Source organism: Vulpes lagopus, chromosome 7 (assembly GCF_018345385.1).
Source record: "Vulpes lagopus strain Blue_001 chromosome 7, ASM1834538v1, whole genome shotgun sequence".
Classification (NCBI taxonomy): Eukaryota; Metazoa; Chordata; class Mammalia; order Carnivora; family Canidae; genus Vulpes; species Vulpes lagopus.
Genome location: NC_054830.1, coordinates 105,224,568 through 105,368,746, shown reverse-complemented (window position 1 = coordinate 105,368,746; position 144,179 = coordinate 105,224,568). Strand labels below are relative to the sequence as shown.

The window sequence follows — 144,179 nt, the reverse complement described above, 5'->3', positions numbered from 1 at the left end:
GTGGACACAAAATGGTAAAGCAAAAGTTTATTAATTGAAAGTGAGAGCAAAAAGGAAAGATGAAATCTCTCTAGAGTGAGAGGGATCCTGAAGATTGCCACTGAGGGCTTTTAGTGGCAGTCTTTTATTAAGAACTGACTGGGATTCTTGTGGCCTTGAGGTTCTTGTGCTGACTTGGTTTGTTCCCTTACCTTTTGTTCAGCTCTGTCTCCACTTGCCGGGAATAGTTTTGGAATCCAATCAGGGAAGTCAGGGCTTCCTATCCCACCTGCCTACAATTTAATCCCTTCCCTACTCACCGGACAGGACCTGTAGGCAGAAAGAGCTATACTGGGAGTGTAAAGAGTGACTCATTGTATACTTTTTAGTTACTAGGGGTTAGGGAGAGTGCAAGTCTCCAAGAAATCTGGAAGCAAAACTTTCAGGACCTTGAGGGGCCAGATGCCACCAAGATATGGTTACTTTTAAACATTAAGATAGAAACACAGCCATGAGTTCCTTGAGGAAGGTCATGCTTTTTATGTTTCAGATATCTATCAGTGGGCCGCAAGCTGTAGAAGATTTTGATTTAAGCTACATTTCTTATGCCTTTGTTTCCCACATCAAGAGGACAGAGAGAGACAGAGAGAGAGGGAGTGAAAGCAGCATGTTGGGTTCATGCAAGAAAAACACTCCCCCAAAAGCATTGTTTGGGGAATTGAGAGAAACTGACTATTGAAAGTTTTTACAAAAATAGAGCCCAAATTCTACAGGTTTAGAAGTCCATGCCACTTGCCAGAGTCAAGCCAGGCACTCAGCAGTGCTCATATGGAGAGGGAGGGCAAACAACTAGGATTGGACAGTGGACAGGGTTCCTCTAGTTTGCACAGGGAGAGAACATTCCCATTCCTGGAGCAGATTTGAAAGAGGGTATATTGCCTTTCCAAGGACAAAAGACCCACCAGGTGCCATGAGTGGCTGTTCATCAGTAAGGGACAGAAACATGCACAAAGGTAGATAACCTGGTTGCAGCTCTTTGCTGTGCTTCACCATAAACTCCAATCACTTGTGCAGCCCGGAGACTGCTTTTCTGGGGGGGAAAAAAAACAGCAACAGAAACAGCTCTACAAGTTTCTCCTCCAGGGGATGGGAGTGGGTCTGTGCCTTGCAGGGTCCTTTAATATTTGGAATGTTGAATCCCAGCCCAGGACCAAACACAGGAGAACTGTGGCATATCATTGGCCTGGACACAGGCGGGTTGAGGGCAGGGATCTGATGGAAGCTTGGGACTGAAGAGATTGTTTGATTTTATGCGAGGGCTTCCTGAACAGCAGTAGGTGGGCCTCCCCTTCCTGGGATGGGGGGTGGTGGAGGTGGGAGTGGTGGTGACACCATCTTCCTCTCACCCACTAGCACAGACTTCAGTGTGCAACACAGCGCCCCCCAGGGGAGGCTGGAGGCATTTACACCAAACCCTGCCCCCGCCGCACCCAGGAGGGCATCTTTATAATAGGGGAGGTCTGACTGTGAGACAGCGCAGTGGGCCTCTCTCCCAGAGGACCAGTACCGGCTGCCCCACATCCATTAAGTCTACTGATCATAGAGTGCTTCAAAACATCAGCTTCGGGATCCCTGGGTGGCTCAACGTTTTGGCGCCTGCCTTCGGCCCAGGGCGTGATCCTGGGTTCCCGAGATAGAGTCCTGCGTCAGGCTCCCTGCAGGGAGCCTGCTTCTCCCTCTGCCTCTCTCTCCGTGTCTCTCATGAATAAATAGACTCTTAAAAAAACAAAAACCAAAAACCAAAAAACACCGGCTTTAGTTGTGGTGGAAATAGGACCAGGCTTTTTTTTTTTTAACTTTGGAATCAGTAAAAAAAAAAAAAAAATCTATCTATCTATCTATCTATATATGATATATTTTGTCTTCTTACCTTATCTCTCTTTAATTTTTTTTTATTTTTTTATTTTTAAAGATTTTATTTATTTATTCACAGAGATGCAGAGACAGAGAGAGAGGCAGAGACACAGGCAGAGGGAGAAGCAGGCTCCAGGTAGAGAGCCCAACGTGGGACTCAATCCAGGGTCTCCAGGATCACGCCCTGGGCTGCAGGCGGCGCTAAACCGCTGCGCCACCGGGGCTGCCCTTCACTCTCTTTTAAAATCAGAATTCCTTTTTATATTCTTTCTTTATATTCTTTCTTTTTCTTTGGAATCAGGTTTATAGTTTTTTGTTTCTTTTTTGGTTCCTCTTCATCTTCTCTTTTGGGTCAGGCTTTCTTTTCTTCTCTCTCTCTCTCTTTTTTTTAACCAGGTTTAACAAACAAATCAAAGCACACCTAGTTAAGTGTCCAAATTCACCACTACAAGCAAGGAGGAACTCTGCAGAGGACTAAGCTAGGAGAAAGAGTAGCCAAGACACAACAGCAGAGAGCACACAGCATATGCCATAAACACATCCTGAAGCATTAGACCCTGGACAATGCATGACCTCTTCTTAATATAGCATTACTCTCAAAAGCAGAAAACATAACAAGCTTTCATTACACGCAAAAGACAGAAACTTAGCCAAAATGACAAGACAGAGGAATTGCCCACCCCCCCAAAATCAAGAAGAAACCACAGCAAAAGATTCACTTAAAACAGATATAAGCAATATATCTGAACAAGTATTTAGGACTATAGTCATAAGTATACTACTTGGGCTTGAAAAAAAAACATAGAAGACATCAGAGAAACCCAGGCTGCAGAAATAAACAACCTGAAAACAAGTCAAGACAAAATAACCTCTTATTTTTCAGGGTCTTTTCTAACTCCACACAAATATTAAAATGATTTGTTCCAAATCTCTGAAGAAAGTCTATGGTGTTTTGACAGGGATTGCATTGAACGTGTAAATTGTCCTGGGTAGCATAGATGTTTTCCACAATATCTATTCTTTCAATTAATGAGCATGGAATGTTTTTCCATCACTTTGTGTCTTCCTTAATTTCTTTCAAAAGTGTTCTGTAGTTTTTAGGGTATAGATCCTTTACCTCCTCGGTTAGGTTTACTCCTCGGTATCTTATACTGCTTTTGGGTGCAATTGTAAATGGGATTGACTCCTTAATTTCTCTTTCTTCAGTCTCATTGTTAGTGCATACAAATGCCACTGACTTCTGGACATTGATTTTGTGTCCTGCCACACTGCCGAATTGCTGTATGAGTTCTAGCAATCTTGCAGTGGAGTCTTTTGGGTTTTCTATGTACAGTATCATGTCATCTGTGAAGAGGGAGAGTTTGACTTTTTTGCCAGTTTGAATGCCTTGTATTTCTTTTTGTTGTCTGATTGCTGACGCTTGACTTCTAGTACTATGTTGAATAGCAGTGGTGAGAGTGGACATCCCTGTCTTGTTCCTGATCTTAGGGGAAAGGTTCTCAGTGTTTCCCCATTGAGAATATTTGCTGTGGGCTTTTCATAGATGGTTTTTAAGATGCTGAGGAATGTTCCCTCTATCGCTACACTCTGAAGAATTTTGGTCAGGAATGGATGGTGTATTTTATCAAATGCTTTCTCTCTATCTATTGAGAGGATCATATGGTTCTTGTGTTTTCTCTTGTTGATATGATCTATCATGTTGATTGTTTTACAAGTGTTGAACCAACCCTGCATCCTGGGGATAAATCCCACTTGGTCATGGCACATCTTCTCAATGTGCTGTTGGATCCCATTGACTAGTATCTTGTTGAGAATTTTGCATCTGTGTTCATCAGTGATATTGGTCTATAATTCTCCTTTTTGGTGGGGTCTTTGTCTGGTTTTGGACTTAAGGTGATGCTGCCCTCATAAAATGAGCTCGGAAGTATTCTATCTTTTCTATCCTTTGGAACAGCTTTAGTAGAATAGGTATTATTTCTTCTTTAAACGTTTTATAGAATTCCCCTGGGAAGACATCTGGCCTTGGAGTTTTGTGTCTTGGGAGGTGTTTGATGACCGCTTCAATTTCCTCCCTGGTTATTGGCTTGTTCAGGTTTTCTATTTCTTCCTGTTCCACTTTGGGTAATTTGTGGTTTTCCAGAAATGCATCCATTTCTTCTAGATTGCCTAATTTATTGGCATATAGCGCTCATAATACGTTTTTAAAATTGTTTGTATTTCCTTAGTATCGGTTGTGATCTCTTCTCTTTCATTCATGATTTTATTAATTTGAGACTTCTTTCTTTATAATAAGGCTGGCTAATGGTTTATCTATCTTATCAATTCTTTCAAAGAACCAACTCCTGGGTTTTTTGATCTGTTCTACAGTTCTTCTCGTCTATTTCATTGAGTTCTGCTCGCATCCTTATTATTGCTCTTCTTTTGCTTGTTGTAGGTTTTATTTGCTTTTATTTCTCCAGTTCCTTTAGGTGTGAGGTATATTTGAGTTTTTTCCAATTTTTTGAGGGATGTTTGTATTGTGATGTATTTCCCTCTTAGGACTGCTTTTGCCGTATCCCAAAGATTTTGAACAGTTGTATCTTCATTTTCATTAATTTCCATGAATCTTTTAAATTCTCTAATTTCCTGGTTGACCCTTTCATCTTTTAGTAGGATGCTATTTAACCTCCACATGTCTGAGTTTCTTCCAAATTTCTTCTTGTGATTGAGTTCTGGTTTCAAAGCATTGTGGTCTGAAAATATGCAGGGGACAATCACAATCTTTTGGTATCGATTGAGACCTGATTTGTGGCCCAGTATGTGGTCTATTCTGGAGAAAGTTTCATGTACACTTCAGAAGAATGTGTATTCCATTGTATTTGGATACAAAGTTTTGTATATATCTGTGAAATCCATCTTATCTAGTATATCATTTAAAGCCCTTGTTTCTTTGGTGATGTTGTGCTTGGAATATCTGCCATTTGCAGAAAGTGCCATGTTGAAGTCTCCCACTATTAGCGTATTATTATCTAAGTACCTCTTTATTTTGGTTATTAATTGATTGATATACTTGGCAGCTCCCACATTAGGGGCATAAATATTCATGATTGTTATGTCTTCTTGTTGTATAGACCCTTAAGTATGATATAGTGTCCCTTTTCATCTCTTGCTACAGTCTTTGGGATAAACTTTAATTTATCTGATATGAGGATGCTACCCCTATTTCTTTTGAGGACCATTTGAATGGTAAATGGTTCTCCAACCTTTCAATTTCAGGCTGGAGGTGTCTTAGGTCTAAAGTGTGTCTCTTGTAGGCAGCAAATATATGGGTCTTGCTTTTTTATCCAGTCTGAAACCCTGCGTCTTTTGATGGGATCCTTTAGCCCATTCTCCTTCAGAGGAACTATTGAAAGATATGAATTTAGTGTCATAGTAATGCCTATTCAGTCCCTGGGTTTGTGGATTATTTTTTGGGGTTTCCTCTTTCTTTTAACAGGTCCCCCTTAATATTTCTTGAAGAGTTGTTTTGGTGGTCACATATCCTTTCAGTTTCTGCCTATTTTGGAAGCTCTTTATCTCTCCTTATATTCTGAATGAGAGCCTTGCTGGATAAAGTATTCTTGGCTGCATGTTCTTCTCATTTAGTAACCTGAATAGATCCTGCTAGCCCTTTCTGGCCTGCAAGGTCTCTGTGGAGAGGTCTGCTGTTAATCTCATTTCTCCCCATATAATTAGGAATCTCTTGTCTCTTGCTGCTTTAAGAATGTTCTCTTTATCTTTGGAATTTGTAAGTTTCACTATTAAATGTTGAGGTGTTGAACATTTTTATTGATTTTGGTGGGGGGACCTCTCCATTTCCTGGATCTAAATGTCTGTTTCCCTCCTCAAATTAGGGAATTTCTCAGGTATGATTTGTTCAAATATGCTTTCTGGCCCTCTGGCCCTCTCGGCACTTTCTGGAGCCCCAGTTATACATAGATCCTTCCTTCTGAAGCTATCATTTATTTCCCTTAACCTTTCCTCATGGTGTTTTGTTTTTCTCTTTTTTCCTCAGCTTCCTTCTTTGTCATCAACTTGTCTTCTATGTCACTCACTCTTTCTTCCACCTCATTAACTCTGGTTGTTAGGACCTCCAGTTTGGATTGCATCTCATTTAATTGATTTTTAATTTCAGCCTGATTAGACCTAAATTCTGTAGTCATGAAGTCTCTGGAATCCTTTATGCTTTTTTCCAGAGCCACTAGTAGCTTTATAATTGTGCTTCTGAATTTGCTTTCCGACATCGAACTGAAATCCATATTCTGTAACTCTGTGGCAGAGAGTACTGTTTCTGCTTCTTTCTTTTGTGGTGAATTCTTCCTTCTGGTCATTTTGCTCAGTGCAGAGTGGTTGTATGAGCAGGCTGAGTCAAGAATATCAACCACGACCTAAGTAAGTTTTTCCCTAGATGATTCTGATGAGGTCAGAGATCAGAAAATGGAAACAAAGATCAGAACAAAATAAAAGGACCACTAGAGTGAAAAACAAATTTTAAAACAAAGTAGTAAGAAATAAATGGCCTAGAATCCCAAAGAAGAAGGAAAAAGAAAAAAAGAAGAGAAGGAAGCAAAAGTAAAGAAAAAAAAACAAGAAAAAAGAAGAAAATGCAGAAAAAAAGGGGAGGACTGTGAGATGGTGGTGGTGAAGAAGTTGTAGTGGAGGGAGAATGTAGTCTGCCTGAGGGGTCCTAGAGGGTGATCCTCTTGGTTCTGAGTGTATTAAGTTCTGTAAGTTAGATGTTCAGTCCCAAATTTATATTAACCAGCAATACATGTACAAAGTCCCAGCATTGACCACCAAAACATAAATGACATAAAATATGGGGGCAGAATGGAAATGAAGAGACAGTATTATCTCACAGAATGAACTAGCATGGTATACCTCTTCGTTCTGGGGGCATGCTGATTTCTTTAGAAGGTATTAACTTCCACCATTGTAGAACAAAATGAGGCAGAGAATACAAAAAACACAAAACAAAAAAACATATCTCGTATATGTCCCAAAATTAAATTGAGTATGTTGAAGTGAATCTAGAAGTGCAAAATATATATAAGACATGTAATTGTATAAATATGAAAGTCAAAAAGGAAGAAACTTAAAAATGAAGAGGTGGTAAATATTGTAGTCAAGGTGGGAAAAGAGAAAAAATATTGGAAATTTTTAGTCTGATACAAAAATGAGTTGTACTGGGAAAAGGGGGGAAAAAGGAGCTGGGTACCCTCTAGTTGTATCTACTATAAATCCTTGGACTTCCCCTGAAGCTTTTCAGCCTGCTTGGTGAAGAACCTGCTCTTCCCCCGTCCTTCCAGCTGGTCTTCTGGGGGAAGGTCCTGCTGTGCTGATTCTCAGGTGTGTGAGGGAGTTGCCTTGGGGAGTTGCCCCACCCCTTGCTGGGTGCCGGGCTCAGTGGGAGCTGTTGACCCCGTGAGGCCCCTGTCCCCTGGCGGCCCCGCCCCTCCCAGGCACAGGGCGACACCAGGGGCACAACCCCACTGGCGGCGGCCAGGTCCCCAGCCCTGGCGTCAGCTCCCGCAGTACCGACCGCAGCTCCCCGTCCGCACTGGCCTGGATGCTCCGGGGGCGGGGGGTGCTGACCCACAGTGCTCGGGGGCGCCCGGCGGCGGTGGCAGGAGCGTCCCCGCTGTCCTGGGCCCTCCCCGCCCCCCTGTCCCGGGGGGAGCGCAGGATCCTGGGCTCCGGGGCCTGCGCTGCTGGGGTGGCTCCCGGGGCCGCGGCTCCCGAAGGCAGCAGGGCGCAGCCCCCTCCCCCGGAGCCCCCGCCTGACCGACCGGCTGCTCCCCGAGGCCCCGCCGGGCGCTCCAGCCCTTTACCGCGCTCGGCCCGCGGGGTGAGGGGCGCCCTCCCCCGGGCGCACGTCCTCTGTCAGCGACCCCGCGGGGCTGGAGGCCCCACGGCCCCTCCTGCAGCTCTGCCCGGGCTCCCTGCTCAGCGCCTTTCCCTCCGGGAAGAATCCGGGGCGGATTCCACGTTCCCGCTTCTCCGGGGCGGGGCCTCCCTGTGCGGAGGCTTTCACCGCGGCTCGGCCCGGCTCCTCGGGGCCCTCCCCCACTGGATTCTTTTTTATTTCATTTTTTCCACACCTCCCTACCTTGCTAGAAGCGCAAACCCTTCCCTCTGTAGTGTTCCAGCTGTTCTCTCTAAGTCTCAGGTCGGATTCACAGGTGTTCAGGATGGTTTGGAAGTTATCTAGGTGAGTTGGTGGGGCCAGGTGAGGTGAGGACCCCTACTCTTCTGCCATCTTGCCCACCCCTCTAAATTTTTTTTTTCTAAATTTTTTAAAAATAAAGCACTGTTCCTAAGGATACTCACTAGACTTGAGAAAAGAGTGGAAGACATAAGTGAGATCCTTAACAGAGAAATAATGAATAACATAGTGGAGATAAAATACTCAATAAGTAAAATGAGAAACATGCTTTATGGGATGAACAAAAGAATGGAAGAAGCAGATGAATGAATTAGTGACCTAGAATACAAGAGTAATGGAAAGCAATCAAGCAGAATAGAGAAAAAAAGTTACACACACCGAGAATAGGTTAGGGGACTCAGTGACTCTATCAATCATAAGAACATGTGTATTATAGGAGTCCCAGAAGAGAAAGAGAGAGAAAAGGGGGCAGAAAATCTATTTGAGGAAATCATAGCTAGAAACTCCCCTAATTGAGAGTAGGAAATAAATATACAGATCCAAGAAGCACAGGGAACTCTCATCAAAATCACAAAGCAGATGCACATTGAGACATGTTGTAATTAAATTTGCAGAATATAGTGATAAAGGAAAAAATTTAAAAATAGCCAAAGAAGTTCTTACCTTACAAGAGAAAACCCATAAGGCTAGCAGATTTTTCAATAGAAGCTTTGCAAGCCAGAAGAAAGTGGCAGGACATATTGAAAGTGCTGAATGGGAAAAGTCTGCAGCCAAGAATACTCTGTCTAGAGAGGCTATCATTCAGAATACAAGGAGATATAAAGAGTTCCCCAAACAAAAACCAAACGAGTTTGAGACTACTAAACAAGCTTGCAAGAAATATTGAAGGGGACACTTTGAGTGAAAAGGAGAGACCAAAAGTGACAGTATTAGGGTAGGAAACACAAAGGCAGAAAAAGGACTATTTTGTAAAAAATCAGTCAAGGAACTCATCAAAAAAAAAAAAAGATATAAAATATAATAGCATATACCTAAAACCTGAAGAGGAAAACAGAAAGGAATGGGAAAAGAATGACTATCAATATAGATTGCTATTTGCAGTAGAAGTTATATACAAACCTAATGGTAACTATATTTCAAAACCCACTAATAAAAATTCAAGGAATAAAAAGAAAGAAATCCAAATATATCACTAGAGAAAATCAGCAAAACATGAAAGAAAGACAAGATCAGAGAAAATCTTCAGAAACAATCACAAAGAACATGATAAAATGGCAGTAATGAGTATCTATCAATAATTACTTTGAACAGAAGTGGGCTAAATGCTCCAATCAAAAAACATAGAGTGATAAAACAGACTTTTAAAAAAGACCCTTATATATGCTGTCTATAAGAGGCTCATTTTAGATGTAAAGATACTTACGATTGAAAATGAGAGAATAGAGAAACGTTTATCATACGTTTATATCTAAATAGATATAAAAAAGAAAGCTGGAGTACTGATACATGGAACAAACTAGAATTTAAAACAAAGACAGCAACAACTGTATGGTCAATTAATCTTCAACAAAGCAGGACAACGGTTTTTGAAAATGGTGGAGTAGGAGGGCCCTAGGCTCATTTCACCCCATGAATACAACTAGGTAACTATCAAATCATCCTAAGTGAAACTAACCTGAAGACTGACAGAACAAACTCCATAACTAAGGGAGGGAAGAGGCCACATCAAAGAAGGTAGGAAGAGCGTTGACATGATTTAGGGGAGGAACAGATTGTGGATGCTGTAGAAAGGAGGGAACCATGGTCATGGAGAAGGGTGAGAGAGAGAGAGAGGACAGGAGAATGCACAAGGAGAACATTTTCTCCAAAGCCAGTGGCTTGGAAAATGAGACAGACCAAATTTCATGAGTTCTTGGAACCAGCAGGGCTTAAAGCTTAGAGTTTTAAAAGTCACTGGGCTTGGCTTGGATAGAGCCTGGCAGCACTGCCCTGATCTTGGAGAGAAAGTAGGGAAACAAAGTAGGGACAGACTGTGCAGAAATGGTGATCTGAAGAATGCTTGAGGTACACTATAGGGGGCAGTAGGGATACAAATGCCTTTCCAGGAGCCACTTGAGGGAAGAAGCTCAATGCCAATACAGGCTACCTAACTTGCTTATACCAAGCCCCATCTCTCTTTGCTATGGTGGGACTGCCTTTTTCAGTCAAGCTTGCCTATTCCAGCATAGTGGGCCCCACCTGCAAAAGATGAGCACAAACCCATCCACCGACACTACATCTCCTAACCAACATTCTTCTGCAGGGCTTCACTTATGGTGGAGTTGGTGTCAGGTCTCAATTCATAAGCAGACCAGAGCACATCTAGTTAAAACTCAGAACATTCAAGCCAGGGATCAAACACTGCCCACAGCAGCCAAGGAGCGCCTCTGCAGATGACTGGCCTGAAGGTTAGAGCAGCCAAAACACAATAGCAGGCATATGTAGCACACACCAGAGACACTCCATGGGCACTACATGACCTTCCTAAGGCCATGAATTTCAGGACCAGGAAACATACTGGCTTTTCTAACACAAGGAAGAAGACAGAGACTTAAACAAAGTGCCAAGACATGGAATTTATTCCAAATGAAATAATAAGATAAAGCCATGACCAAAGATCTAAGTGAAACAGATATAAGTAACATGCCTGATGGAGAATTTAAAGCAACAATCATAAGTATACTTACTGGGCTTGAGAAAAGAATAGAAGATAACAGTGAGACCCTTACAACAGAATAAAAAGAGCTAAAAAAGAATCAATTGTGCAATAAAACTGTGTAATAAACAATAAAATATAAAATAAAAATTAAAAAAAAGAAAAAAAAAATAAAATAAAAATTATATTGCAGGTAAGTTGTGCAATAAACAAAGTTGGAAACATACTTGGTGCAATGAACAGCAAACTGGAAGCAGAGGAATTAATTAGAGACCTGGAAGATAAAATAATGGACAAAATGAAGTTGAAGAAAAGAGAGAAAGAAGAATATGCAATGTAGAATAGACGGGGAACTCAGTGACTCCATCAAACGTAATAACATTTGTACTATAGGCACCCCCAGAAGAAGAGGGGGAAAAGGGGGCAGAAAATTTATTTCAAGAAATAATAGCACAAAGCTTCCCTAATGAAGGGAAGGAAATAGGCCTCCAGATCCAGGAGGCACAGAGAACTCCCATTAAAATCAACAAAAGCAGGCCAACACTAAGACATGTTATAACTAAATTTACAAAATATAAGGAGTGGCATGATATATTCAAAGTGCTGAGTGGAAAAAATCTGCAGCCAAGAATACTCTATCCAGCAAGGCTGTCATTCAGAATATAAGGAGAGATAAAGAGTTTTCCAAACAAAAACTAAAGGAGTCCATGACCACTAAACTGGCATTGCAAAAAATATTAAAGGAGACTCTTTCAGTGGAAAGGAGAGACCAAAATTGACGAAGACAAGAATAGATCAGAGAAAAACCTACATAAACAGCAAAAAACATGCAATAAAATGGTAATAAATGCATTATCTGTCAATAATGACTTGAATGTAAATGTACCAAAAGCTCCAATCAAAAGATATAGGGTGTTAGAATGGATTAAAAAAAAAAAAGACGTATCTATATGCTGCCCACATGAGACTCATTTTAGACTTAAAGACACCTGTAGATTGAAAATGAGGGTGTGGAGAAACATTTATTACACAAATGGATGTCAAAAGAAAGTCCAAGTAACCATACTTGTTATATCATACAAGCTAGACTTTTTTGTTCTTGTATTTTTATCCTACTTTGGAATCAGGGTAGCCCTGGGATCATGGGACAATTTCGATGTGTTTCCTCTATTCCATTATTTGTAAAAATTTTGATAAAGGCAATCATTAATTATTTTCCTAAAATGTTTGGTGGTATTCACCAATGAAACTATGTGGTCTTGGGCTTTTCTTTGGGGGAGATTTCTGATTCTCAATTCATTCTTGTTATTGGTCTAAGAATATTTCCTACTTCTTGGATTGAAGATTCATGATTTAAACGTGGCAACTTGGTGTGGTTTTAGGAATTATCTGGGTTTTTTTTCCCCCTAAGTTATCTGATTTGTTAGTATATAATTGTGTGTAGAAATCTGGTATCTTCTGTTACGTCATTTTATCTCCCATTTCTCATTTTGGTTTTTGAGTCTTCTCTCATTAATTTCTTAGTTAATGTAGTTAAAACATTACCTTTTATTTTTTTTAAAGGTCATTACTTTCAATGTTATGTTATTGTTTATTCTTGTCTCTATTTTATTTATTTCTGATTTTTCTTTGTTATTTCTTTCCTGTACTAAATTTCAGCTAAGTTTTTTTCTTTTTTCTAGTTCCTTGTGGTATAATGTTGTTTATTTCAAAATTTTTTCTTAATACAAGCACTTACAGCATAAATTTCATTCTAACATCTACTTTTGCCACATTCCATAGATTTTGGAATTTTGTGTTTTCTTTTTCCTTCATTTTTTAGACATATTTTGATTTGCTTTTTGATCCATTGCTTGTGTTGTAGTGAGTTGTTTAATGTTTACATATTAAATATTTACATTGTAGATTTTCCAGGTTTCTTTATTGTTGATTTTTAGTTTTGTACCACTGTGGTTGGAAACTATACTTGGTATGGGGAGCCTGAGTGGCTCAGTTGATTGAGGATCTGATGTATTTTTTAAGATTTTATTTATTTTATTTAAGATTTTATTTATTTATTCACGAGAGACACACAGAGAGAGGCAGAGACACAGGCAGAGGGAGAAGCAGGCTCTCCCTGGGAAGACCCATGCAGGACTGGATCCCCAGACCAAGATCATGCCCTGAGCTGAAAGCAGATGCTCAACTGCTAAACCACCCAGGCATCCCTGTTATGTCTCCTTTTATATGACTTAAACAGGAGATTTTTCTGTATATACTTGAAGAAACCGTGAGTACTATTTTTTGAGGGATGGAAAGATATATCCAGGAGGCACAGAAATATATATATATATATATATATATATATATATATATATATATATATATATATATAATTTTGACATTTTAAGAATAGTTTAATTAACTTTTGCCTTATTCTTAAAGAGTTCCTTCGATGGGAACAGAGTAAGAATTTTATATCAGAAGGAAATAAAAAATCACTTATGAACATGTATAATGCCTCCTCAACGTGCAAAGCAGTAACGATAATAAATAGCAAAAATCAGATAAAAATACTTCTATTATAATAGACACCATATTGAAAGTGCATTTAAAATTAGCAATGCATAACATTTATTTCCTTGACATTTGTCTTCCAAAGAGTTCACAGTGTTTCAGTGTCAGTTGAAACAGGGGAAGAATCTCAGGGAAGAATCCTTCACATAATAATAGGACCATTGGTGATAACGTCTCTCAGTTCTTTCCAAATCCATAAAGATGCATTTCCTGATGAGTGACCGAGCTTGGGGTCCAAGTCCCTGCTCCGCTGTGTCGGGTATACTTGGACACAAGCTCGAGCTTGTAAGTAAACCCTCGTGTGTTTAGAATATATATATTCTGGATTTGGATGTCTGTTTCATTCCCTTCATTAGGGAAGCTTTGTGACATATATATATATATATCTTTTACAACCATGTATTTTGGAGTATGCTTCAAATAAAAAACATTCTTGTTTAAAAAAAGAAGCAGGAGAGAATACACAATGGGAAAGAATCTCAGCAAATGGTATTGGGAAAATTGGACAGCAACATGGAAAAGTATGAAACTGGACAACTTTCATATTTGCAGATGATATAATACCACTATATATAGAAAATCCTAAAGACTACACCAGAAAAACCCCACTAGAACTGATAAGTGATTTTAGTAAAGTTGCAGGACACAAAATTAATATACAAAAATCTGTTGCACTTCTATACACTAATAATGAAGTAGCAGAAAGGGAAATTAAGAAAAAAATCCCACTTACAATTATACCAAAAAGAAAAAAATACCTAGAAATAAACTTACAAAGAGGTTAAAGACCTGTGCTCTGAGAAATATAAAATATTAATGGGGTCCCTGGGTGGCGCAGCGGTTTGGCGCCTGCCTTTGGCCCAGGGCGCGATCCTGGAGACCCGGGATCGAATCCCACATCGGGCTCCCGGTGCTTGGAGCCTGCTTCTCCCTCTGCCTGTGTCTCTGCCTCTCTCTCTCTCTCTCTGTGACTATCATAAATTAAAATAAATGAAAAAAAATATTAATGAAAGAAATTGGCATTAAAAAATGGAAAAATATTTCATGCCCAGAGATTACAAGGATTAATAGTGCTAAAATGTCCATACTACTCAAAGCAATCTACAGATTCAATGTAATCCCTATCAAAATACCAACAGCATTTTTCACAAAATAAGACAATCCCCAAATTTGTGTAAAACTGAAAAAAAAAAAAAACCAGAATAGCCAGAGCAATCCTGAGAAATAACAAAGCTGGAGGTATCACAATTCCAGATTTCAAGATATACAAAACCGTAATAAAAAAACCAGAATAGCCAGAGCAATCCTGAGAAATAACAAAGCTGGAGGTATCACAATTCCAGATTTCAAGATATACCAAACCGTAATAATAAAAACAGTATGGTGCCAGTACAAAAACAGACAACGTAGACAGAATAGACAACCAAGAAAAAAACCTATGTATATGTGGTCAATTTCTCAATGACAAAGGAGGAAAGAATATACAAAGGGAAAAAGACAGTCTCTTCAAAACATGATGCTAGGAAAACTGGACAGTTACATGCAATACAATGAAACTAGATGATTTTCTTACACCATACACAAAAATAAACTCAAAATGGATTAAGGAGCTGAAACCATAAAAATCTTAGAACATAGGCAATGATTTCCCTGACATTGGCCAGAGCAACATTGTTCTAGATATATCTGCTAAGGAAGGGAAACAAAAGCAAAAATAAATGATGGGACTTTATCAAAACAAAAAACTTTTACACAGTGAAGGAAATCATCAACAAAACAAAAGACTACTTACTGAGTGGGAAAAGATATTTGTAAATGATATAACTGATAAGGGGTTAATATACAAAGTATATAAAGAACTTGTACATCTCAACACCAAAAACAAACAATATGATAAAAAATGGGCAGAAGATACCAACAGACATTTTTCCAAGGAAGACAGATGGCAAGTGGACACATGAAAAGATGCTCAACATAACTAGTCATCAGGAAAATATAAGTTAAAACCACAATGAGGGGATCCCTGGGTGGCGCAGTGGTTTAGCGCCTGCCTTTGGCCCAGAGCGCGATCCTGGAGACCTGGGATCGAATCCCACGTCGGGCTCCCGGTGCATGGAGCCTGCTTCTCCCTCTGCCTATGTCTCTCTCTATATATATATATCATAAATAAATTAAAAAATAAAAGTAAAAAAAAAAACACAATGAGATATTATCCTATACCAGTCTGAATGGCTAAAATCAAAACAAAAATAAGTAGGAAGTGTTGCTGAGGATATGGAGAAAAAGGAAACTTCATATATTGGAAATATAAATTGGCAAGCCACTGTGGATAATGGTATAGTAGTTCATCTAAAACTTAAAAATAGAAAAACCATATGATCCAATTATTTCACCATTGGGTATTTATCCAAAGAAAATAAAAACACTAATTTGAAGAGATATATGCACCTCTATGTTTATTGCAGCATTATTTACAATAGCCAAAGTATGGATTCAACCTAAGTGTCCATTGATTGACAAATGGATAGAGAAGAAGCAGTGTACAAACACACACAGACTCACATGCATGCACTGAAATATTATGCAGCCATAAAAGTGATGCAGTTGTTCCATTTGCAACAACTTGGATGGATCTAGAGGGTATTATGGGAAGTGAAATAAGCCAGACTGAGAAAGACAAACACCATGAAATATTATATATATAAATATATATAATATATATATGGAATCTAAAGAAGAAAGTGAAAAATATATATGGGATCTATCTATCTATCTATCTATCTATATACACATATATATTTGTTTTTTTCACTTTTTTCACAGTGTGTGTGATAAATACCTACCATTTGCTTCAACATGGATAGAACTGAAGGGTATTATGCTGAGTGAAGTAAGTCAGCCAGAGAAGTACAATCATTATATGGTTTCACCCATACAGGGAATATAAAAAATAGTGAAAGGGGATAAAGGGGAAAGGAGAGAAAATGAGTGGGAAATATCAGAGAGGGAGACAGAACATGAGAGACTCCTAACTCTAGGAAATGAACAAGTGGTAGCAGAAGGGGAGGTGGGCAGGGGGATGGGGTGACTGAGTGACAAGCACCAAGGAGGGTACTTGACAGGATGAGCACTGGGTGTTATGCTATATGTTGGCAAATCGAACGCCAATAAAAAATATATCAATCAATCAATCATGGGGGATATAATGTACAGCCTAATGAATATAGCTAATAATAATGTATTGCATATTTGAAAGTTGCTAAGAGAGTAGATCCTAAAAGTTCTCATCATAAGAACAAAAATGTGTAACTGTAGGATAATGAATGTTAATTAGACTTATTGTGGTGATCATTTTGCAATAACATGAATATTGAATTATTAAATTGTATACCTAAAACTAATATAATGTTACATATCAAGAGGAATTAGAATGGCTGGGGAGTAAGGAGACCTTAGACTTGCCTCATCCCTCAAACACAGCTAGATAAATATAAAATCATTTTGACCACCCAAGAAATCAATCTGAGAACTAAGATAGTAAAATGCACAACTAGAGTTGGAAAAAATAGGACACCATGGAAAGTAGGAGCTGCTGAGAGTTGATTTGGTGGAGAGAAGAGCTGCAGCTGCAGTTATGGGGAGGAGGCCTTGATTGTGGGGAGAGGAGCAAGGGAGAGAGAGAGAGAAATACACACAGGGAATTGTACAAGAAAAACTCTTTCCCAAAACCATTGACTGAGAAAAGGAGAGGAGCTGAATACTGCAAGTTTTTATAAGCAGTGGAGTACAGAGACTGAAGTTTTGGGGGCCTGACCATCACCAGGACATTCTTGGTGGGTTTAGTGGTGCTCTGGTGAGGAAGGAGGGCAGACACCCAGGTGCTGGCAGTGTGGTCTAAGGATACTCTGGGTCAAATGGGGGAGAGCAGTTTCCCCGCTTGGAGTGCATTTGGGAGAGGGCGCACAACTTCTCTTGGGACAAAAGACCCACCAGGCGCCATTGAGCTGCCCCATTCACTAACATAGGAATGGGGACACTGGCTGAGGGCAGCAAGCCTGGCTACTGGCTTTCTGCTGCACTCTACCATAAACTCTGAACAGCTGTCCTGTTGCACAACTGAATCCTGGAAAAAACTGGCAAATGGCCAGAGTGCAGCAAGACTCTCCCCCAGAAGATCAGCGTGGGCCCATGCCATGTGGATCTCTAAAATTTGGAGTTTTGAAACCCAGCCCTGTGCCTAAAATAAAACACAGGAGTGCTGTGCCACCTGTCAAGTGGACAGCTCAGATGCAGGAAAGGTGAAGGCAGGTAACTGGCAGAATCCAGAGACACAAGAGAGGGAATTGTTTTCCCTTCTGTGAGGCCTTCATGAAGAGTGGTGGGCATGAGCCCCCCAATACCAGGGAGGAGTAAGCAGGGCAAAACCATTTTCACCCAACCCATCACCACTGACTGACTTCAGTGAGCAAAACAGTGCCACCACGAGGAGGCCCAGAGTTGTTTACACCAAGCTCTGTCCCCTTGTGCTCTACAGGTGCATCTCCTCCAAGGTAAATCCACCTTAGATTAGAATCAGCACAATAGGCCCCTCCCCCAGAAGCCCAGCACAAACACTTCCTGCACACCAAGTCTACTAATCATAGAGTGCTGCAAAGCTTCAGCTCCAGGGGGAGAAGATATTTATTTTTTTGTTTTTATTTTATTGTTATTGTTATTTTTTATTTTTGCTTTATTTTGGGGAGAAGGGTCTAGATTCTTTAAATAAGTAAACCAAAACACACCTAGGATCTAATTTCCTTTTTTTTTTTCTGGACAAAATGACAAGACAGAGGAATTCACCCCAAAGAAAGAACAGGAAGAAACAACAGCCAGGTATTTAATCAATACAGATGAAAGCAAGATGTCTGAACTAAAATTTAAAACAACAATCAGAAGGATATTACCTGGGCTTGAAAAAAGCATAGAAAACACAAGAGAATCCCTTACTTCAGAGATAAAAGAAATAAAATCTAGTCAGGCTGAAATTTAAAATGCTATAACCAAGATGCAAACTCGAATGGATGCCATGACAGCAAGGATGGACAAATCCAAGGAAAGAGTCAGTGATATAGAAGATAAAATTATAGAAAATAATGAAGCTGAAAAGAGGAGGGAAAGAAAAGTATTGGATTACGAATATAGACTTAGGGAATTCAGCAACTCCTTAAAGCATAATAACATTCATATTGTAGGAGTCCCAGAAGATGAAGAGAGAGAAAAAGGGACAGAAAGTTTATTTAAGCAAATTATAGCTGAAAACTTTCCTAATCTGGGGAAGGAAATAGACATCAAAATCCAAGAAACATAGTGAATTCCCATTAAATTCAATAAAAGCTGGCCATCACCAAGTCGTTCCATAGTCAAATCCACAAAATACACAGACAAGGAAAGAATCCTGAAAGCAGCAAGGGGAAAAAATTCCTTAACCTACGAGGGAAGACAGATAAGGTTTACAAAGATCTGTCCACAGAAACTTGGTAAGCCAGATGAAAGTAGCAAGATATGTTCAACAAGCTGAGCGGGAAAAATATGCAGCCAAGAATACCTTATCCAGCAAGGCTGTCATTCAGAACAGAAGGAGAGACAAAGAGTTTCCCAGACAAACAACACTAACGGAGTTCATGACCACTAAACCAGCCCTGTAAGACATATTAAAGGGAACTTTTTTGGGGAAAAAAGACCAAAAGCAACCCAGCTAGAAAGGAATGGAGAACATCACCAGAGAAACTAACTTTCAGGTAACACAGTGGCAGTAAATTCACATCCATCAATAATCACTCTGAATATAAATGGGTCAAATGCTCCAAGCAAAAGACATAGGGTATCAGAATGGATAAAAAAACCCAACCCAACTATATGATGCCTATAAGAGATTCCTTTTAGACTTAAAGACACCTGCAGATTGAAAGTAAGAGGATGGAGAACCATATATCATACTAATGGACATCAAAAGAAAGGTGGAGTAGCCATGCTTATATCAGACAAAGTAGATTTTAAATCAAAGACTGTAGCAAGAGATGAAGAAGGATATTATATCGTAATTAAGGGATCTATCCATCAAGAGGATGGATTGTAAATATATATGTCTCCTACTTGGGAGCACCCAAATACATAAATGAACTAATAACATTAGAAACTCGTTGATAATAATATTAGTATGGGACATTAATGCCCTACTTACAGCAAAGAAGTGATCATCTAAGCAGAAAATCAATAAGGAAACAACGGCTTTGTATGATACACTGCACCAGATGGACTTAACAAATATATTCAGAACATTTCATCCTAAGGCAGCAGATACATGATCTTTTTGAGTGCACACAGAACACTCTCCAGAATAGGTCACATACTGAGTCACAAGTCAGCCCTCAACAAATACAAAAAGATTAAGATCATGCCATGCATCTTTTCAGGCCACAATGCTAAGAACCTTGAAGTCAACCATAAAAAAAAAATTGGAAAGACCACAAATACCTGGAGGTTAAAGAGCATCCTACTAAAGAATGAATAGGTCAACCAGGAAATTAAAGAATTTAAAAAATACCTGGAAACAAATGCAAATGAAAACATGACAATCCAAAACTCTTGGAATGTAGAAAAGGCAGTTCTAAGAGGGAAGTATATAGCAATAAAGACCTACATCAATAAGCAAGAAAAGTCTCAAATATACAACCTAACCTTACCTAAAGGAGCTAGAAAAGGAACAGCAAATAAAGCTTAGAGCCAGCAGAATAAGGGAAATGATAAAGATTAGAGCAGAAATAAACAATATAGAAACAAACAAACAAAAAACAAGTAGAATAGATCAACAAAACTAAGAGATGGGTCTTTGAAAGAATTAATAAAATTGATAAACTTCTAACCAGACTTATCAAAAAGGAAAAGAGAAAGGATCCAAATGAATACAATCAGGAATGAAAGTGAGAGTTCATAACCAAATACACAGAAATACCAAGAATCAGAAGAGAACATTATGAAAAATTATATGCCAACAAATGGGCAATCTGGAAGAAATGGACAAATTCCTAGAAACCTACAAATTACCAAATCTGAAACAGGAAGAAAAGAAAATTTGAACAGAGTCATAACCACCAATAAATTGAGTTAGTAATCAAAAATCCCCCAACAAACAAAAGACCAGAGCCAGAGTGCTTCCCAGGGGAATTCTACCAAATATTTAAAGAAGAGTAATAACAATTCTTCTCAAATTGTTCCAAAATATAGAAATGGAAGGAAAACTCCCAAATTCCTTCTATAGGCCAGCATTATCTTGATTCCAAAACCAAATAAAAACCCCACTAAAAAGGAGACTTACAGGCCAAAATCCCTGATTAACATGGATGTGAAACTTCTCAACAAGATTCTAGCAAATTGAATCCAACACTACATTAAATGAATTATTCACCACGATCAAGAAAGATTTATTCCAACAATAAAATTTTTTTAAATAAAGTCCTTTTTAAAAAACTCTCTCTTCTTTAAACTCTTTTTGAATTAAGAAAAAAAAGAAAGATTTATTCTTGGGCTGCATGGGTGATTCAATATTTGCAAATCAATCAATGTGATACACCACATTAGTAAAAGGACAAGAATCACATGATCCTCTCAATAGATGCAGAAAAAACATTTGACAAAATATAGCATCCTTCTTGATAAAACCCTGAACAAAATAGGGATAGGTGGAATAACACAACATCACAGAGGCATATATGAAAGATCCACAGTGAGTATCATCTTCAGTGGGGAAATACTAAGAGCTTTTCCTCTTAGGAACACAGAGATGTCCACTCTCACCATCACTACTTCACATACTATTGGAAGTCTTAGTCTCAGCAATCAGACAACAAAAATAAATAAAAGGCATCCAAATCTGCAAGGAAGAAGGCAAACTTTCACTATGTGCAGATGACATGATACTCCATATAGGAAACCTGAAGATTTGACCCCCAAAATTGCTACAATTAAAGTATGAATTCAGAAAAGTTGAAGGATACAAAATCAATGTTCAGAAATCTGTTGTATTTCTATACACCAATAATGAAGCAGCAGAAAGAAAAAATAATCTCATTTACAACTGCACTAAAAACCATAAGATATGTAGAAATAAACCTAACCAAAGAGGTAAAAGATCTGTACTTGAAAACTATAAACACTGAGGAAAGAAGTTGAGGAAGACACAAAGAAATGGAAAAACATTCCATGTTCATGGATTAGAAGAACTAATATTTTTTAAATGTCTAACTACCCAAAGCAATCTACATATTTAATGCAATCCCTATCAAAATACCAACAGCATTTTTCACAGAACTAGAAAAAAACAATTCTAAAATTTGTATGGAAACACAAAAGACCCTGAATAGCCAGACAACCATGAAAAAACAAAGCAAAGCTGGAGCATCATGATTCCAGACTTCAAGTTATAGTACAAAGCTGTAGTCATCAAGACAGTATGGTACAGGCACAAAATAGACACATAAATCAATGGAAAACAACAGATACTCCAGAAATGAACCCATACTGAGTTATAGATAATAGAATTCAAAATGAAGTATTACTCAGCCATAAAAAAGAATGAAATCTTGCCATTTGCAATGACACGGATTCAACTAGAGAGCATTATTCTAAGTGAAATAAGTCAAAGAAAAACAAATATCACGTTTTCAATCATATGTGGAATTTAAAAAACAAAACAAGTAAAAGGAAAAAAGAGAGAGAGAGAGAGACAATCCAAGATAGACTCTTAATTATAGAGAGCAAACTGATGGTTACCAGAGGGAAGGTGGGTTGGGGTATGGGTGATATAAGTGATGGAGATTAAGGACTGCACTTGTCATGATGAGCACTGGGTAATGTGTGGAATTATTGAAGCACTGTACACCTGAAACTAATATTTCACTATTACTTTTGTACTATTGCAGTGGAATTTAAATAAAAACTTAAAAAATGAGGGACACAGTGGTTGAGTGCCCGCCTTTGCCGGAGTCCAGGGATTGAGTCTGACATCGGGCATGGAGTCTGCTTCTCCCTCTGCCTATGTCTCTGCCTCTCTCTCTCTCTCTCTCTCTCTGTCTCTTATGAATAAATAAATAAAATCTTTAAAATAACTTAAAAAACGAGAAAGAGAGAGAGAGAGAAAAATAAATAAAAGCTATTTCCTTGAAAAGACCGATGAGAACAACCTTCTTGAAACTGTTTATGGCAAAACAAAAAAACAAAAAAAAATTAAATACAAAAAATGCATAAAATTAAGAATTAAAAAAGATAGTTATCAAATAAAAATGTAAAATTATGAGACTATTTATGCAAATCTATAGCAACAGATTTTAATACTAGGTAGAAATTGATGGTAAGCTAGCAAGATACAAATGGCTAGAATTGACCTAAGAAGAACAGAACATAAAGAGATCAATTTCTAAAGAAAAAATTTAAAAGGTAATCTGGACCAAAGAGGTCCATGCCCTAATCTTCTGAACCTGTGACTATGTTGTTTTATATGGCAAAAAGATTTTGTAGATTATGCTTAGGAGATAGATTATCCTTCATTATCTGGGTGGGTCCAGTGATGTAATCTGGTCCATATATGAGGAAATACAATAGGGTAAATAATAGCCCCCAAATATATCCCTGGAATTTGTGAGTGTTAGCTTATGTGGGAAAGCAATTTTTGCATGTATAAATTCGAATTTTGAGAATGGAGTGATTAACCTGTATTATCTGGGAGTGTCCTAAATATAATCATAAGTATCCTTGTAAAAGTGAAGTAGAGGGTAATGTGATCACGAACAAAATGTGAGCATGGAAGCAGAAAGAGACTTGAAGATGCTATAATGCTAACTTTGAAGATGGAGGAAAAGACCAGGAGCCAAGTAATACAGGTGGACCCTAAAAGCTGGAAAATGCAAGAAAATGAATTCTTCTCTAGAGCCTGTAGAGAGACTGCAGCCCTGTAGTCACCTTGATTTTAGCCCAGTAAAGGTGATTTTGCATGTTTGCCCTCCAGACCTGTAAGAGAATACATTTTGTTGTTTTAAGACACTATTTGGTAATTTATTATAGTAGTAATAGGAAACTAATGCTGGTGATTTTCGGTCTACCGTTAAAACAAGGCACCAAGACCAGATGTTTCATAACTATGCTCTCTCTTAAATAACAGATAATTCTGATGCAATGTAAGCTCCTTTATATATTTTATAAAGCCAGCATAATCTTACTACCAAAACCAGATAAAGACTATGAAAATGTACAACTTTCAGTCCAGTTTCACTAATGAATCCAGACATAAGAATTCTAAATAAATTATTAGTAAACAAAACAGCACATAATAAAATGAATGATATATATTATTACTAAGTGGTGTGTATTTTAGGAATGCAAGTACTAGGTCCAAAATTAATCATTTAATATAATTCATTACAATAGCAAATTAAAAAATAAAAACCATGTGATCATATGAATAGTTGTTGAAAAGGCACTGATAAAATTTAGCAGTCTCTCCTAACAAAATCTTTACATAAAACAGAAATAAAAAGAAATCAGTGAAAAAATGAAAAAAGGCAAATAACATAATAACTGCTCATTCCTTCAATAAATATTTAATTATGTACCAGTATTAGGTACACTCTTGGGTTCTAATAGTGAACATGATATAATTTGTTCTCCCTAAATATTACAGATAGTGGGAGTGTCAGGCAATTTACTGAAGCCTTTGATGTACAGGTAGGATATGAGAATCCATGAGAAAGCAATAAGCCCATTCAGGGCCATGTCATAATGGAATTCATGCAGAGAGTGATTTCAACTGAGATCAGAAAAGTGAGTAAGATATATCCAGATTAAAGGGAAACTGATTGGAGAAAATATTTCTGGAACTGAGAATAGCCCTTACAAAGTTCTATACATGAAAGAATTAAACTAAGTTGAGTGTAGCTAAAGTATAGAGCAGGAGGATGGTGAAGTGTGTGATAAAACTGGTAAAGAAAGCTCAGCCTAGATCAAGAAGGATCTGGAAGCCTTATCAAAGATCTTGGATTTTATCTTATGTGTAATGTGAAGACATTAATGAGTTTTAAGCAGGGGAGTTGTGTTGGCTCTTTTCTGTTTCCCTTACCTGCAGATCCATTCTCTGCTCTTCTCTGCTCTAGAAATCTGATCACCACAGGGTCCAGTCTGTCTTGCCTACTGGCTTCTAATTGGGTTCAGACAATGAGTTGTCTATGCTGTGCCTCCATGCTTCAATGCTATCTCTGACAATAGGTGTGTCTCTCCTAGACCACAGGTTTTTCCAGGTTTTCATTGAGTAACTATTTTTTGTCCCCCAGGTCTTAAAAATGAATACAACTTCCCCTATATCTAGTCTTATCTTGCCCATATCTCTGTAAATAGCCTTTTTGTCAAAGCTTTCCATTTGGACCATCTCAATTAAAACATATTTCCTTTTGAAAAAAAAAAAACATATTTCCTTTTGAGAACCTGACTGATACAAGAATGATTAGATCATGTTTCTGTTTTACAAAGGTCCCTTTGACAGCTTTATGGGGAACATATTGGAGGGTGGCAAGGCTGGCTTTAAGGAGACCAGTGAGGGAGCTGTTCTGGAGGTAAGAGGGGATGGTGGCTTGGGGTGAGGTAGTAGGACTAGAGAGTGAGCAGTCCAGCTCTTGGCCAAAATCCTGTGTGTGATTTTTCAGGGCCTACAATGGACAATTACAAAGGCCTTACCAAGCAGTTATCATGAGGGAAAAGCTGTCCTCTCACACCAGACTCAGTGCACTGCCAGTGTACTACAGTGTGTTGTAATGAAGAGTTCAAAGCCTTCTGGCCAGCCATACTTAAATATATCTGCATTCCTAACCCAGACACCTGCATTTGGAAGTCCCCTTATCAGGGGACCTGGAAGACATTTTCCCTACTCTAGCAGAGTACTCAGTATTTTTTCCACTCCTAGCCCTCCTCATCCCTCTCTTCCTCTTCTTTGGCCCCACAATCCATAAAACTGTGGAAGTGTTTTGTTTGGGGATCCCTCAACAGTGAGTTAACCCTACCTGCACACTGTTCCATGGCAGAAAATGAAATTGTGGAAGTCAACACTTTTTCTGGTTTTAGCTTCTTTGTACTATTGTAGTAAGTGGCTAAAGACTTAACTGTTAGTGTCATTTTGGCTCCTTTTTGATCAACATCTGACTGCTCAGCTCTCTCCAGGTTATTTGAACTCTTAGCAGAGAAAAGTATGTGGATTTCAGAGACAATTGGAAGAAAGTGCTGATACGTTTGACTATTGGTTAGATTTGGGGTAAGAGGGGTAGAGAACAGTGAGAAAAAATAAGAAGCCAGGGAAGATGTCTAGGTCTCTTTTTTTTTTCTTTTTCTTTTTTAAAAAATATTTTATTTATGTATTCGAGAGAGAGTGAGTGAGACAGAGTGCAAGCAGGGGCAGAGGGTGAGGGAAAAACAGACCTCCCATCGAGCAGGCGGCCCTATGACATGGGGCCTGATGTCAGGACCTGGAGATCACGACCTAAGCTGAAGGCAAACTCCCAACAGACTGAGTCACTCAGGCACCCCACTGTCCAGGTTTCTTATTTGGACAACTGAGAGGATTATGTTCCTGTTCACTGGAACATGTAACAAGGAGTACGAGCAGAGTGGCAGGGAATACTTCCTTTTGGGGTCTGTGGGTCATCCAAGTGAGATATTCAGAAGACAGTTGGATATGTGAAAAGGAATTTAGAAGAGAAGGATCTGGATTGTGATATAGATTTCAGAGTCATTGATTTATAAAAGGTAACTATGGACATAAATAAAATGGCCCTGGGAGAACACATATACAAGAGAGAAAAAGATGTCCTAATTAATCTTAAAGGTCACCTCTTGAGGTTCTCTAGATAATTTTCTGATATATTTTTCTATGACTATATCAAAGCCTTTCTTAAACTTAGTGAATTGGGATCCCTGGGTGGCGCAGCGGTTTGGCGCCTGCCTTTGGCCCAGGGCGCTATCCTGGAGACCCGGGATCGAATCCCACGTCGGGCTCCCGGTGCATGGAGCCTGCTTCTCCCTCTGCCTGTGTCTCTGCCTCTCTCTCTCTCTCTCTGTGTGACTATCATAAATAAATAAAAAATTTTTAAACTTAGTGAATAGAGATAGCAGGTTATAATAAAGAATCAAAATTTAGAGTTAGCCCCATCATACTCTCCTTTGATCTCCACATTGCCCTCCCCCCACTCCCCCACCACTGTCAAGCTGGAGAATGATGACCCAACCAAGTCATCTCTTCTCTTATCTTTCCATGGAATCACAATACCAACCTACCCAAAATTTAGAGCTCAACTCTTTGAATTTTTCTTTATTTGAAAACAGTAATGAAAATAATACCATTTACCTCATAAATCCTATATTAAATGAGAAAATATAGATAAATTAAAGTACCCATGACAGAGTTTGGAACATTTTAGATACTTAGTATATGTGAACACTGCTGAAAACTCCATGTCATCATAATTGCAGACGGTATATTACTTGAAATAATATGTTTGTACATTTGTATCAATTTTGTAAAGGATTCTTTTTGTTTACAAATTATCTCTCCTAAACAGCAAAGGGTACTCTCTCTAAACCAAACCTGAATAGGCTCTTTACAAAGAAAGGGAATAATTTCTTGAAACTTTAAAATTTCTTTACATTTTCTATCGTGAAACCGAATCAAGCAGAAAGCTAAATTCCCAAGTAGCCAGAAATATGGGGGCCACTGTACATAACCTCCCAAAAGGTTGAGATTAAAACAATTTGATAAAGATGGGGATTTCCTGATTTTCTAGTTTTATTTATATTGTCACATCCTTTTGTCTTATCTAAAATGTTCTTTCAAAATAAAGACCTGGCAAGAAGCCTGTGTAGACTCCCTGCTCACTCTTCCATCTCTTGTTCCCCCATTTTGGGAGGCAGTACAGATCCCACAATTCTATGGAAGGAATACAGGTTTTGGAATCAAGCAGATGGGTTTAAATATGAGCTTTACTACTTACTAACCAGATATGCAGCTTTGAATTAGTTACTTAACCTCTATAAGTTTTAATTTTTCCACCTGTATTAAGAACTTCACTGGGATTCTGGTGTGTATTAAACTAAGTTATATGTGTAAAGCCCCGTACGTACTTCAATTATCTCATTTGATGTGTAATGTACCCAATGAATGGCAGCCATGATGACATTTATTATGGAACTTAGACCAGTCAGGAGAATAGAGTGGGCCCAGAAAACATTCCGTGAGAGGGAAAAATAATGGAAAGGAGTAAAGAGGGTGGGAAGATATTGTTGTGGCCTTTTATTCACTTCTCAGGGAAATTGGGAGGAAACATGAACACATGAGGTTCACTTGGGAGCTGTCCTGGATACAGAAAATGCCAAGAAGGGTTAATCAGGTCAAAGAAAGGAGTTAAAATTTCATTAAAACTTCTCTTTTCTTTCAAACAAAATTTCCTAACAAAAATAAAAATCCACATAGAAATGGGGCTGTAATTCTCAGGGAGGAGGAATAGATATTATTATTCCAGAGAAATCCAGAATTGGCTCAAGGTAGGAGGAGGACATCAAGATAATATCTGGCAATAGGGACTGCAAAGATAGCTGGTTTTGTTTGTTGGTTTGCATATTTGGTTTGTTTTCTGCCCCCAAACCATTTCTATATCTTCAAGTGACAGATCACTATTTCACTTTAGGAAAATTTCCTTTCTCAATGAAGTTGACATCCTTTCCAATATTGCCCAATTTGATTCTCTTCCCTTTGACTTTGGATCCTCAGTGGGGATTTAAAAATGTAAAATAGAGTGAATCCTCTTAAGCAGAAGTGCCTTGTAGAAACCCTACATTTACCCTACCTATGCCAGCTCCTGGTTCCCAGGTCCTATTGTTTGCTAAACTGAATTCTACATGTTTCCCTTAAATTCTGAGTCATCTATTATCCTTCCAATAAATCCCTTTTATGCTTAAGTCAGAGACACTCAGTTTCTCAGCCATGGCACTGAATCACAACACAGTTTATGAGAAAAGAGGGTTCTAAAACTAAGGGGATGATGGGAGTCAATACTGTGATACTACTCCCTGGGAAAACTGATTTTTAGTTTAATTCCTGTCCTTTTTTCTATATTGCAGGGTGCTGGAAATCTGCAAACTAGATTTTTCTCAGTTTCCTTGCCACGTAGTTGCCAGTTTGACTCCTCCAAAAGAAGGTCTGAGAGAAAGACTAAAAGGCAAGGGGAAGGAAGAAGACATCCTTCCAAATTTTCTGCCTTATGATCTATCAACGGCAGCAAATCACAAGCTCCAGAAGTCCTGACACTGATCCCAGTAGGGTCTGTGTGACTGTGGGCTGTCAAGGTCCTGCAGCTTAGTAAGAGTGCAGATTCTCATCTTCCAAGAAGACAGTAGCGCCAACCACAGAGGGGAGTCAGTAGCATAGCTCTTGTTAGCTTTGGGTATCATCACTGGTCCCCTTTGGTCCTTTTAGAATTTATTCCCTCTATTTGAAATGCCTAGGGTAATTTTGCTTTTCTGACTGCACACTGACCAATAACTGAGAGTGATTTCATATTAAACTTTTGGCAGGAATGTTAATACCTGAGTATAATTCACAAGGTATAGTGCAGTCAGACGTACCTGTGTTTAAACCTGGTTCCCAGGGGGACCCCTGGGTGGCTCAGTGGTTTAGTGCCTGCCTTCAGCCTGGAGTGTGATCCTGGAGTCCTGGGATCGAGTCCCGTGTGAGGCTCCTTGCATGGAGCCTGCTTCTCCCTCTGCCTGTGTCTCTGCCTCTGTGTGTGTGTGTGTGTGTGTGTGACTATCATAAATAAATAAAAAATTAAAAAAAATTAAAAAAAAGAAAAACCCACAGCTAATATCATATTCAATGAAGAACTGAGAGCTTTTCACCTAAGATCATGAACAAGACAAGGAATGTCTACTTTCACCACCTTTATTAAACCTAAACTGGAAGTCCTAGACCTAGCAATCAGACAAGAAAAAGAAATAAAAGGCATCCAAATTAGTAAGGAAGAAGTAAAACTTTTACTACTTGCAGATGACATACTATAGATAGAAAACCCAAAACACTGCACCAAAGAAGACCTCCTAGAACTGATAATTTAGAAAGGGTGCAAGATACAAATCAATAAATTGACATCTGTTGCATTTCTATGCACTAATAATGAAGTAGCAGAAAGAGAAATTAAAAAAACAATCTCATTTACAATTGCACCAAAAAGAATAAAATGCCTAGGAATAAATTTAACCAAATATGTAAAAGACTATAAAGACTCCAAAAACTATAACATATTATGGAAGTTATATAGAAGGGGCACCTGGATGTCTCAGTCAGTTAAGTCTTCAGTATATGTCATGATCCCAGGGTCCTGGGATCAAGCCTCACATTGGCTTCCTGCTCAATGGGGAGTCTTCTTCTCCCTCTGCCCCTCCCCCGTTTGTGCTCTCTCCATCTCTCTCTCTCTCATAAGTAAATAAAATATTTTTTAAAGAAAAGAGAGAGGGGCACCTGGGTGGCTCAATGGTTGAGTGTCTGCCTTTGACTCAGGTCATGATCATGGGGCTCTGGGATCAAGTCTCACATCAGGTTCCCTGTGGGTAGCCTGCTTCTCCCTCTGCCTATGTCTCTGCCTCTCTCTGTGGGTCTCTCGGGAATAAATAAATAAAATATTCAAAAAGAAGAAAGAGAGAAAGAGAGAGAGAGATAAAGAAGCTGAAGATGCAAAAAAAAAAAAGAAGAAGAAGAAGAAGAAGAAGAAGAAGAAGAAGAAGAAGAAGCTGAAGAAGCAGACAAGTGGAAAGATATTCCAAACTCATGGACTGGAACAATTAATTTTGTTAAAATGTCCATACTATCTAAAACAATCTACATATTCAATACAATCCTTATCAAAATAGCAACAGCACTCTTCACAAAAAGGAAAATAATCCCCAAATTTGTATAGAACCACAAAAGACCCAGAATAGCCAAAACAGTCTTGAAAAAGTAAAACAAAACTAGAACTATCACAGATTTCCCAGATATACTACAAAGCTGTAGTAATCAAAACACTATGGTTCTGACAAAAATAGACATATGGATGAATAGACAGGATAGAGAGCCCAGAAATAAACCCACAATTATATGGTCAATTGATATTTGAAAAAGGAGTCAAGAATATGCAACGGGAAAAATTTTCTTAAATGAATAGTGTTGGAAAAAGTGGACAGCAATATGCAAAAGAATGAAACTAGATCACTTTCTTACACCATATGCAGAAATAAACAAAATGGATTAAGGACCTAAATACGATATCTAACACCATATAAATTCCAGAAGATAGCACAAGCAAAAATTTCTCTGACATCACTATAGCAAAATTTTTCTAAATATGTCCTAAGGCAAGGGAAACAAAAGCAAAAAATAAGCTATTGGGACTACACCAAAATGAAAATTTTCTGCACAGGAAGAGTAACAATCAACAAAACTGAAAGACAATATACTGAGAGAAAATATTTGCAAACGATATACCTGATAAAACTTTAGTATCCAAAATATACAAAGAATTTATAAAATTCAACACAAACCCAATTTTAAAATGGGCAGAAGATATGAATAGATATTTTTACAAAGAAAATGTGGCCAACAGATGCATGAAAAGATGCTCAATATTACTCTTCATCAGGGAAATGCAAACCAAAACCACAATGAGATATCATCTCATCCCTGTCAGAATGGTTAAAATCAACAACACAAGAACTAACAGATGTTGGTGAGGATGTGGAGAAAAAGGAACCCTCTTGCACTGTTAGTTGGAATGCGAACTGGTGCAGTCAGTCTGGAAAACAGTACAGAGGCTCCTCAAAAAATTAAAAATAGAACTACCTTATACTCCAGCAATTGCAGTACTAGGTATTTACTCAAAAAATTAAAAATATTAATCCAGGGGCAGCCCTGGTGGCTCAGCGGTTTAGCACCATCTTCAGCCCAGGGCGTGATCCTGGAGACCCAGGATCGAGTCCCACATTGGGCTCCCTGCATGGAGCCTGCTTTTCTCTCTGCCTGTGTCTCTGCCTTTCTCTCTCTCTCTCCCTGTCCCATGAATAAGTAAAATCTTTAAAAAATATATTAATTCAAAGGGATACATGCACCCCCATGTTTATAGCAGCATTATCTATAATAGCTAAACTATAGAATCAAACCATGTCCATTGACTGATGAATGGATAAAGAAGATATAGTGTGTGTGTATGTATATACATATACATATGTATATAGTGGAGTATTTCTCAACCGTAAAAAATAATGAAATCTTGCTCTTTGCAACTACATGGATAGAGCTAGAGTATTAACAAGTACCATGTAATTTCACTCATATGTGGAATTTAAGAAATAAAACAAATGAGCAAAGGGAAACAAAAGAGAGAAATAGAGGCAAACCAAGGAAAAGATTCTTAACTATACAGAACAAACTGATGGTTACCCGAGGGCAGGTGAGCATGGGAATGGGTTAAATAGGTGATAGGGATTAAGTGCCCTTGTTGTACTGGGCACTGGGTGTTGTATGGCAGTGTTGAATCACTATATTGTACACCTGAAACTAATATTACACTGAATACTAACTGGGATTCCAACAAAAATTTCAATAAACATAACCCAAATAAGTGTTGGCGAGGATATGGAGAAAAAGGATCCCTCATGCAGTGTTGGTGGGAATGCAAACTGTTGCAGCGACTGTGGAAAACAGTATGGAGGTTTCTCAAAAAATTAAAAGTAGAATTAACATATGATCCAGTAATTGCACTACTGGGTATTTGCCCAAAGAATACAAAAACAATAATTCAAAAAGATATATGCACCTCTATGTTTATTGCAGTATTACTTAAGAGAGCCAAAGCATGAAAGCTGTCCAAATGACCATAGATAGATGAAGGGACAAAGAAGAAGTGGTGCATATATGGAATACTATTCAGCTGTAAAAATGAATGAAATCTTGCCATGCACAACAACATGGATAGAGCTAAAAAGTGTGCTGGCGAGCAGCATGGCTGCGGCCTCGGGTGGGGAGAAGGAGAAGGAGCGGCTGGGGGCGGGGGGCGGCTAGGGCGCGGCGGGCGGGAACAGCACGCGGGAGCGGCTGCTGTCTGCGCTGGAGGATCTGGAGGTCTTGTCGAGAGAACTTATAGAAATGCTGGCAATTTCAAGAAACCAAAAGTTGTTGCCGCCTGATGAGGAAAACCAGGTCCTGGAGTTGTTAATTCACAGAGATGGAGAATTTCAAGAACTGATGAAGTTGGCACTTAATCAGGGAAAAATCCATCATGAAATGCAAGTTTTAGAAAAGGAAGTGGAGAAGAGGCACAGTGGTATTCAGCAACTACAGAAACAGCTAAAGGAAGCGGAGCAAATACTGGCAATAGCTGTTTACCAAGCAAAAGAAAAACTCAAATCAATAGAAAAAGCAAGAAAAGGTGCCATCTCCTCTGAAGAAATAATTAAGTATGCACATAGAATAAGTGCAAGTAATGCTGTGTGTGCTCCACTGACCTGGGTTCCAGGGGACCCACGGAGACCATACCCAACTGATTTGGAGATGAGAAATGGATTATTGGGTCAAATGAACAATCCTTCCACGAATGGTGCAAATGGTCATTTACCAGGGGATACACTTGCAGCAGGCAGAATGCGGGATGTCCTTGCTCCGCAGTACCCATGGCAGTCAAATGACATGTCAATGAATATGTTACCACCAAATCACAGTAATGACTTCTTGTTGGAACCTCCGGGGCATAATAAAGAAAATGAAGATGATGTAGAAGTTATGTCAACAGACTCCTTGAGCAGTAGCAGTGACTCTGATTAAAAACATAAAAGACAATTTATACAGAATTGAATATCATGGGGAACACTTGGGTGGCTCGGCTGAGCGTCAGACTCTTGATTTTGGCTCAGGTCGTGATCTCAGGGTTGTGAGGTTGAGCCTCGTATCTGGCTCTGTGCTAGGCATGGAGTCTGCTGAAGATTCTCTGAAGATTCCCCCTGCCTCTCTCCTTCTCTAAAAACCAAACAAAACAGAATCGAATGCTGTAGAATTCTGTTTCTAAAACTATTGTAAACCTGTAAAAAATAGCCAGGTAATACTGGCTATAGTGGAATGGTGCGGCCCATCAAGAATCACTGGACTTTTCTTTTAAAAGCCAAAAATCATGGTTTCAGTTCTAAACCACTAAATAAATATTTAAAGAATAATCCAAATTTATTGTTGGGAAAAAAATTACTCAGTGCTGTTCTATGCTGTTATATTCCAGTTATGTTGGACTTGTACATAGTAGGTCTGGAAATACACGCTGAGGGAAGTGACTGCTGTACATACACTAATCAGCCCCTGGAATTAGTTAGAAAAGCATTTTAAATAAGGGCAGTGGATCACTGAATGTCTATCGTATCTCAGAATAACAAAACCCTCATTTTAAAGTGAAGGCTGGTAGCTTCAGTCACAGTAACGGGGGAAATTGTCTCAATTTGTACTATCTGTAATTATTGTAAGTTTTGTAAATAAACTCACTTTTTTGTAAAAAAAAAAAGTATTATGCTAAGTGAAACAAGTCATTCAAAGACAAAAACCATATGATTTCACTCATATGTGGAATTGAAGAAACAATAAAAATTAGGGGGAAAAAGAAACAAAGCAATAAACAGACTCTTAACTATAGAGAACAAACTGATGGTTTACCAAGGGAGGAGGGTGGTGGTTGGGTGAAATAGATGATGGAGATTAAGAGTATCCCCAAGATACTCATCATGGGAACTGGTTAATGGATTGAATTGTTGAAATACTATATGGTAAAACTGTAATCATCAAGATAGTATGGTACTGACATAAAAATAGACACATACAACAATGAAACAGAATGGAAAACCCTCAACTCTATGGCGAACCAATCTTTCACAAAGAAGAAAGGATATCCAATGGAAAAAAGTCTCTTCAACAAATGGTGTTGGGAAAACTGGATAGCTACATGTAAAAGAATTAAACTGGGTCATTTTCTTACACCATACAAAAAATAAATTCAAAATCGATGAACTACCTAAATGTGAGACAGAAATCCAGCAAAATCCTAGAGTAGAACACAGGAACCAATCTATTGACCTAAGCTGCAGCAACTTCTTGCTAGACACATCTCCAAAGGCAAGGTAAACAAAAGCAAAAATTAACTTCATCTGGATAAAAAGCTTTTGCACAACAAAAGGAGTAATCAACAAAACTGAAAGGCAACTTATGGTGTGGGAGAATATATTTGCAAATGACATATCACATAAAAGGATAGTATCCAAAACCTATAAAGAACTTATCAGATTTCGGAGTTGAGAAGATGGCAGAGGACTGGGGTCCTCACCTCGCCTGGCCCCACCAACTCACCTAGATAACTTCCAAACCATCCTGAACACCTGTGAATCCGACCTGAGACTTAGAGAGAACAGCTGGAACGCTACAGAGGGAAGGGTTTGCGCTTCTAGCAAGGTAGGGAGGTGTGGAAAAATGAAATAAAAAAGAATCCGGTGGGGGAGGCCCCGAGGAGCCGGGCCGAGGCCGCGGTGAAAGCCTCCGCACAGGGAGGCCCCGCCCCGGAGAAGCGGGAACGTGGAATCCGCCCCGGATTCTTCCCGGAGGGAAATGCGCTGAGCAGGGAGCCGGGGCAGGACCGCAGGAGGGGCCGTGGGGCCTCCAGCCCCCCGGGGTCGCTGACAGAGGACGTGCGCCCGGGGGAGGGCGCCCCACACCCCGCGGGCCGAGCGCGGTAAAGGGCTGGAGCGCCCGGCGGGGCCTCGGGGAGCAGCCGGTCGGTCAGGCGGGGGCTCCGGGGGAGGGGGCTGCGCCCTGCTGCCTTCGGGAGCCGCGGCCCCGGGAGCGACCCCAGCAGCGCAGGCCCCGGAGCCCAGGATCCTGCGCTCCCCCCGGGACAGGGAGGGGTCAACAGCCCACTGAGCCCGGCACCGGCAGGGGCGGAGCATCTCCCCAGGTGCACGCACCTGAGAACCGGCACAGCAGGCCCCTCCCCCAGAGGACCAGCTGGAAGGACGGGGGAAGAGCAAGTCCTTCACGGAGCAGCACTGGAAAGCTCCAGGGGAAGTCCAGGGATTTACAGTGTATAGAACCAGAGGGTTCCCCCTCCTATTTTTTTTCTTCCTTTTTCCAGTACAACACGTTTTTATATCAGACTGTAAATTTCCAATTTTTTTCTCTTTTCCCACCTTAACTACAATTATTTACCACCTCTTCATTTTTTAAGATTCTTCCTTTTTAACTTTCATATTCTATAATAACAGGTCCTAGATATATTTTCCACTTCTAGATTCCCTTCAACATACTCTACTTAATTTGGGGAGATATATAAGATACGTTGTTTTGATGTTTTTTGTTTTCTCTGTCTCATTCTGTTCTACAATGAGGAAGTTAATACCTTCTAAAACGTGACCAGCATGCACCCATAACCAAGTGGTATACCATGTTGGTTCATTCTGTGAGATTCCTCATTCCCGTTCTGCCCCCCTCTTTTATCTCATTTATGTTTTGGTGGTCAATGTTGGGGCCTTCTACAGGTATTTCTGGTTTGAATAAATTTGGGACTGAGCGTCTTCTAACATACAGAACTTAATATACTCAGAAATAAGAGGATCACCCTCTAGAACCCCTCAGGTACACTACATTCTCCCTCCACTACAACTTTGTCACTACCATCTCCCAGTCCCCCCCTTTTTTCCTTCTTTTTTTTCTCCTTTGGCATTCTTGGCCTTTTATTTTTTGCTACTTTGTTTTAAAATTTGTTTTTCACTTTACTAGTCCTTTGTTTTATGTCATTCTGATCTTTGTTTTCAATTTCTGGTCTCTGACCTCAGGAGAATCATCTAGGATGAAATTTACTTAGGTTGTAGTTGATATTCTTTTTTTTTTTTTTTTCCCACATAGCTGGCTGGCCTACCTGGCTGGCCTCCTTTATGCAGTTGAATTTATAAGGTGACACCAAGGTTAAGACAAGTAAAGTTCCAGTTTGAGGGCCTCCATCTCCCCCCCCTGAATCCTGATTCACTGGCTGCCAAAGCTGGAAGGGGTTTGGGATAGGGTGCTTGGTCACAGGAAAAGCTGCTATGGTTGGCCCAGCAGATGGCAAAAGGGAAGGTTTCACTTCTTCACAATTTGAATGACATCATCGTCCTCCAAAATAATTGCCAGATTTTACATCTCTCGTGGTGCTGCATTATTCCAGGACTACAGTGGAGGATTTCTGCATGAAGATTCACCAAAATCTTATCAAAGAATTTAAATACACTCTGATCTGGGGTCTGTCTGTGAAAAATAATCCTCAAAAAGTGGGTATATTTTCCTGTTTCCTTCCACCACATCAATGAGGTTTTCTGCTGTGGCATCACTATGCAGAGTGACATCAGCATTGTGAATTTTGTATTCAGCCAGAATGCTCTTCACAGTCTCAGCATCCAGCTCAATCAGAGGACAAGAGATTAATCAGTGGCCATGAGATTAATGCCTCCTTTATCCTTCTTCTTAAAACTAATGTTGGGGGGGTTTGCTGTTCAAATGAAGGCCTTCCAGCTAATTTTCAAATATCTTTTTATGTCCCAAGGATTTCAGGACATCCAGAACAATCAAGATCAAGTTACATGTTCGGGCCACTGCAATGACTTGATGGCCTCTACCTTTCCCATCCTTGGCACCCTCAATGATACCTGGAAATTCCAAAGGTGGATCTTGGCACCTTTGTATCTGATGACACCAGGCACAGTGGTCAGAGTAATGAACTCATAGGCTTCAACCTCAGAATATACACCTGCCAGGTTACTAAGTAGTGTTGACTTCCCCACTGATGGAAAATCCACAAACCCAATTCAAGCATCACCTGTCTTGGCCACATCAAAACCTGCTCCTGGCCCACCACCACCACCACCTTTTGGGGTAATGAATTCTCTATGAAGCTTAGCAAGGTGAGACTTAAACAGCCCTAGGTGGTGTGCTGTGGCCATGTCCTTTTGAGTCCGAGCCATCTCGACTTCGATCTCCGTGATCTTCACTATGGTGCTGCTCATGATGGCAAGTCACTGGGAGGTTGCTGGGGAGTGTAGTGGTCTCTGCACAAATTACCATCTCTCACACAAACCGATATTCTTGACTCAGCCCGCTCATACAGCCACTCTGCACTGAGCAAATGACTAGAAAGAACTCATCACAAAAGAAAGAGTCAGAAACAGTACTCTCTGCCACAGAGTTACAGAATTTGGATTACAATTCGATGAAATAAAACCAATTCAGAAGCACAATTATAAAGCTACTGTTGGCTCTGGAAAAAAAGCATAAAGGAATCAAGAGACTTCATGACTGCAGAATTTAGACCTAATCAGGCTGAAATTAAAAATCAATGAAATGAGATGCAATCCAAACTGGAGGTCCTAACGATGAGGGTTATTGAAGTAGAAGAGTGAGTGACATAGAAGACAAGTTGATGGCAAGGAAGGAAGCTGTGGAAAAAAAGAGAAAAAAATTAAAAGACCACGAGGAAACATTAAGGGAAATAAATGATAGTGTCAGAAGGAAAAAATCTACGTATAATTGGGGATCCAGAGAGCACGGAGACGGACAGAGGGTCAGAAAACATATTCAAACAAATCATAGCTGATAACTTCCCTAAATTGGGAAGGGAAACAGGTATTCAGATCCAGGAGATAGAGAGGTTCCCCCCGCCAAATCAATAAAAACCGTTCAATGACTCAACACTTAATAGTGAAACTTGCAAATTCCAAAAATAAAGAGAACATCCTTAAAGCAGCAAGAGACAAGAGATTCTTAACTTATATGGGGAGAAATATGAGATTAACAACAGACTTCTCCACAGAGACCTGGCAGGCCAGAAAGGGCTGGCAGGATCTATTCAGGGTACTAAATGAGAAGAACCTACAGCCAAGAATACTTTACCCAGCAAGTCTCTCATTCCGAATAGAAGGAGAGATAAAGAGCTTCCAAGAAAGGCAGAAACTGAAAGAATATGTGACCACCAAATCAGCTCTGCAAAAAATATTAAGGGGGAGCTGGTTAAAGAAAGAGGAAGCCCAAAGAAATAAACCAAAAAACCAGGGACTGAATAGGTATTACTATGACACTAAATTTATATTTTAAAATAGTTCCTTTGAAAGAGAATGGGCTAAATGGTCCTATCAAAAGATGCAGGGTTTTGAACTGGGTAAAAAAAGCAAGACTCATCTATTTGCTGTCTACAAGAGACTCATTTTAGACCTAAGGACACCTCCTCCTGAAAATGAAAGGGTGGAGAACCATTTGTCATTCAAATGGTCCTCAAAAGAAAGCTGGGGTAGCAATCCTCATATCAGATAAATTAAAGTTTATCACAAAGACTGTAGTAAGTGATGAAGAGGGACACCATATCATACTTAAAGGGACTATCCAACAAGAAGACCTAAAAATAATTAATATTTATGCCCCTAATGAGGGAGCTTCCAAGTATATCAATCAGTTAATAACCAAAGTAAAGGCATACTTAGATAATAATACACTAATAGTAGGAGACTTCAACACAGCACTTTCTGCAAATGTCAGATCTTCTAAGCACAACATCACCGAAGAAACAAGGGCTTTACATGATACACTGGACGAGATGGATTTCACAGATATATACAGAACTTCACATCCGAACACAATGGAATACACATTCTTCTCAAGGGCACAAGGAATGTTCTCCAGAATAGACCACATACTGGGTCACAGATCAGGTCTCAACTGATACCAAAAGATTGGGATTGTCCCCAGGATATTTACAGACTACAAGGCTTTGAAACTAGAACTCAATCACAAGAAGAAATTTGGAAGAAACTCAAACACGTGGAGGTTAAAGAGCATTCTGCTAAAGGAAGAATGAGTCAGCCAGGAAATTAGAGAAGGATTAAAAAGATTCATGGAAACTAATTAAAATGAAAATACAACTGTTCAAAATCTTTGAGATATAGCAAAAGCAGTTCTAAAAGGGAAATACATTGCTATACAAGTATCCCTCAAAAACTTGGAAAAAGTTAAATACACAAGCCAACCTCGCACATAAAGGAACTGGAGAAAGAACAGCAAATAAAACCTACACCAAGAAGAAAAGAAATAATAAAAATTCGAGCAGAACTCAATGAAATAGAGACCGGAAGAACTGTAGAACAGATCAGCAAAACCAGGAGTTGGTTCTTTGAAAGAAGTATTAAGATAGATAAACCATTAGCCTTATTAAAAAGAAAAAAATACTCAAAACAATCATGAATGAAAAAGGAAAGATCACAACCAATACCAAGGAAATACAAAGGATTTTAAAAACGTATTATGAGCAGCTATATGCCAATAGATTAGGCAAGTAAGAAGAAAAGGATGCATTTCTGGAAAACCACAAACTAGCAAAACTGGAGCAGGAAGAAATAGAAAACCCGAACAGGCTAACCAGGGAGGATACTGAAGCAGTCATCAAACACCTCGAAGACACAAAAGTCTAGGGCCAGACGGCTTCCCAGGTGCATTCTATCAAAAGTTTAAAGAAGAAACAATACCTATTCTTCTAAAGTTGTTCTGAAGGATAGAAAGGGATGGAATACTTCCAAACTCGTTTTATGAGGCCACCATCACCTGAATTCCAAAACCAGACAAAGACCCCACCAAAAAGGAGAATTATAGACCAATATCCCTGATGAACAGAGATGCAAAAATTCTCAACAAGATACTAGCCAATAGGATCCAACGGTACATTAAGATTATTCACCATGAGCAAGTGGTATTTATCCTGGGATGCAAGGGTGGTTCAACATGAGTAAAACAATTAACATGATAGATCATATCAACAAGAGAAAACACAAGAACCATATGATCCTCTCAATAGATGCAGAGAAAGCATTTGACAAAATACAGCATTCATTCCTGATCAAAACTCTTCAGAGTGTAGCGATGGAGGGAACATTCCTCAGCATCTTAAAAGCCATCTATGAAAAGCTCACAGAAAATATCATTCTCAGTGGGGAAACACTGGCAGCCTTTCCGCTAAGATCAGGAACACTACAGGGATGTCCACTCTCACCACTGCTATTCAACATAGTGCTAGAAGTCCTAGCCTCAGCAATCAGGCAACAAAAAGAAATTAAAGGCATTCAAACTGGCAAAGAAGAAGTCAAACTCTCCCTCTTCACAGATGACATGATACTGTACTTAGAAAACCCAAAAGACTCCACCACAAGATTGCTAGAACTCATACAACAATTCGGCAGTGTAGCAGGGTACAAAATCAATGCCCAGAAATCAGTGGCATTGCTATACACTAACAATGAGACTGAAGAAAGAGAAATTAAGGAGTCAATCCCATTTACAATTGCACCCAAAAGCAAAAGATACCTAGGAATAAACCTAACCAAAGAGGTAAAGGATCTATACCTTAAAAACTATAGAACACTTCTGAAAGGTATTCAGGAAGACAAAAAGAGATGGAAAAATATTCCATGCTCATGGATTGGAAGAATTAATATTGTGAAAATGTCAATGTTACCCAGGGCGATTTACACATTTAATGTAATCCCTATCAAAATACCATGGACTTTCTTCCGAGAGTTGGAACAAAGCATCTTAAGATTTGTGTGGAATCAGGGCAGCCTAGTGCTGCCTTTGGCCCAGGGCCTGGTCCTGGAGACCCGGGATCGAGTCCTACGTCGGGCTCCCTGCATGGAGCCTGCTTCTCCCTCTGCCTGTGTCTCTGCCTCTCTCTCTCTCTCTCTCTCTCTCTCTCTCTCTCTCTGTCTCCCATGAATAAATAAATAAAATCTTAAAAATAAAAAGATTTGTGTGGAATCAGAAAAGACCCCAAATAGCCAGGAGAATATTGAAAAAGAAAGCCAAAGCCAAGGACATCACAATGCAACTTCTTGCAAGATACATCCATGAAGGCAAGAGAAACAAAGCAAAAATGAACTATTGGGACTTCATCAATATAAAAAGCTTCTGCACAGCAAAAGAAACAGTTAACAAAACTAAAAGACAACCTACAGAATGGGAGAGGATATTTGCAAAGGACATATCAGATAAAGGACTAGTATCCAAGATCTATAAAGAACTTCTTAAACTCAACACTGGAGAAGCAAACAATCCAGTCATGAAATGGGCAGAAGACATGAACAGAAATCTCACAGAGGAAGACATAGACATGGCCAACAAGCACATGAGAAAATGCTCCGCGTCACTTGCCATCAGGGAAATACAAATCAAAACAACCATCAGATACCACCTCACACCAGTGAGAATGGGGAAAATTAACAAGACAGGAAACAACAAATGTTGGAGAGGATGTGGAGAAAGGGGAACCCACTTGCACTATTGGTGGGAATGTGAACTGGTGCAGCCACTCTGGAAAACTGCGTGGAGGTTCCTCAAAGAGTTAAAAATAGAACTGCCCTATGACCCAGCAATTGCACTGCTGGGGATTTACCCCAAAGATCCAGATGCACTAAAATGCTGGAACACCTGCACCCCGATGTTTCTAGCAGCAATGTCCACAATAGCCAAACTGTGGAAGGAGCCTCGGTGTCCATCGAAAGATGAATGGATAAAGAAGATGTGGTCTATGTATACAATGGAATATTTTCAGCCATTAGAAATGAAAAATACCCACCATTTGCTTTGACGTGGATGGAACTGGAGGGTATTATGCTGAGTGAAGTAAGTCAGTCGGAGGACAAACATTATATGGTCTCATTCATTTGGGGAGTATAAGAATTAGTGAAAGGGAATAAAGGGAAAAGAGAGAAAATGAGTGAAAATATCAGTGAGCGTGACAAAACATGAGAGACACCTAACTCTGGGAAATGAACAAGAGGTAGTAGATAGGGATGTGGGCAGAGGTTTGGGGTGACTGGGTAATGGGCACTGAGCGGGGCACTTGATGGGATGAGCACTGGGTGTTATGCTATATGTTGGCAAATTGAACTCCAATAAATTTTTTTTTAAAGAGAGAAAGGTGTGGAGGGGAATGCATAGAAATAAGCACAAGGAGCACAATTCTCTCAAAGTCATTGGCTGGGAAAATGAGAGGGACTGAGTTTCATGAGTTTTTGTTCTCAGTGGGAGCTCAAAGACTGGAGTTTCAGAGATCCCTGAAATTGGGTGGGATAGAGACCTGAGGACACTGCCTTACTCCTTGAACAGAGGCAGGCAGGCAATCTCAGGGCAGACTGCCTGATCTGAGGATTGCATAAGTGGCTAAAGGAGAGAGACTCTTTGTCCTTTTTCGAGCACATCTGTAAGAGATGGTATTGCCTCCTCAAGAATAAAAGAACCCAGCAGGTACTATTTCCCTCACCAGCACCTCAGCATAGCTGCAGAGACATCAGCTCAGGGTAGCTAACCAGCACAGGCTCCTTAGCCAGTTTGCTCCAAATCCCTTGCCCACACACTCTGATATGACTGCCCTTTTCGGTCAAACCTGTCTCAGTCCTACAGCAGAGAGACCCTTTACCAGAGGACCAGCACAGATCCCTGCCACACCAGGTCCCTGAAGTTTGGAATTTGAAAAGGCAGCAGACTGGCCAGTCTAGAGCCCAAGGTGTACTACAGTGCTCCAGGCAGGCAAATGACCCAGAGACACGGTGAATTCAGTGATCTGAAAAAAAATACAAAACAACTTGTTATGCATCAGGGAGAAATTATTCACTCCACTGAAAGCGTTTCCCTGAGAGCAACAAGCATGGACTCCCCTCTCCTTGGACAAAGGTATGGGCTGACACCATTTCAACCCCTTTGCCCATCAGCATAAACCAACTTCAGTAAACAGCACAGTACCAACACTGGCTGCAAAATCTGCCTACACTAAGTCCTATCTCCTGTGCTCCACTGGTACTGCTTTTCTAGGGCAAGTGTGCCTAATGACCAGCACAGCAAGTCTCTCCCCAGAAAACCAGTAAAAACAACAACAACAACAACAACAACAACAACAACAAAACCCTACATGTACCATATCTGCTGGCCAGAGAGTTTGGCAAAGCTTCATTTCTAATGGAAATAGCATCAGGTCTTTTTAAGCAAGCCCAGAGCATACCTCGTTAAAACTCCCACACTCTGGCCAAGGACCAAAAGGAAACTTCAGTCAAGAGGAAACTCTGCATAGGACTGATCTGAGAGATAGAGAAGCCAAAACACAGCACCAGAGTGCACACAGCACATACCAGAGGCACTTCCTGAAGTGTCAAGCCTGGATTTTATATGACTTCTTCTTTACAAAGCCATTATTCTCAGAAGCAGGAAAACATAACAAACAGGCTTTATTAACACAGAGAAGAAAACAGAGACCTAGAAAATGCCAAGATAGAGGAATTCATCCCAAAAGAAAGAACAAGAAAAGGTCACAGTCAGGGATCTAATCAATACAGATATAAGTAATATGCCTCATCCAGAATTTAAAGCAACATTCAAAAGGATACTTGCTGGATTTGAGAAAAGCATAGAAGACATCAGGGAAACTCTTATAATAGAGATAAAAGAGCTAAAAACTAATCAGGCCAAAATGAAAAATGCAATAACCGAGATTCAAAACCTTCTGGATGTACTGACCTCAAGGACGGGTGAAGCAGAGGAACAAACCAGTGATACAGAAGATAGAATTACGGAAAATAATGAAGCTGAACAAAACGGGAAGAAAAATCTTGGAACACAAAAGTAGACTTAAAGAACTCAGTGACTCCATCAAGCATAATAACATTTGTATCATGGAAGTCCCAGAAGAAGAGAGGGGAAAGGGGGCAGAAGTTTTACTCTAGGAAACTAGAGCTGAAACTTCCCTAATCTAGTGAAGTACAGGCATCCAGATCCAGAAGGCACAAAAAACTTCCATCAAAACCAACAAAACAGGCCAACACCAATACCTATTATATTTAAATTTGCAAAATATAGAAATAAAGAAAAATCCTGTAAGCAGCAAGACAAAAGAAGTCCCTAATTTACAAGGGAAGACCAATAAGGTTAGCAGCAGATCTCTCCGCAGAAATGTGATGGCAAGAGGGAGTGGTATGATATATTTTACATGCTGAATCAGAAAAAGTCTGCAGCCGAATACACTCTATCCAGCAAGGCAGAATACAAGGAGAGATAAAGATTTTCTCAGAGAAACAAGAACTAAAGGAGTTTTTGACCACTAAACCAGCCCTCCAAGAAATATTAAAGGAGACAATGAGTGGAAAAGAAAGACAAAAGCAAAAAGGAGGGTATCCCTGGGTGGCTCAGCGGTTTGGTGCCTGCCTTTGGCCCATGGTATGATCCTGGAGTCCCCAGATCGAGTCCCGCGTCCGGCTCCCGGAAGGAGCCTGCTTCTCCCGCTGCTTGTGTCTCTGCCTCCCTCTTTCTCTCTATGTCTATCATGAATAAATAAATAAAATCTTAAAAAATAAAAGCAACAAGGACTAGAAAGCAACATAGACAATCTCCAGAAACAATACAAAACAAGTAATAAAATGGCGTTAAATTCCTATCAATAATCACTCTGAATGTAAATGGACTAAATGCTCCAATGAAAACACACAGGCTGTCAGAATGGATTTAAAAAAAAAAATCTATATGCTGCCTTATAAGAGGCATTTTATTTTTTTATTTTTTTTAAATAAATTTATTTTTTATTGGTGTTAAATTTGCCAACATATAGCATAACACCCAGTGCTCATCCCATCAAGTGCCCCCCTCAGTGCCCATAACTCAGTCACCCCCACCCCTCACCCACCTCCCTTTCTACCACCCCTAGTTCGCTTCCTAGAGTTAGGAGTCTTTCATGTTCTGTCTCCCTTTCTGATATTTCCCACTCACTTTTTCTCCTTTCTCCTTTATTCCCTTTCACTATTTTTTATATTCCCCAAATGAATGAGACCATATAATGTTTGTCCTTCTCCGATTGACATTTCACTCAGCATAATACCCTCCAGTTCCATCCACGTCAAAGCAAATGGTGGGTATTTGTCGTTTCTAATGGCTAATATTCCATTGTATACATAAACCACATTTCCTTTATCCATTTATCTTTCGATGGACACCGAGGCTTCTTCCACAGTTTGGCTATTGTGCACATTGCTGCTATCAACATCGGGGTGCAGGTGTCCCAGCATTTCACTGCATCTGTATCTTTGGGGTAAATCCCCAGCAGTGCAATTTCTGGGTCATAAGGCAGATCTATTTTTAACTCTTTGAGGAACCTCCACACAGTTTTCTGGAGTGGCTGTACCAGTTCACATTCCCACCAACAGTGCAAGAGGGTTCCCCTTTCTCCACATCCTCTCCAACATTTGTGGTTTCCTGCCTTATTAATTTTGCCCATTCTCACTGGTGTGAGGTGGTATCTCATTGTGGTTTTGATTTGTATTTCCCTGATGGCAAGTGATGCAGAGCATTTTCTCAGGTGCATGTTGGCCATGTCTATGTCTTCCTCTGTGAGATTTCTGTTCATGTCTTTTGCCCATTTCATGATTGGATTGTTTATTTCTTTGCTGTTGAGTTTAAGAAGTTCTTTATAGATCTTGGATACTAGTCCTTTCTCTGATACCTCATTTGCAAATATCTTCTCCCATTCTGTAGGTTGTCTTTTAGTTTTGTTGACTGTTTCTTTTGCTGTGCAGAAGCTTTTTATTTTTATTTATTAAAAAAAATGTTTATGATAGTCACAGGGAGAGAGAGAGAGAGAGAGAGAGGCGCAGAGACACAGAGAGGGAGAAGCAGGCTCCATGAACCGGCAGAGGGAGAAGCAGGCTCCATGAGCCCGACGTGGGACTCAATCTCAGGTCTCCAGGATCGCGCCCTGGGCCAAAGGCAGGCTCCAAACTGCTGCGCCACCCAGGGATCCCCGCAGAAGCTTTTTATATTGATGAAGTCCCAATAGTTCATTTTTGCTTTTGTTTCTCTTGCCTTCATGGATATATCTTGGAAGAAGTTACTGTGGACGAGTTCAAGAAGGTGTTCTCCTTTAGGATTTTGATGGAATCTTGTCTCACATTTAGATCTTTCATCCATTTTGAGTTTATCTTTGTGTATGGTGCAAGAGAGTGGTCTAGTTTCATTCTTCTGCATGTGGATGTCCAATTTTCCCAGCACCATTTATTGAAGGACTGAAGAGACACATTTTAAACCTAAAGACATTTGCAGGTTAAAGGTGAGGGGATGGAGAACCATTTGTCATGCAAATGGACATCAAAAGAAACCCAAAGTAGCAATACTTATATCAGACAAACTAGAGTTTAAACCAAAGACTGAATAAGAGTTGAAGAAGAGCACTATACCATAACAAAGGGCACTATCCCACAAGAAGATCTAACAATTGTAAATATTTGTGCCCCAACTTGAGATCACCCAAGTGTATAAAGCAATTAATATCAAACATTAATATCATTGATAATAATAAAATAATAGTAAGGGACTTTAACACCCTACTTACAGCAATGGACAGATCATCTAAGCAGAAAATCAACAAGGAAACAAGGGCTTGAATGACATGCTAGACCAGATGGACTTCACAGATATATTCAGAGCATTTTATCCTGAAGCAGAACACACATTCTTTTCAAGTGCACATAGGACATTCTCCAGAATATGCCACATACTAGGATGCAAATTAGTTCTCAACAAAAGGATTGAAATCATACCATGCACATTTTCAGACCACAATGCAATAAAACCTGAAGTCAACCATAAGAAAAAATTTGGAAAGACCACAAATACGTGGAAGTTAAGGAACATCGTATCATCCTATGAAAGAAGAAAGGATCAACTAGAAAACCAAAGAAGATATTTTAAAAAATACATGGAAACAAATGAACATGAAAACATAACAGCCCAAAACCTTTGAGAAGCAGCAAAAGCAGTCATATAATAAACAGGCCTACCTCAAGAAATAAGAAAAATCTCAAATAAGCAACCTAACCTTGTACCGAAAGGAGCTAGAAAAAGAACAACAAATGAAGCCTAAAGCCAGCAGAGGAAGGGAAACCATAAAGATTAAAGCAGAAATAAATTTTATAGAAATAACAACAACAACAACAACAACAAACAGTAGAATAAAACAATGAAACCAGGAATTGGCTCTTTGAAAAAATTAATAAAATTGATAAACTCTTAGACTTATCAAAAAGAAAAGAGAAAGAACTTAAATACATAAAATCACCAAGGAGAGGGGAGAAATAACAACCAACACCACAAAAACACAAACAATTAAAAAAGAACATTATGAAAAATTATAAGCCAAAAAGTGGATAATTTGGAAGAAATAGATAAATGCCTAGAAACATATCAACAACCAAAAATGAAAGAAAGAAATTAATAACTTCAACAGACTCATAACCAGCGAGGAAACTGAATTGGTAATTAAAATCTCTCAATAAACCAAGTCTAGGGCCAAATGGCTTCTCAGGGAAGTTCTACCAATGATTGAAAGAAGAGTTAATACCTATTCTTCTCAAACTATTCAAAAAATAGAAGCAAAAGGAAAATTTCCAAACTCATTCAATGAGGCCAGCATTACCCTGATTCCAAAACCAGAGAATAACTTCACTAAAAATGAGATCTACAGACCAATATCCCTAATGAACATGGATGCAAAAATTCTCAACTAGCAAATCAAATCCAAAATAGTCATTCACCTCAGTCAAGTGGGATTTATTCCTGGGTTTCAAGGGTGATTAAATATTTGCAAATCAAACAATACACTACGTTAATAAAAGAAAGGATAAGAATGATACGATCACTTCAATAGACGCAGAAAAAGCATTTGAAAAGTATAACATCCATTCATGATAAAAAAACCCTCAACAAAGTAGGGATAGAGGGAACATACACCAATGTTATAAAGATTATATCTAGAAAATCTACAGCTAATATCATCCTCAATGAGGAAAAACTGAAAGCTTTACCTCTACAGTCAGGAACAAGACAGGAATGTCTACTCTCATCATGGTTATTTTACATAGTAGTAGAAGTCCTAGCCTTAGAATTCAGACAACAAAAAGAAATAAAAAGCATACAGATTGACAAAGGAGTCACACTCACTATTGCAAAAAGATAATACTCTACATAGAAAACTCAAAGAGTCCACCAAAAATTGCTAGAACTGATACATGAATTCAGTAAAGTTGCAGGATACAAAATCAATGTACAGAAATCAGTTGCATTTCTATATACCAATAATGAATCAGCAGAAAAAGAAATCAAGGAATTGATCCCATTTACAATTGTACCAAAGTCTATAAGATACCTAGGAATAAACCTAACCAAAGAAGTTAAAGACCTGCACTCTGAAAACTATAAAACACTGACGAAAGAAATCAAAGATGACACAAAGAAATGAAAAAACACGCCATCCTCATGGATTAGAAGAACAAATATTGTTAAAATATCTATACTACCTAAGGGATTTTACCCATTTAATGCAATCCCTTTCCAAATACAATGAGCATTTTCCACAGAGCTGGAACAAACAATCCTAAAATTTATAGGGAACAAGAAAAGACCCTAAAGAGCCAAAGAAATGTTGAAAAATAAAACCAAAGCTGGTGGCATCAGATTTCCAGACTTCAAACTATATTACAAATCTGTGATCATCAAGACAATATGGCACTGGCACAAAAACAGACACATATACCAATACAGTAGAATAGAAAACTCAGAAATGGACCCACAACTATACGGTCAACTAATCTTTTACAAAGAAGGGAAGAATATCCAATTGAAAAAAAAATCTCTTCAACAACTGGTGTTGGGAAAACTGGACAGCAACATGCAAAAGAATGAAACTGGACCACTTTCTTACACTACACAAAAACAATTCAAAATGGATGAAAGACCTACATCTGAGACTTAAAACCATCAAAATCATAGAGGACACAGGCAGTAACCTCTTTGGCATGGTTATAGCAAGTTCTTATTAGATTAAGTCTCCTGAGACAAGAGCAACAAAAGCAAAATTAAACTACTCAGACTTCATTGAGATTAAATGCCTTTGCACAGTAAAGGAAACAATTAAAAAAATTAAAAGGCAACCTGAATGGGAGAAGATATTTGCAAATGACATATCTGATAAAACGTTAGTACCTGGGTGGCTCAGCGGTTTAGCGCCACCTTCAGCCCAGTGGGTGACCCTGGGGACCCGGGATCCAGTTCCACATCAGGCTCCCTGCATGGGGCCTGCTTCTCCCTCTGCCTGTGTCTCTGCCTCTCTCTCTTTCTGTGTCTCTCATGAATAGATAAATAAAATCTTTAATAAAAAAAAAAGGTTAGTACCCCAAATTATAAGTTATGAAACATCCCAAAAACAAATAATCCACTTAAAAATGAGAATATGTAAACAGACATTTCTCCAAACAAGACATGCAGATGGCCAATAGATATATTAAAAAATTATCAACATCATTCATCACCAGAGAAATACAAATCAAAACAACAATATCACTTCACACCACTCAGAAAGGCTGAAATTAACAACACTGGAAACAACAGGTGTTTTTGAGGATGCAGAGAAAGAGGAACCCTCTAATATTGTTGGTGGGAATGCAAACTGGTATAGCCATTCTGAAAAACAGAATGGAGGTTCCTCAAAAGGTTAAAAATAATATCCTATGATCCAGCAATTGAAATACCAGGTATTTACCCAAAGGATACAAAAATGCTGATTCTAAGGGATACATGAACCCCAATATTTATAGCAGCATAATCAACAATAGCCAAATTATGAAAAGAGCCCAAATGTCCATTGACTGATGAATGGATGAAGAATATGATTATTTAGCCACAAAAATAATGAAACTATAACTTAAACATAACATACTGAGTAAAATAAACAATTACCATATGATTTCACTCATATGTGGAATATAAGAAACAATACAGAAATCATAGAGGAAGGGAAGAAAAACTGAATGGAAACTCATCAGAGAGGGAGAAAAACCATGAGACTCTTAAGTAAAGGAAACAAACTGAGGGTTGCTAAAGGGGGGGTGGCTAGGGGATGGGTTAATTTGGGTGATGGCATTAAGGGGAGCATGTGATGAGCACTGAGCATTATATGCAAATGATGAATTACTGAACTCTACATCTGAAAGTATTGATATATGTGGCTAATTGAATTTAAATTTTAAAAATGAAAAAAAAAAGAGAAAGAAACGTATGCTGTTTCAGACTATCCCATCCACCGAATCTCCCATGCCTTATTTCAGCCATATTATAATCATCATCCTGTATAACATTTCTTCTTCATTAAAGATTTGATTACTAACTTAGTCATTCTCCATCATTTATCTTGTCATAATTATTGGTGATTCTAGTACACATGAAGGTAATCCAAGCAATATCTAAGTTATAGCTCCTTTATCTCTTCACCTGCGGTGAAGTTGTCTTCCAATCCACTAAAGGTACTCCTTCCAATGGTCATGCCTGAAAGTAATTATTGTACCATTAACGAAATCTGTATTTCAAACATAACTTCTTTCCAGTCAGCTATTTTTCCTATTCCCACAAGTCTTTGAACTCACTAGCACCTTCAACTCACTGATATTACCACCTTTGTACTATCCATAATTTGCATTCTCGCTTTCTTCTCATCTAGTTGACATTTCATTATCAGTCATTTTTATCACTTTCTTGCATACATTCTCAGCTCCTTTGCTCCTATCTCCCTTCATCATTCTCATCTAACGTATTCCAACCTTTGTTATATCCAATTCTCTGTTTACTCAGCACTTTCACCAAAGTGTATGAACGTAGTCCAAGAAAAACAGTCAGCTAGCTAAAGGTCTCACTTTAAATGTAAGACCCTCAAATAAAGTGGTCCTCAAGATTATCCAGTATTTTTTCAATTCTATTAACATTTAGCAGCTTCTTTACCTTCCTCACTCTGTTCACGATCTTTCTTGTTTTCCCTTGAAGAAAATAAAAGAGAACTTTCATATCTTCCCACATCCATCTATGCCACGTACTCTGCCTTCCTTTTTAAAATAATGGATATGAGCTTAGCTATTCCATGTGTGCATTAGATCCCATCCCCCTAGGTCTGCTCAAAGATTTTGACACTGTGATTACTCCTTTTACCTTCATCATCGCATTCCCCTTCTCTACTCTCTAATTCATATCAACATACAAACTGTTGCAATAATCTCTCATAATATCCTTCTTTAGGTCCACATCACCCCTCTATCTACCATCTTTTTTTCAGCAAAATTCTTGGAGTTACCTACATGATTTCTGCATTTGTCCTGTTCTCTCTCTTTAAGGCTTTTGTCTCCATCCTCCAACTAAAGCAGCTCTTGGTAAGATAATCATTATCTCCACACTGTCAGAACCAATGAAGAGTGCTTAGTCACATTCTCCCCTAACTTTTTTTGAAGAAATTTGACACAGTAGCAACACTTAAATACTTTTTCCATTTAACTTTCAAGACATAACATTTTTCTGGCTTTCTTCTTACTTATTCAAGCTTCTTCTTACCTTAGTTGTTAGACTCTCTCCAATCCATTAATGTTGGAATGCTTCAGGATTTCATCTTCAGATATCTGCTCTTCACAGTCTACACTCCTTTATGTTATGGACAGAATGTTTGCATTCCCAAAATCCATATATTGATGCCCTAATCCCCAATGTGATGTTACTTGGAAATGGGGCATTAGGGGTAATTAGAGTTAGATCCTGAGGTACTGAGGATGAAGCCATGGTGTCTGATAGTATTATTCCTCTTAAAAGAAGAGAGACAACAGAAAGTTTGCACTTTTTCTCCACACATACTCAAAGAAGAGGTCATGTGAGCACATAGCAAGATGCAGTCACTTGCAAGTCAAGAGAAGAGGCCACAAATTTCTGTGAGAAATAAATTTCTGTTGTTTAAGCCACCTAGTCTATGGTATTTTGTTATGGTAGCTGAAGGAGACTAAGACACCTCCCAATGCACCTCAACAAGTTATATGATTTTCTTTTAAGTTTTAAAAAAAACACTTTCAATATGCTAAACATCATTACATTTCCAGCATACACTTGCATCCCCTAGTAGATGCCTAGTAGACGTCTTACATTTAATTCAGCCCCAAATTAACTTGGTCTCTCCCTGTTCCTCAGTATCTCAGTTAGTGACACCTCCTCAACCCCTTGGGAGGACCAAAATCTTGGTATTATCATTGATGCTCTATTTTCACATTTCACCTGCAATTTTTAGAAAATCCTACTGCTTACATCTTCAAAATATACCCCAAAGTCCTGTTACCCTTTGATCTAAGCCATTATCATCACTTTCCTGGATTATTGTAATAGCCCCAAACTGAATTCCTCAAAAACAAAAACAAGACTCTTGTCCACTCTTGTCTCTAAGTTTTTATAGCAGACAAATAACTTTTTAAAAACATAAGTTACAGAATGTCAAATGACTACCAAACATCCTCCCATAGATTTCATCATACATAAAATAAAATTCATAGTCCTTACCATGGTCCACAATGCCCTACATAGCTTGGCCCCTTGCCTACTCTGATCTCTCTTCCTTTTCTTCTCCTCATGCACTAACCGTCAGACATTTTGCATTCATTATTCTTCCTTGAACATATTAGCTTGCCTCAAGGCTTCTACATCTGCTGTTCTGTCTGCCTGGAGCTTTTCTCCCAGATAAATAAGTAAATTTCTCCTCATTTAATTAAAATTTCTGTTTAAATGTTACTTACCTAAAGAAGACTTCCCTGATCAGTCTTTTTAAAATACCAGACCTTGACATAATCTGTGCTCTTATCAAGCTTTATTTTTCTTTATAGGTTTTACCACAGCTTGATATATCATACATCTGTATGCTTATATTATTTCTCCCTCACTCAAATATAAGCTCCCCAGGGTCGGGGGATTTTTCTGCCATTTTTACTGACGTATGTTCTGTGTATAGACTAGTGGTTGGCACTTCAGAGGTGTTCAGTAAATATCTGTTGATTGAATGAGTGTATTGAGTTGTAAAAACAAGAGAGGCTATTACAACTTGTAAGTTTTTCCAGAGGATGGGCGTTTTCTTTAAGTAATATACTGGAATTCTAATGTTGCCAGAGTAATTTTCAAATTTTAACTATTCAATATTGAAAATATGAGGAAGGAAAACAACACAATGCAGAAATTATGCTTCTCATTCATTCATTCATTCATTCAACAAATAGTTATTCAGTGCCTACTCTGTGCCAGGCCCTGTCCTAGGTATTGAAAATGAAATAGTAAATAAAACATACAAAAACTCATGAGGCTTATATTTAAATAGGAGGATGAGGAAATAAATGAGATCAATTAGTAAGCTATATAACACTTTAAAGAGTGATAGCCCAAGAAGTAAAAGGGGAAAGAAACACTACAGGTTAAACAACCAGAATTCAATATATTCATTGTAAAGAAATTAAGGGAGAACCAATATATGAAAAAGACTTTAAAATATGACTAAATTATGGTGTCTAGAAATAAATATTTGGAAGACAAAAATAAAAAGTGCAAGATAATGTTTGCTATATATGTCAAGGTAGTTGTTAATTATGAGAGGAGTGACAGAATTATAATAGGATGGGGCATGTGGAAGGGGCTTCTGAGGTGAGTGACAGAATTCTGTTTCTTGCTCTGGAAAACTGTTACAAGGGTATTCACTTCATAACGATTCATTCAGCTATACAATTATTTTGGGTAGTTTTCAGTATCTGTGTTTTATTTTACAATAAAAGATTAACCAAAAAAATAATAATGGAAAGCAAAGAACCAATACCAATAAGATTAATTACCAAACCAATACTCTTGTAGTTAACTATCAACTCTGAACAAAATATAAATATAAATACTTAAAGGAAACTGAATCATGAACTGAAGGGGGTCAATACTTGACAGAAGGGAACAAAAATCAATCTCCCATTTTGTTAGTGTAGCCTTTAGCTATGTGCAGTAGATAATACTCTGATAGAAAGCTGTAGTTTTTACTGCCTTAGGAAACAGAAAAGAGGGTTTGAGTTTAGGGTAACACATCCACTGGAAAGGTAGAGAGGAGATCTCAGGAAGAAAAAAGCCAAAAAGTAAAAGTCCAAAATTCTGGGTATAAAATTTGCTCAAATCTCTGACCCTTGATCATGTATATTGGGGAAAGACTCAAAGTAGATCAGTTAAGACTAAAAGAACTGAACTAAAATTTGATCTACACCCATTGAAGAGGAAAAGTTAACTATATTCTTTTAAAAATCAATATTCTTCATAGGAACGCTCAGATTCCAGAGCTCCTACAATATATAATTCACAATATTGAGGGTATAATCCAAAATTACATGACATTCAACAAAGCAGAGATAATATGATTAATTTATAAGAGAAAATATCAACATAAAAAAATCTAGAATTGCCCTGATGTTGGAATTAGCTGATAATTATTTTGAAGTTTATAGCTGAAGCTGTGCTTGGTGATATAAAGGGAAATACTCACAATTAATAAAAAGATGGGAAATTTCAGCAGAAGAAATGAGACTGTTTTTTACAAGCCCAACTGGAAATTCTCAAACTGAAAAACAAAATAGCTGAAATAAAAAATTCACAGGATGGACCTGAGAACAGACTGAAATAGCAGAGAAAAGAAGCAGTGGACTTAAAAATAGAGCAATAGGAATTATCCAATTTGAAGAGCACAGGAAAAAAATTTTTTTTAAGTTAATAGAGCCTTGTGGAACAATAGGACAATATCAAAAGTTCTAACATGTATGTAATTGGATATCTGAAAAGGAGTAGAGAGAATTGAGAAGAGGAAAATGGCTAAAATTCCCAAATTTAGCATTAAGTCATAGATTCACAAATTTTAAAAGACCAGTGAAGGCCATAAAGGATACATAAGTAGGAAAAACCCTTCCCATTTACATCATGGTTAAGCCAATAAAAATGAAATAAAAATGTTTGAAAGCAACCATAGAAAAATAATACATTGCATACAGAGAACAACAATGTAAATGACAGCTTCTTCCTCTTTTTTTAAAAATTTTTTTAATTAATTAATTAATTAACTTATGATAGTCACACAGAGAGAGAGAGAGGCAGAGACACAGGCAGAGGGAGAAGCAGGCTCCATGCACCGGGAGCCCGACGTGGGATTCGATCCCGGGTCTCCAGGATCGCGCCCCGGGCCAAAGGCAGGCGCCAAACCGCTGCGCCACCCAGGGATCCCCAGCTTCTTCCTCTTAATAGGAATTGGGGCCAGAAGACAGTAAAATGATATCTCTAAAGTACTGGGTATGTGTGTGTGTAACCTATTAACTCAGAATTCTATATCCAACTAAAATATATTTTATGAATGAATATGAAAGAAGATTTTCAGATAAAATCTAAGAGAATTCATCACCATCACATCTGCAGTCAAAAAATAATACTGAAATAAGTTCTTCCGTCTGAAGAGAAATAAAAGCAGGTAGAAAGTTAGGTCCTCAGGAAGGAATAAAAGATCATTGTATATAAATATAAATATAAAAGACTGTTTTTCCTTAATTTCTTTAAAATTCACATAACTATCTGGACCAAAAACTATTACATTGTATTGTGGGGCATATGTAGATGTAATGTATATGATAACTATAGCATCAAGGGGGAGTAGGTAAATAAATGGACCTGTGTACTTACAAGGTTTCCACATGTTATGTGAAGTAGTACAAAATTAATTGAAAGCAGACTGCTAAAAGCTAGGGATGTGAACCAACATCCCCAGAAAAGCCTTTAGAAAAGTATAGCTAAAAAGCCAGTAGGTAGCCCTTTTCCTCCTTGGCTGCTTGAAGTTCAGCCACCATCATGAATGACACAGAAACTAGTTAGACCAGGAAGCTCATGACCAACCAGCTACTTCAGCAGGAATTAATGGTCACCAATGGTCTTCATTTCAGAAAGGCAACAGAAAGTAAGACAGAAATTCCAGAAAAACTAGCCAAAATGTACAAGACCACACCAGATGTCATCTTTGTATTTGGATTCAGAACCCATTTTGGTGGTGGCAAGACAACTGGCTTTGGCATAATTCCTTGGATTATGCAAAGAAAAATAACTTAAACACAGAATTGCAAGACATGGCCTGTATGAGACAGAAAAGGCCTCAAGAAAACAGTGAAAGGAACACAAGAACAGAATGAAGAAATTCAGGGGCTGCAAAATCCAATGTATATGCTGGCTAAAAGAAATGAAGAATCTAGCAGTAAGCTGGGGATTAAACAACAGAAGGAGTAAAGATGCCACAGTGACTTTATTTGTGGTGATTGTACAGATTTTTCATGAGAGAGGACTAATAAAGACTTTTAAAAAACAAAATAAAAAACCAATAGGTAAATTAAAATGAAATTCTAAAATATATTCAATTAATCAAAAAGAAAATTGGAAAGAGGGAAGAAATAAAAAAAAAACACAAGAGTCAAAGTGAAAAAAATAGTAGAAAGGTAGACCTAAATTCAATCATATCAATAATTACATCAATTGTTAACAGACTAAATATTCAAATTAAAAGGCAGAGGCTGTCAGAATGGAGTAGAAGAGAAATCCATCAATATGCTGCCTACAAGAAATTTACTTTAAATATAAAGACACCGGTTTAAAGCAAGTGGATGAAAAAGATACACAAACAGTAAGAATAAAACTACAGTAGGTCTATTAATATCAAATAGATTTGAGGGCAAGATATTATGAGGAAAAAAGAGAAACATTTCAAAAAATAAAAGGAAGACAAAACAGTAATGAGGGGCACCTGGCTGGCTCAGTCAGTTAAGCATCCAACTCTTAATTTTAGCTCAGGTCATGATCTCAGGGTTATGAGATAGATTCCCATGTCAGACTCCTTGCTCAGTGAGGAGTGTACTTGAGATTCTCTACTTCTCGCTCTGCCTATCCCCCAACTTGAGCTCACTCTTGCTCTCTTGCTAAGATTGATAAATAATTCCTTTTTAAAAAACAAACAATAATGAATATCCCTGTACCTACTAACAGAGTTTCTAAGTACATAATGTCAAAATTGACAGAATTAAAGAGAGAAACAGACAATTTCTGCTAGATGGCTGTAGATTTTATACTTCTTTTTTGACAACTGATTAGAGCCAGATGAAAAGTTCTGTGAAAACATAAAAGATAATTACAACACTATAAGTCACCTTGAGCTAACTGATATTTAGGGAACACTATATCCAGGTGAGAAAACTTTGGTGACTTGGACAAGGTGAAGATTAGTGAAGTGATGACAAGTGATCAAATTTTAGATATATTTTAAAGACTGACTTGTCAAAACATTGGTTATAAATCAGTAAAATGAGGATAAAGAATATTAACCTCACTGAGTCATTATGGATTTAAATGAGATAGTACATCTAAGGTGCTTAGCATAGCACATGACTCAGAGTGTGCAATCAGTACACTTAGCAATTAGTACACCTAGCAATTAGTCTTACTATTACAATCTGGGGAAATCATTCACTCAGAAAACACTTATTGAGTCTTCCTGTGTACCAGGTCCTAAGTTATGTACAGAGAAATCATATTTGAGTAGAATGAGGCTCATCAAAGAGCTCACAGCAGCATATGGATGAAATGGAAACCAAACACTGCACTTGATTATAGTAACAATGGGAGCAGGATGCCCAGGAGCAATAACAATGGGACATAAAAGCTACCACTTTCATTGGTTAAAATGTCTTTCAAGAGGACACACCTGTAATTCTATGCATTTTACCACTTCCACAGTTTTATTTTTGAGCCCCTATGCAGCGTCATGCAGGGTCAAATCACCTAACAATAGCTTCAAGTCAAGAGAATATGGTGGAAGAGAGTGACACCTGATTCAGGTTGTCAGGGTTCAGCTTTAGATTCTTCTAACCAAACCCAGAGTATTTGGCTTCTGTGTTTTTTCACTTAAGGAAAAATGGCCTAGATTCTGTGGAATTAGACTAGAAAAATAAGGAATCTAAGAGCTGGGGACTCAAGAGAGAGCATTTACAGTAAATATTTGAGTAGCATATTGTCCAAGTCATACCACACTTTGGACAAGAAATATTTTGACAATGGAGAAAAGAGCCCTTTCAAATTAAAAATTTTAAAGAGATTAATCCCAGACATTCTATATGGGTTGGAAGAGGTTGGAAGAGGAATAAGGAAATTGTGTAAAATGATCCTATGAAACCAGTGGGTCAGAAATAGTTTCTACATGCATTGTGTTAGCATCTACATCTTTATTACATCTCCCATGAGCAAGTGCTGGGCACAATGGGTACAAATTAAAATGACGCACCATTAGAGGTTTCCTTCAGGAAACCTATCGCTATTCTGGGAGGAAAATCAGTGACTCAAGGTTCATGTCATCAGCTCTGACTCAGGCTAGTTTCCCGACCCTCAGAGAGAGATAAATGCCAAATACAAAGCCTAAAGAAGGAAACCCCTTAGCCTTTTGGCTGGATTCCTTCTGTACGCCCTTCTAGGCCCACACTCTGCAATCCCACATCCCAGCTCTGTGACCACAGAGGTTAACACCATGGGCTATCCTACTTGACTTTACTGCTTTCAATCTTCTGATAAACATTCACTGAATAATGCTGCATAATCAACAAGTTTACATTATTACAATAAATTTCTGTTTCATGTTACACAAGAACTAATCTAAAAAATCTGTTATAAGGTCATGAAGATTTATCCTTATTTTTTTTCTAAGGTTTTTATAGTTTTAATCCTTACATTTAGGTCTTTAATCCATTTTGCTGTACTTTGTATATGGTGTGAGGCAGGGTCCAACTTCAGTTTACTCAATGTATATAACCCATTGGCACAATATAATCTGCAAAAAAGACTATTCCTTTTCCCCACTGAATAAATAGCCTTGGCACTCTTGTCAAAAATCATTTGATTATATATGTGAAGGATTACTTTTAGGTTCTATTCTATTCCACTGTTCTATATGTATAGTTTTATGCTATTGTCATACTCTTTTGATTATTTTAGCTTTGCAGTAAATTTTGAAATCAGGAACTATGAGTCCTCCAATTTTGTTCTTCTTTTTCAAGATTATTCTGGCTACTCTGGTCCTTTGCAGTTCTACATGAATTTTAAAATCAGTTTGCCAATTTCTGCAAAAGAGCTGCCTTAGAATTCTGATAGAATTACTCTGTAAATTAATTTGGGGAGTATTGCCATCTTAACAATATCAAGCCCTTTGATTCATGAACATGGGACATTTTCCCATTCATCTAGTTCTGTAATTCCTTTCAATAATGCTTTGTAGTTTTCAGTGTACAATTTTTACACCTTAGTCAAATTAATCCAAAGTATTTCATTCTTTTTGGCATTGTTGTAAATGAAATTGTTTTCTTGATTTTTTTTTAATTCACTACTCTTGTATAGAAATACAACTGATTTTTATGGCTAATGTTGTAACCTGCAACTTTGCTAAATTCATTTATTAGCTCTAATTGTTGTGAGGTTTTTATGGATTCTTTGGAATTATCTGCAAGTATCTGCAAACAGATGCATTTAAAAGCAAGTATCTGCAAATAGATGTATAGATGCTTGTCTCTCACCAAACTTAATGACATATTTAACCATTAATTTTTCAAATATTCTCTCTGTCCCTTTTTCTTACTTCTTTCCCACTGAAACTTCTATTATGTATATGTTGGTATGCTTGATGGTGGCTCACAGGTCTCTTAGACTCTGCTCATTCTATTTTTTTTTTCTCTTTTTGGTCCTCTGTTGCTTCCTAGTCTGGCTTGGAAGGTTCAGAAACTGAAAGTGCAATGTGCACGTGGAATTAAAGAAGAGACAGACACAAAATCGTGTGGGGATTAGGGAGCGCATGCAAAGCCGCAAAGGACCTGAGCTCATAAAGGCTGCTACTTTTATTAAGTGCATTGCTTAGCTATACATGTTCAAAAGAGAGATCCTTACATCAAGTCTAATGTAGAGACAGGCTGAAAATAACTTCTAACAAACATCCCTCCCATATAGGGTGCACAAGGTAGTTTCAAATATGATGAACAGCCCACTCTGGTGTTCCAGTTGGTTGCATCCTGCATTCAGGACTTACTGTTCTTCTCTATGTAGAAACTTCTCTTTGTTGTGCCATGGGAGGTATTTCTCAGGATTATACATTAACAGCCTCTTTTCTTAGATCTATTTATGATACAGCAGGCCTGTTTCCCACAGTCCTCAGACCAAAAAAAATAAATTCACCTATCATGTTCCTTTTCATTGCTCAAATCTACTTCTAAAATCCTCTAGTGATTTTTCACTTCAGTTATACTTTTCAACTCCAGAATTTCTAGTTGCCCTTTTCATAATTTCTTTTTCTGTATTGTTATTCTCTCTTTGGTGTGACATCATTATCTTGGTCTCCTTTAGCTCTTTGAACATATTTAAGACAGTTAATTTAAAGTCTTTGTCTAGTAAATCCCACATCTGGTTTTCCTAAAGGTTGGTTTCTCTCAATTTCTTTTTATCCTGTGAATGGGCCATATTTTGTTATTTGCATGTTTCATATTTCTGTGGAAAACTGGACATGTTAAATACTATTATGTGGCAACTGTGGAAATTCAATTCTTCTCATTCCTAGGGTTTTGTCATTATTCAATAATAACCTTATTTAGGTGTACTTTTTGCCTTAAAGCTTAACATAAAGTAATATTATTTCTAATGATCAAGGTTTTCCTAATATATTTTCATATATTTTCCTATCCTTTAATTTCAGTTTATAGATTTTAAAATATATCTCTTAAAAACAGCATAGATAGATCTTTTCAAGTCTAATAATATAAGTTCTTTGACTGGAGTAGTTGATTCATGTATTAAAATCATATTTTTGTGTTAAATCTCCTATATTTTGTCTTGCCTTTCCTATGTTTTGTTTTCTCTTCTTTCTTGATTTCCATTGTACAGTATATAGATTGCTATTTTTTTCTGATTTTATTTTTCTCTTCTCAGTTTTGAAATTAGTTTTGTGCCCAACACCTAAATTTTGAAAATCTTCCTAGAAAATGTAATACATAGGCTTAAAGTATCAGAACCTACTATGATCAAGCACACTACTAGATACTTACCCAAAGGATACAAAAATATTTATTCAAAGAGGTACATGCATTCTGATGTTTATAGCAGCATTGCCAATAGCCAAACTATGGAAAAAGCCCAAATGTCCATCTGACTGATGAATGGATAAAGATGTGGTATACACATACACACACACACACACACACACACAGGAATATTACTCAGTCATCAAAAAGAATGAAATCTTGCCATTTGCAATGACATAGATAGAGCTAGATGTATTATGGTAAGTGAAACAAGTCAGTCAGAGAAAGACAAACACAATGATTTCACTGATATGTGGAATTTAAGAAACAAAACAGATGAATATATGGGAGGGGGAAATTAAAAAGAGAGAGAAAGAAGGATACAAACCATAAGATATGATAGAGAACAAAACTGATGGAGTGAGGTGGGTGAGGGATGGGCTAGATGGGTGATGAGTATTAAGGAAGACACTTGTTATGATGAACACAAGTTGTTATATGTAAGTGATGAATCACTGAATTCTACTTCTGAAACCAATATTGCATTATACATTAACTAACTAGAATTTAAATAAAAATTTGGAAAAAAAGTATTAGAACCTAAAATTCAGCAATATTTTTATTTCTTCCCTGGTTAATATATGAACTTTACAAACTTTCATTCTTATCATTAACTTCCAGACCTATGGGCTATATTTGTCATGTATTTATTTCTGGCTTATTTTTCCTAACATTACAAAATATTATTATCATCATTTACGGTTAATATTTGTTTAGCATTCCTTCCATATTTATTATATCCTTTGTTTTTCAATTCCACTTGAATCTCAGATATACTATTTGGGGACTTCCTCTGCCTAAGGTGTTTCCTTTACAATTTTATTTTTTAAAAATCTGTTTAAAGCAAACCCTCGGTTTTAGCTTTCTTTCTTTAGAAACAAAATAACATCACTAGATGTTGCATATATTCATATCTACCCTGAAAAGAGGTAGCTGGAAGGGCCGATTTGATATTTGAGAAGGAACAAAGAAGGAAAAAGAACTATATAAAAATGATAAATGCAAGGGCATCTGGGTGGTTCAGTCAGTTAAGCATCTGCCTTCAGCCCAGGTCATGATCCCAGGGTCCTGAGATTGAGCCCTGAATTGGGCTCCATATTCAGTGGAATGCTTGCTTTTCCCTCTGCCTGCTGCTCCCTCTGCTGTGCTCTCTGTCTCTCTCTGTCAAATAAAGAAAGAAATAAAATCTTTTCTAAAAAAGTCATAAATGCAGCTGAAAGAACCAGTGAATCATTAGGGTGACCACATCTGTGTTCACCTATTACTCTGACCTAATTATTAATAGTAATTATTAATAATACTTTTTTCATTATTAAAGATTTTATGGTATTGAATAATAAATTTTATGGTCACTTGAATAAAGCCCAAATGATAGAACGCCTGGGAGCTCCATAGTTGAGCATCCGCCTTCAGCTCAGATAGTGATCCGGGGTCCTGGGATGGAGTCCTGCATTGGGCTCCCAGCAGGGAACCTGTTTCTCCCTCTGTCTATGTCTCTGCCTCTGTCTTAAATAAGTAAATAAAATCTTTTAAAAATTAAAAAAAAGTCCAAATGATCTGTAGTCCTCCTAGCTTTGGGAACCATCCTTTCATTTGCATTTAACTTAAATAGGGACTCCTGCTTAGATGCAATGAAGTACTTTGTGGCGGTCCACTGTTGCCACCGAAAATAATCAGAAAGGGCAGATAATGTACCTCCCAAAAAGTTTAAAAGTAGGAGAAGGCAGTGAAAGCACTAAGGATGAGAAGTCAACATTCCCAGGAAAAATGAGCTGATAGTTATAGATGCTTTTTCTCCAGTAGAATTTGCCCATTCTGCATGCAGGACATAGGGATCTGAATTTGGGGCAGAAGGCTAAGGCTAGGAGACAGCAATCAGCAGGGCCTTTGGTTTTCTTATAGAACTGGAGAGCAGACCCAGAGTCCTGAAGGGCCAAGAACTCCATGACAAATAGGAGTGGAGCACTGAGTCTGACATACAGTTTTCTCCTTAAAATATTTGCCAAATTATGTAGTTGCATGGAGGCAGAGACTTTAAAAAAATCAAAAGGCTTCTTAAAAGCTGAGCTGTAGTTTTTTAGTCTTACTATATTGATGAGACAAGAATTATAGTGCATGATTGCTAGGGGAAATTTAATCATTTAAAAAAATGTATTAGGGGCAGGCTGGGTGGCTCAGCGGTTTAGTGCAGCCATCAGCCCAGGGTGTGATCCTGGAGATCCCAGATCGAGTCCACATCGGGATCCCTGCATGGAGCCTGCTTCTTCCTCTTCCTATGTCTCTGCCTCTCTCTGGGTGTGTGTCTCTCATGAATAAATAAAAATCTTTAAAAAATGTATTAGTCCAAAAGAAGCAAGAAAAGAAAGAAAATAAAGCATAAGCAGGGGAAAATAAAGCAAAATAAAACAAGATATTACGAATACATCCAAATATATCAATAATTATAATAAACGTAAATAAAGTAAATATTTCATTTCAAAGACAAATGATAAACTGGTTTTAAAAAGATACACTGCCGAGATCCCTGGGTGGCGCAGCGGTTTGGCGCCTGCCTTTGGCCCAGGGCGCGATCCTGGAGACCCGGGATCGAATCCCACATTGGGCTCCCGGTGCATGGAGCCTGCTTCTCCCTCTGCCTGTGTCTCTGCCTCTCTCTCTCTCTCTGTGACTATCATAAGTAAATAAAAATTTGAAAAAAAAAGATACACTGCCTAGAACACTTCTTATATATATATATATAATTTTACATATATTATATATATATATATATATAGTGTTCTATATATATGTGGAACATTGTGTAATAATGAAGAGTTCAGCAATCATAAGGCCACACTATTTATCTCTTGTAATCTCAGTATTTGCAAGAATTCCCAGGGTAGAGCAAGCTAACGTTCCTTTGGCTGTTACTTGTCATCTCTACCTCCCTTTATTTCCTGATCAGAACTGGTCAATTTTGGCTTCTGATTGCTTGCCTTCTTTCTATAGTGCTTTATCCCAAGAGTAAAAAAGCCTTCTTCCTTCATTCTTCACAAACACAACACTGGCTTGTAGCAGACTATTGCTCAAGTTTGGCTATGACAAAAGGACATCACTACACAGAATAGGAAATAACTTTAAACTGAGTAACAAGTCAGTGTTCCTCAGTTACTCTGTTGTTTTTTCCAAAGGGGACTCAGTCATGATCATATCTTTCTCAAGACCCAGTCAGCCACTGCTTGCTATCTCATTCTCATTTTCCCATGGATTCCAGAACCTAACATTCTATTCTTCAGTATGCCAAGAGGAAAACTAAAAGTTCCTGTTACTTAGTTTTACAGAACACTTATTCTGCCCCTTTGTTTCAAGATCACCCTTCTAAACATGTAAACTGACTGGCTGGGGTGGGGTAGGGGTTGCTAGGCACAAACAGTCCCATTCCTTCCAAGTACAATAGAAAATCTCCCTCTGATGTATAATTTTAGGATGCAGAAACAGTCCAAGTTTTTTAACATTTAAAGTATTCCTTCACCCCTTTATTTCTTGCTATGGTTATATTACAGATGTCAAAAGAGGGGAAAAGGGTGTGTAGGAGCAAATTTTCTCTTGAGGTAAGAAGATCTGGGATCTACGGTGCAGGATTTGCTTCTGCAACAAAAAAATATGTCTTCTGAGATTTTGAGATGAATGAAAGGATAGATAAACAATGTGGAGCAGAAAGGCAGGTCAGGTATGCTGCGATGCATGGAGTATCTTGAGAGGTTTTATTTGCAGATGAGCAGCATATTACTGATAGGCAATATGGAGCAACCCTATATAAAAAGGAATTTGGAAGAATAAACTGACTCTTAGTGAAGGTTGTAAATGAAGCTAATGGCCAAAATTAAAAATATAAATGAAAAATAGAATTTTTTTAAGGTTTAGAGTGCTTTATTTTTTTAAGATTTTTATTAATTTATTTGAGATAGAGATAAAGAGAGAGCATAAGAAGTGGAGAGGAGCAGAAAGAGAGTGAAAAGCAGACTCCCCAGTGAGCAGGGAGCTGAATGTGATGCAGGGCTCAATCCCAGGGTCCCAGGATCATGGCCTAAGCTGAAGGGAGACACTTAATCAACTGAGCCACCCGGACGCCCCTAGAGTGCTTTATTTCTATTTTGATTGCTGTTTTTAAATTTTCACCTTTTAAAATGATCTATTTCTTGAAAATCCTTTACAGTATATATACCACATCACTAAGTAGCATATAATTTACTAATAACTAGCTAATGATTAACCATCTCCTTGGTGGCCATCTAGAAAATCTTTTTCTAAATTGAAGTAGAAGTGACTTGTAAAATTATTTTAGTTTCCGGTATACAACACAATGATTAGAAATTTGTATACATTGTGAAACAGGAGTCATCACATTAAGTCTAGTTATCGTCTGTCACCTTACAAAGTTAATATAATATTATTGACTATATTCTCTATGTTGTACATTGCATTCCCATGACATCTATTTTATAGCTGAAAGTTAGTACTTCAAAATACCATTTACCCATTTTGCCATCCCCCAACCCTACTCTCTTCTCTGGCAATGATCAATCTGTTGTCTGTATTTATGAGTCTTGGTTTTGCTTTATTTTGTTCATTTGTTTTGTTTTTTAGATTTCACATATAAGTGAAATCATGTAGTATTTGTTTCTTTTTGACTTATTTCACTTAGCATAATACCCTTAAGTTCCACCTATGTAATCATAAATAGCAAAATTTCATTATTTTTTTATGGCTGAGCAATATTTCATTACACACACATACACACACACTCCGCATCTTCTTTATCCAGTAATCTGTTGATGGACATTTAGGCTGTTTCTAGAACTTGGCTATTGAAAATAATGCTACAATTAATATATACAGTCTATTTTTTCCAAATTAGTGTTTTCATGTTGTTTGGATAGATATTGGATAGATAACCAGAAGTGGAATTTCTGGATCATATGGTAGCTTTATTTTTAATTTTTAAGAAACCTCCATACTGTCTTCCATACTGGCTGCACCAATTACATTCCCATTAACAATGCACAAGGGCTCCCTTTTCTCTACAGCCTTGCCAACACTTGTTATTTTTTGTCTTTTTGATAATAACCATTTTGACTGGTGTGAAGTGATATCTCGTGTTTTTAATTTGCATTTTCCTGAAAACTGGTGATGTTAAGTATTTTTTCATGTGTCTGTTTGTCTTTTCTATGTCTTCTTAGAAAAAAAACTATTCAAATCCTCTGTCCACTTTTTTTAAAATAAAGATTTTATTTATTTATTCATGAGAGACACAGAGAAAGAGAGAGAGGCAGAGACACAGGCAGAGGGAGAAGCAGGCTCCAGGCAGGGAGCCCGATGTGGGACTGGATCCCGGGTCTAGAGGATCAGGCCCTGGGCTCAAGGCAGGGCTAACCTGCTGAGCTACCTGGGCTGCCCTCTGTCCACTTTTTAATTGAATTGTTTGTTTTATTGTTGAGCTGTATAAGTTCTTTATAGATTTTGAGTATTAATCCCTTATCAGATGTATGCTTTGTAACAATGTTTTCCCATTCAGTAATTTGTCTTTTCATTTTGATGATTTCCTTCAGCATGCAAAAGCTTTTTAGTTTGGTGCAGTCCCAATTATTTATTTTTGCTTTTGTTTCCACTGCTTTTGGGAAAAGATCCAAAAAAACTGCTAACATCACTGTTAAGGAGCTTAGTAACTCTGTTTTCTTCTAGTTTATGGTTTTGGGTTTTACATTCATGTCTTTAATCCATGTTGAGTTAATTTTTGTATATGGTGTAATATAGTCCAGTTCCATTCTTTTGCATTTAGCTATCCAGTTTTCCCAACACCACTGATTATAAAGACTGTCTTCTTTCATTGTACATTCTGGTCTCTCTGTTGTTGTAAATCTATAAAGCATATATATTGACCATATATTCTTGGCTTTATTTCTGGGCCCTCTATTGTGTTCCATTGATTTATGTGTCTTTTCTTAATGCCAATACCATATTGTTTTGATTATAATAGCTTGGGAGTATACTTTGAAATCAGTGAGTGTGCTATGTTCAGCTTTGTTCTTTCTAAAGAATGTTTTGGCTATTAAGGGTCTGTTCTATTTCCAGACAATTTTAGAATTATTTGTTCTAGTTCCATGAAAAATAGTGGAATTTTGATAGGGATTGCGTTGAATCTGTAGATTGCTTTGGGCAGCATGGGTCTGTTAACAATATTAATTCTTCCAATCAGGGATCATGAAATATATTTCCATTTATTAGTGTCTTCTTCAATTTCTTTCATTAATGTCTTACAGCCTTCAGAGTACAGGTCTTTCACCTCCTTGGTTAAATTTAATCCAAGGCATTTTATTCTTTTTGATGCAAATGTAAATGGAATTTTTTTCTTGATTTATTTTTCTGAGAGTTTATTACTATATAGAAACACAACAGATTTTTGTATATGCACTTTTACTGAATTCATCAATTCTAACAGCATTTTGGTGGAGTCCTTGGTTTCTTCTATACAGTATCATGTCATCTGCAAATAGTAATAATGTTGCTTCTCCCTTTCCAATTCGTTTGCCTTTTATTCACTTTTGTCGCCTAATTGCTGCTGCTAGGATTTCCAATACTATGTTGAATAAAAAGTAACAAAAGTAGACACCCTTGTCTTGTTCCTTATCTTAGAGGGAAAATTTTCAGCTTTTCACCATTGGCAGTAATGTTGGCTGTGGGTTTGACATATATGTCTTTATGTGGAGATATGTTCACTCTGTACACACTTTAAGATTTTTTTCTAATCTTGTCAAATGTTTTTTCTGTATCTATTGGAATTATAATATGATTTTTATCTTTCATTTTGTTAATGTGGTTTATCATGACTGATTTATGGGTGCTGTATCATCCTTGTATCCCTGAATAAATCTCACCCCATGATGGTGTAAGATTCTTTTAACATATTGTTGAATTCGGATTGCTAATATTTTCTTGAGGATTTTTACATCTGTGATCATCAAGAATATTAGTTTATAATTTTCTTTTTTTGTGGTGTCCTAGTCTGGTTTTGGTATCAAGATATGCTGGTTGCATACAAGTTTGGAAGTATTCTCTCCTCTGAAATTTTTTGAAAGAGTTTAAGAAACACAGGAATTAAATGCTATTTGAGTGTTTGGTAGAATTCACCAGTAAAGCCATCTGTTCCCGGATAGGTTTTTTGTGGGCTTTTTTTTTTTTTGGTAGGATTTGAGTTACTCATTCAATATTCTTAACAAAATAGGTCTATTCAGATTTTCTATCTCTTCACGGTTCTGTCTTGGAAGATTATAAATTTTTAGGCATTTGTCCATTTCTTCCTGGTTGTCCAATTTATTGGTATATAATTATTCGTACTAGTCATCTATGATTCTTTGTATTCCTGTGGCACCAATTGTAATTTTATTTCTGATTTTATTTATTTGAACCCTTTTTTTTTCTTGGTAAGTCTGGCTAAAGGTCTGCCAATTTTTTTATCTTTTTGAACACATTCCAAAACTACATTTTTATTTCCCTTTTATGTTATTGATGCCACTCCTTATGTCTTTTTATATATTTCTAAACTATTATGGTTTTAGTTGATTTTACTACTTTTGTCTTCAAAATTCTTTTTTTTTGTCTTCAAAATTCTTAATAGCTTTATAAGTGATTAGTCCTCTTCCTTTACTATATATTTAAATTTTCCAGTGAGATTTTTACTTTTGTCTTTCTTATTATTTGTTAGTGCCATTTCTTTTCAGCTTAAAGAAGTCTCTTTAATATTTCTTATATGGCCAGTTAGTAGTGATGAATGCCTTAGCTTCTGTCTAAAATTTTCTTTATCTCTCTTTCAATCTGAATGATACCTTGCTAGGCAGAGTATTCTTGGTTTGAAGTTTTTCCCTTCAGTGCTTTGAATATATCATTCAATTCCCTTTTGGCTTGCAAAAATTTTGCTAAGAAATCTGTTGACAGTCTTCGGGGTTTCCCTAGTATGTAACAATTTGGTTAAAAAAAAAACGTCATGCTGCTTTTAGATTCTTTAACTTTTGACATTTTAATTATAATGTATCTTGCCATGGATTTCTTTAGGTTCATTTTATCTGGAACTCTCTGGGCTTCCTGGATTTGGAAGTCTGTTTCCTTTCCTAGGTTAAGGCAATTTTCAGCCATTATTTCTACAAATAAGTTTTTTGTCACTTTCTTTTCTCTTTCTGTGATCCCTAAAACACAAATGTTATATCCCCTTGATGTTATCCCAAATGTACTTTCAGTTATTGCCATTTTTTTCTTTTTTCCTCTGTTACTCTGTCTAGGTGAGTTCCACAGTTCACTGATCCATTTCTGTTTCATCCAGTCTGCTGTTGAACCCACTAGGTTATTTTTAAGTTCAGTTATTGCATTCTTAAACTCTGTGACTTCTTTTTGGTATTTTCTTAAGTTTTATCCCTCTACCTGAAGTTCTTATTGTTTCATCATTTCTTCTACAAGTTCAGTGAGCATCTTTATGACTATTACTTTGAATTCCTTATCAGATAAATTACTTATCTTCATATCATTTATGTCTGTTTCTGAGGCTTTGTCCTGTTTCTTTTGTTTGGAACATATTTATGTTTTCTCATTTTGCTTGACTCTTTATTTTTATGTATTATACAAAAGAACTACCTCTCTCAGCCTTGAAGCCTTGTATAAGTGATGACCTCATTCAACTTCACCCTAGCTCTTGGTTGTCTCTCAAACCTTTGTGATTCTCAAAATAACCTGATTTATTCTTGATATTCCCCCATTGTAGAGAGTGTGCTAAGACCTGTCAGTGATTCAAGGGGAAGAATCTCATTTAGCATCTAGTTTCAGGCTGATTGGAAACCACACTCTCAGGCATCAGCTTTTAAAGTATGCAAATAGGGATCCCTGGGTGGCGCAGCGGTTTGGCGCCTGCCTTTGGCCCAGGGCGCGATTCTGGAGACCCGGAATCGAATCCCACATCAGGCTCCCGGTGCATGGAGCCTGCTTCTCCCTCCGCCTGTGTCTCTGCCTCTCTCTCTCTCTCTGTGACTATCATAAATAAATAAAAAATTTAAAAAAAAAATTTAAAGTATGGAAATATATAGTCCTCTGGGTCACAATCATAATTCCTGCTGGCCTCCAGACCAGGAGATATGGAAGTGTCCCCTGGGTGGCAGTTGCAATAATTGGGGCTCTAGAAGAGTGTATAAACTCTTTTCTGGGAAGTCTTATCAATCTCTAGCAAGGCCAAGGGGGTATGCAAGGATGGTGTATCTTTGTTTATATTGCCCGGATGCACTCCTCATCCTCTAGATGTATGGGATACCTAAAGCCTGTCCCTCAGGTTGAAGCTCCAGGCTAAATAAATAGATCTTTTTCACAGGTAGATTGGGGTTGTGTTTTAGTTTGCTGTCTGTGTAGTGCCTTGGGGTTGATGGCCCACCAAAAACTATCTTTCCAATTGTTACAGTCTTGGCCACCAGGGTCAGGCAATCAAGGAGTGTCCCTTGTATGGATTGTGCATGCTCGCTGGTTTGGGCAAGACAGCTAGAGAGTGTAGGAAGTGGGTTGTCCTCACCAGCTTCAGAAATGCAGTTGAGCAGATGTTTTCACTACATATCTGCCCCGCCTCCCCCAGCCTTCAGTAATGCAGTGCAAAATACCAGCTTTGGGCTGAAAGCTGGAATGTAGTAACACTTGCTCTTGCCTACCCCAGCCAGGAAGTGGAGGGGCACTACAACTGCCCCTGTGCTCTCTGGCCTCAGCACATGGTGTAAGTGCTCCCCCTCTCCATCACAGCAAGGTTGTAAGAGGGTGCTGCATCTGAGCTCACCTGCCTATGCTTGCAGGCTACCTGGAGAGTGCAATAACTGTGTCCACCAGTATCTCCATCTCCAGGAAGAACCTTAACTGTCCCCTGCCTCTTCAGCCAATGTTTCCAAATTGGCAAATGAATGTTCCTCATATAGTATAGGTGCTTTTCAAACTGCTGTTTTTTCACTGGGTCTTGGGACAAGTAAGACTATATATGAGCTCTCCAAGAAAAGAGTCTCAGTTTTTTATTGTATTCTGGGACTCCTTGTCATCAGACACACTGGTTTTCCAAACCAGATTTTGGAGTTTGTCTTTCCAGTGCAGATCCCACAGGCTGGGGCACCCAATATGGGAGACTAACTTTTTACTCCTCTGGGAAAAGCACCCATCTGGTGGTGTCTCCTTCTCTATTGTCTGTTGCCATGCCAGGGGTCAGATTTATTTTTTTGTGAGATTCTGTCTGTACCTCTCCTACCCATCTTGATGTGGTTCTTTTTGTTGTATACTGTTGCTGCTATTCTTTTTGTGGAGAGCAGTTCCTCTAGTTTGCAGGTCTTTTTCATAGGGAATCGATCCAATATGTAACTGTAGATTTGGTGTGTTCATGGGAAAAGGTAAGTTCAGGAACTTCTCATCAACAAATAAAACCCTCTCCAAGAATTTCCATATGGACAGTGCTGAAGGTGAAGTTCAACTCTAAAGAGAGCCAAATTGTAATGTGTGGGGGCAGAGGAGGACTGTGAGTTAGAAATGGGAGTGGGAGGTTGCATATAAGATAATTCTGATGTGAGTTGGAAATTTTTTAAAAACCATGAAATCTACAATTCTCGTATTAAATTTTAAGATGGAGATGGGGAAAAGACAGAAAACAGGGAATCTTGAATGTTGACAGGATTGTAACTCTGTTGGCTCTTTGAATGCAACCAAAATCTCACTTACTCAGATCTCTTTCTTACAGTGATTTGGTTCTCTGCCAAACTTTGGGTAATAAATAGAATCTGCAAGCTCTCTGAACACAGAGCTGCAGCTTTTCAGAGGAGAAATCAAAACAAGATTACACGGTAAGAATAAAAATAATATTCTGGTACTTTTTTTGTCAGGTTTGGTAAAATAAGATCTTGGGAACCACATAGAACTGGTTTTTCTTTCTATAAAATAAAGGATTAGGCTGATTTGTTTTTTATTGCCAATACCAGTAAAAGTTGTTAATAATAATTGCTACTAACTTGTAATTCCACTTCAATTTCCTTTGGATGATTTGGGAAATTATTAATAAGTTGCTAAAATTGATTATAAAATGTCTTTATAGTAAGCTTCCCTCCTCTACCACAAAACTTTGTAAAACAAGTTGATAATTCTACTTCATATTCCTAACACTTATCCAAAATAAACCTACTCACTATTATTTACCCGTAGCTTAAAAAAAGGGGGACAAATAGAAGAACTGAGAGGGGGCATCCCTTCAAAATAATCTGCTCAAAAATAAACAATTTTTGAAAAAATAAGGAATTGGTATCCTAAGTGAGTAAATTCAAAAGCTCATAGTTTTGCTACTATTCATTTAAACACTTTCTTTATAAGATTGTTTTATTCGCTTTATTTCTTGCTGTCTGCCTTGTGGCAATTTTTTTTCTCCTGCACTTTTCTCTGCCTTATCTTCCCACTCATAAATACATGCCTCCAGACTATTTTAATAAAGAAAATTGCATGAATCCTAAAGAATTGTGGCTGCACGAAGTTGATTTCAGGTCTTTGGAATTTGAGAGTTTAGGAATAGGTGTAGTTGGGTCTTCCTGATCCCTTCTCAGCACTGTGCCTCTTCAGCTTGAATCATCCCTGTATGCCACTGTGGTCCAATGCTGTTCCCAATAAATCCCTACCTATTGCTTCTTACATTTGTCTTTAGAATATTTGTGCTCCTCTTTAAAATTTTTCCCTAAAAAGACATAGTTCTGTGTTCAGTAAACTTTAGAATCCTCTATTTCCCAAAGTTTAGAATGCTTGAAAAGAATCATACAGTTGAGTAGTCTCCTGAAAATTCTTCCCTCTTTATAAATGGGAAAGAGAAAGAGGTACATCCTGGCTGTAGATATTATAAGCTAAATAGTGATGGGAAATAGAAAACGATCTGGGTTGTTGCTGAGAAAATGAACTAGGCTGCTACAAGTCGAGGACTATAGGAAATCTAAGATCCTTTCAGAAAAAAATGGAAAAAATGTGAAATTTGAGCTGCAGAGAGCAATGCTTGCACAGAGAGTTCGTAACTACTTAAGGATAACTTTTCTTAGATTTTGAAACAGAGCCAAAAGTAAAGCAAGAGATTGAGAAATGGGAGCTGCCACCTCTGGTTAGGGTCAGCAGAGGGTTCAAGGAACAGAGCTTCTTCTTCCCAGAACTAACTTCTGGGAATGTGTCTGAGATTCTATTGTAAAAAGTTCGTCCGTGGGGGAATTAAATCATTACAGGGAAATACTGTGGGGTGTGTATGCATGTGTAGCACTGAAGGGAGGAAGAAAAATAAACACCAAATATTTTTGCCAGTAAATCTTGAGAAGAATCATAGCACAAGGCCTTTTTTGGAGATATGCCTGCAGAATTAACTCTTTACAAAGAAGTTCTGCAGAGGGAACTGCATTGAGGGAAGAAAAAAATGTACATGGGGGAGTTTTTATGTCAGTAAATCTGGTAGTATGAAATCATTTTTGGAGATGTGAGTATGACTGTGCCAAAAATCAATGCATTTTTTACTCAACAAGTTGAAATTTTGGCAAACACGGTGGAAATCAAAAGTCAGATTTTTTTTTTTATATCACAGCTTGTAGCGACATTTAGAAACATTAAGACCAAAAATCATCTCCTTGAATAGCAGAAAGAAATCTTAATTCCTTCAAACAAAATGATACTTAGTTCAAGGATTTCAGGAAATTATGGTAGAACCTCTCATCTTTTTTCAGTTTCCCTCCAGGTTCTCTGCTCTTTTTCAGTTTCCCTCTGAATTCTTTGCATATTTATATGCAAAAGTAAGCTTTAAGAGAACACAGTCTTACTGGGCAGGCAGAGTTCACTGTTGCAGAATATGGGGAAGTAAGGAGATCGGGCGCTTCCTCCCTGTGACAGGCTCCTGGCAGATACTCACAGGCTGGCCCGGTTATTGTCCGTAGATCACGCTGTATCTGTGAACATAATTGTTTTTGTTTTGCTCTATGCAAGGAGTGCAATATAACATAATAGCAAAAATACACAGATTTTTCAAGTCAGACAGGCTTTAAATCCATCATTTATCTACTGACTACCTGTGTGATTTGGGATCTTATTTAACTTTCCTGGCCCTGATTTCTTTTCCCTTTGGTGTAAAATATAAAACAAACAAAACGGTACCTATGAAGATAAAGCAAGTCAGAAGAAGTCATTAAATGTAACTTATTAGTCATGGATCATGTACTAAATGTTAGGTATTGTCCCTGTATTACCTATTTAATCTTGAGAGCATCTCTGTGAGATAATATCCTCCATTTATAAAATTCAGCAAGAAAAATTTGGAAAGATTGTACTGACCCAAGAAGACCCAATCATTAATTTTCAAATCAGAGGTTAAAACCCACAGTTAAGCCCCATGAGGGAAAAGAACCAAGAAAAAAGAAGATGGATTCCAAACACTTCATTTAGTGAGACTTTAATTTGTAAAGCCATTTTCTATTTAAAGTTCCCATAATTTTCGAACAGAAAAATATTAGTGAGATGACATTAAAACCCTGCACTTATTTTTTTAGGGTTACACTCATTGCCATCTGCGGGAAAATTTCCCTGTCAGCCACCATTTTCTTTCTTTCTTTTTTTTTTTTTTACCATTTTCTTATGTAACGTCCTTTCCCATTGGTATTACCAGAACCAAGAGGAGTCGACCCACAAACTTGACTGCCTGCTTTCACTTTTAATTAGCTATATTAGTTACTGGAGGAAATGAAAACTTGTCTAACAGTTCATTTATAAGTAGAATGTTAACTGAAGTGTGATATTCAAAGTCCTTCCAAGTCATTTCATTTGTCACTATCTGTCCAACCACAATGACCTATTGAATATGTATCATATGTATATGATTTTCATAATAAATTTTACTTAATTTTTCTTATAATCAGTTTTACACACAAGTTTACACACACACAAATTTTGGTAAACAAACCCAATTGATGTTTTGCAAAAATAAAATAGTAGTAATACTACTATATTGGTAATCTGTAAAATTAATAGTAAAAATAGTAATAACAGTACTGCTAGGGCAGCCCAGGTGGCTCAGGGGTTTGATCCTAGTGTCACTGGCCCAGGGCGTGATCCTGGAGTCCTGGGATCGGGCCCCACATCGGGCTCCCTGCATGGAGCCTCCTTCTCCCTCTGCCTGTGTCTCTCCCTCTCTCTCTCTCTCTCTCTCATTTTCTGTGTCTCTCATGAATGGATAAATAAAATTCTTTAAAAAAAATTAACAGTACTGCTATCGGCCATTTGAATTTTTTTTAAGATTTTATTTATTCAGAAGAGACACAGAGACATAGAGAGGCAGAGACACAGGCAGAGGGAGAAGCAGGCCCCATGCAGGGAGCCCCCATGTGGGACTTGATCCCGGGACTCCAGGATCATACACCAGGCTGAAGGCAGGTGCTAAACTGCTGGGCCATCAGGGCTGCCTGAATTTTTTTTTTTTTTAAGATTTCATTTATATATTGGAAAGAGACAGCAAGAGAGAACATGAGCAGGAGGAGGAGCAGAGGGAGAGGGAGAATCACACTCTCTGCTGAGCAGGGAATTTAATGTGGGGCTCCACCCCAAAACCCCAGGATCGTGACCTGAGCCAAAGGCAGACATTTAACCAACTGAGCCACCCAGGTGACCCTGGCCATCTGAATTTATTTTTAAAAATGCATTTTAGTTACTTATAAGTTTTCAAAATCTTGTCCTGATACAAAAAAATTTCAGTTTATCCTATATCATGCTTTTTCTTTCATACATAATATTTTATTGGTTTTAATGTATCAATTTGTATATCCATACTATTATGCTATAATTTTGTTTAAATATAAAATTATTTAAATATTAAACTGTTTAAACTAGCTGATATGGAAAACAGAATGATGATTCCTCAAAAAATTAAAAATATAACTACCATATCACCCTGCAATCTGACTTTTGGGTATATAACCAAGAGAATTGAAAGAAGGATCTTAAAGAGATATTTGTATACCCATGTTCATTGCAGTATTATTCAAAATAGCCAAGAGGTAAAATCAACGCAAATTTCCATTCACTGATAAATGGATAAAGAAAATGTGGCATATAAATACAATAGAATATTATTCAGTCTTTGAAAAGAAGGAAATCTTGTCACATGCTGCAACATGGATGAATCTTGAGGACATTATGCTTAGTGAAATAAGCCAGATACAAATACTGTATATTATATTATGTCACTTATATGAAGTGTCTACAGTAGTCAAACAAATAGAAACAGACAGTAGAACAATGTCACCAGGGGCCTGAGAAAGAGGGAAACATGGAGTTGCTCTGCAATGAATAGAGCTTCAGTTTTGCAAGATGAAAAAGTTCTAGATATCTGCTGCAGAACAGATTTAGTTAACACTACTGAATTTAATACATTTAATAAAATTTAATTACAAATTAATTAAGGGGCAGTTGGGTGACTCAATTGGTTAGCGTTTGCCTTTAGCTCAGGTCATGATCTCAGGGTCCTGGGGTGGCTCTGCATCAGGCTCCCTGCTCAGCAGAGAATAAGTTCTCCCTCCCCCTCTGTCTCTCCTCCCTCTCATGTTAAATCAATAAAATCTTTAAAATAAAATAAAATAAAATAATAAAATTAAATTAAAAGAAAAAAAGAAGAGCTTTGAGCATGGGGGGAAGGGGGAAAATGTTTAAATAATCCAGCTGTATTTAAAGATAATATTAAATCAGTGTTGAGAATACATTAGTGGTTTGCCATTTCATTTTAGGATTTAGAAGAAACCAATGTAGATTACATTTAGACAAAAAAGAAAGATAATTTGTATCACTTGATATGCTTTGGATGCCAAAATAGAATAATGCATTGAACATGGCTTAAAATATAAGGACACTTGTTGGTCACTTAACAGGAAGTTCTAAAGTGGGCAGTCCCACAGTTGATGCAAAGAATCAGTCATCCCCTAAGACCCAGGCTCTTCTGATCTCTCCCTTTATGGGAGATGGTTGGCCCAGCTCTGAACATCATCACATCCTCACAGAGGCCAGTGCAAGCCAAAAAGTGCTTACCCTTAAGGAAAAAAATTTTCCAAAAGCCCCAGACACAACTCCCCTTTGTTTCACTGGCAAGATCTGAGTCACATGCCTATTGCCAGATGCATTATTGGCAGACAGACAGGATTGACGTGAATGGCTTATGTTTCTGCATATCTAAATTTATTCTTTGGGGAAAGAAAAGAGATTTGTCAGCTAAGAAACAACATTCATCCCAGGGAACTCTCAACATCCTCTAATTCCTGCAGAACTCAACCTTTTTTGTTTTTGAGAGCTTTACGAAAAGAAAAGAAAGAACTTCTGAGAAGGGCAGCCAAACTCTTCAAAATTACCATGAGGAGTCTGCCTTATTTCAAAAAACACCTCAAAAATCTCTTTTAATCTAATTTTCAATTTCTTCAGGTCAGAAAGCTAAGTCTTTAATTGGGCATAACAGAACCACTTATTTTGTACTAAGAAGAGAATGTGTGCATTTCCTGTCTGATAATTTTCCAAATAGCTCAATGCATTCTTAAACACAGATGCTGACACTTCTTTAATTATTTTAACCATAATATAGAGTGCTTACTTAATTCTGTCAATGAGTCTCTTTGACCACTACACTTAAGGATGTGGAATGTAGAGGCACCTGGGTGGCACAGTGGTTGAGCATCTGCCTTTGGCTCAGGTCATGATCCTGGGGTGCTGGGATTAAAGTTCCACATCAGGCTTCCCTCAGGGAGCTGCTTCTCCCTCTGCCTCTGTCTCTGCCTCTCTCTGTGTGTCTCTCATGAGTAAATAAATAAAATCTTAAAAAAAAAAAAAAGAACGTGGAATATATATATTTTAGAATTCACTGACAGTCTCCCTGTTTTTTTGTTTTTTTTTGTTTTTTTATTTATTTTTTATTTTTTATTTTATTTTTTTTTTAGTCTCCCTGTTTTTAACTTAATATTTTTTCATTCACATATAACACACATACAAAACTGCACAAATCATGGCTGTATAGCTTAATAAGCTGTCGCAAAGTGAACAAATGTAAGTAACCATTTAAAGAAATACAAGGATATAGAACTCTAAGATCCTCCTCATGTCCCCTTCTAGTCACTATTCTGTACCTCAAGAATAGCATTATACTTTCTAATATGTCACATTCAATTTGCCTGTGGGGTTTTTGAACTATTTATAAATGAATTCATACAGTATTTACCCTTTTGCTTCTAGCTTTTCACTCAACATTGTGTTTGTGAGATCCATCTTTTAGCTGCACATAGATGTAGCTTGTTTATTCTCATTTTTGGTTAGAATTCCAATTCTAAATAAATGTGCAACTGTTTATCTATTATACTGCAGATGAACATTTTCAGTGTTTCCAGCTTAGCATTATATGACTAAGACTACTATGAACATCCCATTATTATGTCTTTTGGCATTTTTATACCTTTCATATATACCTTCAAGTAGAATTGCTGGCCCAAAAGTATGCACATGTTCAGCCATAGTGAATACCATCAAATTATTTCCTAAAGTGGTTGTAGCGATATGAACCCTAATCAGCCATGTATAATAATCCCATTTGTCCCAAATCCTTGTAAATACTTGATATTTTCTATCATCTTCATTTTAGCCATTCTGGTAGGTGGGCATTGTGGCCCTCCTTTAATGCATGCATTTTCTTTACCTTCCCTAGAAATCTATTATGTCAGTGTAAGGCAGCTAGTAATTTCCCCCCAGACTTGAGTTAGCTAAGCAGACACAATTTAGAAAAAAACAAAAACAAAAAAACAAAACAAAACAAAAACATGTCTTCCCTAAGATTGTAATTTTGGAGTTGATGCATTTGTCTATTGTTTCCCAGTTACAAAGCAACATTAATTAGGGAACAAAACAAATCATCATATTGTATTTGCATTCCAGGGGGGAAAAAGTCAAGAATCACTTTAAGTATCATACCATAGAAGGAAAAAAAAGGATTATTCTCTTAACCCCATGGTCACAAATTTAGTTTTTATGGACTTTTTTTTAAAGCAAATCTATACCTTTATTTATTTACTTTTCAGTAAGTTTAGATCCTTGAAGGGTACAGCATCACACGGATTCTGTGGCTTTAGCAGGAAGGTTACTTCAAATTTGGCATAACTGTGTCACTGTTTCCATGAGCATGAGTTACTTTTCCCCAAATTACTCAGGTTTTTTCAGTTTGCTACCAGGAGTTACTGTGTTGTTCTTTGCTGTGTGCACATAAGCACATCTCTTGCCTAGATAAAATCCAATTTCATCTCTGGAATAAACACTTTCAATTTCAAAAAGAGCTGTGTGCTCCTTCTGGTTCCAGAGACCTCACTTATAGCCAGCAAAAATGCCCGTGGACCACAGACATCCATCGTTTTAGGATTCCTGTTCCTACCAGGCCTCCAAAGTTTCCAAGACAGAGGAAGATCTAGTTTTTATAGACTATACAACAAACTAAAAAAAAAAAAAAAAATTAGTCAAGGTATTATTGAATCATTATGAGCTAAAAATCTACTCTGATTAATTTTCTTAATTAAAACATTGTTCAAATGACATATAATTTAACAAAGTATCTGCTTTGTGAAATGTATCACAAGCACCTGATAAAGCAGGTCACATCAAGATCACATGTGACATCAAAATAGTAAAGGCTGACTAGCTGACCAGTTTTTGTTTTAGCACAAGAACAATTCTTATCTTCTGGTTCGGTGTCAGGAGCCTGGAATTTATTTTTGAAACTTATCTTTAGTCTTCATAATATAATTTGTAAGTACTTGGCTAACCAGTAGTTGGTTTTTGCTCTTAAAGAGAAAACTTTTTTTGTAATGTTTTTATTTTTAAAGGAGGTCTGCTACATTTATCTTCCACCAATGCAATGTTTTGTTACCTCAGTTACTGCTTAAGGCTGCCCTCTCTTGCTTCTAAATTTTAGAGATTAGAACTCCTCTTTCCCCATTTCCATAAATATTTGGCTCATCCTTTTAGAAGTTCCTTTTGTTATTCCTTAGTTTTCCAAAGCCTACTAGCTCCCAGGATCAATTCCAGAAGTATCTAAGCGGCATCCCTATGCACTGGAAATTGAAGTTAGGTATACTTTCCTTGGCTTTAAATATATATTGGTGGCATCTGGAATAAATTTCTCATCAATGCTTTATGTGGTTGAAAAATGTACCATACCCAAGTCTGCTTCTTTAAAAATGAGCCATTTTAAAGATATATATTACATTCTACTCTGAAGATGAGCTTCAAAAATGTAAATATGCCTGTCTAAAAAATCTCATGTTTTCTCTTAAAAAACAGCAAGTCATCTGATACAATTTAGGATACTGCACAAAGAACTGTATACTTGTTAGGATCTCAAATTATGCAAATATTAAGGTACTTTAGGCTTTGGAGTCAGGGCACTATCCTCAGAATCAAAATTAACAGTAATGTGCAAGTTTTATTCTTAGTTAAGGAATCTACTTATGTTATTGCCAAGTCCAGATGTTCTTACACATGTTGGTATATATTTGTAGAGAATTAGGCAAGACTCAGGAATAATTCTTCCATACATACATATACATAGATGCAATTACTATCTTTTCATGAACAGAGATGATAGATTTTAAAATATATACAAATGATATATACATTTATCTTGGGACACAACCCTTTCAAGTTATCTTTCTTTGTGGATCTAAGCATAAATAAAGTTTTTAGAAAGCAAAACAAGTCAGGTCTAAAGCAGTGAACTGAAGCAAAACAGATTGTACTTCATCTCCAGCTTTGGGTGCTGATTCATGACTCAGTGACTCAGGTATATATACATACTGTGGCTTGGCACCTGCTTTCTCTGTGTGTATTTCTCAGCAAAGCCTTTCTCCAGATTGAGATTTTTGCATCTATTCTGACTTGTTCTGCCACCTTCTACAGAATGCTGTGTCAGAACTATTTTCTGTAACTCTGCTTTAATTACATCTTCTAAAACCTTTCTCATTCTACCCTCACATTATATTATAAGCTTAAAGGAAACAAAGCTTCATCTCCTTACCCCCACCTGAAAACTGAGCAGCTTCACTGGTTCCTAGAGATGGGACACGGTACTATGTAAAAATGTATTAAAACAGTTATTAAATCCCATACATGAAACATAAGGACAGCGCCAAAAAATTCCCTGATAAACTAAAACTGTTCTCTGTACTTTCTTCACACTTTGTTTTTCTTTGCTATTGTTTAGTATTGTAAACAGCAGAAGGGTAGAGAGGAAAGAGCAGTGACAGCTACCACCTTGTGAGCTGGGAAACCAGAGTTCTTGTCCTGACTCCACATGTACCCATTCACTAGCTATGTGACTTTGAGTAAAGATCTGCTCTTAATCGTTCCAAAAATACCTAATGTTAATTTCACAGATCTAGGGGCTACTCTAAGACTTCCTATGTATCCATAAACCAAATCAAAAAAAATTTTTCCTCATCCCAGTAGCTTAATTTTCCTCAATGACTGACAATACAACTTTCTCTCTTTTTAAAATGTTCTGCAGGTTCATAATTAATTTATCAAAATATGGATTTCTTTAATTTTTTTAAACTTGCTTGGGATTCTTAGATCTGAAGATTGGAGTCCTTCAATAATTTTGGAAGTTCTCAGCCTTTATACCTTCAAATATTTCCCTTCCCTATTTTGTCATCTCCTTCTAAAATTCCAAATAGATACACATTATCTATCCTCCAAGTTTCTCACCCCCTTTTCCATCTCTATGTATCTTTGAATTGTATTCCAAATAATATCTTTTTTTCCCAAAGAAAATCTTCAAATATATTTTCTAGTTGACTGAGTCTTCTTCATCAAGTTCAGGTGCTATTTAATCTGCTGTTTAATGAAGTTTTAATTTCAATATTAAATTTTTTTTATTTTTAGAGATTCTATTTGGATCTTCCTTAAATCTAATTTTTTCTGTTCCTGTTTTCAATAGTGTTAGAACTCTATCTAAAGATATTAAAATCAGTTGTTTTATATATCATTTCTGATAGTTCTAACCAACTTTACAGGTTGGGTCCTGCCATCTGTTCTTACTGTGGCTCTCACCATGGTGCCTAGTGTTCTTGTTTGTTTTATTGATTGCAAACTACTCATTTGCCCTGGAAATTTTTCTGTAAATGAATACTTTGCGGCTTGGGCAATAGCCAAGTTCATCAAGATAAGATTTGTGTTTGCCTTTCCCATTTTTCTTGAGACACTACCAACCTAAAGCTATTTTTTATTTAATTCTCTATTTCAGACTTTTGGAAACACACAGATAGTGTGATTTCATACTGCAAACCCTTATGGGGGCTGACTTCTCATGAGGAGAGAAATCCTCAGAAGAATGGTTTACTTTCTATCTATTGCCAAAGTTAAGTCAAACATGCTTCCTAGTGGTCCCCTTCTGCCAAGTGAGGTTATTTATCTCAATCACCCTTACACTGCAAAGAGCAGCCCTTTGGGTGTTCAGGCTTAGGCCATGCATTATTAGAATCCCCATGTTAGGCATATCCTGGGCTTTATCTCCTGGGCCCTGCACTTCATGTAGTTGTCTACCCTGTCTCCAGGATGTAGCAGACAACTTTAGGAAAAAGCCAGGGTTTCTTGCCTCCCAGTATTTTGAATACTATACATTCTTTACTTTCATTCCAGTTCAACAATGAGTTTGAAAAGATCTTTTTGCATATTTCTTTCAGAATATTGATTGTTTTTGGCAGGAGGATTGGTCATAGTAACTAATCCATCATTATAATGAAAACAAAGTCTCTGATTAACTTTATAATGGGCAAATATTAAAATTTAAACGTATAAGCCAGATTTATTAATAAATAAATTACTTATTTTTATTTTTTTAAGATTTTTAATTGATTTTTAAAAATCTCTTGGGGTTCTATGCAATAATACTTTTTCAGACAAACTTTCCACTTCTAAAAAAGTCTTTGAAACTTCCCTCTTCCAACCTTAAACTGTGATGATTTTTTCTTATGATGCTGCTAAATCTACTCACCAACTAGACCACCAATGATGACCACTGTCAATGAACTGGCTTTAATCTCATTCTCTCTTTATAGGGCTAAATAATCCAGGTGGCAGGGATTTATGCCAGATTATCAAAACTTTAATTTGTTTTCTTGTAGCAAAACCGTTTTGATCAAGTAAACTTTAAGCAGAAACCAACTATGGATAAGGAGTTTCTGCTCTGGGTGTGGGGTATAGGCAGGAAGATCTGAAACCCAAGAGGTTTGGATTCCTCGACCCTTTTCTAGAGCACCTTATGAATTCTGAAAACGTTTGCTTCAGGTTTTAGCCATGGAATCTTGGGCAAATTATTTGATCTTTCTTCGCTCCAGTTTTCTCACCTATATAATGGGGAAAATAATAGTACCTCCCTGACAAAATTGCTCTGATGATTGAGTGATTTAAATATATAAAGCACTTGGTACAGTAGTTGGCACACAGTAAATATTATATAAGGGTAAATTTTTTAAAAACACAGAAGGACTCTTATTTTTTTATAAATTTATTTTTTATTGGAGTTCAATTTGCCAACATATAGAATAACACCCAGTGCTCATCCCATCAAGTGCCCCCCTCAGTGCCTGTCACCCAATCACCCCCACCTCCTACCCACTTCCCTTTCTACCACCCCTAGTTCGTTTCCCAGAGTTAAGAGTCTCTCATAAGAACTTTTATTTTAACTCTACATACTCCTTAGAACTTTTCTTTTAACTCTGCATACTCCTATTGAATTTTTTATGTTCCACTGAATTTTTACAAAAATCCATAATTTGTGTATTACTTGTCTAATTTTACTTAAAAAATTTTGTTAGTAAAAGAAAATGATCTCAACTTTAAACTTCAGAATTAAACCAAAACCAAAGACCTATTTGTTACATGTTGCTTCTTTCCCATATATTGCTTTCCTCAAACACTTAAGAGTTTCCCAAATCCATTAAAAAAAAGAAAAAACTACACTATAGACTTTCTCTCTGCAGTTTTGCCCTAAGACAGAATGTAGCCAAGTCCATGGCTCACCTGGATTTCAAATCTGTCTCTGCCTGAGATATGGCTCCAGGTTACTTAATTCTCCCCTTGTCTAACTCTATCATCCTATCATTGTGAAGTAGCAAAAGGAGAGGAAGAAGGCACAGGGCTGAGGCAGAACTTGTGCATTTTTCTGAGAATGACATCTTTTGGGGAGCATGGGGCTGGTACAGCTACTGTTATTGAAGAAGTAACCCAGGGAAAGGGAAAGAAAGGGACTGGAGTGGGAGCCTGTATAGGAGCACAAGAAAGAGTCAAAGGGATAAGAAGATCCTGGCTTTCATGCACCTTCTTCATTTTTGAGATGAGGAAACTAAGACCTAAAGAGCTGAAGAGCCCTGCAGGGCAGGAGCAAATCTTAAGTCTAAGCTTGAGAATGAAGGTCATTCTACCTCTTCTTCAAAAATCATTAAAGATTTTGTTCAACACATAGTTAGGTCTCCAAAGTATGTGAGACATGAGGAGGGGCACCAGAGGGGAATAAAACAACACACTCAAATGAATGATTTGAAATGTTTGGTCACACTAAAACCACAGGGCTTTAGGTCAAACAGAAAGTCAGCTTCCTTAAATTATTTAGAAAGAACATTGACCCAGGAATGAGAAGACCTGAGTTCTATTAGGGTGAGTCATATAAAACTGTCATCTTTGTAGGCCAAAATGTAGTAGTACCAATCCCACACTGCTCAATCCACAGTTCCAGCTCCACCAGTCAATAGATCTTTGGGATTTGAACAAGGTCTCCACATCTGTTCAGTGTATAATACCTTCTTTACCTAGTATGTAGGGTTTTTGCAAGGACAGATCCAAAGTACCCAGTATTTCCTGGATGGCTGCTATTGATAATTGCTTGGGAAACAAAGATGACTAAGGTACAACCCTTGTTCCCGAGGAGCTAGCAGTCTAGCTGAGGAGTTAGGTAATTGAATATAGTTTGATGTGATAAGCAAGTAAGAAAGGAAGCAATAAATTTTGCTTGACTGTGGGTGATTAAGGAAACAAAGGCATTTGAATTGGGCTCTAAGGGTTAAATAGAAGTTTCCCAGACAAAGAGGAAGAGGCATCTCTAGCAAGAGGGGAAGTTTGAGCAAAAGCATGGAGGTATGTAAGTGTGTGGTGAATTGTGGAACAGTGAGAAGTCCAGTGGGTGTAAAATGTACAGCGGGGAATGGGGGGTGTTGTGTGATGTTAGAAAAGTTGAAGGAACAGGTAGTGCTAGTGAATAAAAATGATGGAGTAAGACTACATCCAGGAAAACTGTGGGAAGGCATAGAAGTACTTCACAAATGCTAAGTGAAGAACAAAAAAAAAAGTTTTCCTAAAAACATAACATCTCTACCCTCCTCTCATAGTGGTTTGACTTGAGTTATACATTGATTTGCTAAGTTGCTTCCTCTTTGGGACAATGTTGTCTTCTGGGTCTGGATGAGGAGCATGTAGAAACTTTCAGAATGGCAGAGACTCAGAGACAGGAAGTGATTCAGTTTGAGGAAAGGCAATGCTATCTCACGGTTCCTCAAACTTCAACCTCTCCTTCTTCCACATCACTTTTTCTGATCTCCCTCAAGAAAGAAGTGAAACCAGTGTACCCAAGGGAACAGAGGATAATGTGATTACTCTCTCATCTCACCCTCTTTCTCCTCCTCCTCTATAAAGTCTCCCAACATGATGTCATATAGTGTTGCCAAGCTTAGTCATACTGCCCATTTCCTCTCCCTCCTACCAGCCAGGACAAGTTTTGGGACACTGTCTTCTTCCAGTAATTTTCTAGTACCCAACAATGGTTTGCATAATTACACAATACCTTCATAGGTCCTCTGCCCATGCAAGAGCATGCAAGCTTCATAAGGTGATGTTAATTACGCCTCATTCTACCAATGGGTCCCATGGAATAAAAGAAAGAACCAGATGGACTTGAGTTCAGATCCTAGCTTTGGTACTTACATTTTTTAATCTTTCAATCTCTATTTCCTTATTTTTAAAATGAAAGCAATCATACTCAAAGACCAGAGTCATGGTGACAATTAGAGATAATATATGTAAAGCATCTGGCCCACAGAAGAGGCCCATCACCATTATTAAGAGCTTGAACTAATGCACAATCCTTGCTGACTTCATTCCTTCCCTCTATCTGTCCTCTATCTGTTTTTCATATGGTAGCCAGAGTGCTCTTTTAAAAACAAAAACCAAGTCACATCTCATAATACTTAAAATCCTTCCTTGGCTTCCCACTACATTTTGAGTAAAATACAAGCTCCTTCTCCTGGCCCCCAGGGCTTAGCCTTACCTGGCTTCTGTCCCCTTTCATCACCAAATCCTTTACATTATACTATCCTCATTGGCCACTGCGTCCCAGCCACACTAGCTTGATCAGCATCCTAAATATTACAAGTTCTGTCAGGACCCTTGGCCCTGGGGTTTTCTCTGCCCAGAGGGCACCCTCTGTCCCTCCCTTCATTCTTTACACCCTTAGGAGTACAGCATAAATGTCACCTTCTGTGACCACACTACTTTAGTACTACTCTTTATCTTTTTTACCAGCCTAGTTCTTATTTATCACTGTTTATAAATGATTTATTTGTATGATTATTTGCTCAATATCTATCTCCCCAAAAGAAAGTAAATTCTGGGAGGTCAGGAAAAAGTTTGTTTTGTTCACTACCATACGCCCAGCATCTAGCCCAGCACTAGACAAGTGTTTGAGTTATTACTGTGACCATTAGTAGGGAGCACTCTGTGCTGTGGTACAGATAGATGCAAATTCAGCATCATTTGGGACCTTGGGATCTTAGGAGGGCAGAATTTCCCTACAATGATTACTAGGTATCTTTCTTTGCAAAGCATTTAATTACTTTTCAGGGCATCAAAGGTTGAGTTTTATATTTTATAATCCAAATTTTCCATAATTAACATGTATTTTTAATAAAATTTCTTATAAACTCTGCAGGTTAACAACAAGCCTCCTCACAGGAAATCTAATGAAATGAATTTATTTTAAAAGCAAAATTTACAGTAAAGAAAGAAAGACCAATAGGTTTAACATGATAAAGTGTATTGGTATTTTAAAATCAAAGGGCATTGCCTGACATATGAAAGGTGTTTAGTGATTTAATAAATGACTTCAGTTGATCAGATGTAGATAATAAGACAAAGTGAAATGAAAATTTTCATGCAATCTCCCATGGGCTAATGCTGTTGGACTACATGGTCCCTGACAAGTTATGGGCACTAGATATTTGTTGAGTATAAATTTCTAGAAACCTTCTCCAGGCAAACAAACACACATATTGCAACTTTGGAAATGACTACCCTTCATACATTTTCTATTGTTGTTGCTCAGATGGGAATCACCAACTAATGAATTTCTATGTATTTCTATGTTATTCCTTGTTAGATTAAAATCTTCTTTCAAGTTGTTTGGGTTTCTTTTTTTAATTTTAATGTGTATCATTTCATCTGGAATGTCTTCTCCATCCTTTTTTCTTAAAAAGCTTCTTCTATTTCCTTTTATTATCTAAAACGTGGCTTTCCCCTGGCAACACCACTATTATCAAAATCCACTCCACTTGTGTGCCCATCTCCCAGGGCTAACAAAGAAGTGGCACATTTCTCATTTTCTACTGGGTCTAACTACGTATCTTAATTTCTTTACATACATAGGGACCCTGATGTCCTTTTCTGTTTGATATTGCCTTAGCTGATGTCACCATTGGTGACTCCAGTGCTTGCTTTGAAGACTCTTTAATACTCTTCCAAAGTTCACCCACAAAACCTCATCCTGACAACCATTATTATCAGAACTTTTCTAACTCCAAGATCGGGAATATTGGAATTCCTTGGTGTACAAACAACCTCATCTTCCTACTTCTCCCACTCCCATTTTTGTATTCTTTTTAAAATCATTTTTTAAATTGTGGTAAAACTTATCTTTTTAACTATTTTTATGTATATAGTGCAGTGGCATGAAGTACATTCATATTGGTGAGTAGCCATTACCACAATCCATGTCTAAAACATTTTTGTCTTCTAAAGCTGAAACTCCATATCCGTGAATACTTGTTCCTCATTCCTCAGTAAATTCTTTTTGCATTCTTCAAGCAAATATTTACCCTCAAAAATTAAAACTCATGCTTATTTCTCTTAATTTCTGTAATTCTCACAACCTACTTTATGAAGATTCAGGCCATTTTTACAAAACTATCAAGTTTGTGTAGCTTAAAATTTCACATCTCTCCCATTCTCTTGCTTTTCCTCCTCTGCTACAGAAAAAGTATGCATCTTCCTTTTCAAAGCCACCCCTCCACTAATATTCTTTCCCCTCTCTCTGTCTCCTCTGGGACTTTATTATATCAGTTTTTTCCTTTTCTTTTCTCTTTTTTCATTCTCCTTTTATCTCTACATTGAAACAAGCCCGAGAGTCCCACATCCCAATTAAAAAACAAACAAACAAACCAATAATATCATAATAGCATGTATTCAGTTCCCACTATGTACCAGCTACTGTGCCAACTGCTTAAAACATACCTTCTGGCATAATTCTTGAAATGAGCCACTGAGTTCAAATTATGATAATGAAACTGAGAGCTTAGAAATATTGAGTAACTTCCCAAGACTAACTAGTCAGCAGCATTTTCCCTTCTCCATGCCACTCTTTCAGGATACCATTTTCTCTTTGTTTCCTTTTCATTATTGTATTTCTTTAAAAAGTCTCAGTTTCTCCTCCACATTGTGCAATCCACAGCAGTTTCTTGGAGAGTCCCATGCTTAACGGACTCTCTCCAAGGTCTCTAATCTCCAGCTGGGTCTCTGTAGTGCTCATCATCAAATGTTCCTTCTTGAGATGATTTTCTCTCTTAGCTTTAATAATATATGACCTCTTCTTTTTTCTGGTTCTCTTTCTGGTTTTCTTTGCTACTTCCTTATCCTCTCTTACCCCTTAAATGTAAGATTCCCTGTAGTTCCATCTAGACATAGCCTGTTCTTCCTCTTCCACACCTAGCTGAGACAATCTCATTTGTTCCTGCATCATCAACTCTCATGCTGTAACAAATGCAATACCCATGTAGCAAATCCACATGGCTAACTCTGGCCTCACCCACCCACCCACAACCTAATTCCAGCTAAGTGCTAAAATTTCCATATTTGTTCCTCAAGTATCTCAAACTCCGTCTATCCCACATCAGACTCATTACCCGTGCCTGACAATGGACTCCTGAGTTTCTATGCTGAACCACTGATACCCCCCTTTACTTCCATTTTCACCTCCTCACTTCCCCAGTCCAGAACTGATACAAACACATCCAAAAAGAGCTGTGGAGGCTTTGTGATGGACGCAATCCTGAACTGAGAGTGAAACTTGCATTAAAATCCTGATTTAGCCACCAAGGAGCTGAGTGACTTAGTGGAGCTGGAACAGGGATTTCTGGGGCTCTTTCTGACTCTAATATTCAAGGACTCTATACAATGACTGCAGCACTCATCACCTTCATCCCTTCCTTATTGGCTTCACTAACATTGTCCTGGTCCTGTCCTCACTGCTTTTTGCCTGGACTATTTTAATTGGCCTCCTGACTGGCTTTGTTTGCTGTTTTTCTCTTCTTTCATTATTTCAGATGGTCTTTCACACAACCATAAAATTACATTCATCAAACACATTTGTATAATACTTCTTACTAGCTTAAAAAACTTTTAAAAGATTCCTGTTGGCTAGAGGATAAAATTTGAACTCCTTATTGCTGCGTTCACAGCCCTTTACATGCTAGTCTCAATAAAATGTATGAAACTTCACTTTGTCTAAATTGGATTACATGTGTGGTTGAGATAAGCACTGGAGGGGAAAAAATCCTATTCTTTATACTAAAAGTAATAGTGGACCAGAGATTTAGGTATTAAGTAGTAGACAATACAATTTTAGAAAATGGTGTGATAAATTTATTTTTATTTTAGAGGAGTGGAGGTCTTTTGAAGCAGGACACAAAATCCAGAAATTATAAAACAATATTCTTTTTAATTTCTTTTTATTGGAGTTCAATTTGCCGACATACAGCATAACACCCAGTGCTCATCCCATCAAGTGCCCCCCCCTCAGTGCCCGTCACCCAGTCACCCCAACCCCCGCCCACCTTTCCTTCCACTACCCCTTGTTCGTTTCCCAGAGTTAGGAGTCTCTCATGTTCTGTTACCCTCTCTGACATTTCCCACTCATTTTCTCTCCCCTCCCCTCTACTCCCTTTCACTATTTTTTATATTCCCCAAATGAATGAGACCATATAATTAAAACAATAGTTAAATTTGACCACATGAAATTTGAAAATTTATGTATGGCCAAAAAAAAATGCTATTAACAGTATAAAGATAAATGGTGCTGGGGAAAATTTTTCAACACATGTCACAGGGTTTCATTTCTTAAGTTACAAAGAATTCATATAAATCAATAATTTATAGAAATTGATAAATACATTTTTAAAAAGATGCTTAATTTCATTAAATAAATAAAATTCAAAACCATGAGATATTTTTTACTCTTTAGGAAGGCAAGTTTTTAAAAAGTTTTTATTTAAAGTCCAATTAGTTAACATACAGTGTAATATTAGTTTCAGGTGTACAATATAGTGATTCAACACTTCCATATATCACTTTATTTTCATCAAGACAAGTGGTCTCCTTAATCCCCATCACCTATTTAACCCATTCCCTACCTATCTCCCTTTGGTAACCATCAGTTTGTCCTCTATAGTTAACTATAGACTGTGTTTCTTCGTTTGCCTTTCTCTTTTCTTTCCCCCTCTTTTCATTTGTTTTGTTTCTTAAATTCCACTAGAAAGGCAAACATTTTGAAGATGCACTACTACTAAGGCAATGGTAAAAAGAGCATTCACCTGGATCATTGAAAAAATTATAAACCAGTACAAATTTTAGAAATTCAAAGGGGTAATATCAGCATATAAGATGCACAAAGCCTTTGTTTTTTTTTAAAAAAATAATTATTTATAATAGACAGAGAGAGAGAGGGACAGAGACACAGGAGGAGGGAGAAGCAGGCTCCATACCGGGAGCCTGATGTGGGACTCGATCCCAGGACTCCAGGATCGAGCCCTGGGCCAAAGGCATACGCCAAACCTGTGAGCCACCCAAGGATCCCCTGCACAAAGTCTTTGATTCAGCAATCTTACTACTAGGAATTTGTGCTACCAATGAAAATACAAAAGTTTACCAAGAATCACAACACACACACACACACACACACACACACACACACACACACACACACAGATGTCAGTTGCAACATTGGTGATATTAGGAAAGAAGAAAAGAAAGGAAAAAAACAAAACAGGGCAGCCCTGGTGGCCCAGCGGTTTAGCGCCGCCTTCAGCCCAGGGTGTGATCCTGGAGACCTGGGATCGAGTCCCCTATCGCGCTCCCTACTTGGAGCCTGCTTCTCCCTCTGCCTCTCTCTCTCTCTCTCTCTCTCTCTGTCTGTCATGAATAAATAAATAATAAATAAATAAATAAATAAATAATCTTTAAAAAACAAAACAGAAACAGCCAAAGTGTTAATCAATAAAAGATTGGTTATAGTATACTTATATGATTGAATGTTAGTTATAATGTTTCTTGTATAAGAATGTTTCTGACATTAATTGGAAAATCAAAAAAGCAGCTTACAAAATAATACTTGCAGTAGATTCTCTTCTTTTGTGAAAAAAATTGGTATGCATAGTATTTCTGTATTGGAAAAAGAATGTCAGGAAATAAAGCATATCTGCTTTCCTATCATTTATCCATTTTCTGAATATACACCATCATTTTTATAATCAGAAAAAAATTACCTAAAGTTTTCGACTTCCCAAAAGAAAAGAGAAAGGTAATGAAAGTCTGTGCCCTTGCATGCTCTCCATTAAGCAATAAACAGTACCTAGAATCCATGTCATAGAGACTTCATAAAAATTAATGATTAACTGAGTATAATTCATTGAAAGTGTTGCAGTTAAAATAATCTAATAGGTTTGTTTAGTATTTGGCTGTGGAAATAAGATATACTCCCACTCATTCTAACCCATTCAACTAGCACTATTTGCATTGCCTCATTCATCAAACACTGCCACCCAATGTTGCTTAATCCAAGTGCATATATATAAGTAGAGTTGGAATATAGCATCAAATATTATCAAATGCTGATGACAAGAAACTTCATTATTTGAGACCAGCCCCTCATGTTTATAATTAAGGTAAGTTATCATAACCAGTGTGCATTATACTTGCCTGTTATTGGGAAAAACAGCATGAAAGAACAAGTGGTTTTTATATTGCTATTTATTCTGAAATATCTCTGACTTAAAAATAGGAGAGTAAAGAGTAAATTTTAAGTCTGAAAAAATAGTGAAAACAATTTAAAAATCTTTTTTAAAGTAAAAGATTTGTAGGTTTAAAGAAAATGTTTTGTTCTTAGAATAGGGTTTGAAAATACTTATTTCCTCACTATGCTTTTTGACTCATCATTCAATTCTTTAAAAGCATCTGATTTTCTCTATGTCAGTCATTCCATTGTAAATGTATTCATTTCTTATCTATGTTGCTCAAATCAGAAAGCTAATTTGGTTTAGAGCAGAGATCCCCACGTGTGTTATCTCAAATTAGTCTATGTTAATAGATAGTCCATGTTAACTGGGGTGTTCATAGAGGTAGAGGGAGAAATTACAAGATCAAATAATTACCAAAAATAATTAGTTAAACAAAAGTACCATGAATCATCAACATCTTTACTATGCTAATGTGGTTCTGACTTCACAAGAGTTGGAATATAGATAGAAACATTTCCTAGATTTATTTGAAAATGCAACAGTTTGTTGTGGGTTTTTATTTTTTTTTATTTTTAGAAGTTGATTTGTTTTGTTTTGTTTTTTAAAGATTTTATTTATTTATTCATGATAGACATAGAAACAGAGAGAGAGGCAGAGAGACACAGGCAGAGGGAGAAGCAGGCTCCATGCAGGGAGGCCGATGCAGGACTCATCCGGGACTCCAGGATCCTGTCCTGGTCCAAAGGCAGGCGCCAACCGCTGAGTCACCCAGGGATCCCCATGTTGTGGGTTTTTTTTTTTTTAAATGTCCATCCAGGACAACTTCTCTCTGGGATGTAATGATCCTTGGATAAAAAAGAAAACAAGCAAACAAACAAACAAACAAAAACCAATCCAGCATTACAATGTTCATGTTTTCAGTAAAGTGTTAGCTGCATACCCACTGAGTGTAGGGTATTATTTGAACTATTTTCTGTAAAACTTAAAATTTAACTACAGTAAGATTACCTAACTGCACTATTCTACATTATGATTACCAATTAACTACCATATTTAGAAATTTACTATTTCTGAAGAGGTTGGACAACTGGCCAAGCATTTGAAGTTAAATTCCCAGTTCTGATTATTTCCTTCCTACATTTGGAGGAGAGAAATAGAAGACACTGTGTGGAAGCTCTAGCTTAAAGATGGAAATCAGACTAGATTCTGGTCCCAGTATTGCTTTTGTGATCCTGGGTAAGGCACATTATCTTTCAGTCTTAGCCTAATCATTCATAGATTTATGGGCTCAGACAAAATGATATCTAAGGTTCTCTGCTTCTAAATATTCTCCATTAAAGATTTTTGTTCATAAAGCCAGTTATAAATAGGATGGTTGCATGTAAGATTCTAGTTCTATCTAAACAAGACAATTTTTAATTTCAATCTATTCAAGGTTGTTCAGAAAAAAAATAAAGTTGCATGAAGTTTATCTTCCAAGGAGTCCTCTAATGTCCCTTATCCCTCTAGATGAGCTGATTCATTTAAAGTTTGTAAAAGATTTAATTAGCAACCACTCCTGGGATAAACTGAATATATTTTTTTTAATCTAGGGGGAAAAGGGCAATGCTTAATCCAAGTAGAAGTAACTATTAGAATTTCAAGCAATGTAAAGGAGAATTAAGACTGGAGAAGTCCTGTTCCCTCCACAATTCAAAGCACCACTACCTTACCTTGATGATGAGGCCAGGCAGTGGTACCCTACTGAATTAATATGGGGCTTCCTACAATTTATAATAGAAAATGTAATATTCTTACAGTAAGGTACCCTGACCCAGCTTGATACTGAAGGCACAACATTGACTGATGATCCTTGCTTGAATCAAATATTACATTGGGGGGTACGAGACTTATTTTTCTGATTCTATCATTCCTTCTGTAATGAATAAATCCCTTGTTTATTCATTCTTGAGGAATGCTATGGACTAGTGGGTTTCCTTTTGCATTAAATACTTTATAGTGAGTTACTATCATTATTCTTTCTGATACTCAAATTGTGCCAAATTTGGCCAGTGAGAAACCCTTTAAGGGAGCTCCTGTGTCCTTTGGACACAAACTCACACATTTTTGAATGACTACTTTCTGGCATAACTGAATATTCCATATTTACTTCTACATTCTGAGCCCAGACCTAGCAAGTCCTGGTTCTCTTTAGTGGAAAAAGTATTTAGAAACTAAGATATGGGCATACTAATATTGCTTATTCAGATTTAACATTACAGAGATTTTCCCTTGACTTCTTATATTTTATATTTGTATCCTGCAGTAAAAATTCTATAATATCAATACATCTACTTATTTGCTCCATCCTATAGTATAGCAAAAACATTCAGAATCCCAATATCAACAATACTACGAACAATAAGCCCACTAAGTGAAGTTTAAGAATTCCTTGTAGTTCTTTTTGTCCTCTGAATGTATTCTGGATATACTTTCAGAAAACTATATTCAAATTTCACTGAAATAATTATTTTCTTTATGTAGCTATGTTATTAATGTTATTTTGAGTTAGTCACAGTTGTTTCTGTTTATTTTCAAATTGAGGCAATTGAACTAATATTACATTTTAATCCACAGAAGCTTCAACAACAAAGGCTAAAATGAAGTATTCAACCACGAAAATCCCCCCAGCAAAGATGAACAGTTCAGCAGACAAGGCTTTGGTAAAATCTCCTAAGCTGAGAAGTAAGGACTTAAGCATTTCTCGGTTTACACACTATTTTTATCTGTTATCAAATTCTTATTATTCTGATGTTCATATATGCTACCTGCTAATAGTGATAAACACACATAGCCCTTTATATCAATTCCTTCTCTCTACCCACCTCTTTCCAACTAATCTCAAAATCTTTTTCCTAGATTAACAAAATTTTAAACTGATCTTCATTCAACCAACATTTATTGTATATAAAATATACACCTCTGATGTATCAAACTGTGGTCTTGATTTGCAACTTCTGATAAAGGAGAGAATAAGAAGTGAAGATATTTGAAGAGGCATGAAGATATCCATGCTTCAAATAAAGCAGAAATGATCAAATGATGCTCGAGTCTATCCAATTGCAAACTCAAAGGATTTGTAATAAATTGAAGGGTAAATAAAGTCAGGTAGTAGCCATAGCTTTAAGATGAAACGGCTATATCTTTGATGCTGAAAATTATCCTAGGGGACATCGGGGTGGCTCATTTGGTTAAGTGCCCGACTCTTGGTTTCTGCTCAAGTCATGATCTCAGTGTGGTGAGATCCAGTCCCACAACAACCTCTGCACTCAGCAGGAGTTGGTTTGAGATTCTCTTCCTCTGCCCCTTCCCCCACTCGAATGTGCCTACACACCCATGTGCTCTCTCTTGTAAATAAATAAATCTTTAAAAATACATACCCTAGAAAATAATTATGCAAATTTATACTCACATTTTTTTTCATACAAAAGAGGGAACACAAAAGAAAGTAATGGAACCCTGACCAAACTAGAGAGAAAAATAGAAGATGAGGAATGATGGCAGGAACTGGTATGCCTTTGTCCTTTGTTCTCTTCATTTCCTTGAACCTCTTTAAGGCTAGAAGAGAAAGCAATGTTAAAGAATATCATTTTCTGTCTTCTCTAAGGCTCTGGCCCACTCATGCTGGTTTTAGTAACCAGGGAAAACATTCATTTGACTATGGTTTTTGCATGGCCAGAAAATCACAGTTAAGTTAGTCCTTTTATTTGTGTCTGAGTCAAAATGCTGTGTATAGAAGCAGTGACTCAGTGGAACTGACTCTGTGTCTTCAAATTCCCTCTTAATAATTCCCTCTGCCCTCCCCCAACCTGTCATGTGCATGCCCTCTCTCTCTCTTTTCTTTTTAAAGATTTTATTTGTTTGACACAGAGAGAGAAAGAACACAAGTAGGCAGAGTGGCAGAAAGAGGGAGAGAGAGAAGCAGGCTCCCAGTTGAGCAGGGAGTGCGATGCAGGGGCTCCATCCCAGGATCCTGGGATCATGACCTGAGCAAAAGGCAGACACTTAACCAACTGAGGCTTCTAAGGGCCCCATGCTCTTTCTCTCTCATAAACAAAGAAAAAAAGAAAATAGGGATCCCTGGGTGGCGCAGCGGTGTGGCGCCTGCCTTTGGCCCAGGGCGCGATCCTGGAGACCCGAGATCGAATCCCACATCGGGCTCCCGGTGCCTGTGTCCTCTGCCTGTGTCTCTGCCTCTCTCTCTCTCTCTCTCTGTGACTATCATACATAAATAAAAAAAAAGAAAAAGAAAAAAAGAAAATAAAGAATGAAAGAAGAAGAGAGAAAGAAAGAGAAAAAGAAAGAAAAAGGAAAGAAAGAAAGAAAGAAAGAAAGAAAGAAAGAAAGAAAAAAGAAACATGAGGGAGCAGACTGGAGTTTATGTCAGAGTTGCTGGCATTGATGCAAAAATTAAAATGTAACCCCTCCTTTAAGGGTGCTATGGCCCTAACAGCTCATTTATACCATTTAAAAAGTGATAAAGATAATCCCCAAACCATTTATATAGCTTTGGAATGTAGCACATTTTTTTTCATTGTCTCTTAGCAGATCTTCTTTTCCAAAGATACTGGCTCAGTTTAACACTAAGATTGTCATTATTTAGATACTCTTGGCCAAAATTTCCAGATATCTATAAAGTGTGTGGCAGGTATGAACCAGTTCTCAAAATTCAAGGTACAGCAACGTCATATCTCATTTTTCTAAATGAACTGCTCTGAGCCCCCAAGCAACAAAGCAAGAAAGCTTGTTTTAGTTCCTTCTCCTAACTTTGGGCTAGCAGGATCTGACACAATCACAACATCACAAAACCCAATATCCACCCACTAGAGGTACACATACAAACAGGTTCCATATCAGTCTGGGTCATCACCAGAGTATTTCACCTCTAGTGCCAACAAGGTACAAGACTTAATGAGCTAGAGAAAAGCCCCTCCCCAAATTCATTCTCTTCCCAATTTCCAGGAAGCTGCTCCCAGAGTCAGGGCATTTTTCTCTGCTACTTTAAGTTCTCTACATCCATCAACCCTTTCCCTGCCTTGATAATCCAGCTTCCTTAGGGATCTAGTCAGAGCTTAAAATATGGAGGCCTTGGGACAGATCCATCCAGCAGAAACCTTTTATTTGGCCTTAACACTATTATTGTTGTTTTTTAATTGAGGGAACATTTTAAAATTAGAAGACTGTGTATAAAAATCTGAATCTCTTGAAAAACCTGAAAACCTAGCAACACTGGGCACATATCCCTACATGGCAATAATTGCATACAAAATGAGTAGAGGTCACACCCGTTAATTTGGGTCTGTCCAAGGAATATCTTCTGTTACAGTGAAAGAGCTTCAACTTTATTCTATGGACAGTAAGAAATCATAGAAAACATTCAGTTGGGGAATAACAAGATATTTTTAGAGAGATCACATTGATGTTGGTGTAAAGATGGAGTGAGGGAGCAAGAATAGAAAAAACTGGTTAGAGGTCTGCTGCATTCATCTAAGGGACTGAAGACGAGGGCCTGACCTAAGAGAACAGATTGGAAAGTAAGGATTAAATGTCAGATACATTCAGAAAGTGAAATCAGTAAGATTTAATGACAGATCAAATAAATTGAAGGATGGACAGAGAGGAAAAAATAGATGATTCTCAGCTTTCAGGATGACCTAAGAATTGGGCAGACAATGGTAGAAAGTGGTACTTTTTCAAGATAGGAATTCAGGAAGGATATACATAGTAGGTAGAGAAAAAAAAAGATTTTTTTTATTATGAGTATATTTGAATGGGGGTAAATGTAGGTCATTTAGGTAGAGAGGTCCAGAATTCTGAACGCTCTCCACAGATAGATACAGAGATGCCTCAAGCTAACTGAAGTCAAAATACCCTGTGAAGAAAAAGCAATAGACACAAGCCTCAAGAGAGAGACCAAAGGTAGAGTTGTAGTTTGGAGAGGCATCAGCATATTAGGGGTGACAGAAGTCATTGGAGCAGGCAGTATTGCCCAGAAAGAAAGTCTTGAGTAGAGGAAGAGGCAAAGGACAAATACTGAGGAGCACAAACATTTTAGGAGCAGTCAGACAAGGAAAAACTAACAGAGAAAGAGAAATGGATGATCAGAGAAAAACAAGAACCTAAGAAGACTGGTGACATGACAATAGGGGAAGAAGAGTTTTAAAGAAATATGTGGTTCCCAAAGTCAAATGCCACAGATAAATCAAGCGTAGTAAGCAGTGAGAAGAAACCTTGGTGAAATAGGTGTTTGGGGAAGAAATGAAAGATGAGTGATTCACTTATGTTGTTCCCATCAGCCACAGTCTGGCCCTTTCAGTGGAAGAACTACAGGAAGATTTCCAGGCCCCTTCCCATTTACTCACCAGAATTACGTGAGGGATTTCATCGTGCTGTTGCTATGATGAAATTACTCATGAGAATTTCCTTACAAGCCATGCTAAGACACTGCCCTCAGACATCAGGCAAGATATAGACATAGGAAGTGACAACAGCCCTTACATAAGCTTGAGTTGACCCTCTGACCCCAGTGGAGCACTCTCTCCCACAAAGTCCCCAAGGCCATGCCAGCTTTGTGCTTCCCATCTGAGAACACAACCCTCACATCACACTTTCAGCTTCCCCAAACACCAAAGTATACCTTCTTCCAAATTCCCCAATGTTAAGTAGCTTCAATACTTCAAATGTAATCACGCCTCAATATAGTATACCCAGTGTTTGTCCCACTAGATGCTAGCCCCTACATTAATATCTTTAGCCCCTCTCTACTTCTACGCCTATAATGCTTCCTCAGTATCATGACCCTTACTTCTAACTACCCAAGACCCACATCCTGCTCTCCAGAGAGTCCATTCTTTTTTTTTTTTTTTATGATAGTCATACAGAGAGAGAGAGAGGCAGAGACATAGGCAGAGGGAGAAGCAGGCTCCATGCACCGGGAGCCTGATGTGGGATTTGATCCCGAGTCTCCAGGATCGCGCCCTGGGCCAAAGGCAGGCGCCAAACCGCTGCGCGACCCAGGGATCCCCTAGAGAGTCCATTCTTAATATTAGACATGCCTGTCAGTCATGTCCCATGGGATTCTGACTATAACATAAAGATAAGCATACAAGGAATGAGCATCCTTACAATATCACCTTATGCCCTTTGGGCCTGGAGAGATGATGTGTTACAGTTAATAAAGTATTATATTAGATTACTTATCAGGAGACCAAGTTCAATGTTGGCTCAGGCCTAGCTTTATAAATTATCTTTACAATTGTAAAAGCACTACATAAATATGAAATACTATAGTTGATATTTATAAGCTGTAATGCAATGTTGGGAAGTTTCAGGATAAATGTGAGTAAAATTAAGGGGTCTTGCCCTGTTCAGACAGCTGAAGATACTTAAAGGTAGATGCCCATCTGAACTGGAGGCAAGATAGCTGTTATTTTGAATTATCTATAACAGAGGTTAACTCTACTTAACCTTGAAAAGCATATCAGGAAAGCAAATCTTTTAGAGAATTAGAAAAAAATCATAGAATGGATCTCAAAGTCACAAGTAACTATTTTCATTTTCTGAACTACTGTGAATAATTGAAATTTGGCTCTATTGTACAAATTGCTTGATAATTCACTTACTATGTTAAAAGTTGAGATGCCATGACTCAAGTGTTACAATTTTCTTTTCTGTTTCACTATGAAAGGCCTTTTATGAATTCCCAAGTAATAAATTTAATTTTTTGTTTGAGACTTTTTCTTTGACTAAGTATTACTAAATAGGTGATTAAATTTTTAACTGATTTAACTTGGATTTATTTGTATTATGTCAGTTCCTAAATACAGGAACTGTACTGTATTGCAGTACAGCATTTTCTTTTCTTAGGTGGAAGGATGGAAAGAGTAGCTTTAATATTAGACATACTTGAGTCAAAACTTCTCACCAAACCTGTAATCTTGGGCAAGTGTCATGACTTCTAAGAGCCTTAGATCATCATCTGCAAAATAGGAAGAATAATAACTTCCTTGTAATATTAGTGTAAAGGATTAAGTGAAATAGTATATAAAATTACTAGCACAGTGCTTGGCCCACTGTGGACACACTAACATTTGACAAGCGAGCCAAGAATACTCAAAGGAGAAAAGATAGTCTTTTCGATAAATCGTGCTGAGAAAACTGGATATTCACATGTAAAAGAACTCACAAAAACTCACCTGAAATGGATTAAAGACTTAAATGTAAGACCTGAAACCATGAAACTCCTAGGAGTTTAGGGGAAAAGGCTCCTTTCCTCCTGTTTAACATGGACCAATTATTTTTAATATCAATAAACTCTAGAGACTATAGCTATCCCTGTAAAATTATTAAAAGTATATTCCAGGTACGTAAAAAAGATTATAGATTTCATATGGTCATATAAGTTCCCCCTCAGACAAAGAATGATCTATGTTGGATGTAGATCCACACTCCCTTATACAGAATTCTGAAAACCAAAATTTTTCTAAAGACCTAATTTTTCATAACTTATTTAGTAATAAAATATGATCTGAACTTATTATATTTGACAGTTAAATTCTGACCTGAACCAACATGAAATGTTTATTTCGCCTTATGTAAATGTTCCTATATTTCACTATAAAATCAGTATTAATTTTTTATGATGTGAGTACTGCCCTAATCCCTGTTGGGAGTATGACATATATAACAGCATATACTCTACATGACAATTCTAAAATCTAAAAAAACTGTGAATTTTGAAACACAACTGGCCCCAAGGTTTCTGATAAGATACTGCAGACCTTTAGTTGATTTCCTGGTTTGGTATGCTCAGGATTTGTATAAGGATAAAAGGATAAAAATGGATGGAGTGAAACAGTCTCAAAATTTTTCAATTGTTTAGAATCCCAAAAGAAGCCTGAAGAAGTTTGCCAGATGTACTTTATGCAACTGCGTTCTGGCCTTATCATAGAAAAGACATCCTGTTACTTTAGGAAAGAAATCACCAAAAGGTATTCACCAAGAACAGGTAAGGGGAAACTATACATTTCCTGGTATTTCTTCAATATATTAATGGGCATCTATTTGCCTTTATTTACAACATTTTGGATATATAATTTTTCCCTTGAGCAAATTTTCCTTCTGAAAAAAAGTAAGGATATTGAACTATTTTTTAGCCATTTTCAATAGGACATATAAAGAGTTTTTTTTTTATATAAAGAGTTTTTATAGCATGGTAGAAATGGGTATGTTATAATATTAAGTGAAAATAGAGGATATAAAATTATAAATATATTTACAATATTTTTAAGAGATTTTTTTTCATTTAAAGGAATTAAACTAAAATGTTAATAGCAGTTTTATTTTTTGGGGTGTTGAGAACATGAGTAACTAGCTTTCTTCCACCTGGATTCCAATGGGTATGCCCCACTGGGGTTTTAAGTGTGCAGGAGGTATTGATCACTTCAGACTGTGGAGAGGCTATAGTCCTGGGGTCAGTCCCAGCAAGTATCTTTGACTCAAAGAGGGGTAAAGAGGTTTGGGCAGAGTGGGAACTGACAGTCCACTCCTACTCTCCCCCTGTCCTGTAGCTGAAAAGTGCAGAAAGCAATGTCTGGTATTCACTGCCTGTCATCAGCAGCTGAACAAAGATTTCACCTCTGATGTCCCTATGTTACAGAAATGTTTTGGAAGAGCTAATGTTCCAAGTATCCAAGGTATGACTGCTGATAGGGGTGGTGTGGGTGTGAGGAGGGAGATAGACACAGGACCACAGCAAGTGCTCCTCTAGGAAGCAGCTCCGTGTCTATGCTTATTTGTGTAACAGAAACTTCTGCCTCTTTGCTGCCCACATACCCATTTAGTGGTATTCAAACTAGGGACAAAGTAGCTGCCCTGACAATGAATGTACACTTTAGTTGGCCCTCTATCATTATTTTGAAATGCTTGTTATGGATTGGAATCTCATATACATTATTCCTGGGGAAAATATATCATCCTTTGGGGTCGGGCGGGCAACCATATCGCCCCCGCAACCTCAACATTTTGACACTAAAAGAAAATGAAGAACTATTATATTTTTAAAAATATAATTTCAATTCTTAAATATTCTAAATAATTGTTAAACTCTCTTAAATATTCTAATAATTGGCTTTAAGTTGTATTACCTACTTGTGCAAATAAAGTCCAAATTGATGCTGACCATCAAGAAGTGAAGAGATTATTAATTTGACCAGGAATTGCACATTGCTATTTCAAGCATAATCATGTTATAAATGTCCTAAGCTCCAAAAAGTATACTCAAGTTTCTCATTAAGTATTTTTAAATCATTTTACTTTAGAAGTTCATATACAGACTCAATATTTAACATGCTTCTGTTTTGTATATTATTTTTCCTAGCATAATTCTATAAAATAAAGAAAATATAATTTTTTTCTCCAGGACCAACATAGGTAGTACCTAATTATACACCAGTTTATCCCAGCATGCCATAGAAATATTATCATTTTCTATGTGTGCTGGGACATTTTTTAAAAAGTTAGGAATACTGTTATTTAGCCAGAGGACAGACACACCCTCCCGAACTGTTGGAAGTTCCTCAGTAACTCCACACCTTAGAGATGAGTATTCATGTAACCATGTCTATCAAAATACAGTCTCTTCTTGTCCACAGTCCCCCTGACCGTAAGAAGCAAAAAAGCAGAGGCTTCCTCAGGCAAAGTATGTCGCTTTTCCAGCTACTTTCTCCCCACCAAATCCTCCCATAAGCACACAAATATGACCTATACCTATGATTTTCTTTATTTTTTCTTTTTTTTTTTTTTACCTATGATTTTCAAGCAAGAGACTACCATCTTTAATCCCATTCAAGTGGCACACCTTACCCTTTGAGCTACATTAAGCTTGTGCCAAAGGCTTTTATCTATCCAACAGTGGTGAGCAAAGTGCAGTTCAAATTGGAAAGAAAAAAAAAGCCTTTAAGGAAGCATTTCCTTTTAATTGTGAAAGATTGTTCATGGGAACAAGTCTTTTTGAATTTTTAATGACAAGCTTTTCCCTTGTTACAGAATATTCTGCTTCTCTGAGCACATACAATGATCAATCTATTACTTTCGTTTTTGAGGATGGAAGTTATGAGATCTATGTAGAAGACTTGAGAAAAGGCCAAGAGAAAGGTAGAATATTTCCTTTTGTCTATAATGATATAATGATGACTAATAAAGTAAAAAATAAATTTACCAAGGGGTGCCTGGGTGGCCCAGTTTAAGCTTCTGACTCTCGATTTCAACTCAGGTCATTGATCTCAGGGTCTTGAGATCAAGCCTCACATCAGGCTTGTGCTGGGCATGAAGCCTACTTAAGATTCTCTCTCCCTCTCCCTTGGCCCCTGTCCCTCCAGCTCCACCCCACCCCACTCTCTTTCTCTCTTAATAATAATAAAATAATAATAATAATAATAATAATAATAATAATAATAAATTTACCAAACCATAAACACTGGCTTACCTCAGATATGGCAAATAGATTTAATGCTGTCTACTAACTCCAATGAATTGGCAGTAAATGCCTAAATACCACTAAGTTGAGGAGGATTCAGAAGCTTAGTCAGGGTTTTTTAGGGAAGAATGGTGATATTGAGAAGTGGTATTTGTTGTAAAAGATGAAAGGAGAGACAGCACATATTTGCTATTGCTAAATTACCTACTAGATCTTTCTAGCCTTATCAATATCACCAAAGTACAACCTCAAGTAAAGGAATATACCAGTGCTATAAACAATATGCTAAATATTTTAATAATGACTGTGTTAGAGAATTTATCAGAGCATACTTATACATTTTTGAGACCTTAAAATCACAAAAGTTTTGCTTTTATTAATATATAATAAAATAAGGTATTTTCTGAAGTTATATGTATGTTGAAATTGAAACCTTTTGATAAAATTGTCTCAACAAAGGGATTTTATGCATTCTCTTTCAGATAAGGTGTTATTCCGTTATTATGATTCCCAATCCCCCTCACGTGAAACAGGTAATTTGGAGGGCTGGGTACCTGTAGTGCTTGAATTCTTGAATTTGAGGTGAGGACAAATCCAAAAATCCTCCACGAAAAAGGAAAGCAGCCTCATAAGGTTCTCTCCAGCCCACATTCATGGTAAAATCTTAGATTCTTAGAGGATTTATTCCCTCCCATTGATTGTGCAGTTTAATAATTAGGATAAAGGTTTACATTTAAAAGAGATCCAGAATAATTGTGGCTTAAGCTACAAAAATTTTATTTCTATCTTAGCCAGGACTGGAATGGCAGTTTTGCTCAACAAATTGTCCAGCAACTAACCCTGATCCTTCTCTTTGACTCTGCCAATACCTACATGGTTCAAGATTACTTGCTACCATGGCAATGCCCAATCAGCAGGACAGAGGAAGACAGGTGCATGAGTTCTCCTTCCCATAAAGGATAAAACCTTGAAGTTGCACCTGACACTTCCATTCACCTCATCTTGGTCAAAACTTAGTCACATTGCTACACTTAGTTACAAGAAAACAGACTGAGAAATGTTCTATTATACAAGGAAGGTAGATGGATATTGGGAGACAACTATCAGTGGCTTTACATGCAGACAGAGAAGGTGACACCCAGACAAATACCCAATAGAATCACAGTTCTACAATCAGAAAGGATATAAGAAAATTAAGGAGCTTAAAATTACCCCCAAATTGTCCAATGACTCTTTGGTTTCATTTGGGTACAAATACTTCTAAAGGATATGTTGGGTAATGAAGCAATTATTTTCCATCATATTTTGAACTCTTTTCCTAGGTGTTAAATTTATTTAAATTAAAGTGAGTTAATTCTTAACTTTATAATTTACATTTTTAATTATTTTTTTTAATTGCAAGGTGATGATGTTGATGGCCAGACATTATTGGTAAACCTGAGTCCTACAAAAGATAAAGATTTTTTGCTGCATGCCAACAACGAGGAACATTCTGTGGAGGTAATAGAAATATGCATTTAACTGCCGTAACTTATTCCACACATTTGTACAGATTTGCGTATTCAGAATATTTCAAAGAAGTTTTGTTTGTGTATTATATGTAAAACACAGTAAGTTACTACTAATAACTTGCTTCTGGAGTAGGGAAGGGAAGGAAATGGCATATATAGCCTTGCTACTGAAAGTCTGGTTTCTGCCAGCAGTGCAGCATCACCTGGGAGTTTGTTAGATATGCAGAATTTTAGGCTTCCTCACAACTGAATCAGAATCAGCATTTAAATAAATCTCCAAGAGATTCATATGCACGTTAAAGTTTGAGAAGCATTGCTATATAGAATTATCTCAAATCCTCTTTATTTGACTTGAGGAACAACTTTGTTCTTCCAGGAAGAATTTCTTGATAAAATATAGTTTTCTTAGGCAAATTCAAAAATAATTTTACATTCTGAGCCTGCTAAAGGGAAAGTCATAAACATTTCCATATGCCGATATTTACAACGAAAGCATTATAATCACATTCTAATCATAGGATTCACTGCATAGTCTTTTTCAGCTAGTAAGTCACAGTGTAATATTGGTCATGATGAAAAATTATAAACATCTTCAGAAACAAACAAGCCAAAGATAGGGACCAGGAAGAAAACATAAGACTATAATACAGATGACAAATGACATAAATACAAAATTATAAATCTAACTAATACAGCCAGCTAAAGTATTAACATAAACACTGGATGGATGGTAACCAGCATCTCCCTTAATAAACATTCCTAAATGTATATAACAGTTGGACATATATAACTACTCAGTAATAAGAGCTGACCCCATACAGAGCTCTATTACATGCCAATTACTGTACTAAATGTTTTACATGCAGTTTCCTTTCATTCTTGTAGTAATTCTATAATGGAGTTGTTGTACTGTTCAAATATTACAGTATAACAAACCATCCCCAAAACTTATCAACCTAAAATAATGATCACTTATATCATTCACATATCTGCTGGTAAGTTGGAGGTTGACTAATCTAGAAAACCGATTAGACTAAAAAAATTGAGGTTTGAGAAGTAAAGCAATGTGCACGTCTCAGAGATAGTACATGGCAAAAGTTTCACACAAATCCTGAGCTGCTGCATCCAAATCCAGTCATTCTAAGCTATAATGTTTCTCAAGGTATACTGATTATCAGGGAATCAAATCAAATCACCCCCCTCCACTTCAGCCCTCCCTACTCATTTCTTCCTTCTCTACCATTCCCATCCCCTACTTAGTAAGTAGTCTTGCCAAAGATACTAAGTTATAATCATTCCCCTTTAGTTTCTAATACAGGGAGGTAAGGTGACTTTGGACTTCCCACTTACATACCAATTGCTTTCTTTCTTGTTTCCTCAGCTACAAAAATGTGAAAACCAATTGCCAGACCAGGCCTTCTTCCTCCTTCATAAGAAGTCTTCCAAATGTGTTTCATTCGAATGTAAGAACAATCCTGGAGTGTTTATAGGAGTAAAGGATAACCACCTTGCTTTAATTAAAGTAGGAGACCAAACTAAGGATTCATATATAGAGAAAACCATATTTAAGCTCTCTTAAATTTAATGGGATGAAAAAAGTTGTCAATCATGGGTTGGGTAGCCTAGATAGCTACTGCTGGAGAAAGAATAAGAGATAAAGAGATAGACAACATTTAAGGGAAATAAAGAGTACTTAGTATGCTATGGAATGTTTTTCTTATTATGTGTAAAATATATTTTTATAATCCTTCAGTTCTGTTTTTTATTACCCTTGTCTCACTACATATTCAATAGTGTATTATTAAGGAGACCTCAGAAAATATACAACCTGACTTTTACTTTTTTCTACTCTGTCAAGAAAGAGCTTAATATCTAATTAAGCTCTTCTGAGACCTCTGGAGACAAGGAAGGGCCTTAATCCAAGTTTCATTTTAGACAAGGATTTCAAAAAGCCACATAGAGACATAATTTTCCCTGGTTCCAAACAAGTTCAAACAGTAGAGCTGTTGGTGAAAAGACAATCAGCTCTACTTAGACTGAACATTTCACAAATGGAATAAAACACCAAATTTGTTTGAAGATGCCCAAAATTTCAGATACTTACACAGGTAGGCAGATAATATAAATATGTGAAATGACAGAGACAATTGAAAAAATTAAGAAAAATAAATCCTGTATTTGTAAAGTAAATAATTTTACTTCTAATTGTTTCATTTTTAAAATGCTGATTTTTATAGATGGAGTTAAATTTAGCAAGACATTCTTACATTAGGAAATAAAATAAGTTTTAGGGATCCCTGGGTGGCGCAGCGGTTTGGCGCCTGCCTTTGGCCCAGGGCGCGATCCTGGAGACCCGGGATCGAATCCCACATCAGGCTCCCGGTGCATGGAGCCTGCTTCTCCCTCTGCCCGTGTCTCTGCCTCTCTCTCTTTCTCTCTGTATGACTATCATAAATAAATAAAATTAAAAAAAAAAGGAAGTAAAATAAATTTTATCTCAGACATATAATTGAATCATTGGGAATATCTCACAAACTAAAACATTATTTTAAAGCACTGAGACACAACATACCTTAAGACATCCAAGTACCATGGGATCCAAGTACCATGGTGAGGCCACAAGTTCCCTTATCTACTAGAACCTAGATTGGACACAGCATTAACATTACAATTTTAATAACTGGCTATCCCTTATGTTCATTGTATACTGTCTTTCTGACACTATGCTCCAGGGATCTGTAACTTGATATACATGTCATCCTGCACAAAATTTCTTATAATCCTTTCTTACCATGTGTACAAGTGTTTTTCTTGTCCACCTTCCTGATTAGTCTGCTTACTATGGAATATTTATTGACTTTTCTTCCTTCATTTCTTTTGATCAACTCTGTTCTTGATATACATTTTGTGCCCCATGAGCTTCATTCCATATCACCCGACCTCTGGATACCAACATATTTTTCTATTTTGTCTCTCTGATGTAGAATTTCACATAAGCCTATTGATGGGAATATTTTTTTATTAAACATCTTTGTATTTTACATTACTAAGGTAGTAAAATTTATTCTCAACCATATATGATTTTTCAACTACTAAAGGAATAATTTTTGCTTATTTTAAGTCTTAAATTCTACTATAACTTTTTCATAGGCTTAACATTGACAATAAGTGATAAACTAGTAACAGAACACTTATGAAATACAACTGTTTCTGAAAGTGTTGGCTTTTTAATTTCTAATTTGTTGAGATCTATTGGATATAATGATGGTGGAACATAAGATAAGAAAGGCTGAGAATTACTGCGTGAGGGTAAACAATTGTAAACAACAATATAGCTTTCATTACATTGTCAGTTTTATTATGAAGACAAAAATAAAAGCAGAATATATATCATCTTCTCTGAAAAACACTAAATGTTGACCATATGCATCTGTATGATATACTCGAAATGATTTAAGTAACTAAATATATTAATTACATTAAATTCTCAAGTTGTATTTTTTAAAAGTATGTGAGGTCATGATGATTTTATCATAAAATAACTATTCTGAAATTTTTAAGTCAAAGCAATCTTACCTTAATCCACTGATGTTGGTATCTGGGGTAGGTCATTTGTCTGGTAATTCAAAACTAAATAAGATATTCCAAAGAGGAGATTGTGTCTTTTTCACCTTTGTACTCCCAGTGCCCATCATAAGTGGCCAGCACAAAGGAGCTATTCAGCCACTTGTACCTGAGATCAAACAGTCAATATACACCTGCAAAAGGAACTTTAACCTGACTTCTGACTCAGTTAGGTATCTTTCATCCTGAGTATTTGATTTCTCATGTTCAATTTTCCTTTTTAAAAAAATAATTTCCACCATCACTATGGGGAGTATTATTTGATTAAAATATTCAAATGTGTGGTGGATTTTTGTGACTTACTTTCATGTGTTTTGATGGCCCATAACACACACATTCCTGGAAGGAATTTGTTCATTTCATTGTATCAGAAATAACAATAATGTCAAAACTTACTTTTCCCTCATTTTTATATATATTTCTTAGATTTTTATGCCTTTATTGGATACCTTGAAATACTACCAAGAAAATTTTATTTGAATGAATAATATGGCTTGGAATTGGAAAGGAAAAGTAAGATTTGAAATTCAGGGAATTTTGAAAAAAGTTGCTATTTAGAATGCAAAAGCTTGATTAAAGCTAAAAATAATTGACTTATAACCCCCACATCTGCAAAACAAAACAAGTCAAAAAACAAAAACAATTTCAACCCTTGTGCCTCATGCCAAGAAATTGTATGATAGATGAATCTTAAGCTAGGGTACTCAAGTGGGGATTGGGCCAGGCTTGTCCCAAAATTCCTTCCCCCCATCGTACAATGACCTGTATAGCTCAGAAATCTTGTCCTCTAGCAGTTGTTCCTTAAACACATGCCATGTATTTTGGACTTTGCTAAGTACTATGAAAGCACCAGAAAAACAAAACAAAACAAACTGAACTATGCTCCTTGTCTACATGGGACTTAAAACCTGTACCATTTGCGTACTAAAACTCCAACTCTGCAGTACACAGTTGCCAAAGGTCAGAGACACCAATGTGAGTTTCTCATTTGAGAATGACATAGGACTGAATACTCAATCCCCATATCCTAGTACCCACCTTGGTTTGTTCATATATCCATTCCCAAGCTCACGTTAAATACGTTCCCTCTGCAGGTCCCAGGCAAAAGAGGATCAATTCACTTACTACAAATTCCTTAATAGTCATGGTCGGGGTTAGAGGGCTTAGGAATCTGAGAAACAGATGCAAGAGATAAAAGTTAAAGCCAATTGGAAGAGTTAGAATCAATGAGGTGCTTTCTGTTGAGATGCCAAGATGATGAAATATTTGTCCACGTCCAATTACAGTCCCTAGCCCATAAGTTACTCCCATAAAGAGAATACATGAATCACTACCCAGCATATTAAAAATATAGGTTTGTCTCTTGCACTGTTGGTGAGAATGCAAAGTGGTGCAGCCACTCTGGATAACAGTGTGGAGGTTCCTCAAAAAGTTGAAAATAGAATTAAATCCAACAATTGCCCTACTAGGTATTTACCCAAAGGATACAAAAATACAGATTTGAAGGGGTACATGCAACTTGATGTTTAGAGCAGCATTATCAACAATAGCCAAACTATAGAGAGACCCTAATGTTCACTGACTGCTGAATGGATAAAGAAGAGGTGTTAAATATATATAGGAATATTACTCAGCTATCAGAAAAAAAAAAGAAATCTTACATTTGCAATGATGTGGATGGATCTAGTGTGTATTATGTTAACTGAAATAAATCAGTCTAAGAAAGACAAGTATCATATGATCTCACTCATATCTGGAATTTAATGAAGAGAACACATGAACATATGGGAATGGGGGAAAGAAAAAAAGAAAGAGGGAAACAAACCATATGATATTCTTAATGATAGAGAACAAACTGAGGGTTGATGAAGGCAGGTGTGTGGGGGATGGGCTATATGGGTGATGGGTATTAAAGAGGGCACTGGGTGTTATATGTAAATGATGAATCATTGAATTTTACCCCTGAAACCAATACTGCACTGTATGTTAACTAAAATTTAATAAAACTTTAAAATAAATAAAGAGATTATCCTGGCTTATCAGAATGGAGTGAATGCAATCACAAAGATCCTTTAAATGTGGGAAAAGAAGGCAAAAGAGTCAGTCACTTTATGATGTGAGAGAGATTTGACTAGTCATCACTGGCTTGGAAGATGGAAAGGCACCGTGACACCAAAACTGGGGATAGCCTCTATCTAGCAGTTGGAAAAAACAAAAAGTGAAAAAGAAAAAATTCTTCTCTAAAATATTAAAATATCTAGAACTTATTCAATTATGTTTTAAAATCTCTGTGATATGGTATTGATGAAGGAATGGACAGATACACAAATTAGATAGAAAAACATTATATAGTCTTAAATGCATGTGCAAATTTAGTATATGATAAAGATGACATCTCAGTTAAGCATGGAAAAGGAAATCTTTGTAATGGAGATATTGGGTTAATTGGCTATCCATAAGGACAAAAATAAAATTATGTTCATGTATCACACTGATACTGATACTAAGAGAAAGAGATCTAAATATAAAAAGTGAAATGATGGAAAAATCTTCTAATATTTGTTAATAGTAGAAGCCCTTGCTAACTATGACTCAAATTCCAGATGCAGTTAATAAAAATATTGTTAAACTGATCATAAAAATCTTTAAATCAAAAGTAAAATGTTACACGAGAAAAATAATTGCAATTATACCATGAACAGTTATGTGTTTAATATATAGTTTCTTAAAAATAGAGAAACAGCCAATAACCCTACAGAAAAGAAAAAAAGGACAAGATACGGACAAGTCACAGAAAAAAGGTGCAAATGGCCCTTATTTCAATTCTATTTCTAGAAATCACTTGTAAAGACACAATTTTCTGCCTATACTACCCAAAGCAATCTATACATTTGGTGCAATCCTTATTAAAATACCAGTAGCATTTTTCACAGAACTAAAATAATCCTAAAATTTGTGTGGAACTACAGAGACCCTGAATAGATAAAGCAATCTTGAAAAAGAAAAGTGAAGCTGAAGGCATCACAATTCCACTTCAGGCTGTAGCCATCAAAACAGTATGGTAATGATGCAAAAATAGGTACATAGATCAACAGAACAGAATAGAAAATCTAGATATGAACCCATAATTATATAGTGAATTAATCTTTGACAAAGAAGAAAGAATATCCAATGTGAAAAAGACAGTCTTTTCAACAAATGGCGTTGGGAAAACTAGATAGCAACATACAAAACAATGAAATTAAACTACTTTCTTACACCATAAACAAAAATAAATTCAGAATGGAAATAAAGACTTACATGTGAAACTAGATACCATAGAAATCCTAGAAGAGAACACAGGCAGTAATTTCTCTGACATTGTCCATAGAAACTTCTTTCTAGATATGTCTCCTGAAGGAAAGCAAAAAAAAAAAAAAAGGCAAAAATAAACTATTGGAACTACATTAATATAAAGAGCTTCTACATAGCAAAGAAAACAATCAACAGGGGATCCCTGGGTGGTGCAGCGGTTTAACGCCTGCCTTTGGCCCAGGGCGTGATCCTGGAGACCTGGGATCGAATCCCACGTCGGGCTCCCAGTGCATGGAGCCTGCTTCTCCCTCCATCTGTGTCTCTGCCTCTCTCTCTCTCTCTCTCTCTCTATCATAAATAAATAAAAATTAAAAAAAAAAAGAAAACAATCAACAAAACTAAAACAATCAACCTACGGATTGGGAAAAGATATTTGCAAATGACATATCAAATAAAGGGTTAGTATCCAAAATATATAAAGAACTTATAAAACTCAACAGTGAAAAATCAAATAATCCAACTAAAAAAATGGGCCAGAAGACATGAACAAACATTTCTCCAAAGAAGACATACGGATGGACAACAGATACATGAAAAGGTTCTCATCATTACTTAGCATCAGGGAAATGTAAATCAAAACTATGATGAGACACTTTATGCCTGTCAAAATGGCTAAAATCAACAACACAAGAAACAATAGGTTTCGGCAAGGATATAGAGAAAGGGGAACCCTTTTGTATTGTTGGTGGGAATGCACACTGGTGCAGCTACTCTGGAAAACAGTATAGAGCTTCCTCAAAAAGTTAAAAATAGAACCACCCTACAAACCAGCAATCACACTACTGGGTATTTACCCAAATAATACAAAAACATTAATTCAAAGGGATAGATCCATACCTATATTTATGGCAGCATTAGTTACAATAGCCAAGATATGGAAGCAACCCAAGTGTCCATTGATTGATGAATGAAGAGGATGTGATACACATACACACACACACACACACACACACACACACACACACACATTGGAATATTATTCACCCATAAAAAAGAATGAAATCTTGTCATTTGCAACATAGACGGAGCTAGAGAGTTTAAAGCTAAGCAAAATATGTCAGTCAGAGAAAGACAAATACCATATGATTTCACTCATATATGGACTTTAAGAAACAAAACAAATAAGCAAAGAGGAAAAAAAAAAACAAACCAACAAACAGACTCAAGTACAGAGAACAAACTGATGGTTACCAAAAAGAGAGGGGGGGGAGTGAGTGAAATAGGAGATGAGGAGTAAGTAGTGCACTTGTAATGAGCACCAACTAATTAAAATAAAAACTTAAAAAATAAAAATAAATTTGAAAAATAAAGACACATTTTTAAATACAAGAAAAGATGTATTTCAACAGAAAACTATTGAAAGAACTAATAATAATTAGGAAATGGTTGGAAAATCTAGGGCCTATCAACATAAAGTGTTATGTGACCATATGAAAAAAGAGAACTAGTGCCTGTGCCTGGTGCCTCACTCTTAGTTTTGGCTCAGGTCATGATCTGAGGGTCAGGAGATCGAGCCCTATGTTGGGCTCCACACTGGGCATGGAGCCTGCTTGAGATTCTCTCTCTCTCTCTTTTACCCTCTCCCCTACCCACTGGCTGTCTCAGTTGGAAGAACCTGCAACTCTGTCTCAGGATGGTGTTGAGCCCCATGCTGGGTATAGAGATTACATACATACGTAAACAAACAAAATTGTTTTCTGCCATTCTAGTCTTGTAATGTTAATTGTAAACTTACTTATTGAGAGAGAAAAATAAACCCATGTGTGTTTAAGCTAGAGTTGGATTTTCTGTTGAATGTGGCTTGAAGCAAACTTCAACTATAGAAGAGATGATAGTAACACCTGCTTCTTAGGACACTGATAAAAAATGTAGAAAGCACTCAGTGAATGTTAGCTTTAAAAGGCAGACAAATCTGACTTAATATTAAGAACAACTTTTCTTAGGTACAATTAGTACATAGAAAAACACAATCAACTTCCTCTACAACTTTTTTTAAGGTTTATTTATTCAGCTTAGAGTGTATGAGCATGAGCATGAGGAACTGAGGGAGAGAAAATCTCAAGCAGAACCCATGCTCAAATGAAACCCAACACAGGGCTTGATCTCACAACCCTGAGATCAGGACCTGAGCTGAAACCAAGAGTTGGATGCTCAACTGGCTGCACCACCCAGATGCCCCCCTCTACAACTTTAATATAAGTTACCCTGCAACCTGACAGGTATAGAAGTAATCCACCAAGTTCATAGGTTTTTATTTTATTGTACTTCTTAACCTACCAGTTATAGATAGTCTTTCATATGTATGAAATATTACATTATAAATATAAAAAATGTAACAGTAAAAATGAAAAGATCCATATTTCTTCAAAAAGATAACTGGATAAAAATATAGATGTTCCAAGATACAGGAAAAACTAAAAAAATATATAATAATTTGTTACTATTAAGTAGATCAGAAAAACAATAGAGAAATCAATGAAACCAAAAGCTGGAGATCAGAGAAAAAATAATAAATTTGATAAGGCTTTAGCCAGACTGATCAGGAAAACAAAAAGAAATAACACAAATTACCAATATCAATAAGAGAGTTGGCATTAGTATAGTTTCTAGAGATATTAAAAGGATGAAAAGGAAAATACCATGGACAATACTTTGGTAATTTTAGTAAAAATAGAGAAATTCCTTAAAAGGTACAAAATATTAAGACTCACTCAAGAAGAAATAGGCAATATGAATAGCTCTATATCCATTTTTTAAAAGATTTTATTTGTTTATTTATGAGAGACACATAGAAAGAGGCAGAGACATAGGCAGAGAGAGAAGCAGGCTCCCTGCAGGAAGTCTGATACAGGACTCGATCCCAGAACCCCAGGATCACTACCTGAGCCAAAGGCAGATGCCCAACGTCTGAGCCACCCAGGTGCCCCATAACAATTTTTTTTTAGTGAATTTGTAGTTTAAAATCTTCTTATAAAGAAAATCTCCAGTCTTCACTGGCAATTTCTTTTAAACATTTAAAGGAAGAAAGAGTATGACTTCGAAACAAATTCTATCAAAAAATTGAAGAGTAGAGAATTCTACTGAACCTATTTTATGAGGCAAGTATTTTCCTGATATCATAACCAAAGACATTACAAGAAGAGAAAAATACAGATCAATATTTTTCATGACCATAGACACAAGAATTAAAAAATCTATATGCTAAAGTTTTAATCAAACCCACAAATATAAAAAGTTGATATATAATATATAAGGATATGTATATTAAAGAAATATAGAACGGAACTTCCTCAGCTTGATAAAGGGCATAGACCAAAGCAAACTTACAGCTAACATCATAATTAACAGTCTAAGACTGAATAGGAGATTGATTAAGATCAAGAACAATAAAAGGACTTCAGTCTACTATCCAGAATTTTACTAGAGGTTCTTGTCATTGCAATAATGCAAGACAAAGAAATAAGTAATCTAGATTAGAAAAAAAAAGTAAAACTGCCTTTATTTAAAAACATGATTGGGGTACCTGGGTGGCTCATTTGATTAAGTGCTGACTCTTGATCTCAGCTCAGGCCTTGATCTCAGGACCACGAATTCAAGCCCTATATTGGGCTCCATGCTGGGTGTGGGGCTTATTTAAAAATAAATAAGTAAATAAAAAATAAAAATAAAAACAACATGATCATCCATGTAAGAAATCCAGTGGAATCTACAAAGAAGCTAACATAACTAATGAGTTTAGCAAGGATGCAGAATGCTACAGTATCAGTACACAAAAATCAATTGTATTTTATGTAATAACCAAAGACAACTAGAAATTGAAATTTTTAAATACCATTTATAAAACAATTAAATTTTTTTAAATACTTAGGGAGAAACCCAACAAAGATGTACAAGGCCTATACACTGAAAACCACCAAACACAACTGAAAGAAATTAAAGATGATCTAAATAAGTGGAGAAATATACCTTGTTTATGGGTCAGAAGATGCAGTATGGTAAAGATGTCCATTTTCTCCAAGTTGGTATATAGATTTTGTATAATACCAGTCAAAATCCCCAGCTGATTTTAAAATTTATACAGAAATGCAGAGGACTTAGAATAGCCAAAAAATTTTGGAAAAAAAAAAAGAACATCAGAAGCCTCTACCACCTACTTTTAAGATTTACTATAAAGTTACATTTATGTGGGGATGCCTGGGTGGCCCAGGTGTGATTCTGGAGTCCCAGGATCGAGTCCCATATCAGGCTCCCTGCATGGGGCCTGCTCTCCCTCTGCCTATGTCTCTGCCTCTCTCTGTGTGTATCTTATGAATAAAAAAATAAAATATTTTTAAAAAAGATTACATTTATGTAGACAATATGGTATTTCCATAAAGAGACATGTATTTGCAGTGAAATAGCATACAGAGTTCAGAAACAGATTTAATCATATATACATAAATGATTATTTACAAGAATGCAAAGGTAATTCAGTGGGAAAAGGATAGTCTTATCAACAAATGGTACATATACAACTGCGTATCCATATGCAAAAAAAAAATAAAATAAAATGAGGCAGTACAAGATAGCAGCATAGGAACCCCTGAATTCATCCCTTCCCAAGGAAACACAGAATCTACACATCTACATATATAGCAATTCCTCCTGAAGAACTGAGGGCTAACTGAACAGCTTCTGTACAACAGATGATTGGGAAGTCACAGAGAAGGGTAAGAGAGATGACAACACAGTAATTATGGTAATATCCTCAGGCAGCAACCCGAAGCAGCAGGGCTATCAATGAGTCATTGCCACACGGACTCCACCTCTCTGGGCACAGTAAGACACAGCAGTTACAAGGACAACTAGGAAGTTAAAGAAATCTATATACTAACTCTAGAGCATCTGCCAAACTAGAAACTGCTGGAACTCTCTCTCTCTCCTGGGTCAGGGGTTCTAGCAACTGCTATTTTTTACATTCCCTCTACACCTTGATAGCACAGAGGAAACATGATCCAGGAGCTCTAGCAGAACTAGTAGGGCCACCCCAGATTGCCCTGAGCCCTTGGCCCATACCAACCCCAGCTATCCACCCCACCCCCACCCCACCAGGCAGCTGAGTACAGCCTGCTTTAGTCCCTCCCCACACACACCCTTGTTGGTCCACTCCAATTCCAGCCCTCAAGCCAGAAACAGCAAATCTATAGAAACACAAAGTAGATTAGTGGTTGCCTGGAGCTAAGGATAGAAGCAGGTGTTTTTAAGGTGATGAAAATTTCCTAATGTTGGACTGTGGTTATATATAACTCTGTAAATCAAAATTCATTGAACTGTACATTCAAAATGGATGCATTTTAAGGCATGTAGTTTATACTTCAATAAAGCTGTTTCTTTAAAATATTTTAAAATAAATGAACATACATATATCATATGATCTAGCCATTTCACTCATAAGTATATACCCAAAATAAATAAAAGAATATCTCCATACAAAGACATGAATATTCATATCTGTTTTTTTAATAACAGTAAAAAACTGGAACCCAAATATCCATCCACTGGAATGATAAAAGAAATGGATAAAGAAACTACAGTGTATCTATACAATAAAATTATTCCTCACCAATAAAAACAAACTATTGAGATTCACTTCAACATGGATAACTCTCAAAATAATTAAGCTGAGTGAAAGAGCTGGATTAAAAAGAAGAGTGCATACTAAATGATTCTATTTATAAAAAATTTAGATTATGCAAGTTAATCTATAGTAATAGCACATTAGTGGTTGAGGGTAGGAGTACATGGGAGCATGTACAAAAGAAAGGAGTAATAACAATAGGGTAAAAGGAAACTTCTGGGCATGACTGACATCCTCACTATCTTGACTGTACTATGGTGGTGTCTCAGGAGCACTCATATTTCAAAACTTATCAAAATGTCCATCTTAAATTATGTTTATTGACTGTCTATTAAGTTTCAATAAAACTGTCAGAATGTTTAAAGATATTTAATAGGCATTACAGTATCAGTAATTAATAACTGTATTTTTATAATGTTTTAGCTTATTCAGTTTCTTATTGATCTGTCCTTATAGTTATTTACCACTGACTGCTTAAAATATATGATTAACTGAATTAATAAAAACTGTAATAGAATAAAGTAACCCACCAAATGAAGTTGCATGTTGAAATTTTAAAAAACAAACAGTTTTCAGTTGCCAGACCCAGGCTGGAAAGTCATGGCCTTAGATTTATTAGTAAGTTACTTTTAACATCATTCAGCCCCTGTTTCAGTCAATGAAGTGGGATGACAGTAAGACGTTCCTCATAGACCTGTTTTGATTATTAAAGGTAATACAATGAAGATGCCTTATTACCATGCCTGGTGTCTCATACAAGCTCAATAAATGACTATGTCTTTTCTCACTTGTAAGCCATAATCTGGATGGTAGAAGCATTTAACTAAATAAAACTGTTTCTAAGCAATTATCTGAAGACTGTGTAAACAGGAGGTAGGGAAGGGGAAACTGGGTGATTTTCAAGAATTAGACAGTATTTATTCAAAACTTTGGCAAACAAGAACTTCTGTCCCTACAAAGATATACTTAACAATGTAGGTATTTCACAGCCTAGCTGAAATAGCCCTTCAAACTATTGCCCTCCTCCAAAAGCTAACAGTTGTTATCATTGGGTGAGTGGAGTCATGGACAATTTTCATTTTTATCTTGGTAGCTATTTGCATTATCTGAAAGCATTTTAACAACAAAGATAATGAGAAAAATAGTTATTTCCATTTTGAAAATAAAATTGTTTGAAAAAAATTAATTAAAAAAAAAAAAACACTTTGTACCTACCGGGGGAAAAAAGTTAAGAAGGAAAAAAATAATTGTTGGCAAGGATGTGAAAAAATTGAGACCTTCACACAATATTTATGAAAAGATAAAATGGTACAATCAATGTGGAAAATGGTTTATTGATTCCTCAAAAAGATACTATGACCCATATTCTACTCCTAGGTGTAGACCAAAAAGAAATGAAAACATTCACACACACACACACACACAAAAAACCTCCTACCAAATGTTTGTAGCAGCCTTGTTTATAAATAGTCCAAAAGTAGAAACAATTGATAATAATCACACAATGGAATATTATTCAGCTTCAAAAAGGAGTAGTAGTAGTCCTACTATAGTAGTGGTCATGTCCCAGCTTGGATTCATGAAGAATTTAAAAACTTCTATTTTTAGTGTATTAAGAGAAACAAGTACAGCATGTTCACATATTCTGACATTTTACTTAAAACAAAAATCACACTGAACTTTACAGGGGAAGAAATCAGTCAATTATCACTACAATCTTAAAGAGGTGGGTGGTATGTAACCCGAGAGGAGCTTCTTATACTCTCATACAGTTTGATTCTTGTCTATGATGTTATCTCTTCTTCCTGTATCTATAGCTAAAGCTTCAAGGGGTAAAATGTTAGATATCAACATTGCCCTACTCAGAATAGTGTGAAGAAGTCTCTTAAGAGCTTTAGGATTTCTGTTCTTTGGTTCATCTTAGAGCACGGACCTTCCTGGAAATAATGCCAATGAAATATCAATGAAAAAAAGTTTACCAGAAGAAAAAAAAATCAGATATGGCACTTGCAAATATCTTTTCCCATTCTGTTAGTTGCCTTTCAGTTTTGTTGATTATCCCTTCATTGTGCAGTATACTTGACTCTGTATATTGTACACCTGAAACTAACACTCTATGTTAACTAACTGGAATTTAAACAAAAACATTAAACATTTTTTTAAAAATTAAAATGACCCTGCTTAGAACTAGTAAATTGGCTAGTATGCCACCACTAGAACAAGTAATAGAGTAGGAATTAAATGTTATAAATATGAAGATTAAGACTCAGAGGGATTAAATGTTGCCTCTGTTCCCTTTAGATCTGGTGTGGTCACTAGGAATAAAAACTTTCTCAAAGTTGCTCAACAAAAAAACTTGTATTGGTTCACATTTTTGAGAGAGAATCAGATTGCCCCAGCATATCTACCTGTCAAGGTGTTCTTGATTGCTGGTCCATTCAGCTATGGTCATGGAGTCACATTAACATAATATAAATACAAACATCTTCATCAGGGGCTACCATGGAAACAGCAGAAAAGTGGGTTGTAGACATCTCAGAACACATCTCCTACTTTATGCCAGACCCACAATCAGTGAGTGATGGAGCCAGAGAATCCAATGAGAAAGAAAATTCAAAAGACCTCATGCCTAAACAATCAAGATTAACTCCTAGATATTGAGCCTGAGACACTGGGGAAAATGATGCTCTCAGAAACAGAAATGAGGAGGTGGGAAACAGGAAAGTGGTAAGGAAGAGAATGAGTTTGCTGGTATGGGTTGAGTGTGAGCTGAAATGACCATGATAAGGAAATACAGCCAGAAATAAAAATGGTGTAGTCCACAACCTCAAGTATAGTTGGTGATCAAAACATTAATTGTCTTCTATATGTCATCCCTTGATTCAACTTCTGCCTCTTATACTTTTCCTTTTTTTTAAGTTTTCAAGTATAACATTTTATTTATTTTTTAATGTAGATTTTATTTATTTGTTTGTTTGCTTACTTATGTATATTTTTTAATTGGAGTTCGATTTGCCAACATATAACATAACACCCAGTGCTCATCCCATCAAGTGCCCCCTTCAGTGCCTGTCATCCAGGCATTCTTTTTTTTTTTTTAAGATTTTATTTATTTATTCATGAGAGACACAGTGAGACAGAGACATAGGCAGAGGGAGAAGCAGGCTGCCAAAAGGGAGCCTGATGTGGGACTCCGTCCCCGGACCCAGGATCACGCCCTGAGCCAAAGGCAGATAGATGCCTATATGCCTTTCTGGGACCCACTGAGCCACCCAGGCATCCCTCTATTCATTCTTAATAGACAGTCCTACTGTCATATTAAGGTTCAAACACAGTCTCAATTCAGTAATTAGAATGTCCAGTTCAGCAAAATTGTCAAATCTCTGAACTTATTAGCATCACATCTTCTTCCCACCCCTACTCTTCCTACCCCAAACCCAAATCCTGCTTCAGGCTAGAATCCTGTCTAGAGGAAAGGGGCTTGGGTCTTCTGCTCAAATTCTCCTTCACTTGCCACCTGAAGATTTGCTCTCCCTAAGGATTAAAGTTTGGTGAGGAAATGGAGAACCAAGGGAATGCAGAAGACAGGAAAGGTAGAGATATAAAACAATTCTTTATAGTTGGGTGGCTTTGAGCTTGTCAGGTTTAGCAGGCAATTAAAGCTGATATCCCTGAACCAAACTGGCATATGATTAAAGTTGATGCTTTCTTTCAAAGGGCAGCTTTAAAAATCCCCTGTTGGCTCCTCTCTCTTGCTGCTCTCCTGAAAAGGCTAGAGGGTTATAAGAGTTGTAACATATTACAATTTCTTCCTCAGCCCCCCATCATTAGCTGATACACCTTCATCCTCTTTCCACTGGGGTCTCCTTATCCTCTCCCAAATGTACCCTTGATGGCTTTCTTTGCTGCATGACACCTTCTGGTCCATAAGAAACACTGACATTTATTATGGATCATTCTGAACACATCATAAGTTTTAGAAAATGATCTAGGAATAGAATAATGAGACTCCATCAGATAGTTCAACAATTGCCAATTATCCTCTGTTCTTGACACTTTGGGGGAGTAGTTAAGGTAGCAGAGTAGTAGGAGGACCCCAGGCTTGCCTCATCCCTCAAACATAGCTAGAACAACATCGAGTTATTTTAAACACCTAGGAAATTGATCTGGGGATTAAGAGAACAATCTGCACAATTAGAGGGAGAGAATATAGGAGGTACAAGGTGTGGAGACATGAATCAGAGAGAAAAACTGCAGTACTGTGGAGGGGAGGGAGCCCTTTTTCATGGAGAGAGGATAGAGTAAAAGAGAGAAGGGGAGAGAGAACAGCAGTTCCTCAGGTTCACCCTAGAAAGACACTCTCTCAAAACTATTGACTGGGGAATCAAGAGGAACTGACTATTGCAAGTTTTTACAAACAGTGGAGCTCAAATTTTGAGGTTTTAGAAGTTCACACCATTCCTTAGAGTCAAGCCAGGCAGGCAGTGGTGTTCCCTGGGAGAGGGAGGATGGAGCCCCAGGAGCAGAGAGCAAACAACGTGTTGTAGGGATCCCATGGGTCACATTGGGAGAGAACATTCTCCTTCTTGGAGCACATTTGGGAGAGGGTATGTTCCCTCTCCAAGGACAAAAGACCCCCTGGGCGCAAACGAGCAGCCATTCATCAGCAAGAGACAGAAGCATGCACAGAGGGCCGATAACCTGGTTGCAGTTTTTCACTGTACTTTACCCTAAACTCCAAGCACATGCATAGCCATGCAACGGCCTTTCTGGGACAAAATGGCATCAGATACAGCGCTGGGAGGCTATCCTCTAGAGAAGGGGAACAGGTCCACACTTTGCTGGGTCCTTTAAGATTTGGAGTGTTGAATCCCAGCCCAGGACCAAAGATAAAACACAGGAGAACTGTGGCCCTAGGCATGCCATTGGCCTGGGCACAGGCAGGTTGAAAGCAGGCATCTGACAGAGGCTTGGGACACAAGAGAGGAGATGTTCTCTTTTCTGTGAGTGCTTCCTGAACAGCAGTAGGTGGATCTCCCCTCCCTGGGACATCATCTTCCTCCCACCCACTAGCACAGTCAGACTTCAGTTACAACACAGCGCCCCCAGTGGAGGCTGGAGACACTTACACCATACCCTGCTCCCCTGTACCCAGGAGGGCATCATTTACAGAGGTCTGTGAGACAGGAAAACTGGCCTCTCCCCTAGAGGACCAGCACCAGACACTTCCCCCTCCTCCAGCCCCCAGCCTGAAGCATCAAGTCTACTGAACATAGAGTGCTCCATCACTCTATGTTCACTAAAGTATCAGCTTTAGTTCTGATGGAAATAGGACTATTTTTTTTGTTTTGTTTTGTTTTTTTCCCCTTTAGAATCAGGCTTATAGTTTCTTGTTCATTTGTTGGTTTGTTTTTTAATTTCCTTTTCTCTCTCACTTTTTTTTTTTTTTTTTATCAGGCTTCGCTTTTCTCTCATTTTTTCTTTCTTTCCTTCTTTTTCTTTGAAATCAGGCTTATAGTTTTTTGTTTGTCTGTTTGAAGCTTTTGTTCCTTTTCCTTTTTTCTTTTTTTGGATCAGGCTTCCCCCCCCCCCCCCCCCCCCCCCCGCCCCCGGGCTTATTTTAACAAACAAATCAAAGCACGTCTTGCTAAGGATCCAAACACTTCCCACTGCAAGCAAGGAGGAACTCTGCAGATGACTGACCTGTTGGGAAAAAGCAGCCAAAACACAACAGCAGAGTGCACACAGCATACACCAGAAACGCTTCCTGAAGTGCTAGGTCCTGGAGAGTATATGACCCCTTCTTAATATTACTGTCAGGAGCAGGAAACATAACAAGCTTTCATAACATGTAAAAGACAGAAACCTAGACAAAACGACAAGACAGAGGAATTCTCCCCAACAGAAAGATCAAGAAGAAACCACAGAGAAGAGAATTGCTCTAAACAGATATTAACAATATATCTGAATAAGAATTTAGAACAGCAGTCATAAGAATACTAATTGGGCTTTAAAAAAGGCATAGAAGACATCAGAGAAACCCAGGCTGCAGAGAAATCCTTGCTAACTAAAGAAGAGAGAAAGAAAACTCTATCAGATTATGAATATAGACTTAAGGAACTCAGCAACTCCATAAAACACAATAACATATGTATCATAGGAATTCCAGAAGAAGAAGAGCAGGAAAGGGGGGGCAGAATGTTTATTTGAATAAATTGTAGCTGAGAACTTCCCTACTCTGGGGAAGGAAATAGGCATTCAAGTCCAAAAGGTACAGGGAACTCAAAATCAATAAAAATAGGTCAACACCAAGACACAGTGAAACCTGCAAAATACAAAGAGAGAATTCTAAAAGCAGCTAGGAACAAAAAATCCTTAACCTACAAGGGTAGACACATAAGATTAGCAGCAGGCCTCTCCACAGAAACTTGGCAGGCCAGAAGAGAATAGCAGGATATATTCAACATGCTAACTAGGAAAAATATGCAATCACGAATACTTTATCCAGCAAGGCTGTCATTTAGAATAAAAGGAAAGATAAAAGCTTCCATGACAAGCAAAAACTAAAGGATTTCATGAACACTAAACCAGCTCTGCAAGAAATAATATTAAATATTCCCTTTGAGTGGGAAAGAGAAACCAAAAGCAAGACTAGAAAGGAATGGAGATAATCCATAGGAACAGTGACTTCATGGGTAATACAATGACACTAAATTCATATCTATCAATAATTACTCTGAATGTAAATGGGACTAGATGCTTCAATCAAAAGACATAGGTATCAGAATGGGTAAAAAACAAGACCCATTGATATGCTGCTTACAAGAGACTCATTTTAGACCCAAAAATACCTCCAGTAAGCTGGAGTAACCATCCTTATATCAGACAAACTAGATTTTAAACCAAGACTATAATAAAAAAAAATTAAGAAGGTCACCATATCATAATAAAGAGTCTATCCAACAAGGAGACCTAGCAACTTTAAATATTTATGACCTCAACTTGGAAGCAGCCAAATATATTAACCAATTAATAACAAACTTTAAAAAATTCATTGATAATAATACAATAATAATAGAGGATGTTAATACCCCACTCACAGCAATGGACAGATCATTTAAGCAGAAGGTCAACAAGGAAACAAGGGCTTTGAATGACACATTGAACCAGATGGACTTCACGGATATATACAGAACACTTCATCTGAAAGCAGCAGAATACACATTCTTTTCAAATGCACACGGAATGTTCTCCAGAATAGACCACATACTTGGTCACAAATCAGACCTCAACCAGTACAAAGACTGAGATCATACAACACATATTTTTAGACCTCTGTTCTTATTTAGTTGATTCCCCAATCCAACTCCATTAAAATGTTGATGTTGCTGGAGTATTAAAGGACATCATTTCTCCTGTGAATACTTTAGTATCTGTTCTTTCTGAATTCATTGTTCCATGGTTTCATCTTTCTTTCTCCAACCCCTCCTATAACCCTTCTCCACACATATCTATACACACACATTCCATTAACACTATTCTAATAAGGTAACATAAAATACCTCCAAAATGACAAATCCAATATTCACTTTTCAGTTTCTTTCTATTGCATAGTCTTTTTTTACTTGGGCTCCTATGATATATTTCCCTTGGTTTTGTTCCAATTTCTATTACAACTCTTCTTGGCTGCCTCTATGCCCTTTTTCTCTCTGCCATCTCAAGTATTTGTGTCCTATATACACATATTTGGTCCACTTTCTCAGATAAACAAAGGCTGAGATCTCTAGACCCAGGCTTAGAATGCCAAGTCTGGGTATCTGAATCATTTAAGAAACACAGGGCACTTTTCTCTACAAGAATGGGATGGTAATCTGACTGCCAGCTGAATTTACAGCCAGGATGATTGTCCAAACCCATTGTCAATAGAAGGATGTGTGTGTGTGGAGGGAGAGAGAGAAAGAGAGAGAGAGAGAGAGAGAGGTGGGTGCAAGGGAGATAACAGGCTGTGAGATGAAAAGCAAAAGAGAATAAGAGGGCTTTAGTCCAGAGAAGCTCCCTAAGAAGAAAATTATTGATGAAGTGGGACTTCCCACATGTGCTGATAAATCATAAAATCTGAAATTCCATGTGCTGCCTTGAGAGAGTTCCAAAGGCTTATCATGAGTTCCCTTGCTCCCCACCCAGATATCTCACCTATCAACCCAGCTAACAACACCCTACATGGTCCTCAACCTAATTGGTTTCATCTCTTTGCCAGCCTGAGTTATTATTCAAACAAACCACATCCTCCAACAGGGTTAAAGGGTCACCTCACCCTCTCATCGTTATAAATCCTGCCTCCCATAGCCCCTGCTGGTTCACTCTGCTCCCAAGAGAAACCCCTGTGGGTCCTGCCTGGTATATGGTGTCCTGCTTTCCCCAAGCTATAAGCATATGTGACTAATAAACAGCTGCCAATCTCATCCAGTCACATCAGGTGTTGTGTATTCAACTATTTTATACTACCTTAGGCAAAGGATCACCACCCCCCTTTCAATAACAGAGTAACTAGAAGGTAGTCAGAACACCTGGCAGCCTGTAGCTGGTTGGGAAGGGAATGGTTATCAAGACCTCAAGGAATTTCGGGCATTTGACCCTTTCATTCTTCACTCCATATTGCCACCCCCCAACTCAACCCCACCCCACCCAAAACCATTAGGATTTAGCTAAACCCAAGGGTTTAGCTATTCTTTTATGGACTGATAACTCTTTAGACCATATATTTTTCTGAGTACAGGCCAACTGTGCTTCCTACTGCCTATGGGACACTAGATGTGCCTTAGATTCTTCAAACTCAACACAACCAAATGTATTATTTTCCTCTATCTCAGCAACAAAGGCACTCTTATCCCTTCATCTCTGCTTTACCAGCATGTAACACAATGCCTGGCACTTCCAATATTTTTTATTTAAATTTTAGTTAGTGAATATACAGTGCAACATCAATTCTGGAGTTCATCACTTACATACAATACTCACTGCTCATCACAAGTGCCCTCTTTAATAGCCATTACCCTCCCCCCATCCACCTCCATTCATCAACACTGTTTGTTCATTATCCTTAAGAGTCTCTTATGGTTTTTCTCTCTCCTTTTTTCCTTTTCTCCCTTCCCATATGTTCATCTGTTCTCTTCCTTAAATTCCACATATGATGAGATCATATGGTATTTGTCTTTCTCTGACTTATTTCACTTAGCATAATACACACTTCTTTATCCATTCATCAGTCAATGGGCATTTGGGCTCTCTCCATAGTCTGGCTGTTGTTTATAATGCTGTTATAAACATCAGGGTACATGTACCCCTCCAAATCTGTATTTTTGTATGCTTTGGGTAAATGCCCAGCAATACAAATGATGGATCATAGGGTAGTTCTATTTTTAACTTTTGGAGTAACTTCCATGCCATTCTTCCAGCCATTCTCCATTCCATGGCTGCACCTGTTCGCATTCCCACCAATAGTGCAAGAGGATTCTCCTTTCTATACATCCTTGCCCGTACCTGTTTCTTGTGTTGTTAATTATAGCCATTCTGACAGGAATGAGGTGATATCTCATTGAAGTTTTGATTTGTATTTCCTTGATGATGAGTAATGTTGAGCATCTTTTCCTATGGCTGTTAGCCAGCCAGATGTCTTCTATTTCTAATAATTCTTTATTAAGTACATGAAGGAGTGAGTCAAGCTTCCATGACTTGGTTTGCTCCTTCCTGCTACTTATTGCTCTGTACCTCTAGTTCAGAGGTTCCCATGTATTAACATGCATATGGATCATTTGGGAATTTTGTTAAAGCAGGAATTCTTGAGCCCCAGTCAGAGATTCTGATTCAATAAATCAAAGTGGAACTCATGAAGTTGTATTTCTAACAAATTAATTGTGATGGCAATGTTGCTAGTCAGAAAATCATATCTTAAAATCAATTTTCCAATTCATACAAGTGCATGGTCATTGATGACCTATTTTTGGGATTTTTTTCTCTGCATGATTATTCTTTCTTATAGCAAGAAAGAATTGGGTCTCTGATAACTGTTTTGCCTTGAATTCTGATACCTGAATTGTCTGTCTACCAGATTTCTCATTTCTACTGGCCAACCTTGCTACACTTTGAACTTTCCTAATTCTCCCTCCTTGCCTAGATCAAAGGCCTTAAGCTGCTCTCTGTTCAGTCCTCACATTAAACCTAACATTTATAAAGGTTGAAGTCCAAAGAGATGTCAGTATTATATAATGCCAAATTTATCAAAGACCAAAATATCGATTTTCTGCTTAAGGTACAATGTGTGATCAAAGCTTTCCTAAAACAGTGAGTCTAAAAAGAAAGATATCATTCTGTGCCAACCACAATTGCATAACATTCCAGAAACCACAAAATTAATCAATAAAAACTGCAGTGGATTGTGGGTTACCTTTGTGTCAGACCTCCATAGTAATGGAAGCATGATGGACAGCAAAGAGCATGAATTTTGGCTCTAAAAAGATCCTGGTTCTAATCTTAATTTCTGCCTTCTATGGGACCTCATGCTGCTCTATAGCTCAGTGTCATAATTTGTAAAATATGACTAATGTATATCCCAGATAGGGATCTTGATAACATCAACTAAAGAAATGGTTGTAAGCACCTAGCACAGTGTCTGGACTATACTGAGATCAACAAAAGTTAATCCTATCTCTCCCTTCCACATGCATTCGTAATTTGATGCCCAGTAGAACTTTTTTTCTCCTCCAGGAAGGCCTGCTTTTCAAAAAAAAAAAAAAAAAATCACACTCAAGGAAAACAAAACTGGTTAAATCAGGTCAAAACATTGCAGTTGAACGGGATCGTCCTATAGAAGTACTTTGTAAAATTAAACATAGACAAGAAGAAAACTAAATATGTTTCTGCTTTTTGCTGCTGATAACATACTACTATTGTATCATACCGGCTTTTGCTCCTATTAAAAGAATGATTGAATATTATCTAAGCAAACACTTGGGAATTTTAGAATAAGCCTCCACTGACACATTACCTCTGTGACACAGTCTTTCTCAGTGAGAAGTCTTAACTATAGTATAGAATTTTAAGGATAATAGTATGAACTAATTCAGTATTCAGTTCCACACAAGTGTAACTTATTTAACAGGACTTTTTTTATTTTCCCCTGGATTATTACCAAGTCCCCATTGCTGGAAACAAAACAGGTAATTACCCAATATTTGAAATTCAGCTATTTGAACAAGTAATCTCACCTTTTCTCTTTAATGCAGAAGAGAACTGAGAAGAGATGGAAGTCATCTGTTTCACATTAAGCTTGTGAAGAAAAACAATCCACTCCCTTCATCTCCTGGAAACCAAAAGTAAACATTTCCCATAAAATCACTAATAAATTTTTGGAGCCAGCCAGAGGAGATTGACATTTAATTGCCTGGCTGATGCTAGCTCTACTATAGGCCCTGCCTTAGTACTGCTGAGCCAGAAAAGGCACACTTGGGAAAGAATGTAAGGATGATCACAATTAGAGCTTCGATGTGGAAGGAACTGGAGGGTATTATGCTGAGTGAAATAAGTCAATCAGAGAAGGACAAACATTATATGTTCTCATTCATTTGGGGAATATAAAAAATAGTGAAAGGGAATAAAGGGGAAAGGAGAGAAAATGAGTGGGAAATATCAGAGAGGGAGAAAGAACATGAGAGACTTCTAACTCTGGGAAACGAACAAGGGGTAGCAGAAGGGGAGGTGGGTGGGGGATGGGGTGACTGGGTGACGGGCACTGAGGGGGCACTTGATGGTGAGCACTGGGTGTTATGCTATATGTTGGCAAATTGAACTCCAATAAAAAATAAAATAAATAATAAATAAATAAATAATAAAAAAATAAAAAGAAAACTTTAAGACTTCCCCTTCAGTATTTGACAGAACAAGTTGACAAAGAAAAAAAAATTCAGTAAGGATATAGAAGACTGACAACACTGTTAACTAAATTGACCTGAATGACATTACAGAACACTACCCAACAACAGCAATATACACATTATTTTCAAGGCACATAGAACATTCACTAAGCAGGAAATAGAAAGGAATTGAAATCGGGGGAATTGAAACATCGGGGGGCAGGTGTCCCGGCGTTTCATTGCATCTGAATCTTTGGGGTAAATCCCCAACAGTGCAATTGCTGGGTCGTAGGGCAGGTCTATTTTTAACTCTTTGAGGAACCTCCACACAGCTTTCCAGAGTGGCTGCACCAGTTCCCATTCCCACCAACAGTGCAAGAAGGTTCCCTTTTCTCCGCATCCTCTCCAACATTTGTTGTTTCCTGCCTGGTTAATTTTCCCCATTCTCACTGGTGTGAGGTGGTATCTCATTGTGCTTTTGATTTGTATTTCCCTGGTGGCAAGTGATGCAGAGCATTTATCATGTGCATGTTGGCCATGTCTATGTCTTCCTCTGTGAGATTTCTCTTCATGTCTTTTGCCCATTTCATGATTGGATTGTTTGTTTCTTTGCTGTTGAGTTTAATAAGTTCTTTATAGATCTTGGAAACTAGCCCTTTATCTGATATGTCATTTAAATATCTTCTCCCATTCTATAGGTTGTCTTTTAGTTTTGTTGACTGTATCCTTTGCTGTGCAAAAGCTTCTTATCTTGAAGAAGTCTCAATAGTTCATTTTTGCTTTTGTTTCTTTTGCCCTCGTGGATGTATCTTGCAAGAACTTACTATGGCCGAGTTCAAAAAGTGTGTTGCCTGTGTTCTCCTCTAGGATTTTGATGGATTCTTGTCTCACATTTAGATCTTTCAACCATTTTGAGTTTATCTTTGTGTATGGTGAAAGAGAATGGTCTAGTTTCATTCTTCTGCACGTGTCCAAATTTCCCAGCACCATTTATTGAAGAGACTGTCTTTCTTCCAATGGATAGTCTTTCCTCCTTTATCGAATATTAGTTGACCATAAAGTTCAGGGTCCACTTCTGGGTTCTCTATTCTGTTCCATTGATCTATGTGTCTGTTTTTGTGCCAGTACCACACTGTCTTGATGACCACAGCTTTGTAGTACAACCTGAAATCTGGCATTGTGATGCCCCCAGCTATGGTTTTCTTTTTTAAAATTCCCCTGGCTATTCGGGGTCTTTTCTGATTCCACACAAATCTTAAAATAATTAGTTCTAACTCTCTGAAGAAAGAACATCCATGGTGTTTTGATAGGGATTGCACTAAATGTGTAAATTGCCCTGGGGTAACATTGACATTTTCACAGTATTAATTCTCCCAATCCATGAGCATGGAATATTTTTCCATCTCTTTGTGTCTTCCTCAATTTCTTTCAGAAGTGTTCTGTAGTTTTTAGGGTATACATCCTTTACCTCTTTGGTTAGGTTTATTCCTAGGTATTTTATGCTTTTGGGTGCAATTGTAAATGGGATTGATTCCTTAATTTCTCTTTCTTCAATCTCATTGTTAGTGTATAGAAATGCCATTGATTTCTGGGCATTGATTTTGTATCCTGCCACGCTACCAAATTGCTGTATGAGTTCTAGCAATCTTGGGGTGGAGGCTTTTGGGTTTTCTATGTAGAGTATCATGTCATCAGTGAAGAGGGAGAGTTTGACTTCTTCTTTGCCAATTTGATGCCTTTAATGTCTTTTTGTTGTCTGATTGCTGAGGCTAGGACTTCCAATACTATGTTGAATAGCAGTGGTGAGAGTGGACATCCCTGTCTTGTTTCTGATCTTAGGGGAAAGGCTCCCAGTGCTTCCCCATTGAGAATGATATTTGCTGTGGGCTTTTCGTAAATGGCTTTTAAGATGTCGAGGAAAGTTCCCTCTATCCCTACACTCTGAAGAATTTTGATCAGGAATGGATGCTGTATTTTGTCAAATGCTTTCTCTTCATCTAATGAGAGGATCATATGGTTCTTGGTTTTTCTCTTGCTGATATGATGAATCACATTGATTGTTTACGAGTGTTGAACCAGTCTTGTGTCCTGGGGATAAATCCTACTTGGTCATGGTGAATAATTTTCTTAATGTGTTGTTGGATCCTATTGGCTAGTATCTTTTTGAGAATTTTTGCATCCATGTTCATCAGGGATATTGGTCTGTAATTCTCCTTTTTTGTTGGGTCTTTGTCTGGTTTTGGAATTAAGGTGATGCTGGCCTCATAGAACGAATTTGGAAGTACTCCATCTCTTTCTATCTTTCCAAACAGCTTTAGTGCATTGGTGGTATAGTGGTGAGCATAGCTGCCTTCCAAACAGCTTTAGTAGAATAGGTATGATTTCTTCTTTAAATATTTGATAGAATTCCCCTGGGAAGCCATCTGGCCCTGGACTCTTGTGTCTCGGGAGGTTTTTGATGACTGCTTCAATTTCCTCCCTGGTTATTGGCCTGTTCAGGTTTTCTATTTCTTCCTGTTCCAGTTTTGGTAGTTTGCCGATTTCCAGGAATGCGTCCATTTCTTCTAGATTGCCGAATTTATTGGCGTAGAGCTGTTCATAATATGTTTTTAAAATCGTTTGTATATCCTTGGTGTTGGTAGTGATCTCTCCTTTCTCATTCATGATTTTATTAATTTGAGTCTTCTCTCTCTTCTTTTTAATAAGGTTGGCTAATGGTTTATCTATCTTATTAATTCTTTCAAAGAACCAACTCCTGGTTCTGTTGATCTGTTCCACAATTCTTCTGGTCTCGATTTCGTTGAGTTCTGCTCGAATTTTAATTAACTGTCTTCTTCTGCTGGGCGTAGGGTCCATTTTCTGTTTTTTCTCTAGCTCATTTATGTGTAAGGTGAGCTTTTGTATTTGAGTTCTTTCCAGTTTTTGAATGGATGCTTGTATTGCCATGTATTTCCCCCTCAGGACTGCTTTTGCTGCATCCCAAAGATTTTGAACGGTTGTATCTTCATTCGCATTAGTTTCCATGAATCTTTTTAATTCTTCCTTAATTTCCTGGTTGACCCTTTCATCTTTAAGCAGGATGGTCCTTAACCTCCACGTGTTTGAGGTCCTTCCAAACTTCTTGTTGTGATTTAGTTCTAATTTCAAGGCATTATGGTCTGAGAATATGCAGGGGACAATCCCAATCTTTTGGTATCGGTTCAGACACGATTTGTGACCCAGTATGTGGTCTATTCTGGAGAAAGTTCCATGTGCACTTGAAAAGAATGTGTATTCAGTTGAGTTTGGATATAAAGTTCTGTAGATATCTGTGAAATACATCTGGTCCAGTGTATCATTTAAAGGTCTCGTTTCTTTGGAGATGTTGTGCTTAGAAGACCTAACGAGGGTAGAAAGAGCTAGATTGAAGTCACCAAGTATAAGTGTATTATTATCTAAGTATTTCTTCACTTTGGTTTTAATTGGTTTAAATATTTGGCAGCTCCCACATTCGGGGCATATATATTGAGGATTGTTAAGTCCTCTTGTTGGATAAATCCTTTAAGTATGAGATAGTGACCCTCTTCATTTCTCACTACAGTCTTCGGGGTAAATTTTAGTTTATCTGATATAAGGATGGCTATCCCTGCTTTCTTTTGAGGACCATTTGAATGGTAAATGATACTCCAACCTTTTATTTTCATGTTGTAGGTGTTCTTCTGTCTAAAATGAGTCTCTTATAGACAGCAAATAAATGGGTCCTGCTTTTTTATCCAGTCTGAAACCCTGCTCCTTTTGATGGGGTCATTAAGCCCATTCACGTTCAGAGTTACTATTGACATATATGAGTTTAGTGTCATCATGATATCTATTCAGTCCTTGTATTTGTGGATTGTTCCACTGAACTTCTTCTTAAAGGGGAATTTTAAGAGTCCCCCTTAAAATTTCTTGCAGAGCTGGTTTGGAGGTCACATATTCTTTCAGTTCCTGCCTGTCTTGGAAGCTCTTTATCTCTCCTTCCATTTTGAATGAGAGCCTTGCTGGATAAAGTATTCTTGGTTGCATGTTCTTCTCATTTAGGACCCTGAATATATCCTGCCAGCTCTTTCTGACCTGCCAGGTCTCTATGGAGAGGTCTGCTGTTACCCTAATATTCCTCCCCATAGAAGTCAGGGATTTCTTGTCTCTTGCTGCTTTAAGGATCTTCTCTTTATGTTTGGAATTTTCAAGCTTCACTATTAAATGTCGAGGTGTTGAATGGTTTTTATTGATTTTAGGGGGTATCTCTCTATTTCCTGGATCTGAATGCCTGTTTCCCTTCCCAGATTAGGAAAGTTTTCAGCTAGGATTTGTTCAAATACATATTCTGGCCCTCTGTCCCTTTCCGCGCCCTCGGGAACCCCAATTAAAGGTAGGTTTGTCTTCCTCAGGCTGTCGTTTATTTCCCTTAATCTGTCTTCATGGTCTTTTAATTGTCTGTCTCTTTTTTCCTCAGTTTCCCTCTTTGCCATCAACTTGTCTTCTATGTCACTCACTCGTTCTTCCACCTCGTTAACCCTTGTCGTTAGGACTTCTAGTTTGGATTGCATCTCATTCAATTGATTTTTAATTTCTGCCTGATTGGATCTAAATTCTGCAGTCATGAAGTGTCTTGAGTCCTTTATGGTTTTTTCTAGAGCCACCAGTAGCTGTATAATAGTGCTTCTGAATTGGCTTTCTGACATTGAATTGTAATCCATATTTTGTAACTCTGTGGGAGAGAGGACTGTTTCTGATTCTTTCTTTTGAGGTGAGGTTTTCCTTCTAGTCATTTTGCTCAGTGCAGAGTGGCCAAAAACAAGTTGTATTGGGAAAAGGAGAAAAAGAGAGAGAGAGAGAAGGAAAGAAAAGAGAAAAAGAAAAAAGGAAGGAAAAAAGAAGAAAAAGAGAAAGAAAAAGAAAGAAAGGGGAAAAAAGGGTGGGGGAAGCAATCTGAAATCAAAAAGAAAAAAAAACACGGGGGAGTATCTTCTGATTCTGTATACTTTAAGTCCCTTGGCTTCCCCTGGAACTTGTCCGTCTAGCTGGTCTTCTGAGGGAGGGGCCTGCTGTGCTGATTTTCAGGTGTTAGCACTTGGGGGAGCTGCTCTGCACCCTGCCTAGTGCAGGGCTCAGTGGGGGTTGTTTACCCCGTGAGGCCCCAGGAGTAAGAGCCCCAGTGGCGGCGGCCAGCTCTGGAGCCCTGGAGTCAGGTCCCGCAGTAACTCCGGGGCTCTCCGTCTGCAGGGCCTGGAGGCTCCGGGGCGGGGCCACTGATCTGCTCAGCTCCGGGCAGGAGCGTCCTTGCGGTCCTGGGCCCTCCCGGCCTCTGCCTGACCCGGGGGGACGCCGGAATCTGGGCTGTGTCCCGGCGCCCTGTGCTACGGTGCCTGCGCTGTTGGATTCGCCCGCTCCCGGCTGCCCAGCCGCCTCCGCGGAGCCACCGCCCGAGCCCCTCCGAGCTGCTCCGGGTCCCGCGGCGTGCTGCAGCCCTTAGGGAGCTCGGGGCACTCTCCTGCGCCCACTGCAGGTGCCTGTTATTGTCTCAGGGACCCCTCCTGGGTCCTGCTCTAACTCCCTGCGAGCCCCTTTCCGCCCGGGAAGGTTGGTGCAGCTCCTGCTCCTCCGGGACGGGGCTCTCCTGTCTTGGGGACACTCGCCCCGGCCTCAGCCCGGCTCCTCGCGGGGCCCCTCCCCCTTGGTTGCCTTTTGTTTCTTTCTTTTTTCCCGTCTTCCTACCTTGAGAGAAGCACGAACTCTTCTCACTGTAGCATTCCAGCTGTTCTCTCTTTAAATCTCAAGCCAAATTCATAGATTTTCAGGTTGATTTGAAGGTTATCTAGGTAATTTGGTGGGGACAGGTGACTTGGGGACCCTACTCTTCCGCCATCTTGCCCCTCCCTCCTGGTTTTCTTTTTCAATATTCCCCTGGCTATTAAGGATCTTTTCTGATTTCACACAAATCTTAAGATGATTTGTTCCAACTCTCTGAAGAAAGTCCAGATGGTATTTTGATAGGGATTGCATTACGTGTAAATTGTCCTGGGTAGCACAGATGTTTTCACAATATTTATTCTTCCAATTAATGAGCATGGAATGTTTTTCCATCTCTTTGTGTCTTCCTCAATTTCTTTCAAAAGTGTTCTGTAGTTTTTAGGGTATAGATCCTTTACCTCCTTGGTTAGATTTATTCCTAGGTATCTTATGATGCTTTTGGGTACAATTGTAAATGGGATTGACCTTAATTTCTCTTTCTTCAGTCTTATTGTTAGTGTATAGAAATGCCACTGATTCCTGGCCATTGATTTTGTATCCTGCCACATTGCTGAATTGCTGTATGAGTTCTAGAAGTCTTTTGGCTTTTCTATGTAGAGTATCATGTCATCTGCGAAGAGGGAGAGTTGACTTCTTTGTCAATTTGAATGCCTTTTATTCCTTTTTGTTGTCTGATTGCTGAGGTTGGGACTTCTAGTACTATGTTGAACAACAGTGGTGAGAGTGCACTATTGTGTTCCTAATCTATTGTGTTCCTAATCTTAGGGGAAAGGCTCTCAGTTTTTCCACACTGAGAATTATATTCACTGTGGGCTTTTCATAAATGACTTTTAAGATCTTGATAGATGTTCCCGTTATCCCTACACTATGAAGAGTTTTCCTTTAAAGATTTAATTTATTTATTCATGATAGACACAGAGAGAGAGAGGCACAGACACAGACAGAGGGAGAAGCAGGTTCCCATCAAGGAGCCTTATGTGGGACTTGGTCCCAGCTCCAGGACTCCAGGACCATGCCCTGAGCCAAAGGCAAATGCTCAACTGCTGAGCCACCCAGGCATCCCTGAAGAGTTCTGATCAGGAATGGAGGCTGTATTTTGTCAAATGCTTTCTCTGCATCTATTGAGAGGATCATGTGGTTCTTGTTTTTCCTCTTGTTGATATGATCTATTATGTTGATTGTTTGCGAGTATTGAACCAACCTTGCATCCCAGGGATAAATCCCTCTTGGTCATGGTGGATAATCCTCTTAATGTACTGCTGGATCCTATTGGGTAGTATCTTGGTGAGAATTTTTGCATCCATGTTCATTAGGGATATTGGTCTATAATTCTTTCTGGTGGGGTCTTTGTCTGGTTTTGGAATCAAGGTGATGCTGGCCTCATAAAACAAGTTTGGAAGTATTCCATCCCTTTCTATCCTTCGAAACAGCTTTAGTAGAATAGGTATTGTTTCTTCTTTAAACATTTGGTAGAATTCCCCTCGCAAGCCATCTGGCCTTGGAGTTTTGTGTCTTGGGAGATTTTTGATGACTGCTTCAATTACGAATTTGGCCTGAGATTTAAAGAATGAACAGCAGGAATGCTACAGAGAGAATTTGTGCTTCTAACAAGGTAGGAATATGGAAAGAAAAAAAGAATCAAGTAGGGAGAGGCCCCAAGGAGCCAGGCTAAAGCCGGACGGTGAAAGCCTCCAGGACAGGAAAGCTAAGTCTTGGCGAAGCAGGAACTTTAAAAATCTTCCCAGACAGAAAGGCGCTCACAGGGAACTGGGACAGGACCCCAAGAGGGGGCAGTGGAGCCTTCAGTCTCCCAGGGTCACCAACAGAGGAAGTGTGCCCCAGGGAGAGCGCACCACACATCACAGGCCTAGCGCAGTAAAGGACTGGAGCATGCGCCTGGTGGGGCCCCAGAGGAGCTCAGGCAGCAGCTCTGCACCTAGAGGGGGCTGCACAGCCCCAGGACTGCGATTCCAGTGGCACAGGCCCCGAGTCCCAGGGCACTGGGGGACACAGCTCAGGATCCTGCATTCCCCCTGGGACAGGCAGAGTGGGGAGAACACAGGACAGTGAGGATGCTCCTGGCGCTGGGTGCCCCCGAGCTGTGCAGATCAGTGCACCTCCCGCCCCTGGAGCATCCAAGTAAGTACTGACTGGGAGACTGCGGTAGTTACTGCAGGAGCTGACTCCAGGGCTGGAGACTTGGCCACTACCAGTGGTAGTGTTCCTCCTGGTGTCACCCTGTGCCTGGGAGGGTCAGGGCCAACAGGGAACAGGACCCTCACAGGAAAAACAGCTCCCACTGAGCTGTGCACCTAGCAGGGGCGGGGCAGCTCCCCCAGGTGCACACACCTGAGAATGAGCACAGCAGCCACCCCCCCCCCAGAAGACAAGGACAGGGGAAGAGAAAGTTCTTGACTGAGTAGTGCTGGAAAGCTCCAGGGGAAGTCGAGGGATTTATAGTATATAGAACCAGAGGATACCTCTCCTTGTTTTTTTTCTTTTTTGTTGTTTTTAGTTTTGTTTTTTTGTTTGTTTGTTCCCTTTTTTTCTCTATTTTTTCTTCCTTTTTCCAGTACAACTTGTTTTTAGCCACTCTGCACTGAGCAAAATGACTAGAAAGAACTCACCACAAAAGAAAGAATCAGAAATAGTACTCTCTCCCACAGAGTTACAGAATTTGGATTACAATTCGATGTCAGAAAGCCAATTCAGAAGCACTATTATAAAGCTACTGGTGGCTCTGGAAAAAAGCATAAAGGATTCAAGAGACTTCATGACTGCAGAATTTAGATCTAATCAGGCCGAAATTAAAAATCAATTAAATGAGATGCAATCCAAACTGGAGATCCTAACGATGAGGTTTAATGAGGTAAAAGAAAGAGTGAGTCACATAGAAGACAAGTTGATGACAAGGAAGGAAGCTGAGGAAAAAGGAGAAAAACAAAAGATCATGAGGAAAGGTTAAGGGAAATAAATAACAGCCTCAGAAGGAAAAATCTACATTTAATTGGGGTTCCAGAGAACGCTAAAAGAGACAGAGGACCAGAAAGTATATTTGAACAAATCATAGCTGAGAACGTACCTAACTTGGGACAGAAACAGGCATTAAGATCCAGGAGGTAGAGAGATCCTCCCCCTAAAATCAATAAAACCATTCAACACCTAAACATTTCATAGTGAAACTTGCAAATTCCAAAGATAAAGAGAAAAGCTTTAAAGCAGCAAGAGACAAGAGATCCCTAACCGATATGGGGAGAAGTATTAGATTAATATTAGATTAACAACGGACCTCTCCACAGAGACCTGGAAGGCGAGAAAAGGCTGGCAGGATATACTCATGGCCCTAAATGAGAAGAACATGCAGCCAAGAATACTTTATCCAGAAAGGCTCTCATTCAGAATAGAAGGAGAGATAAAAATCTTCCAAGATAGGCAGAAACTGAAAGAATATGTGACCACCAAACCAGCTCTGCAAGAAATATTAAGGGGAACTCCATAAAAGAAAGGGGAAGTCCAAAGAAACAATCCACAAAAACAGGGACTGAATAGGGATTATGATGACACTAAATTCATAACTTTCAATAGTAACTCTGAATGTGAATAGGATTAATGATCCCATCAAAAGATGCAGGGTTTCAGACTGGATAAAAAAGCAAGACCCATCTATTTGTTGCCTACAGGAGACTCATTTTAGACCTAAGACACCTACATCCTGAAAATAAAAGGTTGGAGAACCATTTACCATTCAAATGGTCCTCAAAAGAAAACAGGGCTAGCAATCCTCATATCAGATAAATTAAATTTATCCCAAAGACTGTAGTAAGAGAAGAAGAGGGACACTATATCATACAAAAAGTATCTATCCAACACGAAGACCTAACAATCATGAATATTTATGCCCCTAATGTGGAACACGCCAAGTATATCAATCAATTAATAACCAAAGTAAAGAGGTATTTAGATTAATAATACTTATTCTGGGAGACTTCAACATGGTGCTTTCTGCAAATGACAGATTTTGTAAGCAAGACATCACCACAGAAAAAAGAGCTTTAAATGATACAAGTGGACCAGATGGATTTCACAGATATTTACAGAACTTTACATGCAAACGCAACTGAATACACATTCTTCTCAAGTGCACATGGAACTTTCTCCAGAATAGACCACATACTGGGTCACAAATCAGGTCTTAAGCAATACCAAAAGATTGGGATTGTCGCCTGCATATTTTCAGACCATAATGCTTTGAAACTAGAACTTAATCACAAGAAGAAATTTGGAAGTAATTCAAACACGTGAAGGTTAAAGACCATCCTGCTAAAAGGTGAAAGGGTCAACCAGGAAATTAGAGAAGAATTTAAAAGATTCATGGAAACTAATGAGAATGAAGATACAACTGTTCAAAATCCTTGGGATACAGCAAAACCAGTCCTGAGAGGGAAATACATAGCAATACAAGCATCCCTCAAAAAACTGGAAAAAAACTCAAATACAAAAGCTAACCTTGCCCCTAAAGGAACTGGAGAAAGAACAGAAAATAAAACCTACACCCAGCAGAAGAAGAGAGTTAATAAAGATTCAAGCAGAACCCAATGAAATACAGACCAGAAAAACTGTAGAAGAGATCAACAAAATCGGGAGTTGGTTCTTTGAAAGAATTTTTAGATAGATAAACCATTAGCCAGCCTTATTAAAAACAAAAGAGAAAAGACTCAAATTAATAAAATCACGAATGAGAGAGATGGCCACCAATACCAAGGAAATACAAACGATTTAAAAAACATATTATGACCAGTTATATGCCAATAAATTAGGCGATCTAGAAGAAATGGATGCATTTCTGGAAAACCACAAACTACCAAAACTGGAACATGAAGAAATAGAAAACCTGAACAGGCCAATTGCCAGGGAGGGAATTGAAGCAGTCATCAAAAACCTCCCAAGACACAAAAGTCCAGGGTCAGATGCCCCCTAGGGGAATTCTATCAAACGTTTAAAGCAGAAACCATACCTATTCTACTAAAGCTGTTCCAAAAGATAGAGGCAGATGGAATACTTTCAAACTCGTTCTATGAGGCCAGCATCACTTTAATTCCAAAACCAGACAAAGACCTCACCAAAGAGGAGAATTATAGACCAATATCCCTGATGAACACAGATGCAAAAATTCTCAACAAGATACTATCCAATAGGATCCAACAGTACATTAAGAAGATTATTCACCATGACCAAGAAGGATTTATCCCCGGGATGCAAGGCTGGTTCCACACTCATAAAGCAATCAATGTCATAGATCATATCACCAAGAGAAAAAACAAGAACCATATGATCCTCTCATTAGATGAAGAGAAAGCATTTGACAAAATAGAGCATCCATTCCTGATCAAAACTCTTCACAGTGTAGGGATAGAGGGAACATTCCTCAGCATCTTAAAAGCCATCTATGAAAAGCCCACAGCAAATATCATTCTCAATGGGGAAACACTGGGAGCCTTTCCCTTAGATCAGGAACATGACAGGGATGTCCACTCTCACCACTGCTATTCAACATAGTACTAGAAGTCCTAGCCTCAGCAATCAGACAACAAAAAGAAATAAATGGCATTCAAATTGGCAAGAAGTAGTCAAACTCTCCCTCTTTGCAGATGGCATGATACTGTACATAGAAAATCCAAAAGACTCCACCCCAAGATTGCTAGAACTCATACAGCAATTCGGCAGTGTGGCAGGATACAAAATCAATGCCCAGAAATCAGTGGCATTGCTATACACTAACAATGAGACTGAAGAAAGAGAAAATCAGGAATCAATCCCATTAACGATTGCACCCAAAATCATAAGATACCTAGGAATAAACCTAACCAAAGAGGTAAAGGATGTATACCCTAAAAACTACAGAACACTTCTGAAAGAAATTGAGGAAGACACAAAGAGATGGAAAAACATTCCATGCTCATGGATTGGAAGAATTAATATTGTGAAAATGTCAATGCAACCCCAGGCAATATACATATTTAATGCAATTCCTATCAAAATACCATCTGGACTTTCTTCAGAGAGTTGGAATAAATCATCTTAAGATTTGTGTGGAATCAGAAAAGACCCTGAATAGCCAGGGGAATATTGAAAAAGAAAACCAGAGCTGTGGGCATCACAATGCCAGATTTTAAGTTATACTACAAAGCTGTGATCATCAAGACAGTGTGGTACTGGCATAAAAACAGACACATAGATCAATGGAACAGAAGAGAGAACCTAGATATGGGCCTTCAACTCTATGGTCAACTAACATTCAACAAAGCAGGAAAGACTATCCACTGGAAAAAGGACAGTCTCTTCAATAAATGGTGCTGGGAAAATTGGACAGCCACGTGCAGAAGAATGAAACTAGATGAATCTCTTATACCAGACACAAAGATAATCTCAAAATGGATGAAAGATCTAAATGTGAGATAAGAATCCATCAAAATCCTAGAGGAGAACACAGGCAATACCCTTTTTGAACATGGCCCCAGCAACTTCTTACAAGATCCATCTATCAAGGCAAGGAAACAAAAGCAAAAATGAACTATTGGGACTTAATCAAGATAAAAAGCTCCTGCACAGCAAAGAAACAGTCAACAAAACTAAAAGACAACCTACAGAATGGGAGAAGATATTTGCAAATGACATATCAGATAAAAGGCTAGTATCCAAGATCTATAAGGAACTTACTAAACTCAGCACCCTTGAAACAAAAAGTCCAATCACGAAATAGACAGAAGACATGAACAGAAATTTCTCCAAAGAAGATATACACATGGCCAACAAGCACATGAGAAAATGCTCTGCATCACTTGCCATCAGGGAAATACAAATCAAAACCACAGTGAGATATCACCTCACACCAGTGAGAATGGTGGAAATTAACAAGACTGGAAACAACAAATGTTGGAGAGGATGTGGAAAAAGGGCAACCCTCTTGCACTGTTGGTGGGAATGTGAACTGGTACAGCCACTCTGGAAAACTATGTGGAGGTCCCTCAAAGAGTTAAAAATAAAATTGCCCTACGACCCAGCAATTGCACTGCCTGAGATTTACCCCCACACATACAGATGCAGTGAAACTCCAGGACACCTGCACCCCAATATTTATAGCAGCAATGTCCACAATAGCCAAACTGTGGAAGGAGCCTCGGTGTCCATCGAAAGATGAATGGATAAAGAAGATGTGGTCTATGTATACAATGGAATATTACTCAGCCATTAGAAACGACAAATACCCACCATTTGCTTCAACATGGATGGAACTGGAGGCTATTATGCTGAGTGAAGTAAGTCAATCAGAGAAGGACAAACATTATATGGTCTCATTCATTTGGGGAATATAAGAATTAGTGAAAGGGAATAAAGGGAAAGGAGAGAAAATGAGTGGGAAATATCAGTGAGAGTGACAGAATATGAGAGATTCCTAACTCTGGGAAATGAACAAGGGGTAGTGGAAAGGGAGGTGGGCGGGTTGTTGGGGTGACTGGGTTATGGGCACTGATGGGAGGCACTTAACGGGATAAGCACTGAGTGTATGGTGTATGTTGGAAAATTGAACTCCAATAAAAAATTTTTTAAAAAATTAAAATTAAAACAGAATAGGCAAATAAAATAAAATAAAATTGTTTATATTTCCTTGTGGTTGGTTGTGATTTCTCCTCTTTTGTTTGTCATTTTATTAGCTTGAGTCTTTTTTTTCTTTTTAAGACGACTGGCTAGGGGTGTATCTATCTTATTGATTCTTCTAAAGAACCAGCTCCTGGTTTTGTTGATCTGTTCTACGGTTCTCCTGGTCTCTATTTCATTGATATGTGCTCTAATCTTTATTATCTCTCTTCTGCTGCTTAGTTTAGGCTTTATTTGTTGATATAAAAATGAG

General features: G+C 37.7%; 2 protein-coding genes, 1 long non-coding RNA gene and 1 pseudogene across 7 annotated transcripts; 2 read left to right on the top strand and 2 right to left on the bottom strand.

Moving 5' to 3' along the window:
• Positions 1-32,424: 32,424 nt before the first annotated feature.
• On the top strand, positions 32,425-33,243 carry LOC121495753 (mediator of RNA polymerase II transcription subunit 4-like). Its single transcript, XM_041763660.1, is given in 1 exon segment — positions 32,425-33,243. A coding segment is annotated over 1 exon segment (819 nt).
• Positions 33,244-36,699: 3,456 nt separating this feature from the next.
• On the bottom strand, positions 36,700-37,481 carry LOC121495232 (annotated as a pseudogene).
• A 34,892-nt stretch (positions 37,482-72,373) lies between these two features.
• IL33 (interleukin 33) lies at positions 72,374-109,478 on the top strand. Of its 2 annotated transcripts, none has more exons than XM_041763639.1 (8): positions 72,374-72,412; positions 95,585-95,692; positions 101,889-102,014; positions 102,577-102,702; positions 104,054-104,161; positions 104,966-105,016; positions 105,886-105,983; positions 107,376-109,478. In XM_041763639.1, exons 2-8 carry the CDS (start codon positions 95,608-95,610, stop codon positions 107,571-107,573), a joined length of 792 nt encoding a protein of 263 aa, XP_041619573.1. In that variant the 5' UTR covers positions 72,374-72,412; positions 95,585-95,607; the 3' UTR covers positions 107,574-109,478. The 2 variants fall into 2 exon arrangements, with proteins under 2 accessions (XP_041619573.1, XP_041619572.1); XM_041763638.1 differs by lacking the exon at positions 72,374-72,412 and adding an exon at positions 92,748-92,896.
• LOC121495743 lies at positions 93,657-110,696 on the bottom strand. 4 transcript variants are annotated; one of them, XR_005989042.1, is made up of 4 exons: positions 110,657-110,690; positions 100,913-100,985; positions 96,420-96,565; positions 93,657-93,813 (listed from the first exon to the last, which is right to left on the bottom strand). It is a non-coding gene; the product is annotated as an uncharacterized LOC121495743 (long non-coding RNA). The 4 variants fall into 4 exon arrangements; XR_005989044.1 differs by lacking the exon at positions 100,913-100,985 and having other exon boundaries at positions 110,657-110,696; XR_005989045.1 differs by lacking the exons at positions 100,913-100,985; positions 110,657-110,690 and adding an exon at positions 109,571-109,662.
• Between the last annotated feature and the right edge of the window lie 33,483 nt (positions 110,697-144,179).

Coding starts and splice junctions, on each gene's coding strand:
- IL33 (XM_041763639.1), top strand. CDS start 95,608: ATGAAGTATTCAACCACGAAAATCCCCCCAGCAAAGATGAACAGTTCA. Junction 102,015..102,576: donor AAGGTATTCACCAAGAACAG/GTAAGGGGAAAC, acceptor CCTGTCCTGTAG/CTGAAAAGTGCAGAAAGCAA. Junction 105,017..105,885: donor ATCCCCCTCACGTGAAACAG/GTAATTTGGAGG, acceptor TTTAATTGCAAG/GTGATGATGTTGATGGCCAG.